This window comes from Sebastes fasciatus, chromosome 15, assembly GCF_043250625.1.
Source record: "Sebastes fasciatus isolate fSebFas1 chromosome 15, fSebFas1.pri, whole genome shotgun sequence".
Taxonomy (NCBI): Eukaryota; Metazoa; Chordata; class Actinopteri; order Perciformes; family Sebastidae; genus Sebastes; species Sebastes fasciatus.
The window spans coordinates 10,461,521-10,566,400 of record NC_133809.1 but is presented as its reverse complement, the minus strand read 5'-3'; the positions used below and the strand labels follow the sequence as shown (position 1 = coordinate 10,566,400).

The 104,880-nt window shown below is 39.2% G+C and overlaps 5 protein-coding genes and 7 gene segments (V, D, J or C); 4 read left to right on the top strand and 8 right to left on the bottom strand.

The window, feature by feature from the left end:
- Positions 1-216: 216 nt before the first annotated feature.
- Positions 217-9,217, bottom strand: LOC141783979 (plastin-1-like). 2 transcript variants are annotated; one of them, XM_074661634.1, is made up of 16 exons: positions 9,025-9,217; positions 8,550-8,640; positions 7,405-7,565; positions 7,190-7,319; positions 6,952-7,084; positions 6,786-6,867; positions 5,359-5,524; positions 4,260-4,402; positions 4,082-4,177; positions 3,239-3,437; positions 2,882-2,960; positions 2,028-2,142; positions 1,807-1,940; positions 1,322-1,445; positions 1,111-1,244; positions 217-1,017 (listed from the first exon to the last, which is right to left on the bottom strand). In XM_074661634.1, exons 1-16 carry the CDS (start codon positions 9,028-9,030, stop codon positions 879-881), a joined length of 1,932 nt encoding a protein of 643 aa, XP_074517735.1. In that variant the 5' UTR covers positions 9,031-9,217; the 3' UTR covers positions 217-878. The 2 variants fall into 2 exon arrangements, with proteins under 2 accessions (XP_074517735.1, XP_074517734.1); XM_074661633.1 differs by having other exon boundaries at positions 3,239-3,472; positions 4,063-4,177; positions 9,025-9,216.
- A 4,623-nt stretch (positions 9,218-13,840) lies between these two features.
- Positions 13,841-26,637, top strand: gyg1a (glycogenin 1a). The gene is made up of 7 exons (XM_074661516.1): positions 13,841-14,001; positions 18,168-18,303; positions 18,390-18,564; positions 18,871-19,033; positions 20,569-20,695; positions 22,302-22,539; positions 24,433-26,637. The coding sequence occupies exons 1-7, from the start codon at positions 13,860-13,862 to the stop codon at positions 24,598-24,600; spliced, it is 1,149 nt and encodes a 382-aa protein (XP_074517617.1). The 5' UTR covers positions 13,841-13,859; the 3' UTR covers positions 24,601-26,637.
- Positions 26,638-27,642: 1,005 nt separating this feature from the next.
- On the bottom strand, positions 27,643-39,705 carry hltf (helicase-like transcription factor). Its single transcript, XM_074661504.1, has 25 exons — positions 39,547-39,705; positions 38,167-38,369; positions 37,878-38,044; positions 37,438-37,580; positions 37,214-37,293; positions 36,515-36,586; positions 35,829-36,020; positions 35,586-35,660; positions 35,435-35,495; positions 35,250-35,316; positions 35,009-35,067; positions 34,824-34,871; positions 34,492-34,596; positions 34,274-34,365; positions 33,880-34,023; positions 33,515-33,647; positions 33,011-33,146; positions 32,522-32,701; positions 31,802-31,917; positions 30,723-30,904; positions 30,300-30,422; positions 29,488-29,600; positions 28,987-29,167; positions 28,472-28,552; positions 27,643-28,209 (listed from the first exon to the last, which is right to left on the bottom strand). The coding sequence occupies exons 2-25, from the start codon at positions 38,362-38,364 to the stop codon at positions 28,066-28,068; spliced, it is 2,892 nt and encodes a 963-aa protein (XP_074517605.1). The 5' UTR covers positions 38,365-38,369; positions 39,547-39,705; the 3' UTR covers positions 27,643-28,065.
- A 732-nt stretch (positions 39,706-40,437) lies between these two features.
- On the top strand, positions 40,438-57,742 carry LOC141783914 (serine/threonine-protein kinase PAK 2-like). Of its 10 annotated transcripts, XM_074661507.1 has the most exons (16): positions 40,589-40,729; positions 42,643-42,753; positions 48,451-48,644; positions 48,725-48,831; positions 50,492-50,639; positions 50,745-50,761; positions 50,871-50,978; positions 51,186-51,309; positions 51,414-51,477; positions 51,587-51,635; positions 51,945-52,057; positions 52,153-52,270; positions 53,154-53,253; positions 53,350-53,546; positions 53,937-54,074; positions 54,527-57,742. In XM_074661507.1, the coding sequence occupies exons 3-16, from the start codon at positions 48,467-48,469 to the stop codon at positions 54,611-54,613; spliced, it is 1,548 nt and encodes a 515-aa protein (XP_074517608.1). In that variant the 5' UTR covers positions 40,589-40,729; positions 42,643-42,753; positions 48,451-48,466; the 3' UTR covers positions 54,614-57,742. The 10 variants fall into 10 exon arrangements, with proteins under 10 accessions (XP_074517609.1, XP_074517606.1, XP_074517614.1 ...); XM_074661508.1 differs by lacking the exons at positions 40,589-40,729; positions 42,643-42,753 and adding an exon at positions 40,438-40,573; XM_074661505.1 differs by lacking the exon at positions 42,643-42,753 and having other exon boundaries at positions 40,491-40,729.
- A 7,728-nt stretch (positions 57,743-65,470) lies between these two features.
- Positions 65,471-67,071, bottom strand: LOC141783917 (Ig lambda-1 chain C region-like). The segment is given in 2 exon segments: positions 65,471-66,035; positions 66,949-67,071. A coding segment is annotated over 1 exon segment (312 nt).
- Positions 67,072-73,945: 6,874 nt separating this feature from the next.
- LOC141783912 (Ig lambda-1 chain C region-like) lies at positions 73,946-76,094 on the bottom strand. The segment is given in 2 exon segments: positions 73,946-74,515; positions 75,435-76,094. A coding segment is annotated over 1 exon segment (312 nt).
- Positions 76,095-78,391: 2,297 nt separating this feature from the next.
- On the bottom strand, positions 78,392-79,430 carry LOC141783911 (Ig kappa chain C region, B allele-like). The segment is given in 1 exon segment: positions 78,392-79,430. A coding segment is annotated over 1 exon segment (387 nt).
- Positions 79,431-82,130: 2,700 nt separating this feature from the next.
- Positions 82,131-87,250, top strand: LOC141783875 (uncharacterized). 6 transcript variants are annotated; one of them, XM_074661479.1, is made up of 6 exons: positions 82,131-82,353; positions 83,445-83,520; positions 83,709-84,331; positions 84,936-85,094; positions 85,628-85,723; positions 86,600-87,250. In XM_074661479.1, the coding sequence occupies exons 3-6, from the start codon at positions 83,972-83,974 to the stop codon at positions 86,921-86,923; spliced, it is 939 nt and encodes a 312-aa protein (XP_074517580.1). In that variant the 5' UTR covers positions 82,131-82,353; positions 83,445-83,520; positions 83,709-83,971; the 3' UTR covers positions 86,924-87,250. The 6 variants fall into 6 exon arrangements, with proteins under 6 accessions (XP_074517580.1, XP_074517581.1, XP_074517583.1 ...); XM_074661480.1 differs by lacking the exon at positions 82,131-82,353 and adding an exon at positions 82,366-82,585; XM_074661482.1 differs by lacking the exon at positions 82,131-82,353 and adding an exon at positions 82,610-82,760.
- Positions 87,251-88,596: 1,346 nt separating this feature from the next.
- Positions 88,597-90,646, bottom strand: LOC141783894 (Ig lambda-1 chain C region-like). The segment is given in 2 exon segments: positions 88,597-89,161; positions 90,075-90,646. A coding segment is annotated over 1 exon segment (312 nt).
- A 4,440-nt stretch (positions 90,647-95,086) lies between these two features.
- On the top strand, positions 95,087-95,553 carry LOC141784053 (Ig kappa chain V region 3381-like). The segment is given in 2 exon segments: positions 95,087-95,135; positions 95,243-95,553. Coding segments are annotated over 2 exon segments (360 nt in total).
- Positions 95,554-98,667: 3,114 nt separating this feature from the next.
- On the bottom strand, positions 98,668-100,307 carry LOC141783900 (Ig lambda-1 chain C region-like). The segment is given in 2 exon segments: positions 98,668-99,237; positions 100,152-100,307. A coding segment is annotated over 1 exon segment (312 nt).
- Positions 100,308-102,526: 2,219 nt separating this feature from the next.
- On the bottom strand, positions 102,527-104,050 carry LOC141783888 (Ig lambda-1 chain C region-like). The segment is given in 2 exon segments: positions 102,527-103,091; positions 104,005-104,050. A coding segment is annotated over 1 exon segment (312 nt).
- Positions 104,051-104,880: the final 830 nt, after the last annotated feature.

Genomic DNA, 104,880 nt, shown 5'->3' with positions numbered 1-104,880 from the left:
TATTCTATTAATTAATTATATTTGCTGCTGCATTAATGTGTAAGTATAATATGTTGCATCTGGTAATGGTGGGGGCAATTGGTTAGCTCTATATACTGTAAATACATCATAATCTATTTTATTTTATTTTGTATTAATAATCTGAATCTGCAAGGTAACAAGTAACTAAAGCCTTAGAATAAATGTAGTGGAGTAAAAATATGAAGAAGCAGAAAATGGAATTACTTATTTACTTATTTCAACATCACATTACAGTATGATTACAGAGTATGTTACAGACTCAGTCATCCAAGAAGAGAAAAGACACTTTGTTTGTTCACTTTATAACATAATTTCCTTTCTTCCCCTTTTTCACTTTACATATTTTTGAAACACATCTCTTTTTACTGTCCTAAAAAAAATAGCCCAGTGTCTCTAATCAAAATGAGTATATTGTTTTTTCCCCCTTTATTTAACCAGACACAACACACACGTTGAAGGCAGCTCGGTACATTTAATAGATTCTCTTTAATAATTAAATAGCAATATTGCACAACATGTACAGACATAAAGGATATGTGTGTGTATGATTCTGCTTTTCCTTCTGCATCTGAATCTCCTTTTCTGTTCACATAGCAGAAGAAGTAAATATATGTATTGCAATAGCAAAGAACAGTTGGGAGCTTGTTCTATAAAATCACAGATAACAGACAAATGCCAACGAGAAATGATTTCCAACTTTAGGTATGCTTATTGTTTGCATGACAGATTGTCTTGCTCTGATCACGGAGAGGTTAAAGGTCAAATAAAAGAAATTACCATGATGAGAAAAAGATGAAATGCGCATAAACAAAATGTATATTGTTGTTTGGTTTCCAGGTGGTTTGTTCATGTTAGTTTCAGCGGTTGGCCTTTTTCAAATTGTGGCCCATGAGGGAGGCGAACAGCGTCAGCACCATCTTGGGATTCACTTCCACCAAATCGTCCGGCTGCGCGTAGACACGAGCTCCGATCTTACGGGCCAATGAGATTGCATACCTGGAAGAGGAACAGGAAAGGAGATGAGACGATGATCTAGTGACAAATACAAAGATGCGGGAAGGGAAAAATAAAACAGTTGAGATTTTTTACTTTGCGTTGTTGAGTTTATCAGCCTCCTTCAGCACTCCTGTCTGTGCTCTCTTCACCATGTCCCACTTGACGGTACCGGGAGCGATGGCGTCAATCAGGTCAATCACTGGCAGACTGGTGCTGATCAGTTTGTCCTGCAGAAAACAGGGAAACGGTCTAATTACAAATATGTTTACTCAAATACACCACACAAACACATGCACACACGCACCTTGAAGCTGCTGATCTGCGTTTCCTTTTTTTTCTGGCTCAAGGTGGTGTTGACCCAGTTGAGGATGATCTGATCTCCAACCCTCTCTCCATCACCCAGATCTGACAAAACCAGCACTGTGTACCTGAAGGATGACAAGCAGGATAGATGTACAAGGAGCAGTTGTATCTAAACTAGGGCTAGGGCAACAACAGCTGTCAGTGTGTCAGTGTGCTGACTTGACTATGACTTGCCCCCAAACTGCATGTGATTATCATATGCATGTCTGTAAAGGGGAGACTCGTGGGTACCCATAGAACCCATTTTCATTCACATATCTTGAGGTCAGAGGTCAAGGGACCCCTTTGAAAATGGCCATGCCAGTTTTTCCTCGCCAAAATTTAGCGTAAGTTTGGAACGTTATTTAGCCTCCTTTGCGACAAGCTAGTATGACATGATAATCTAAACCACTAAAATTGATTCAAAATGGACAGTCTGTCTTGTACCTCCTCATCAGCTGCCAGACCAGCGCCAGTGTGTGCATTCGGCTCCCCTCGTTCAAGTTTTCTCCTCCGATGCCGACCAGAGAGAAGTGAGCCTCGTCCCTGCCCAGCTCCACAGCATAGTTACAGTTCTCCAGCTAAGATATGTGACGAAAAACAATGTTATTTTGCAATCAAAATGTTTTTTTTTGTTCACCAGCTTTCTATTTCTGTAACGTGTATACCTTCTTCATATTTGCCCCCAGGACAGGATAAGGCGGGTTGTTGACTTTCTTCCAGTTCACAGGCACATTGACCTTATCATAAAGCTGCATGATCACCAAACCATCACACAGGTCACTGCAGAAGACAAAACACAGAGAGATTAAGAGGCAAATATAGTTTCACTGCAGCAACAGGAGTGCATACAAAAAAAGAACCATAGTATAATTATGAATTGAATGAACTTGCACTATTTTATGTCTTTGGTTCTCATTTTGCTTTTACTTATTGTTGAAGGGTAACCGAGACCCAAGATTTTCATTGCCAACGACTCTTTGCTGTAATTGTTGAGCATATGACGAATAAAGAAACTTTATTTAAAAAAATTAGGTGAGAAAAACTACAATATTTATACCATGCTAAGTTTGGTTCAGCATCACTAATTCTAATCAGCTAAGTAACAACAGATTCTGGCTTTTTGATTGTAAACGTCAAAGAGTTATCTTGTTTTTGAGTATGAAATTTTCAGGCTTGTGCACAATAAAATAGGGTTCTTCCTTGTTGAGTCTTTATACACTTTGTGGATATTTTACGGGCTAAGTCCAGTCTATTTTAGACTCAATATGTTTACATTTGATTACTTCTGGCCCAATAAATATATGAAATATAGAATAACATAAATAAAAGGTACATGTAAAACAGAATAAAAGCTAATTTGTAAAAGTATGTAACTTGCCTGATTTCAAATTGCCCAGATGACAAATGTCTCTACTACCCTCATTACTGGTTATACTGGGCAGCCCTTAAATAACTGTAGAAATGTTAAGCATCCACCCCCCTTCCTTGATAAGATAATATAAGATAATTGATGACATACCAGTACAGGTGGTTGACATATGGAGCGACGCCCAGAGAGTTCATCCAGTTTCGAAATGTTTTCTCTTCGTTGGACTCGGCTGGAAAGACATGAAGACATGATAAACGTCCACATCAGCAGCTGTTCCCACACAGTTACTGTCAGCTGATAGGAATGTTTTAGGTTTGGCTACAGCTTATATACAGTAGATATGGATTTATGGCTGCCATAACTAACCCTGAAACATGTATTAAGTTTATGACCTGTGCATTTAGCGTTACATCAGTTCACTGTACATTCACATTATGGGTTGACAGAGAAGCAGAGAGCAGCCTCAAAACCACGATAATAATATTGGACAAAATCTTTGTTTCTCACGCTCTATGTGTGCCATATCTATGCCGTTGCCGCTGCCGTTGATCTGCACACCAGGATGCATGTTGTACAGGTTGGCTACGAAGGCCAAGTTGAGCTTGCTGTTCCCAGATGTGACGTCATGAGGAGAAACAAACTGTCTGCAGTCCATCCGGGCCGCCTGCTGCAGCATCAGCTCAGCCCTCCGGTCCAAATTACGCTCCTTCACGTACACATAAAACAGACACACATGAGACACTATACGTACATACAATCATACCAGAACCCAATAGGAAAATTACTTCTTTTAGTGTACATTGTATCTGCAGGATAATAAAACAGAGAGAGATTGAGGCTAAAGAAGACCGGCAAATAGCAACATTTTAAAGTTGGAAATAATATGACCACATCTTACATGGTAAAGGACAATTAAACCGTAAAAAAGAATACCCATCCTATCACATTTATCAGTCTCCGGTTCACAGTTTTCACTTTCACATTTGACATTTTCCACTTATTACACGGCTTTTATGGAATACTCGATTCTGATTGGTCAATCACGGCGTTCTACGGTCTGTTATTTCTTTATAGCAGACCGTTGCTATGCATGACAGACCTTTGCTATGGGTGCAGTTCTGATCTCGGACTTTGGCGCACCATTTTTGTGTCAAATTATTGATTTCCTAAGTAAGTAGCCGTGTAATAAGCAGGATAATGTACAGCTGGCGTGTAACTGTTGTGAAATAATGGCAGGGATGCGGCACCCCTGTCAGGGTTTATTTCACAACAATTACCCGCAAGCTGTATCCCTTACTTATCTACTTCTCACTGTGATTTGAGAACTTTACAAAAAAAAAACGGACTCACATTGAGGCCGCTCATGTCGATTTTCACGTTCATTCTGTATTCCTGTTCTCCCTGGAGAGCGATCTGGTCCAACAGGTGGAAGTAGGCTTGCGAGTCCTACAGTGGTGCAGTGCAAGAAGGGGTTACACTCATGTGTTTGTGTAAAATGTGTTTATTTGTGTGTGTTCTGAAAGGGAACCTTAATATCTTCACTGAAGTTGCTGATGGTGCTTGTTCCTGCGTTGCGTAGATGATGGTTGACCCAGCGGAGCAGCAGCTCTTCAGGGGAGAGAGACATCAGATGGTCCAGATGCTCCTTTTCTGACAGAAGGCCAATCAGACCTGGAAACACACCACACACACACATTAGTTAAACACTCTCTATTAAAAGCAGTGGTTGAATCTTTTGGGGGTAAAGAGAAAACCTGCAAATAATCATAATTAGGGCTGTCAAAGTTAACGCAGATTTGTTTTAACGCCACTAATTTCTTTAACGCATACCTTGCGATATTAATCTGTCATGAAGGAGGCTGAAATACGCTCCAAACTTACGCTAAATTTTAGCGAGGAAAAACTGGCATGGCCATTTTAAAAGGGGTCCCTTGACCTCTGACCTCAAGATATGTGAATGAAAATGGGTTTTCTGGGTACCCACGAGTCTCCCCTTTACAGACATGCCCACTTTATGATAATCACGTGCAGTTTGGGGCAACTCAGTCAAGTCAGCACACTGACACACTGACAGCTGTTGTTGTCTGTTGGGCTTGAGTTTGCCATGTTATGATTTGAGCATATTGTTTATGCTAAATGCAGTACCTGTGAGGGTTTCTGGACAATATTTGTCATTGTTTTGTGTTGTTAATTGATTTCCAATAATAAATATATACATACATTTGCATAAAGCAGCATATTTCCCCACTCCCATGTTGATAAGAGTATTAAATACTTGACAAATCTCAATTTAAGGTACATTTTGAACAGATAAAAAGTGTTTGATTAATTTGCAATTAATCATGATTAACTATAAACAATCATGCGATTAATCGTGATTAAATATTTTAATCAATTAACAACCCTAGATTAGATACAACTGCTCCTTGTACATCTATCCCTTTAAGGTACATCTTGAACAGATAAAAAATGTGCAATTAATTTGCGATTAATTGTGATGAACTATTTTTAACTATTAATTGACAGCCCTAATTATAACATAACATTAATAGTTAGAAAATCAACTGCATTCCAACTAGATTAATAGTGTACAGTAATGTGTTGTTAATGTGTGTGTGTACGCTGACCTTCGTTCCTGCTGATTTCTATATCAGCAAAGAGGCCAACCTTGATAATCTGCCAGAACAGTCCCAGGACCAGATGGGGTTTCCCAGCCATCAGATCATGGGCGTCAATGCTCACAACCGTGCAGCCGATCGCCGATGCTGAGTTCAATGCCAGGACCAGATTCTCCTACAAATGAGTTGTGTATCAACACGTTCATTTTTGCAATTTTATAGAAAAACAACGGCATTCTGTTGTTGATGTAACAGCTCAGCAAAAGCAGAGGCCGTGGCCTGAATCCTCCAAATAATAAATAACTTATTGGAAATCAAATGGAGCACACTAATGGATGCATAAATATCTAGTTAGAAATAAAAGGACAAATATGTGACGGCTCTTTACTTCTCTACAGAGGAGGCAAGAAACATAACAGATATAAAACAGAAAAAGAGGAAGTATGCAGTAAAAAGTTAATATATTACAAGCTGTTTTTGCACTGTTATTGGACAACCAATCTTTTGTCTTAGAGATGTACACTTTTACTGTCTTAGTTGGCATCCATATACAATACTGGGAAACTTTATTATATGTTAACCACAGGAACTGCTCAATAAAATAAAATCAATTCTGCAATTTATAAGAAATAGTTTCCCCCTAAATAGTCAGTGAGAGAGAGAGAGATGTTTTCAGTATCAGTTCTTGTTAAAAGGAATAGCTTGACATTTTGTTAAATATACCTATTTGCTTTTTTTTTGCAGAGTGTTAGATGACATTTATACCATTCACTCTTTTGTCTGTTTAATATGAAGTTGGAGCCTGTAGCAAATTAGCTTAGCTTAGCATAAAGACTGGAACCAGGTGGAAACAGCTAGCCTGGCTCTGTCCAAAGGTAATAAATGCACCTATACCAGCACATCTAAAGATCACTAATTAGCCTAAGTATAAAAGAAACTGTACATTTCTGGAGTCTCCACCGGTTGCCTGGCAACATCACAGTGACTACAAGACTACAGGAAGTCACTACACCCAGCCAAGAAATAGTCCGGCACACAACTCCCACAAATTGTTGTTTTTTTCCCCGGTTTTTGTACAGATTGAACAAACTAGACATAACGTGGTATTTTGTGAGGTTTAAAGCTGCTGGTGAGTTTATTTTGTCACCTTTGAACAGAACCAGGATATCTGTTTACTATCTTTATGCTAAGCTGAGATAACCGGCTGCTGTGAGACAGGTAGCTATCAATCTTCTCATCTAACTTTCGGCCAGAAGCAGCATAGGCTACTTCACAAAATGTCAAACTATTCCTTTTACAAATCTGGTGCTTCTTCCATTTTATGCCTCATTATTTGTATGACTGTAAGGGTTACAATGCATGACATATTTCTTAGTATTTGCAGTGTATTATTATGTATTATGGATTTACTAAAGTTATGAAAAGCTACTACTCACTGTCATTGTGAAGGTGGCGAGTTTCTTGGTGTTGATGACTCTTTCGTCAATGGTGTCAGGCTGAGACAGGTTGATCATTTTGCTGAAAGAGAATAAGGAGTGAGTAAGTGTCATTTCAGACGTATGTAATCTCAGATTCCTCCTCCTCCTGGTGTGTGTGTGTTACCATAACAGGATGCCATCGCGGACGGAGGCGAAGAGGCTTTCATCGTCGGGGTTCATCGGCAGCAGATGTTGGCAGTCTGTATCTTTCACCAAGGCTTTGTTGATCCAGTTGACGAATGCCACCTTCTCCTCATCTAAACACATCGTTAGGAAATGGAGAGAGAGTCACACATTTTGGTATACCGAAATCCCAGCAATCATGATACACACACACACACAAACAAGTAATACTCTCACACCAGAGTAGGAGTGCTGCGTTCCCTCGCTGGAGTTCCCTGACGTTCCTCCGAAGGAGCGGATCCCGTCTCTCCTTGTGATGGTTTTTCTGAACGTCTCGCTGAACTCTTTGCTCTTCAGCTCTTGAAAGATCTGAACATGGACAGGCTGTGTTACTCCGTGCGTGGTTTTTGATTTGATGAGTAAGTTTGTGTATTTGTTCACAGTTAGAACTTACAGAAACAAACTCCTCAAAGCTGATCTTCTCATCCTTGTTGGTGTCTCCAGCGATGAAGGTCTCCATGATCTCTCGTACCCTGTACCCCGGCAGGGAGAAACTGGCCTCCCTGAACAGCTCCTGGAGCTCAAAGTCGCTCACGAAGCCGCTGTTATCAATATCTAGACACAAATAGACACACAGAGAAACGCACACACACACACACACACACACACACACATACACACATACACACACAGACAGTAAGTCAATTTGCTTTACAAATATTAATCTGAAACTGATGAGATCAATATTTATTCCAAAATATTGCACACAGATGATAAAAGCAAAGGCAAACAAAAGACTGGTAATGCTTTATTAACAGGTCTGTAATTCCATAATAATTTGATTTAATAATAGTTTCTATATTTGGCATTAATTAAAGGGAGAATAAAGACTGATATTTGAGATTAATTAGTTGTGTTGAGTTCATAAGCAGTTATTGCTTTGTCAATAGATACTGCTCCATTTAAACCCAAATAAATATGAATTTGTTATTAATTTATTATTGTAAACTTTGTTAGCCATATACATGCATATACATGTTATTACAGTTACTTCACCACAACTGGTAAAAGGTCAAACAATTATTCTGGACCTCAGCTTGCTAACATAACCACTACTCTTTGTTATGCTAGCAGTTAATTGGAATTAATTGCTAGTATTAATTGGAAGTGTACCAATTAATAAACAGTGTCTCCATTTAACCTATAATTTAAGTACATAGTCCTTTCCAGAACATTTCAGTTACAGTTACATGTCAGTTATTTTGTAGGACATTACATTAACTGGGACAAGTGCCACACTTCACCTACTTTACTTGTTTATCTTTTGTTCCTTATTATAGGCTATAGGAAAATCTTATTTATATTGCTCACTAGTATCTTTTTATAATTATACACCTATGATTAACTGATCTGGCAACGTCTCATTATTACATCACGAAATACCTCGCACACAAAGTACACACACTCATCAACCAAAGCAATAAAAAGATCTTACATAAGAGTCATGCTTTATGGTCAGCTGTAAACGTCTTACTTAAGCCAGCCAGTACAACTAAACATAGGGTCAGGTTCTGGTGTGTGAGTGTGTTTGAAACTGACCAATTCTATTAAAGGCCTCCCTGAGATCTTCCAGGTCGTCCCGGGAAATCTGTGTGACGTGATTCTCCATAGTGGCTTCTGCTTTGTGCACCTGAAACACACACACATGAACAGATCTGGATCACACTGGACACAAAGCTGATTTTGCAAGTTTGATCAATATGTCAATTGTATCGCTACAAACGTGCACATTTACTGAGAGAAATCATCCAAACTAAGAAACAGAACTAACAAAAGCTGAGCTGGGATAAAGGTAGGAGAACAACTAGGAAGTGTCAGGTTATATACTGGAATATATCCAGGGTAGCCTTTCTTTACTCTGCACCGACTATTCACACACATACAGGCACATTAACACACCTTACGTTCCTCATAAAGCCTCTGAGGTATTAACATTTTACAATCAAAGTATCCTTCTTTGCTTGAGGAGACGACAAAAGGAAAGACAGCGTAACACCAAGACAGAAACAAGTACCTTCATAAGAGTTTCCCGTCAGTCCTGTCTTGATCTTTATAAGCCGATCCCTCTGGACTGGCCACAGGAGTCGAGTCCTCCAGAGTTCTGCGAGGTTTCAGACCGGGGCAGAGCGGAAGTTGGTTCCCGGAGAGGCTGGAGAGCTGGTTATCTCTCCGAGGAGGAGTCACTCACTCAGGAGAGTCACCGAGTGGACCTTTGGCCTGCCTGGACCCTGGAACAGAGTTAACATTTAACACCTCAGCTGTGTCATCATGTTATTGTCTGTAAGTTCATCTGTTTGTGACTTCGGGGAAATTGATTTGCAGTTAAAGTATCTGACTTATAATGCACCTGTATAGTGGAGAAAGCATAAAAAAGTGAAACCCTAAAACATATTGTGGGACAATAGGTAAGAATGGAAGATACAAATAAATTGTTGGTATAGGGCCATTTTTGCCCTGATTTGAACCTACCAGGAAGACATAATCTCTTAATTTGCTCTTTTACGAGACCTTATCTTAAGCCCTAACCATTGCTCTAGATCTAATCTTAACCAATTTAAAGGAATATTTGTTTTCTTGCAAGAGGTACATGAGAAGATTGATACCACTTGTTTACAGGAAAAAAACAGTCAGGAGATGGTTAGCTTAGCTTAGCATAAAGACACCACAACTGGATCCATAACAATTTAGTTTAGTTTTGTTTTAAAAAGTCATCAGTTAAAGGGGGATTTCAATTAATACATATGAAATTAAATTAAATTCAATGTTTTTTTTTGTACAATAATTAAATTAATTTGTATAAATGAAGTAGGGTCATTTATTTGATTTACTTATTATTTTTGTCCTTGTTTTATTATATATTTCATGTTTTGTTTCTTATCTAGGCTGTTAGGCCTGCTGATATAAATTGTGTGTTTTGTGTTTATCATGACGCATCGGTTGATTTAATATTCTGGTCTGTTTTAGTATGATTTTGTTTTTTTGTTTGTCTTTTGGTGTCATGGTTTTGTTAAAAATAAAAATAAAAATAAAAATAAGTATAAGTATATATAAAAAATAAAAATATAAAAAAAAAATATATAAAAATAAATAAATAAATAAACAGTATAAAATAAAATAAAATAGACCGTACTCCATAAAAAAAATAGAAATTGCTAAACCAACACCGTCCCATCTCGCTGGCTGCATTTTGTAGAAAAATTATATTTGGGATGAAGGAGTGTTTCTAGTGTCATGATGTCTTCTTCATTTTTTTTTAGCGGACCGTGCACACATTTTGCATTTCTGTCCAACATGTTTAAAACATGAGGCCTGTGTTTGCCTGTGTGGCCACACAATGGCCTGTAACCTGAGGCACAGAGCCAACTGCATCACTTAGATTAAACTGACCCACTTCACAGCAGCACTGCAACAGTCACTCTTTAGTCCAACACACGGCAACAATGCTTTAAAACTGTGGCAGATTATGCTTTTTTTTCTTAAATCTTAAGAGGTTTGCTCGTGATGCTCTTCCTAAATCAGTGACCTGTAAGTTTAGGCTGGGAAACATCTGTAGCTGCAGTATATTAGAGTTTGCCAACTGTACATTATGCAGCAAAGTTTACCTGTGTTTTAGAATAGTCAAGCAATAATGTAAGGAAATAATAGAAGTAAGGAGCTTACATTCAGTCCCAGGCAGGCTGAAGGGTTTAGAGTCCGGAGCAGTCCAAAGTAGAAAATCAGCTTGCTGCAGACTAGTTTTGGGCCCTTCTAGTCACGTCTCTCCTTTTCTATTAACACGTTTTCCTGTCCTTACCCCTCTCTTGTGCTCACCTCCCCTCCTTTGTACCTGTCAGCCTCTCCTTTCACCTCCACCACTGCACAAAAAGTCAGAGACACACAGTCCCGTAACCAGCCGAAACCAACACACAAGACTGTGGAAAACATTCCTCTCTTGGCTCAGACAAACATACTAAAGACATGTTTACACCTGTTCACTACAAAGTTATACAGAATCTACAATTTTGCGTCTGAATCCACCCAGATAAAGGACTCCATCTTTCCATCTCCCCTTCAGGTCTCTCTCCCTCAGACACCTGATCAGCCCAGTTTCACTCTGTGACTCTTAGGTGCTCTCCGGTTACCCTCCTGCTAATCTCCGGTCCCAGGCAAAGCGCTCCACCTCCAGCCGTTGATGAACCGGCACACAGTTTTGGGTTGTGGAACCCTGAGCCAGGATCAGTTGTTGGTGTGAAAAGTGTGACAGGCAGCCAAAGACTTTCTCATAAGCCTCCTGCTTTATTCACTGGCACCTCGGAGCACATGCGCAGGAAGGAGAATAAAGTGAAAACCCACACAAACATACAGCACAAGCATGCATGCACACAAATAGTCTGAATTCATATCATACTTGACAACTTAAACATTTGAAATAGGCTCCTTTGTATTTCCTGTGGCAATGATTGTTAATGCAGTAGCTGACAGGAAGTAAACTTGGACCAAACCTGTTGCCCTAGCAACAGAAGCGCAATGAAAAGGTCTATAGAGAGTTGATGCACGTATGGTGCCTTCTTGGGGTCGTACTTACCGCATTCACGAGAAGAGTCCATATGAACGCCCCCCTCTTGTGGTATTCACGACCTTGTAAGTGGAAAGTTTCAAAAGTTGTGACGTGTTTGTTGACGTTGTCAGAAATGGCGGAGGCCATGGAAGTTAATTTTTCAGTACATAATAAGTTAATATATTGTAATTTTAGTCGGATATTGTTTTTCTTTGTAATTTTATAATATATCTGAGGAAAATGTTGATATTCCCAACGGCCTCATCTTTTTCCTCTGTCATTATGTCTTTGTATTTCCTGCATTATGTTACCCACTTGCTTCCCCCGACAGTAACGTTAATCTTTGCCGTTGCTTAGCAGCGGAGTTCTCACGACTTAACCACTTGAATGCCACGCATATTGTGTACACGACTTCCCACGTTGTAAACACAAGCTCACTAGATTCATTTGAAGGCACCATTATTTCTACTCTAGCGTACAGTAATCATTGAGCTTAGAAGTATTGTGATACTCAAATTGATTGCCTTTATGAGTTTATAGTCTGAAAATATTACATGTATTGTTGCTGTTTAGTATTTCTAGTAGTAGAAATATTACTTCTACCAAAATAAAATAGTGATATCAGTATTCTTATTGGAGTTAAAGGCCTTTAATGCGATTAGAAGGTGAGTTTTGTATCCAGAAAGGCTTATAAAAACTTGCACCTATCCTTGAAGTAGACAGACAAAATATTTTAGCATGACACACGTTGTCTTTCATCTTTACTTATTTATATTTAATGTAATAATAGCTGGGTGTGACCATCCCCACACCCACTTACCTGCATGTCCGTGTTTGTGGTTGAGACGTTGATGCTTCATTCAGCTGTAATGTGAAGTTATAACCACTCAGAGGCAGTGCTGACTCAAGATGATGAAGTCAGGAGGATCTTCCTGTTTTTCTTATAAAGATTAGAGCAGTGCAGTGAAAGTCATCCTGCTGCTGTGTTGCTGCACGTTGCCATACACTTCTTAAACTGAAGCAAACAGGACACACATTGTACTAAAAGTGATATCCAGAGCATCAATGTAGCAGCAAACAAATATTTGCTATGTAAAGATATAGTGGAGTAATGTCTACCTGAGCAGAGAATGAAGTCTAGCATCCTCTGGGGGTGTGTAAAATGGAGTTTCTCCTTGTTGTGTTGACATAGCCGGGCTGGCAACACATGCTTTTAGCATTTAGCTAGTGCATGTGAACGTACACCACTGGCTAGCTCAAAGACGCTAGTCTGAACTGTTCTCATACGGCGGTTACAAATGATAACGCTGTGCCAACCGACAGAGTCGTTGCAGAAGCGTAGACCCCAATTTCTGGTTCCGGATCTCAGATCAGATTTCGCAATTTGCGGGCTACCTTTGGTAGACACGACCTGCCGGCTCAGCCGTCGCCATGTTCAGAGCCGTGCAGAGGCAATAGAAATGCTCCCAATCTCACATTTAGCACTTTTAATTGTGATTTCTGACAACTTTAACTTGACTGACAGCTATGATTGCGCCTACTAGTTACTCTGCAAATTTAGCTAATTAATATGAAATACAATCAACAAATAATTGATGCTTCTTTAGAAGATTAATCTAACAAGCAGTATATACAGTAGCTAGTTAAAATTAACTCCACATTCACCATCTGCCACATTAAAGTGATGTACACATTGATGCATCAATAATTATAATACAATAACATATGTTATTCTGGGATACTTACCAAGAAACTGTAAATCTACTATTATGGATATGTGCAATAACATATGCTGATCACTCTGTGCAATAATTATCTGATGCAGTGCAATAATGATCTAATTATCTGACCGACACTTTGTGCAATAATCTGGCAAAACTGTAATCTCATCAATATACATATTGTATTCTTATATTTTGTATTGTATTATCTTTTATATTTTTTATTTTTATATTGCACTATCTCTTTTTTTATTGTATTGTCTTTTCATTAGCACCTATGGAATTGACACAATCTAATTTCGTTGTACTACACAATGACAATAAAGGACTTGAATCTTGATGTTCTGCATAATGAGTACTTACTATATTTTGATTCTAATATGTAGGTACTTAAACTAAGGGGAAATTTTGAATGCATCACCTTTCATTTTTGAGCAGAATATTTCTCCACTGTGTTGTTATTACTGCTGTATATGTATGTGTGTGTGTGTGTGTGTGTGTGTGTGTGTGTGTGTGTGTGTGGTTTCAGTATCATTTCTACAGATTATAGGTCATCACCACGCAGGGGGCGTGTCAGCTGTTTCTGGTCACATGACCCGGAAAATGTGGGGCTTAATTCCTGTGTTGGACTGCTCCCAGCTGCTCAGCCTCTGCCCTCCGCAGTGTAAACCCTCCGTCCGCCTCATCACAACCCTCGCACCGCTGCAAGACTCTCCTCATCACACCATGTCCGGTAAGACCCACCAGGGCTCTGCAGACTGCTCCTATCCGCCACACTGACAAGGGAACACGGACACTCCGGACCGGACCCGACCGGACCGGAGCTGCGCGAACTGCGCCGTCCTCTCCCGAAATATCACGAATTTTATTAATTAAACGCAGCCGAATAAACCGGCTATAACACTTTGATACTCGGACATTAATGAGGGGATGTTTTTTAATTTAATACTGTGGTTATGTGATGTATGATGCGGATATTGGGAGGCTTTAGATGTGCTTGATTTGATGAGGTTGCTGCTGCTGCAGCGGTTTGGACCAAAGTAAAGCTGGCGATGAACAAAAAGAGCGCTTCCGGTTACAATTTTCAAAGTTAAACCCTTTCTCAATGCAACTAGTGTTGAGTAACAAAATGCTAAAAATGTAGGAGAACTCTGTTGAGAAATATATATATATATATATATATATAAATAAATAAATAAATAAATATAAATATATTATAATCTAAAATAATATCTAAAATATAAAATATAATTTCCTTTAAATATCAGTTTTGATTATAACTCCAACCAATAGCGTACTAATATCAATATTTATGGTTTTAAAAAAAATAGACATTTTACAAAAATAAACGTTTCAATGTTATCACTTTTTGTAAATTACCTCAAACTTCTTTTTAATTTCTTGTAATGTATTGGCCAACTTGAATTTCCCTCGGGATCAATAAAGTTACTATCTATCTATCTATCTATCTATCTATCTATCTATCTATCTATCTATTTATCATAAACACATAGGAATTAAAAATATTTTAGATAAAGATCCCTTAAATGTGATAAAAAAATATGTGACAAAAAATGCGACAAAGATAATGGGACATTTTACAGTTGAACAATAAACGTTTCAGTGTTGTCACTTTTTGTAAATTACCTCAAACATATTTTTCTTGTATTATTATCTTGTATTATATATATTCTTTTGTATTCCTTGTAATGTATTGGCCAACTTTTACCAATGTATCTATAAATAAGACAACAGGCCTAAGAAAATACAATATTTTCCTAAAATATAATTTCCTTTGAATTTCAGTTTTGATTATAACCCAACAAATAGTATACTAATATCAATATTTTACGGTTTTAAAAAAATCTGATAATGATATATCACATAAACACATAGAAATCAAAAACATTTTAGTTAAAAAAAAAATGTGATAAAAAATGTGACAAAGATAATGGGACATTTTACAGTTGAAAAAAATAAACTTGTCAGTGATGTCACTTTTTTTAAATTACCGTAAACACATCTGTCATTTCTTGTAATGTATCAGCCAACATTTATACAGGTACCAATTTACCTATAAATAAGATAAAAGGCCTATTAGCTGATTTATAGCTGTAATGTTGAGGTCTGATTACTACAAAGCCAAAGTGAAGTCAAAGTGGAAGTGTAGATTGTGACACTGCACATCAGGTTGTCACAAAGTGGGCAAGTGGAAAGTACGTACATTGCATTACCAACATTGATGATTTCTCCATATAAATTGAAGCCGATTAGCTTAGTTAAGCACAAAAACTGAAAACCAGCTGCTGGATTTAGCCTCCAGCACAGACATGAGAGTGAGTGGTATTGATTTTCTTATCTAATCTAATAATCGTATCTCCCAAAATGTGGAACTATTCCTTTAAGGTGACACCTGCATTATTATTATTATTATTATTATTATTATCTTGAGGTCCTTTCTTGAAGAGGAGCTCTGAAATAAAATCTAGATTTAAGAACATTATTACCAATATTCATTTTTATATTGAATTTACATGGTGCAAAGGCTATTTTTAAATACATTTATGCTTAATCAAACAAAAATCAGAAAATTAATCTGAAACAATTTTGATAATTGATTAAGCAATAAGCTCATTCTTTTAAGCAAAAATGACAAATATTAACTGGTTTTAGCTTCTCAAATGTGAATATTTGATGTTTTTAGACTGTTGGTCAGACAAAAACAAGCATTTTAAACACCTTTGGCTTTAGAGTAATGTGATGGGCATTTTTCACTATTTTCTAGACCAACTAATTAATCGATAATGATAAATTAATAATGAAAATAATTTCTGAACAGTTATTTGATTCAACTTTATTCCATAGCTCAGGTGTGCTTTTATTTTTTAAAGAAGATGCTATTAACTTCCGGGGTTAATGTGGGGTCCTTGATTAACTTGACTAGTAGTTTCCTCTCAGTGCGGACGTGCGCAGCAATGTGTGGCCTTGAAGTTTTTTCTTTTTTTCTAATATTGTAAAAGGGCCCATAGTGTCACACCTTTTATAGTTTATTACTATTAATGTGTCCCCTATATTAAAAAAGAAAGAAAGAAAAATAATTATATAAAAAAATACTCTGTACAGTAATAAAGGATTGATAACAGCTAATCATATGCACAAATATATAGTACTGCAAACAATGCTTATGTCTTTTATGGACACTTTACATGCGATTTCTACGCATTTTATTTACATACAACAACACATTTGACATCAAATGATACACTAAGCCTATATAAATGTATATTCTCTCAGATTATTTGTGAATTTACTCCGTTATATTTTAAAAATTGGTGCACTCACGCCAGATTACATTGTCGCTAACATTTTAAACCAAAAAAAGAGATGTGAAACGTGTCGGACCCAGAGGTGTGTAGCCACAGATAACTCTGTGGGAACACAACACATGCTTCCTGTACGGCCCTGTAGGCGAGACAGGCCTTACTCGCTCTGTGTGTTCCACAACCCATAGTACTATACTATATTAATATGCCAGAAACAGATTTAGTACGTCAAATGCAGTACGCCAAAAGTACCAGGATGTTCTACTGCATCCAGCCGTACATTTTGCAGTATGCAAGTCAGCATGCTTTTCTGGCTATTCTGACTCACAATCCTCTGCACAGGGGATGTATGAGCAAGAGGGTCAAAGTTCAAGCTGCAATGTTATGACAAAGTAGTATGTCCCAATTTGTATGCATACTGCATGCAACAGTATGTACTTCGTAAGTACGTACTAAAAGTAAAAAGAAAATGTATGCACTTTTGGAACGTAGCCACTTTTGATAGTCCGTTGAAACAGACCCTAGCAACACCGCCTCTTTCCCAGAAGCCCCCCACAACACACACATTCAGCTCGATGAATACTATCTGCCGGCTCTGGGCCCACTTTCACTCAAGCAGAAACACAGCGTGGCCCCCTACTGATGTTAATGTATGCATGGGGGACCCATCAGACACTGAACTTCACACAAAAGGCCTGCAGAGGGATTGGACGTGCTTGCATTGGTACAGCAGGTTACACAGTATATAGACAGGACAGTCAGTGGACGTGGTGTATGTTATGGAGGGAAAAAAGCAGAAAATGGTGCATTGATTTAATGTAGTTTGGTTTGAGTGTCGAGTTTGTAGCGGAAAATACACAAAAAAGCTTTCTTACCATTTCTATCTGAGGAAGTTTACTCACTTTAATAGCAGGTGTAAATATAAATGCTCCAACAAAAAAGCTGTAACAGCCAGATGTGAAAGCATGGATAGTATATTTTGAGGTAATAAAAACAGAGACAATTGTACATTTACAAAACTGGTGTTGATTTGTGTCTTATGTTATCTGAGAAACGTGAGCATTAAAGTTCGGCTGTATCCCATTGTTCTTAATGGGGGAAGAGGTTGTAAAGAGTTTGCTGTGTAATTTATTGATTATGAAGCTTTTACAAACTATCCACATTCTACATCAATTTCCGCATATTTTATTTATTAGTTATAAGGCGTTTGTGAGCCCATAGTTTCACCAAAAACATCATGGATTACTTGGGTTACTGTTCTGCAATGATCTATCATATTTGAAACCTTCAGAATTGTAATAAAATGCATTTTGTGATAGAAATTTTCTTGCCAAACTTAAATTTGTACATAGATATAATCCCCTTTTAAGTGATGTTAGTAGTTATTCACGTCAAATAATTCATGATTTTCAGACAGCCCTAGTTATTCTGATAAAGAGGATGTACACTACATCGATTTTTAAACTAATAAGACACTTTGAAAGGCTGATACACAGAAGTAGAACTGACAAAAACAAACATGAAGTAATGACACTAATGTGATAACCAGCTAACCTTCTGATGTTTCTCCAAGCAGACCAAGCTTTTGTGACGCTGGCCACAAACGACAGCTACGCCAAGGGAGCGATGGTTCTCGGCCAGTCGTTACGAAACCACAACACCACCAGGAAACTGGTCGCACTCATAGGACCTCATGTTGCAGAACCTTGCAGGTAGCACACATCGTTTACGTTGGGTGAAAAAAAAAGTCAATATCCAACAACACACACTGACACAAATCCTACTGTCTGTGTCGTAGAGATGCACTACGCTCCATTTTTGATGAGGTGCGAGTGGTGGACATCATGGACTCGGGTGATGCGGCTCATCTGTCCCTGATGAAGCGTCCAGACCTGGGGGTAACATTCACCAAACTTCACTGCTGGACTCTCACACACTACAGCAAGTGTGTGTTCCTGGACGCCGACACACTGGTGAGACAAAAACCTGATAAACATACACGAAAAACCGCCTCTGACTGGAAATAGTAGTTTTGTTTTCACTCTTACAACTCATTGTCCTTTGATCAAAACATGACACAGTCTTCATTCATCATGTCATTTCATGTGATTACTGCTATCCATGCAGTGATATAATATTTCAGCTGCATGAGAAATGACGTTGAGTTTAAACACATGCATGCTTCCTCTCAGACTTCTGCATTTTTGCTGCTATTGTGGAAATATTGATGGATGAAACTCAATATATCTGCACGTAACATTTACTTTAATGTTATTCAGGTGCTGTCAAATATAGATGAGCTCTTTGAGAGAGAGGAACTATCTGCAGCGCCGGATCCCGGTTGGCCAGACTGTTTCAACTCAGGGGTGTTTGTCTTCAGACCGTCCAATGAGACGCACGAGAAGCTGCTCACGTTCTGCGGCGAAAACGGCAGCTTCGACGGTGAGACTCGAGTGTTTTTATGTCTTTCTTTTTCTGTCCCTTAAAGACTAGTTAGAACACAATGTGAGGAGACGAGAGGAAATAACACCGACAGATGCTGATATATGATATCGAGCAGTTATCTAAAAACTGAACATAGAAAAATGAAGCTATGTAAAGTTGCTTTCTTCTTGACTAAAACAACAGTAAAATGCTTGCACAGCTGTGCTTTGAATTAAATGCTAACATGCTCATAATGAGACTGCTGACGTTTAGAAGGTATGAAATGTTTACCAGGTTCACCATTATAAGTTAAAATGATAGCATGCAAATTTCATAGCTAAAATCTTTTTTATTTTACAATAAAAGTTGGACATTTTCCCACAAAATTCCACTAGGGCTGCAAAAACGATTATTTTCATTGTCGATTAATCTGTCAATTATTTTCTCGATTAATTAATTAGTTGTTTGGTTTATAAAATGTCAGAAAATGGTAAAAAAATGTCGATCAGTGTTTCCCAAAGCCCCAGATGACGTCCTCAAATGTCTTGTTTTGTCCACCACTCAAAGACATTCAGTTTACTGTCATAGAGGAGTAAAGAAACCAGAAAATATTTACATTTAAGAAGCTGGAATCAGAGAATTTGTACTTTTTTTTTCTTAAAAAAATACTCAAACTAATTAATCAATTATCAAAATAGTTGCAGCTTAATTTAATAGTTGACAACTAATCGATTAATTGATCGATTTAAGCCAGCATTGGCATCAAAACACCCAGATGTTGGTTGGCATTTGGTGCGAGCACTAGAAAAGGGTGAATAATGGCTTTAAGTTCATCTTCTTTTCAGGGACTTGGAGCGACAGGCTGGACAGAGTTTATTTGAATAAACAAAGTCCCAGAGTTTATGACTATGTTTAACTTTTTGTTTATCAGCCAAAATTCACAAGTGGGATTATTTACTGACGTATTTTATGTCGTAGAACAAAACCTCTTCAGCTTGTGTTAACCACAGACCTTATTTCAGGCATCTAACGAAAAACCCATTCGTTAAAGCCCATTGACTTCCAGACGAGGGAACCGGAAGTGCTAAAATGCTAACTCATTTCCGGGTTTTAGGACTCATTCCTGCACCACTCTATATATATATATATATATGTCCTAAGCTTAACTCTGACCATGTCACTAACTTTGTCCTCACTGCCACCTCACCCCTGCTGTTTGTCTGCAGTTAACACTGTGCCACATACATCTGCTATCTGTTTGTGAGTGTGTGCGATGGTGTCGCCATATGTTGTCATTCGCTGTGTGCGGCATCCTCTCACAGCGTTGTCAACGCTCCTTTTCAGTTTCTATTTATACGTATCAGAAAGGACTGTGGGAGTGCACGGTATGTGTTTGTGTGTGTGTGGTGTTGACCATTCAGGTATATAGTATGTACTATAGTGCGTCTGAATGGATTTCAGCAGCTTGTTTGTGTATTTTAACATGAAAAACCAGAGCTCCTACGTAGCCATCTCTCATTTTGCTCCCCTTTTCATTATGCCTGTGTCTGCAGGTGGAGATCAGGGGGTTCTCAACAGTTTCTTTAACACCTGGGCAACAGCGGATATTTCCAAACACCTTCCCTTCATCTACAACCTCAGCAGTATCGCCATCTACTCCTACCTGCCAGCGTTCAAACAGTCAGTACAATGCATCCAGTGTTTCACGTGTAGCCGACTTATTGCCCCGATTCTGTAGCTTTCCTTGTGAAAAATGTCAGGGTGCTTGTGTGTTATGAGGCATAAAGCTTATCCAAGGTCAGTTCAAAGGTTCTGTATCTGTGTGTGTGTGTCTGTGTGTGGGTGTTGAATTACAAGAAGCTGCTGAAACGTAGAGCAAGGTCAACACACATTCTGCCTCAAAACAGAGGAGCTATTGTAGTTACACTTGTATACTTCTCTGTTTTATTTAAATCTGTACTGCATGTACCCTTCTGTTCTTACGAGGAGTTTGGTTTAAGTATCACTAAAAAGAAGTCAGACCGGAAAAGCCAGAGGTTATCATACAGGTTTTAAACAAATCCTCAAGTGAGGAAGAGAAGAGTTTTGGAAGAGAAAATAAAATTGGTACCCAAACTGTCAGTTGTAAACTACAATCACAGTTTACGGACTGGCTTCCTGGTTCAGATTTACCATACTTCTGGTACTTGTTTACACAGTTTTTCTGTCCCAATGGACTTTTTAGTAGCAACATTGCTGTGCCCCTGGGACCCGTTTCCCGAAAGCAATTTTCAAGTTGCAAATAGTGACAGCATCCCGTTTCTCAAATCTCTCTCTTTCTCTCAGACCCTTTACTGCCGTCTAACCTTAGACTGTATATAAGAAGTGGACGTAGTCACCATATTGGTTATTTGCAACCAGAAGTGACACGTGAGGGTGTAGCTAAGTAAAACCAAACACTGAAAACACACCGTGAAAGTGTTAAAGTTGTAGGACGAAAACACCGACAACAACCAGATCGGACAACGCCGTGGTAGCGACCTGTCAATCACAAGGCTTCTAGGTGTGGTTGTGGTGGCTATGCATGTGTTGAAATCTAAACGTGGATGGCTTTGATTGTGTGTGAATTTGTTGCATAACTGTCATGTTGGGATTGTGTCGAAACCTGCAATTTCTAGGGAAATGCTCCTTTTTCTGGCAGGTATTTAAAATGTGTAATCCTGCCAATTACCAAGTGATGAAAGTGACACATATTGAAGCTTTTATTTGACTCCCTCTTAAGCTCCAGATAAAAAAATACTGGCTAGCTTTTTTAGTCACTACAATAACAACAAAAAGGTTGATTTGTTCCACATTCCTCAGCACCAATCTGTTTCCAAAAGTGGTGTTTGTTGCTGCTGGTATTTCCAGTCCTTTCAGTAGTGTGTGGGTGCAAGCCATGGTAGCGAACTGTCAATCACAAGGTAGCCACGCCCCAAAGCATACCCTGCTTTAAGGTCTATTTGACTCTAAATGGGACCATAATTTACTAAATGAACATCATGCTGTATTGAAGAAGACTTGAAACTAGAGATTGAGACCATAAACTCATGTTTACAATGTTTACTGAGGGAATAAATCAAGTGAGAAGTAGGCTCATTTTCTCATAGACTTCTATACAATCAGACTTTTTACAACCAGAGGAGTCGCCCCCTGCTGGCTATTAGAAAGAATGCAAGTTTAAGGCACTTCAGCATTGGCTTCACTTCTCAGACCCGGAGGTTGCCCACTGCGTCTAACATCCACTTCGCCTGCTGCGTTCTCACAGGTACGGCCACGACGCCAAGGTGGTGCACTTCCTGGGAAAGGTGAAGCCATGGAGCTACTCCTACGACGATCAGAGGGGCGAGGTCAAAGGTCACTCCCTGTCCCCTGACCAGTGCCATCTGCACCCGGACTACCTGCTCCTGTGGTGGCAGCTATACGCCAAGTCGGTGATGCCTTTACTGCAGCAGGCCTACGGGGACACTGCATTCCACAGCGGCTTCGTGGAGGCGGGCACGGACGTAAGTCAGCTGTTGTGATGTTTGAGTGTGTGTGGGGAGTATCCGCTTCTAGGTGTGGTTGTGGTGACTATGCATGTGTTGAAATCTAAACGAGGATGGCTTTGATTGTGTGTGAATTTGTTGCATAACTGTCATGTTGGGATTGTGTCGAAACCTGCATTTTCTAGGGAAATGCTCCTATTTAAAATGTGTAATCCTACCAACTACCAAGTGATGAAAGTGCCACATATTGAAGCTTTTCTTTGACTCCCTCTTAAGCTCCAGATAAAAAAATACTGGCTAGCTTTTTTAGTCGCCACAATAACAAATAAAAAGGTTGATTTGTTCCACATTCCTCAGCACCAATCTGTTGCCAAAAGTGGTGTTTTTACTGCTGCTGGTATTTCCAGTCCTTTCAGTAGTGTCACGGCTGCATGAATAGCTTGCTGTCGTCAATGAAAACATGCAGGGTGCCGGGCTTCCTACAACCGTTCAGCACTTCAGAGTAGCAGGAAGTTGCCATGCTGCCTGTTGCAACAGGGCAGCAGTGAAATAGTCAAAAAAAGGACAGCTGCCAAAACCTGCAGCTTTGCCCAATCGCCTGAAGCTGTGCCATCTTGTGTCACACCGACAAGTTTATACAAGCCTGTTGCTGAGAAAGTCTTTAAGTGTTGTGCTGGCTCAGGCTGAAGTTTTTTTTATCCGTTTACCAAGTGGAGCTTGAAATTAAGGAGTTTTTTTATTGTTTAAAGTGACACTATTGTTGCCACGGTGGCCAAGAGGGACAATTGCAGGATAATGGCACAATAAAATTACCATAATTTCCCAAGATTCTCTAAAGCCAGTTGCTTTAAAAGACATCACTATTAAGCAACCTGACTGAGACTGACTGAAAACCAGTGAACTTACTCTGTAATATTACCACAGACTGTATATAAGAAGTGGACGTAGTCACCGTGACGTCACACACTGGTTTGTGGACTGCAATTTTTGAAGCCTCCAGTTCGGCAATTTGGCGGTTGCCATCTTGGTTTTTTTGCAACCAGAAGTGACACGGGAGGTTGGAGCTAAGTACAACCGAACGCTGAATAAGACATTTTCAAGCGACCAAAATGTTATAATTAACTTTTATGAACTGAAAACACAAAGTTGTAATACAAAAACACGGACAACTCCCAGACCGGACAACGCTGCGGTAGCCACCTGTCATTCACAAGGTAGCCACACCCTAAAGCATCCCCTGCTTTATGGTCTATTTGACTCTAAATGGGACCATAATTTACTAAATGAACATCATGCTGTATTAAAGAAGACTTGAAACTAGCGATTGAGACCATAAACTCATGTTTACAATGTTTACTGAGGTAATAAATCAAGAGAGAAGTAGGCTCATTTTCTCATAGACTTCTATACAATCAGACTTCTTTTTGCAACCAGAGGAGTCGCCCCCTGCTGGCTATTAGAAAGAATGCAAGTTTAAGGCACTTCAGTATTGGCTGAATATTGACCACTGAATATCACACCGAAATATCTATCAAAAGTTTGCTAACATTAGCTCACACTAGCCACCATATGCCAGCGGTCATACCAGACCAGATTGGGCTATCGCAGCAAAACCACTGAGTGCAAGAGGAAGGTTTTGATTAGTATTCACTTACTGAGTTAACATCTACTGTAGGAATCCAGACCTTTCCTCAAACACCTTTCATCATCTGAGAAACTCAACTCTTATCTGCTGCAAGTGTGTTGCAAAATGTCTTGTCTGTACTTTGACTCTTCTGACGAAATGCCTGCATGCACTGATACTGTGTGTCTTTAAAGTGTCGAGCATGGCTCAATGAGGGGAGACCAGTCCTTATAAAGTATTGCTGCAGTCCCATTTAATCATTCATTCATTCTCTGTCTGTCACGCAGGGTAAGCTTTATGAGGATGTGAGAGAGCACGCGCCGCCCTTCACTGCTCCTCGCCAGAAGGCTTCATCAGAGGAGAGGAAGCAGCGCTGGGAAGCGGGCCAGATCGACTACATGGGCGAAGACTCCTTCGCCAACATCGAGCGAAAGCTTGACTCCTTCTTAAAGTAGCAGGCGGGCGAGGGAGGGAGCGCGACGGACAGAGAGAGCACCAGTTGAAGCTCTGTGGGGGTGGGGATTTGAAGCACTGCTCAGCCAATCACAGGGGCTTGATTAGCAGGTGAATGCAACATTCAGCCTCACTCTTTGCATCCTGTCAGCGTGTGAATGAATGACAGAGAGTTGAAGTTTGACACAAATCCCACGCAGTCTTGCCACGCATCTTTCCCTTCAAAGGAAAAGTTTGACATTTTGGGAAATGCACTCATTCGCTTTCTTGCCGAGAGTTAGACGAGAAGATTGATACCACACATGGCTGTGAGGTAAATGTGAAGCTACTGCTAGCAGCTTGCTAACGTAGCTTAGCATTAAGACCGGAAACAGCTAGCCCCGTCTGTGACCTCAGCACTGTGTACGTTACTCCCTGATTTGGTCACGTAGCGTTCTGTACAGAAACTTTAAATAATAATTAGTGCCGTCAATCGATTAAAATATTTAATCGTGATTAATCGCATGATTGCTAATAGTTAATTGCGATTAGCACATTTTTTTTATCTGTTCAGAAATGTACTTTAAAAGGGAAATTTTAGTATATATATATATATTTTAGGAGTATTTAATATTCAAATATGCTTGCTTTATGCAAATGTATGTGTATATTTATTAATGGAAATCATTTAACAATGTGTTAACAGTGTAATCAATTTGCCAAAAAAGGGACAAAAGGGACAAAATGCACTATAAACAAAGTTAAAGATGAATTTCACTGATAGCTTTTTTTTTTTTTTTTAGATGTCATATACATAGATATTGTGATAATATCATTATCGTGAATTCTTTTGGCCACGATAATGTTGTGATTTTGTGATATTGCGACAGCCAGGCCAGCTGTTTCCAATCTTAGCGCTAGACGTTAGCTTCATTGTACAGACATGAGTGGTATACCGTTGATCTCCTCATCCAACTCTCGGGAAGAAAGCGAATAAGCGTAATTTCCAAAATGGTGAGACGATTCCTTCCTGTGTTCTTGTGTGCATCTGATGGAGATGGATTCACATTCCTGAGTCTTCCTAACCTGTGGAAACTTTCAGCAACAACAGAAACTGAGAAAAAATGACCAGTGTGCGAAGCCTACTGCTTAAAGGGAAATCAATACGTTTAAAAGTTGTTTCTGGATTTTACCACAACTCCTATCCTGCAATAAGTCTCTCTATATTTAAACCACTTTAAAGCAGATATGCAGCAACTGGCTCACTTCCCTCTTGCTCTCCTGTTCAGCCAGTTCTGACAATCTCGCTTTAAATCAGACGGTGTTCACCTCACCAGAGTACATGGGTTAACTTTCCTATCTGTGCCTCTGACACACACCAGCTCCCAGTGACTTCAGCTTTGTAACGTCTGGTGTTGTATTAGGACAAAGGCCTGTCGTGTTGTATTTGCATGGCAGAGTTAAAAAAAAAAAAAAAAGTGGGTCAGTAATGAAGTACTTCCACCCACATCCTGAAGTGATGTTGATAGTTTTGTATGCGTTTGTGTGGGATTAAACAATAGTGCGCTACCCAGACATCCGTCATCTGTATGCGAGCCCTGCATGTTATGTCCTTGCCACACCCACATCGGTATATCTTCGTGCCATTACCCGTTTCATCATCCTGTCTGTAGTGTTACCAGCTGCCTTATTGCCGTTCACTGTTTACAAAACCTCACTTACTGTTACTGCTGCTAGTAGCACAACGAATCCCTCCTTTCCTGTTACCAATACCTCCTTTACTTCACTCACAGCTGTGTGCCCTTAAACTATAATCTATAGCTCTTGACAATAACGACAATGCTCCATTTAACACACTCCTCCTACAAGAAGCTGGCAAAGTTGAGAGAAAAGTCCACGTGTGATTTTTCCGATCTCGTCGGCCTGCTAAATCCTGAATATGCATGAGTGTGGGCGTGGAACATAATTGATGCAGATCCGTCCTGTTCCCCAGCTGTTAACTGTACATCCCTGTTGAAAGCGCTAATAAAGAACTGGTGAAAATCACCTTTTATCCACCACTTCTGTCACACGTTTCATTTTCTTTATACTCTTTGTAATATTGATTATAGGGCAGCAATTAATCTTTAACCTTAGGGGACCCCTTTTCTATCATTGTGTAAACTGATGACCCCCTGACTAAGTGGCATATTTCATATTATATTCAATGCATAACAATAACAGTACAGAACAATTGATTGATCGTACAATTAACCCAAATAGTGAACTGCAGGAGGTTTGTTAAAACGAACGATTTGGATGAATTTTGAGCAGATTATTTCCTGTGAATCATCAGAGACGAATTTTCCTGTTATTTTTAGGGACTTTTAATACAATTCTGTCATCATTCATACGTAATAAGCTTCTTTTTTTTGACAAATTCAGTGTTTTCTTCTCCCCGACACTTGGCCATTGTTCTATCAGCTCTTTGGTTGCAATAACTGCGTACTTTTCTAATGCAGGACGATGTTGTTTAGCAGAGAGGGAAGGCTCTGTGAATATAACTTGTGTTCAGGTCTTCACCGTGCCCTTATCCTGTTTATATATTAAATATATTAATCCAAACTTTTAAAATAACAATTTAATTTAGTGTTCTTTACAGAAATTAATTAAATCCTGAGATAGGCCAGCTGCATATTAAAAAAAAAAAAAAGTTGTTTTACACCCCTTAAAATCAAGAAGGCCTTGCGACCCCCACGAAGCTTTGGCGACCCCTAGTGGGGGACAGGACCCCATGTTGAGAACCGGTGGTTTAGTCTATGAGATGTCACAAAACAGTGAAAAATGGCCGATTCAAGTTCTGATAGCCCAAAGTGACGTCTTTAAATGTCTCGTTTTGTCCGACCCGTTACATAAAACAGAGAAAAGCAGGAAATCCTCACATCTGAGAAGCCCTTAATGTAACCACTTCAATGATTAATCGATTTTGTATCAAACAGATGTTTCCCTTTAATTTCATGTTTTTGGTTAAACAAACCGAAGAAGTTCTGGAAGCTGCTCTATGTCTGGTTAAATACAGAAGCTACAAATGTACAATAATCTTTAATCCAAAAAAATTATACATACAGAACATCTGAATCTTCACAGCTGCATAATGACAAGTCAAGCTGTTAGAACAGGTGTTTACTCGGTCTTCAGCCCAGGGTATTAACTTTCGACTAAATCCTTATCAGCCAGCTCCATGAGTTCACACAGCTTTGACATGATCAAGACAAACAGCTCCTACGCATCACAACTGAACAAAAATGAAAGCTTGCCAAGTGGTGTGTCCTGTAAATGAATCAGTATCAAAACTTTAACTGTTAAAGAAGAAATAAAACATAATATAGAACACTAATGATAATCTATAAATGAACATGATTAACTTTTCAAAATATGAACAAAATAAATCTCTGCAGCCCTTCAGATGTGAACTGTCTGACCCCACCGTTTGAACCTGAACTGATGTATTACAGCTCCATCAGCGCTTTGATGTCATCGATGCGAGACGTTTTCCTATCGGTGTTTGTGGAGCCAAAAGCCTTCTCCACCAGGTCCTGCTTCTGCCTCTGGATCTTCACCATGTTCTCCTCCACTGAACTTTTCACAATGAACTGCAGCAACAGACACACAAAATCAAAATATAGCTTTTAGACTAACATAATATATACATAATAAATCCATTTAGATCTGAAGAAATCACTTCAATCACCAGGCATTTAAACATTTGTCTACAGCACAAACACATACAGTTTGTCAGCCTTCACAGTGTAAAATGGACCTTCTAAGGAACATGAGACGCCTCGTCACAGACAAGAAATGCACCAAGCTTTACATAGACATACGGTTTAGTAATAATAATTTTAGTTTTCTGACCTTGGTGACGAAAACTTTCCTCGTCTGTCCCAGACGGTGGCAACGGTCGATGCATTGCTCCTCAGTAGCAGGATTCCACGCCTAAAACACACAGTTAAATGCAAGTCAAGATGCCGTTCAGAATTATTTTTTTCCTGAAAACACTTTACTCTAATTTTCCCATTTGTATCTCATCTGTAGGGTTTCTTGTGATCAATATAGCGAGTAGATGATGGCTTAAACAATAGCCATATATGGCATTTGCTTCTACTCTTCTTCCACGCTTCCCTTATTTTTAAATTGGTTTGTTTTTTTTTCCATAAAAGTGTATGAATTGTTGCCTTGGAAACAATCATAAAAACCGAAAAACACAGTAAACCTGCAGTGACAATGTACTGTATGTAGCCATGCAGTAAATCAGCTAACAAACTTTTGTGTGTGTCAAAATCCCTTCAGCGTGCACAGCCTGACACATAAAATAAGCTTTGGGTTGTACATGTGAATGTGTCTGGTTCCTGACCAAAATCAGTACTTACAGGGTCCATGAGGAAAACATGAGAGGCGGCGGTCAAGTTAAGCCCCACCCCTCCAGCTTTGAGCGACAGAAGCATGATGACAGGGCTGTCGGCCGCAGAGCTCTGAAACTCCTGGATGACCTGAGTCCTCTTCTTTTGGCTCATCGTGCCGTCCAAACGCACAAAACTGAAGCCATGCTCTCTGGTTTAGGAGGAAGGAGGGCAATAACACCAACAGACAAGTCATCAAATCACATAATGGACAATTCCATTACTTAAATCTAAAAATTCTCTACCCAAGAGCTGCTGATGCTCTGCTAACATTTATTATTTTCTCTTGTTTTTACCATTTACAAAAAGGAAAAACAACACCCTAAACTCCCACCACAGCTGTTGTAATAATTGAATTACACAAAAGAACTGTTTGAGTATACTTACGAGACCTCTTTACAGTTATGACCGAACAAACACAAACATTGACCTGTAGAAATCCTGAACCTCGACTGTGAATGTGTTTATTACCTGAGTGGACTCTCCAGTATGGTGAGGAAGCGAGTAAACTGAGAGACGACCAAACACTTAATGCTGCTGTCTTCACATCGCAGCCTGAGCAGGTTTCCCATCAGTGCCTGCACCTGTAGAGGCAAAAACAGACTTTAGAGGAGGAACAACACGGCTCTCACATGGCAGCATATAAGCCCATTCTCCATCACTGCCATGCTGCTGAAGAAGACTTTTTTGAGTGACTTCTGAGTAAATAATCAGGTAAAGAGTCACAAAAAACACCAGGATCAGAAGAGCTACTAAATGGGTAACAAGTTGAGACTTTTAAGTCCTTCAAATATACAATATATTGAAGGTAAGAGAAGACTAAAAGGATTTGTAGGCAACTTAAAGTCAAAGATGTTGCACAGCAAAAAGTGTTCTGCATTTGTTTAGTAGTCTACAGAGTGTTTTTATCATTTTTATCCCCCAGGTAATACTATAACCTCTAGAGCTGCAACGAATAATCAATAAGTTGTCAACTATTAAATTAATTGCCTACTATTTTGATAATCGAAATTCTCTGATTCCAGCTTCTTAAATGTGAATATTTTCTGGTTTCTTTACTCCTCTATGACAGTAAACTGAATATCTTTGAGTTGTGGACAAAACAAGACATTTGAGGACGTCAGCTTGGGCTTTGAGAAACACTGATCAACAGTTTTCACCATGTTCTGACATTTTATAAACCAAATAACTAGTCAATTAATCGAGAAAATAATCAACAGATTAATCGACAATAACAATAATTGTTAGTTGCAGCCCTAATAGTCTCGGTATGTGCAGTGTACCTTTGAGCTTTTCCTCCACCTATCAGGGTTTGTACTTTTCTCTTCCTCCATTTCCTCCTGTGGAAACTCCACCAGTTCATTGGTCTTGATCTCACTTCGACAGAGAGGACAGCGCGCGGTATCCTATGCACACACACACACACACACACACACACACACACACACACACACACACACACACACACACACACACACACACACACACACACACACACACACACACACACACACACACACACACACACACACACACACACACACACACACACACACACACACACACACACACACACAGAGAGCATAGAGAAAAGATGGTCAGATCTGTTCATGATAAGCAGCTAAATAATAACATCGATTTTTAAGTTGTTAAAATGACAATTCAATTACAAATCCCTGCTGTCTGCTGAGGGCAGCACATGTTACCTGCTCAGTGCTGATGACCTGGGCGATGCAGGGCCGGCAGTAAACGTGGGCGCAGTGTGTAATGACGGGCAGATGCACCGAATCCAGACAGACGGAGCACTCCTCGTCAGAGCCGCTGGCCAACACCAACCGCAGCTTCTCTATCAGACGCTCCCGCAGCTCAGCGGGTGTCGCCGCAGCACCTAAAGACAAAACTTTTGATCAATTTACATGTGAAAATGAACACAGAGGAAAGAAATCTTTCTGAAACATATATTAAAGGTTAGGGTTAACATCATGTCCTTTTTTATTCTGGGAAATTTTGGGTTTTACAATAACATGAAGGAGGAGTTTATATTCTAAGATTACACATATTACAGGTGTTGGATTGGGATTAGTTATTCACCTCACAGTCTTTATGCTCGTAAAACAGGGTCGGTAATATGTTTCCTTAATGTAAACTATTTACACGTTACACCAGCTGCAAGAAGTGAATAAGTACCGCAGTCATGTAGTGAAATTAAGGATTGAAAATGTAGACAGAGAGGGAAGCAGGTAACTGGAAAAAAAGTAATGACGAGTAAATATTTTCAGAGGCAGTGAATACTATTTTAAAACATGAAGATAAGAGAGTGAAGGGGTGAATAGCAGTAGAGTGTAGAAAAGAAGAGAAAGAAGGAAAAATAAAAGCATGAAAAGGTGTAAAGAATTGGGAGAAGGGCTTTTGCACAACAGGGATTTTTACTTGTCATAACAGGTGCAAAAGTGCAAGTGTAATCAAAAACAGTAACGAGGGCTCCTTAAGTGTCCCAGTAAACTATACCAGTCATGCACAATAGCAGAGCCCGGAACATCGTTAATGTTATTCACTACACCTGCTATGACACGTCTAAAGAGGCCTGGAATAAAAGTGATCCGTCCAAAAGGCTACAGATTAAAACCCTGACACTCAAGACAGGTGTTTCGTATTATTCAGTTTGATTAATCCTCTTCTCAGTCACTAGAAAATCTCCAGCAAGCCTGTTTGCATATCAACAGAAGCTATACTCCACATCGGTCAGTTATTAGTTATTAGTCTCATATCACACTGCAGGTCTCACCAAGGTCTGAGGATGTTTTTGCCAGCAGATCAGGGTGGCAGCAGTGCTGTCGAAGCCTCATCAGGATGGCCAACACATCAGCGTAATTCCTCAAGATTGTCCCTTCATTTACGTATCTACACACACAAACACAGTTCAGACAACTTAAAGACAATACACCAGTTTACAGTAAAAAGGTGGATGACATCCCTGAAACATCTAAAAGACATTTATCAACAGCTGTATGTGTTACAATACTTAAAGCTAGTTACAGCTACTTTGTATATATGTCTTTACAGCTTTACATTATGTTTTTACATTTCAACTGCACCCTTTGTATGTATATATAGAACTACAGATGTTTACATTCTAACTGCACCTTAGTTTATTCCTTTGTACATATTTACTCCTGTATTTATCTATTACTTTTATATAAAGCCAATGCAACTCAGCAACGTGCAATATCTTACTGTTTTTAAAAGTCAACCAAATACACATTTTCTATTTATATCTTTTCTTTTTTTACTAAACTTTATTTGTATTACTGTTTGATATGCTGTGTGTGTATACACCGTCAGGATTGCTATTTAATTTTGTTGTACTCTTTGCGATGACAATAATGGTACTCAATTCTATTCTGTCAACATGGCCTCATATACCTACTCTTTATTTGTTGCTGAATAGTTTTATCATGTTGATTTATTCAAACACAGACGTGTACATGCGGACACTGATGCGTACCTGCCGATGATGTTCCTTCCCTCATTGCGTGCCAGCTCGTACTCCTCTCTCTCGGACTGGCTCAGCTCGACCTGCTCCACACAGACTGTCTTCTCAGGAAGAGACACCAGGGGACGCCCATTCACCTCGGTGGTCTTGGTCCGCCGCAGGGTGATGCACTTCACCAGGGTCCGAAGGTTCCTGTGCACAGCATCAATTGGCTGAGTTTGTTCAAATCTGATTATCGATAGTATAATATGACAAATACTTGTCATATCAACAATAAATACTCCAACACTCAGGTTGCTACACTGGAGACTCAGCATTATAAAATGGCAAACTGGTATGATATAATCAATTATAGGAGAACTTTTGAATGTCAGTATGTCACAACTTAGATGCCTGATTCACTGGTTTCCCTCAGACTGACTGTATCACAGTAGATAGCGCCCTCTGGAGTCTTATTACTACATAGCAGCAGTGTGATATAATGTGTCTGTGAGCACTCACTGCAGGCCGGCCCTGTCTCCTTGAGTGGCTGGTCTTTGGATCACTCTGTTCCACCACTCTTTCACATCGAAGGGCTTCAGACGCAGGAAGGCCAGCAGCATCCACAGGTCCTTCACACTGTTCTGGATAGGAGTACCTGAAGAATGAACACACACACACACATAAACATTTGGTAACTGCCTTAATACTGAGGCTGTATCCGTGTGTTTTTGATACCGGTATGTCCTTCAAATAGTCAGGCAAAATGAGTACTCGTGGCGGACGCTATGGATAAAAGCACTTTTGTGATATTATCTCATTATGTTGACATATTATATATTATAATATTTACTAAATTATTCAAAACAACATGGAATCCCATGGAAGTATAAAAGTAAAAAAAAGTAAAAAAAGTAGAATCTTAACCATGGAGAGATGATGAAAATTAATAAATCATCACCCAGCCCAAGTATGTTTGTGTATTCATATGTTGGACTATCTGTGTGTGTTCGGGTGCTGGTATACCTGACAAAATCCAGCGCCGCTGAGCTTTTAGGTCGAGCACAGCCTTACTCATCTGTGCATTAGGGTTTCTCACGATGTGTCCTTCGTCCAGCACAACCCTCAGCCAATTGATCCCATGGAGGGGACTCTTATTCTGAAAGGGAAACAAGCACATTGTGTTTGTTAATAAAGGAGAAGCAAATTATCTCTCAAGTGAATATTGACATGAACACACAGTCCAGGTTCAGGACTTTAGAGGATTTTTCTTATGAATAAAAATCAATGCACCACCATATTAAGTGTGTCTGCCAGTGTGTCTCCTTTCTGTGTGAACACCGTGGCTCACCTTACATCCACAGATATACATGTGACCTGTCTACACTCACCCCAAAGTCGGCAGAGAGGACGTTGTAGGTCGTGATCACCACATCCTGGGAGGACAGGAAGGTCTTGCTCCTGTTGCGCTCGGAGCCGTAATACAGATAGACGTTTAGCTTCACGTTAGCACGCACATGCTGCTCAAACTGGTCCTGCACACACACAGAAGGACAGAGGAAGAAAACATGACGTGGTGACGTTGAGGACGGAAAGGTAGCATTGAATCTTTCACTTGCTCTTCAACGTGGCCCTGTGTTGTATATGCAGTTTGTCTGTTGTTGTTGTTGTTTTTTTACCAGGAGCAGCAAACAAGTTTCACCTATACTCATCACCAAGCTAATTAGCAGGACCACATAAATGAAATGACAGAAAGTGTCTTGGTGTGTATGGCTGTGTTCCTACCAGCCAGTTGCTGATCACAGAGAGCGGGCAAATGATGAGAGTCGTTCTAGCTGATAAGTCACCTGGACTTTCAGCGATGGAGGAGTCCACACCTGCACATACAAAAAAAGGTACACAAACATCTCCAACATCACCACAACTTTTCCTTTCCCTCACACTAAATAAATATAGTATATGAAACACAAAACATCAGGTAAAAACACACTGTTAGAACTCACTCAGTGTGGCCTTCTTGGCGGTTTTCTTCTTCTTTAAGCCTGTATCTGCTGCTGAGCCGCCCAGTGCTGCAGCAAAGTCCAGATCCTCCAGAAATGTCGGGGCATCTGCACATTAAACATACATATAATGATTTAGTTCATGGTGATTATGATGTTTGCAAAGCCAAATAACAACAGCTTTGAGTTATGCCACCCAAAACAAAATCACAAATTCACTGGTCTTTTCGAGAAGATTCCCCGTCAAGCTATGTCACACAGTGCCTTCAACATGCACATACATTTACATGAACATATTATAGTGCACAAATACAAAGAGTCTACTAGGGTTGTACCTTTACTGGGCTTTCGCTTGGTGGCTTTCGTCTTTCCTTTGCTGGTACCTGTAAGTGGAGAAGTCGGGTAAATGTACCGTATGTTGCCACAAAATCCATAGAAGACGACACAAGCACGCAATGTGAACAGACATATAAAAGTTAAAAGGTGGTATATACACATGGAGATGACAATCAATTCTTACTTTTATTGGAACTGTCCACTTCATCTGCCGAATCAACACAGATCACCTCCGCCTGAGGACTGACCCACACAGGAGCACATCAGATATAGTGACGTATAGACGGACTGAACGCATGGAAATATGTCCAGATGTATTTGCATTATTATCATTACACATTAATTAATTATGCAGTGATAATAAAAAAAAACACATCACTGACGATATAATACGAGCATGCCAAATTAAATTAAATCACACTTACAGGTCTGAGCATAGAGAAACAGCCGCGCCATCACTCACTCCTGCTCCATCGCCTGCACTGCTGCTTCCTGAAACAGAGACACATCATCTCTACCGTTAGTGAGGAAGACATGAACAGAAGAGAAGAAGAAAAAATAAATCAGCAAATCCGCATCACCAGCTAATTTATTGAAAAGTTGAGATTACCTCCCAGTTTGGAGGCCATTTTTGGTTTAGTTTTGGATTTGATAGGTGATGGCTGCTCCTCCTGTACATGTAAACAAACACGTTATGATGGTTGAACACAAGTCAAATCAGACTGACTGAAAAGAACACATTTATACATGGCTACACTTACACATTTCTCCACGGGCAGAGGCTTTCCTTTGTGAAAGTTGGTGAGAATCAGAGCGATGGTTGTCAGAGTTTTTCCCTGGAAAACACAAACAGGGGGTTTACTGTCGATTCGTATCTGTCTCTATTCTATCCAGTAACCAGCAACCGACCAAACATCTCATCATGAGTTATGAATTAACTTGCAATTCGCCAATAAACATATTCTCTTGAATGATAATGATATATAACAGTGCGTGTTTCTCACCAGTCCCATGTCATCTGCCAGTATTCCCCCACGAATTCTATCTGGTATTTCTTTGGCAGAGAAACACGTGAGGCTGTTGTAGTAGAGCTCGTCTCTCTTCTCCCAGAAGGGCGGCAGCGCAGATTTGTTTTCTCGAGCACACATCCAGGACAGCGCCTGCCTCTGGTGAAGCATGAGAGGAGTGCCCACAGACTGCGGAGAAAGAGAGCCGCGTGTTCACATTAAAGCTGCACTAAGACACTGACAACACACACAACGATTTCAAGGTGCAAGAGGGCGACAACTCAGAGGTGAGACGCAGTTTGTCCAAAAACTGCAGCAAGAAGGAGAAGATAGAGAGGATGAAGGAATACATTCAGGTCCAAGAGATGCGTGGTTTGATGACATCATATCACAGACATTTAGCTGGTTTCGTTTTTATCCACAGTGATCTACAATGTGTTCAATATTAGAATACATTTTTCTAAATCAGCAACATTACGAATGACCAGTTGCACATACTGTAGTCTAAGCTTAAGGGCTCAACTAATAACAGATTTTTGGGCACTGCTTTCCATTTAGTGGACATAAAGAAATAAGACAAAATATAAGACAACATCATCTTAATATCAATCATAATATAAGACAAAAGGCTAACCACTAACAGATACAAAAAATGCAGACAGATAAACAGATCAAATACGGACCTCGGCTGCTTGTTTCTCTCCGTCTTCACTCTCCATCAAGCCGTCAAAAAGGTTGTCAAATGCATTCTTCAGCTGAAAGAAAAAAAGGAATTACAACTGCTGACATAAACCCTATTAAAGTCTGTTTCACGATGTTTAGAAATTACAGAAATTGTATAGTCGTTCAACATAATTTAATAACAAAACATTTAAATAATGATTTCTCTAAGCACTAAAAAGTCCTAACAATAATGAATTTCGCAAGCCTTATTTAACTAATAATGCTATGTTAATGTTCAGACATTTAGTTTCAACCATACATTGTGATCAGATATGGAATACTCTGAGTGCTTATAAATACAGTATACCACTGATACCCCATTACTTGCTTTATATTAAATATCCAAAACATGTGAGCTTCCTAGACATGTGCTGCTGCTTCAGTGTAACAACGTCAACGTTACACGATTTGATTTATTTAGTTTGAATATGATGGTTGAGTAACAAAAAACATGACATGGTAAATCAGAATCTACTGTCAGAAACTGAGAGGAAAGTAAAAGGACGTTGCTCTACAATTTTCCTCGGCAGACCAAAACAAATGTAAAGCTTAAATTTGTGTCTCTATAATGACAAATATGGCATTAAATGTCAGAGAATCATCATGCTATACTGGTTTATATTACATTGACTAAATTAGGGTAAAATAAAGTAGATTACCTCCTCTGCAGTTAGTGGGATGGTCAAACCTTTTTTAGATGTACGACCACCTTGATTATTGGATGAGTTCTGATTTGCACCTGAAATCACACACACACACAAAAAAACAGTAAGATTAATGACGATACCTGAAAACTGATATTTTGAATGCAACAATGCAGGCTACGTGTGAGAGGTTTTCCATCAGGAGGCAAGTGAGATTGGATGGTCAAGAATGTTTGTACCTGTTGCTTTGCTTACTCCTGTGTTCAGTTTATATCCGCGACGTGCCATGCTTTCAATCACAGCATTTTTGCTCTCTTCTTTCCCCCAGAAGGACAGCATCACTGGCATGGTGAACGAGTTTTTCGTCCCCGAGTGTACCACCCTGACACAGCAACGAGACAACGACATACACACAAACACAAAATCACACTGTCATCACGGTGGACCTGAGCTCATAATTCCTCTTAAAACCGCAGAACAAAAAAACTGATTTACTGAAAAGGGGCGTATGCAAATGTAGCCGACTAGGCTGCTGCAGAAGTAAAGAAGATATCGGCCGATTAATCGACCGCTACTGTTTTTTTCCTGCTCCAAACTATCATTATTAAAAATCCGCTATCGGTCAACCTCTAATTCTGACAGAAGGGAATGACACACAGGCCAATAACAATATACTCACCCCTCTACTTTAGCCAAATTGTTGTCCATGACGTGGGTCATAGCTGCTGCCAGCTCTTTCTTGATGTGACCCACTTGGTTGCCATAAATGTTGGCGACCATCACTGCATTGCGGTCGTATGGATTCTGGGGCTGTCGCACTAATCCAACCATTTCCCCTTGATTCACCTGTAAAGAGAGTAAAAAACACATAGGATTTTAAGGTTTCTCAACCTATATGTCACAGCTGTGGTTTATCTCCTTGGTGAATCAGTGCACTACTAGAGGAATTAAAGGTGATTGATCCTCACCACCCCTGTATAATGTCTGAGGCCGACCACAGTGCCCTGCAGGTGGCCAAACAGCACGCTGCCATCTGCGTCCGGCTCCTCGGATGCCGCAGCTCTGATGGCCTGGGAGATGGTCTCTGCACTGGTGTCATTGCGGTCTGTGAAGAGGTCCACCTCACTGTGCCTGTCCCAACCGAACCTCCACCTGCGGGAAAACATGACACCTGGAGAGCACACACAGATACACATACAGAAAGACATCCACAAAACAGACAACAAGAAGGAAATAAGTTAAGAGAAGCGAGATCATTCAGCAGGATTTAGCAAAACTAGTCCATGCATTTATCTTCAGCTGACTTGACTACTGTAACGGTGTCTTTACTGGTCTTCCTAAAAAAATCAATCAGACAGCTGCAGCTGATTCAGAACCTGCTGCTTGAGTCCTCAAGACCAAGGAAGTGGATCATATCAGTCCAGTTCTCAGGTCTCTACACTGGCTCCCTGTCTCTAGGAGAATTGATTTAAAAATACTCCTGCTGGTTTACAAAGCACCTAAATGGTTTAGGGCCAAAATACATTTCTGATCTTCTGCTATGTTATGAACCATCCAGGTCATCTGGATCAGGTCTGCTTAGTGTCCCTCAGAGTCAGAACTAAACATGCAGAAGCAGTGTTCAGTTTTTATGCACAAAATATTACGAAGAAGCTCCCAGAAACCTGCAGGACCAACTCCAACTCTGAGTTCTCTGAGGCTCTGCTGCCTTTTATTAAACCACATAATGATCTTATACTGCACTACAGCTTTTACTCTTGTGTGTTATATTCTATTTTAGCTTCTATCCTATAGATTTTATTTTTATTTTCTAATATTTCATGTTTTTATAACTGTTTTAATTATGTCTTAATGTTCTTGAATGTTTATGTAAAGCACTTTGAATTGCCCTGTTGCTGAAATGTGCTATACTAATAAAGCTGCCTTGCCTTGACAACACGACCCATAAATGTGTGCTGTGGGTGCACACAGGATGAAGCTACAGGTTGTATCGTAACTACAAGAAGAGTTGAACCAGGTACAAACTTATGAACCAACAGTAGACACACATGTTTATCTAGCTATATGCAGGAGAGTAGCACATGTCTACACGTGTCTAATCCATTTATCTCCCAACAGGCTTTATAATGAGCTATTAACTGTTAATCAGTCACAGCTGTGGTCCACTCGTTGCTTCATTACATACAGTAGCTTAACCGACAACATAAACCTGGTTAACACACTGTTTGCTCTGTATAATAACACTGTTTACAAGCTAACGTTAGCTAAATGTCCATTATTACGTCTGATATATATAAATAACTACCAACAGTAAGTGCTTGATTTATCTGTAATTAAAAATGTCATACTGTTTTATCTCTCCTCGGCGACTGTTGACTGTTCAGAGGTGGTTGTTTGCTGGTTGTTTTGTCGTTTATGAAGCGTTGTTGTTGTTGTTGTTGTTTCAGATGTTTCTGCTGCTTTCTGATTTTAGTCAAGCGAGCAGCCGTTAGTAGAGAACTTCCGGTAGTAGGTTCCCTTCAAAATAAAATCTTATTTTGTGACATTTTGTGTAATGATGCAACAACTACAATTTGAATTATGAATAAATGGACTAAATTACACCGTAATTCTAAATAATGGGAAAAATAAATAAATAAATAAACTAGTTAAATATATACATACATACATACCTGCATAAGCACACGAATATATATACACATATATACATATACACATACATACTGTACATACCCATACAAACACATGTGTACTTACATACATAATCATAACATATTCCCCAAGAACCCTATATATTTGGGGTGCCATGTGGAGAGAAACAGAGCACCATATCAGATTGACAGCAAGCTAATATTGATAAATATTCAAGATTCAAGGTGTTTATTGTCACGCCGGTTGCACAGGTACAAACGTGTGAAATACTTTTTGGCTGGGAAGCTCCATTAAAATAATAAGTTATATTACATTTACATTACAATTATAAAAGGAAATACTTTGTACAAGGGCATATTAAGAACATATATATTAAGAACATATACAGTATAAGATATATTTTTGTATAGAAATATAGAAATAGTAAAAGTAATTCTATTAGATAGTGGATTTTTATTCTGAAATCAAAGGGACATTGTTTCCGGTGTTGTGTCCGTCTACTTTTACAGTCCGACGTTGCACACAACAAGAGGCAGCAGCAGCAGCTTTGCATTTTACGCGCTCTTTGCGCTACGGAAGCCGTGAAGGTTCCGACTCCTCGGGTTTTCTGTACGAAGGTTCCGCTTCCTCTCCAACCAACGTTCCTCTCCGGGCCAAAGCAACGGAGCCAGGCCGAGAGGACTACTCGGGGGGAGAGAGAGAGCGAGATACAGGGGTTAAAGTGTAAGTGATTAAAGACGATATTTGTCTCCACATCTCCAGGGATTGTTTGTGAAATCTCAGCGTGAAATCTGGGCTTTAAAACGGAGTGAAAATCAACTCAGACTGGGCGGAGTTTCGGCAGTTGGGCTGATTTTTTCTGCGGTTGACAACAAACCGGTGAGTTTAGAATGTTGCTCATTCAAAACAGTCTGGCATACAAGTTGTTTTTTTTTGGTTACTATTGGTTACTGGGTGGATTCTTCTTCTTCCATAAACTGTTGAGGAGACACTTTACTAGTTAAAGGGGATACAAATAAAGTAGCAGATCAAGATCCTCGTGTATAGTGGGATTTGTGGCTTCCTTTCTTTCTTTTAATTATAAACCAAAGTAATGACAGTGTACAGGGACACTATAGTATTGTAATAACATGTGATGTTTCCACAAAACATCTGCCCTCATAACAGCCAATAGACACTGACACTTTACAATTTGAATTATGAATAAATGGACTAAATTACACCGTAATTTTATTATTTGACATTTTAATGGGCAATAAATAGGAAGGAATATAAAAAAAGAATTTACATATTTTACATCATAGCTATTTATTTCTCTTTTTAACGTGCATTTACACTTTTTCTAGTTAAGGGGATAAAAATAAAGTAGCAGGCAGGAGATCAAGATCCTCGTGTTTAGTGGGATTTGTGGCTTTCTTTCTTTCTTTCTTTTAATTATAAACCAAAGTAATGACAGTCTACAGGGACACTATAGTATTCTAATAACGTGATGTTTCCACAAAAACATCTGCTCATTCTAGTTGCATACAAGTTGTTTTTTTGGTTACTATTAACTTAATTGTGGCACAGACTGAGTGGTTTCTTCTCTTCCATAACTGTTGAGGAGACACTTTACTAGTTAAAGGGGATACAAAATAAAGTAGCAGATCAAGATCCTCGTGTATAGTGGGATTTGTGGCTTTCTTTCTTTCTTTCTTTTAATTATAAACCAAAGTAATGACAGTCTACAGGGACACTATAGTATGTATTGTAATAACATGAGATGTTTCCACAAAACATCTGCCCTCATAACAGCCAGTGGAGTCTCGCCTACTTCGCTGAAATGGGCCTGACAAGCAGTTTCAGAGGCTGGTTGGATCAAATGTAATTGAATAAAGCAGAAGACACTGACACTTCAGCATGTTCTGTGCAACATGCACACAGTATAATGTATGTGTAGCTACACTACACACTTTAAAAAAAAAAATGTAACACTGTGGTTTAAGCAGATATTTTTCAGCTCAGGGTTTGTATCACTTCTGCAAGAAAAGCAGTACTGGCTTGGAGTAGAAGTACTCAGAAATAAGATAAGATAAGATAAGATATAAGATGGACCTTTATTAATCCCCAGGGGGAAATTCAGGTGTCAAAGCAGAAAAGCTCAGATACAGAGGTACAGGTGTACAAAAAGATTATAAAACATTAAATAGAAATACAGAATATACATAGTGAATGAACATAGTGAATGAACATGGTGAATGAACATAGTGAATGAACATAGTGAATGAACATAGTGAATGAACATGGTGAATGAACATAGCGTGTACCGTCCGTCAATAAAAACAAAATGTAGTGTACAATAAATAGATGTAATATGTGCAGTCTATAAAATGGTAAATGGGATATAGTGTAAAGTAAGTTTGAAGTTTAAAGTGCACCAGTGGTTAGGAGAGGTGGTTGCAGATAGTGCAGATAGTCCAGATAGTGCTTGTTGTGTACATGTATTGTTGTCTAATGAAAGGGGGTATTGTAAAACACACACACACACATACACACAATGAAATGTATTGTTGTCTAAAAGTTGTACTTACGTTTAAATGCTTAGCACCTCTGCTACCTACTAAATGTTTTATTCCTGCAAATGTATATTCCTGGCAGTGTGGAGAAAGCTTTTAACGGTATATATATATATATATATACACAGTATGACTATGGCCTTTGCCTGCAAATGCTACACATCAGTGTATAAATCTGTGACTGTCCAGACCGGTAATCCTGCAGCCACACTGAACCAGTCATTCATGCACTACTAGACCCTGAAACTAACAGACTTCGACTGTGAGTCCTGCGGCTCTGCTCTTGTACCTGGTCCAAACTGTCCGGTCAAGTTCTGACAGCGACCCGGGAGGACTTCAGGTTGCCAGGTTGGTGATTTGATTCATCAGAGTGTTGACTCGGGTGAGGCAGCTGTTTGAATAACAGGATAAGGTGTTCAAGTGTGGTGGGTGTGCAGCTGGGCAGTGTGTTTACGCTTCATTCACTGCCAGACCCATAATCAGTGAAGTGACTGTAGAGGGGGGTTGTGTGCACATATATATAGCACAAATGTGTGTGTGTTTTTATGTCTATCTGTATGTTTCTGTGTGAGTGAATGAAAGGGTGTAGAGTGTGTGTGTCTGCTTCATCAGTCCTTCCAGGAAGTCCTCCGCAGAATTTCCTTTTATAGAAGCTGAATACAAAAGGCTTGCTGTCCACTTCCTGTAAACAGCTCGGCGGCTGCGTTTTGCTGCGTTCTGGTTGGCCGGCCCGGTCCTGTGACCCTCTGGCGCTCGGGGGAGTTCCAGGATGAGGAAGTGGGCTTCCCTTGATGGCGGCCAGCCACACAGGGAATAGAAAGTGCTCTGATCCAGCGAGAGAGAGAGAGAGAGAGAGAGAGAGAGCACAGAAAGAGGAATAGAAATCATAAAGGGCAGAGGGATGTGATGGGCTCCGTGCCACCGAGATGATGAAAAGTGTCTGTGAATTGAGAACAGATGAAGTAAGACGCCGTCTGGTTGTGTGAAGTAGTCTGTGTGGTAACCCGGCATGCAGAGTTTGAGGGGATAGATTCAACATGTGAAGGAAGAGCGCAGCCGGCAATAGAAAATGGAACATTCATTCATTTATTCAATTCCTTGCTTTGAGAAATATCAACACGTTTTTCCACAAAACCTTTTCTTCAATCAAATAAAAAAGTCTTAAGTTTTTGGGGCTACACCGATTTTGACTTTTTCTTTATGATTCCGATTCCTCAACTCAGGCTATCTGCCGACACAGAGCAACGATACGATATTTGCTGATATCACAAAGTCTGCCACAATACTTCGATTCAATTCAAGGTAGGGATGCACCGATCCAACTTTTTTCTGTCCCGATATCGATAGCTGAGCTTTGTGCCGATACCGAGTACCGATCTGATACCAGTGTTCAACCATTATATTGATCCAGGACCAGTTATGGAGACACTCGGAAGTTACGGGCCAAGCCAAGAAATAGTCCGGCAAATAACCACCAGTAAAACTTGACCATAGCCAGGTCAAAGAACGGATATTGCCAAGAGGTGTAAGTCAATTGTTCGTTCCATTCGTTACATCTGCGCTCAACAGCAAAGCTACGTTTCCGCCATTTTGGACTGAAAGCGACAACCGGACGGCAGTAAAACGTCCGCCTAAAAAGTGCCGTATGAAAGGGAAACAAAATTATTTCTATTCTATTGTCATATTCGACCAAAATAGCTTGTATTGAACAATAAACTATTAAAAATATTATAAGCGTTTTCAGTCCAAAATGGCGGCAGCGGCTGTTGTAAAAAAACACCAGAGATTCGTATCTTTGCTTCTTTACTCTTTTCCCCATTCTTTATGCTAAGCTAAGGTTGCTGACTCCAGCTACATATTTACGAGAGGTGTAACGATACATCGGTCTGGATCGAGTATATCGATTCAATGATCAATGATCCAATATCACCGTTAAGCTCAGCACCTTCCCTGTCTTGGATTGGATGTGCGTGTATATCTATTAGGGCTGGGACGATACACCCATCTCCTGATTCGATACTATCACGATACTCGGGTGCTGATTCGATATGTATTGCGATTTTTAAGAATTGTGATTTTACAAGTATTGCTATTCGATATTATGATTTATTTTGGTGAATCATACACTTCTAGGGACTTTTACTTTGGAAAATATCTAAATTGATACAGTAAAAATGTTTGATTTTCGGCATGTGTGTCGTCAGAGATGTCCTGAAGTCAAATATATCAGTCATCGTCAGGCATTATTTATTAATTTTTTTTTCTCAGCAACCCAAAAATCAAAGAATAAAGACATTTCTCTCACAAATCTATCTACATGTATGCCTTTCAAAAACTTACACCCACACATAACCCCTGAAAAACGCAATATTTTTTAAAACCTTTTTGCTAAGTTTTCGGGTCCAGCTACATATTTACCACACAGACATGAGGGTGGTATTCTCATCTAACTCTAGAAAGTGTAGTTCCCAAAATCTTGACCTATTTCTTTTTAAATAATGATCAGCAGTGTCTGTTGACAAGCAAGTTAATTAACCCATTAATCATGTAAGTGGTACTAGTAGGGTGTGTGTACAGCTATGCAAACGCTCAAGCATGCAGCCTGCAGTGCTGCCGATCTGTGCACCTGCCTGCTCCCATCAAAGTCTTTTTTTTCTTCTGCTGTGACCAGTAAGCTAAGCTCCAAGCTACATAAAAGATATTCAAGCGCTCACAATGGAGCCCCTGTTGGCAGGGGGAGTGTGTGTGTTTTAGAGCAGGGAATGAGGAGGAGCCCTGTGTGTGTATGTGTGTATGTGTGTATGTGTGTGTGTGTGTGCGATGGACATGAGAACACGCCCAACCCTTGCAGCCCTGCAGCTATGAAATTCCTAGTGAGAGACAACGTGTCTCAGCCTGGCCAGCCAGCACCCAACATTCAGTCCAACACACACACACACACACACACACACACACACAGTCACTGACTTTGAAAATACACATTAAGGCTGGACCGGGTCTAATTTTATCCTGCCGGGGCAAGAATACACTTGTCCCATCCAAGATCGCCTAGGAATGAGGCAGCCTGCTAAGACCTGCCTTTTAGATGACAGAGAGAAGGGGAACAGAGAGAAGTAGAAGTAGATACATGAGCACTGGAGAAAGAGGTGCTCACACTCGCTGGGAATACGACAGTTTTTTATCGTTTACATGGTCTTCTGTAAGAAGCAGAAGAGGCAACAAACAGGTGAGCACTTGTCAGCTTATATGATCGAGGCGAAGGCATTGAAAAGGGAGCGTAAAGAGAGTTAGAGGAGTGTTCTATAGGTGCTCATTGGGTTGTGCTTTTTATAATGGTGAAGTTTATGATCAGATTACGTGATCTAAGGTGTGGAAAACCACTACAGATGGCACACAAAATCATTGCACAGCAGAGCAGTGATAGCTGGGATAGCTTCCATCGTAAAGAGTCAGACTTACTTTTCAGAAAGTATTCAGGGAGGGGAATAATTTAGCCTCGAGTCAAGTTGGTGCTGATGTGTCTTCAGGCTCGTGGCCTCTCTGAGGACTCTCTCAGCTCGTGTGAAATGTCTTTTTTTTTATTACCTCAAAGGCCTAATGTTGTGTGTGCTGGTTAATGAGTCTGTATCAAGATATCTTTATGGGTTTCAAGGTTCATTTATTGACATTGTACAAGACAGGGTTGCACAACGAAAAGTAGTGGTAGTCCATTTATACTACTCAAGAAAAACAAAAACAGTAGTGCATTTTCTTTTAAATTTGCAGTAAACAGCAGCAACAAAAGCCACTGGTGACTTCTCTGGGCAGATGTTAATATGGCCGGCATCTTAACATTAAAAATTCGACGTCAGGGAAACATTGTCCATCGACTTTGACTACGTTTGAGCACCATGCATCACCGATGCAAGCATAGAGTCCGCTTCCCCTCGTCCCATCGGAGTCCAGCGCTATGTCAGCGCGGCCCAAGTGCGTTCCGGGATGCCACAGTGGAGCCAGGTCTCTGTAAGATGTGGGCACAACCGTTTCCGTTTTCCTGATTTCATTTATTTTGTGGTGTTTTGGGTCAGAGGTCAGCAGGTTAGCCGAGCTGTTGCTGGAGGAGGTTTTTTGTGTGAAGAAGAGGTCATAGGCAGGCGTATGTGCTGTACCTGAGCCACGTCTGCTATCCGGGTTTAACGCTATATGTGGTGTGTCATTGGCGGTCAGACACAGGAAGTGAGGAAACCTTTGTTTGCTTCCTGTTTCCCGTCTGTGATGTCACCAAGTATGCAGGCTGCAGCTCAGAGTCAATCAAACTGCTTGCTCTGCAAGACTGGAAGAGGTGCTTTGGTGTTTGTGTCTACAATCTCACCATATTAGGGTAATGGATAACACTCAAGAGTGTCTACCAGTGGTGGAAGAAGTACTCGAATCAAGAGCCAACACAGCTGTGTTAAACTCCATTATATGTGAAAGTCCTTCATTCAAAATCCAACTTAATATGACAAAAACAAGCCCAAAAGATTGGAAACCACTGGTCAAATATTAAAGGAAGAGTGTGTAACAATTAGGGGGATCTATTGGCAGAAAATGGAATATAATATTAATAACTTTGTTTTCTTTAGTGTTTAATCACCTGATAATAAGAATCGTTGTGTTTTCGTTACCTTAGAATGAGCCGTTTATATCTACATAGGGAGCGGGTCCTCTTCAAGAAGTCCCCCATGTTGCACCACCATGTTTCTACAGTAGCCCAGGAAGGACAAAACCAAACACTGTTAACTTACCCTGCTTGGGCCGTAGTCGATTTATTATTTTTTTAATTTATTTAACCTTTATTTAACCAGGAGTAAAGACTCATTGAAATGAGTGAATCATAAGGTATCGAAAAACCATTCATCAGCATTCAAAACATCTACAGCCAGATGTGCTTGCCTCCAAGTCTTTAAAGACATTCAGCGAGACCAGTTCTCAAAGATTCAGGTAATTTCGATAACGTTACTCGCTCCCGTCGCCACCGCTCTCTCTCTCTCTTGCTTCACCACTCACTTCCCATCTCGGCTCCAAATGACTTACGGTACTCTTACAAAAAATGCCTCTAGAGAGTTTGAGTCATTTTTTAAGGAAAAAAACAGTCAAAATTCTCTGATTCCAGCTTCTTAAATGTGAATATTTTCTAGTTTCTTTACACCTCTGTCACAGTAAACTGAATATCTTTGAGTTGTGGACAAAACAAGAAATTTGAGGACGTCATCTTGGGCTTTTTTAGGAAACAGTGATCGACATTTTTCAACATTTTCTGACATTTTATAGACAAATTAAAATAATCATTTGTTAGTTGCAGCCCCAGAAACCACTGGTTTAATAAATAACAAAGCATTGTATTTTATAAGCTTATCGTATGTCGTGTAGTGGAAGTATGAAGTAGCATGAAATGGAAATACTCAAGTCAAGTACAAGTACTTCAAAATTGCCCTTAAGTACAGTACTTGACTGTTGTCTACATTGTGTGTTTCTGAGGTTTCACACTACCCAGCTCAGTTTTCCTTCTTCACTCCTCTTCCTTTAACTCCAGCTGTCATACCATTCTCAGTCTCTCACTCACTCGTAGACACTCTTTTCTCTCTCTCTCTCTCTCTCTCTCTCTCTCTCTCTCTCTGTCTCTGTCTCTCTCTCTGTGTCTCTTTTCCTTCCTCATTCATGTGTAACTGAACGAGACTCAACACGTCACTTTGCCCATTCAGCGTTACTTCCTGTTCACACTCCCTTCCCTTCGCTCCAACGCTCTGTGTGCTGACCCACAGATTGTGGCATGGATGGATTAGTTAGGTCTGTGTGAGTGTTTCTTCATTTGTTATTCGGTTTGTTTGTTTCTCTGTGTAACGTAGGCTAAGGTGTACTTGATTTGCAGCCGTTTCTCAGTAGCATTTTGAGCTAACATGTATAGCATTGTGAAATCTAAAAAAAAAAACAGGAAGAAGTGAACCAGTGACTCAGCGTGCAACAGACTCACTGTGTTTCCTTGTATGCATTTGTCATTTTATGCGTCTCGTCCCATCCGTGCAGGTGTACCTGTGTGTAGATGTGTGACAGCGGAGTGTGTGAGGACAAGCCCCCCGCCCCCCCTGTCAGGATGAGCAGCCAAGGAGGAGGAACCAAGGACACCCAGTCAGCAAATCACAGCTCTCGGCCGCTGCCGTCTGTGCCGGAGGAGAGGAAGTCTAGAAACAAGATCATCTCCATGTTTGCCTCTGAGAAAGGTGAGAGATGTGGACACACATATATAGCACATCAAAAATCACACGGATTGCAGTGGATGACCTTTGACCTTTACCTGCAGGAGGCAGGAAGAAGGACCGGGACAAGGACAGACCTGAGATCTCCTCGCCCTCAGACTTTGAACACACCATCCATGTGGGTTTTGATTCTGTCACCGGAGAGTTCACTGTAAGTATCCAACCTTATTACTTTTTAAGGTGCTTGTTAATATTTATGACATTTTTACAGACCAGACATTTAGTTTACTGAATGATTTACTAAATGATGTGGCACCATTAAAACTTTTAACATATTGCGAAAATTGGGGGTGTCGCAATAAACCGGTATTGGCGATAACTGTGATTGTTTAAAAAGATGAATTATTGATATCATGTTAATAATACACATATGATGATATTGGGTAAATAATCCAGCGCCTCTTAAATCACGCTTTTGTACAGTTATGGTTACAGGATCTCTCTCCACCTCCATAAACTCGTATTTTGAGTGTAATTAATTTGACAAAAAAGAGACGAAACACACAATAAACAAAGTTAAAGATGAATTTGACTGATGGCATTATTATTTCTTTCTCAAATTTTTTTATAGGTATTGCGATAATATAATTATAGTGAATTCTTTTGGCCACGATAATTGTGTAGTGAAAATCTGGTATCGTGACAATACACTTATTTTCTTTCTTGCTGAGAGTTAGATGAGAAGATTGATATCACTCTCATGTCCGTACGCTAAATGTGTAGCTGGACCGGTTAGCTTAGCTTAGCATAAAGACTGGAAACGGAAGGAAACAGCTAGCCTGGATCACCGATTCAATATCCTCGATGCAAAATAAAAGCATTGATATATATATATATACCCTTTATTTTGAAATTCCCACGGTACGTCTGTGTCACCGTTTCGGTCCAAGCGTACCTCCTTCCTACAGGGCCCAGTAATAAAATTATCAAATCATATTTTAGTTGCTCTCTGTGAGTTGACATAAATGTAACTGATTGTGTTAAATAGTCATATGATATTGTATCATATCAATCGCAGGCCCCTGACTTGAATCAAATAGAATCGTATCGTATCGTTGCCCAAAGAATCAATATAATATCGTATCGTGTTAAAACTTGTGATTTGCACCCCTACTAATGTCCCGCTACATAAGTGCCGTATGTACATGAGAATCACATCTATCTACTTACTCTCAAAGTGTATTTCCCAAAAGGTCGAACTATGGGTGTCTCATCTAGTAAAGTGTAATGTGTAAATTGTTGCTAGGAAACATCTAGAGCTCTGTCCAATCACAATGATCAAATATGTAAACAGGAAGTCACTGTAGCATCACAAGCTGTAATGCTGCGTTCACACTACGAGCGACAAAAGCAGCAAAACGGCCCGCGTGGCCAGCTACATTGTCGGCGAGTTGAAGTGTTGCTCAAGCACTCGTTGGCGTAGTTATGTCGTTAAACAGCACTGGGAACTAGTGGCTAATGGGAAAAACAAGGTGAAACAAAAACATATGATTGGCTGACGCTTCACCTCGTCATTGGAGCCCTGAAAAAAGTTGAAACCAGCTCAACTTTATTTGTGGCTGCGTCACGCCTATCACGCAGCGACGATTATCGGGCATCTGTTTGTAGCTTCACGTCCCCGCCTTCCATTGAAAGTGACTTGTAGAATGTTGCGGTGTCCCTTGTAATGTGAACACGGCGTTACATAACTGCAAAACATGCTCCCCCATGAGCCATTTGGGCGCATGACGTGTGTTCACAGTGTCTTATTTTTGGTTTCTTGGGTAGATCTCTGTATACGTTTTTCAATATGTGTGCGTTTGTTTGTGCAGGGCATGCCGGAGCAGTGGGCCCGTCTCCTTCAAACCTCCAACATCAGTAAATCAGAACAGAAACAGAATCCTCAGGCCGTCCTCGATATTCTCAAGTTCTACGACTCCACCAGTGGAAAACAGAAATACCTCAGTTTTTCCGCCTCGGGTCAGTTTTTTCGTTTCCTCAACTAATCTGTTTATTAATCTATAAAAGTCCAGTGTTGTGAGTGTGCAGACTCACTCATCTGTCCTTACACTTTATCTCTTTCAGATAAAGACTCTCAGTCGGTGAGGATTTCCATTCATCACTTCCACTCTCATTCACGACATTACATTGAATACATTCAGCCGTTTCTGACCGTCACTCGGTTTAATCTGTGTATGTTTGCGGTTGTAGCCAGGCAAGCAGGGTACCGCGACCTCCCCATCAGGTGGCAAAGACGATGATGACGATGACGACACACCACCTCCAATTGTGGCACCGCGGCCAGAGCACACAAAATCAGTGAGTGAAAAGATTGGGATGTTTTGCTTTTAAAAACTTTAAAATTCAATACCATTTGATTTTAGGCCCTTTGTTACACAGAGATACTTTAAGTCTTTATTTCTTTAAAGTAAGCTGAATATCCAGGCGCCGAATTTACAAGCATAAGAAATGCAAGATCACCCAAGATCAGTATTCCTGAAATGTTTATTTCCTGTGTTGTGTCAGGTGTACACGAGGTCGGTGATAGACCCAATCCCAGCTACAGAGGTAGACGGCGCCTCTAAGGCAGCTGACAGACAGAAGAAGAAGGGAGGCAAGATGACCGACGAGGAGATCATGGAGAAACTCAGTATGTAAAAACACACACGCTGGAAATGACACATCCCAGGCAGGGCCCCATCTATTTTTGGCTTCAGTAGGGCTGACTAAACAATTTTTTTTTATGACTCCTAGGATCTATTGTCAGCATTGGAGATCCTAAGAAGAAATACACTCGCTATGAGAAGATCGGCCAGGGGTGAGTCACAATTCAGGATAATGTGAACATTGAAAATTGGCAGGGATTTGATGGAGGCTGTTTTACGGGTTGCAGAGTTATTTCATCTCTTACCGTTTGTCAATTTCAGGGCATCTGGCACAGTTTACACAGCCATAGATGTTGCCACGGGACAAGAGGTAAGGTTACTTCATCTTGTGTCTCTGCTACTACAAATATCACATTAGTTTTCCCTTAACTTTTAATGATTAGGTTGGACTGAACTGTAAAGAAAGAGAGCCTGAAGGCTACCATAGTTCTCCAGCATGCTTGTGGAAAGGGAGGGGTATTCAGATGGTTTCAATCTGCAACCTCACCGCTAGATGCCACTAAATCCTACACACTAGTCCTTTTAAAAGTATGCTAACAGTATAAACTAGTAGCGTATATACAGTATATAGCTTGTGTGTATATGTGGTACCACTTTTACAGGATGTTGTGTTCTGCAGGTGGCCATCAAACAGATCAACTTGCAGAAGCAGCCGAAGAAAGAGCTGATTATCAACGAGATCCTGGTCATGAAGGAGATGAAGAACCCCAACATTGTCAACTTCGTGGATAGGTAATTACACTGACCTAGTACACATCCACAGCACCACAACTGTGAGTCGACTGCTTTGTGGATGTGACTGTGTGTGTGTGTGTGTGCGTTTTTAGTTTCCTCGTAGGCGACGAGCTTTTTGTGGTGATGGAATACCTGGCTGGTGGCTCCCTAACTGATGTTGTGACGGAGACGTGCATGGACGAGCCTCAGATCGCCGCCGTCTGCAGAGAGGTAAGATTCTCTTCAGACTACTGAGATTACAAAAGAGGTTAAAAAAAACATCTGTCAGTCTATTAAAATAGTTAATCGCAAATTAATCACACATTTATTTATCTGTTCAAAATGCACTATAAAGGGAGATTTGTCAAGTATTTAATACTCTTATCAACATGGGAGCGGGCAAATATGCTGCTTTATGCAAATGTATGTATATATTTATTATTGGAAATCAATTAACAACACAACACAATGACAAATATTGTCCAGAAACCCTCACAGGTACTGCATTTAGCATAAAAAATATGCTCAAATCATAACATGGCAAACTGCAGCCCAATAGGCAACAACAGCTGTCAGTGTGTCAGTGTGCTGACTTGACTATGACTTGCCCCAAACTGCATTTGATTATCATAAAGTGGGCATGTCTGTAAAGGGGAGACTCGTGGGTACCCATAGAACACATTTTCATTCACATATCTTGAGGTCAGAGGTCAAGGGACCCCTTTGAAAATGGCTTTGACAGTTTTTCACGCCAAAGTTTTGCGCAAGTTTGGAGCGTTATTTAACCTCCTTCGCAACAAGCTAGTATGACATGGTTGGTACCGATGGATTCCTTATATATGATGCCAGTATCCCCACTCTAGCTTTTAGACTGAGCCCGCCACAACCTCTGAATGATCGATATCACAAGTTAATGCGTTAAAGAAATTAGTGGCGTTAAAACGAATTTGTGTTAACGCGTTAACTTTGACAGCCCTAGTTTACATTTATGTTTACTAGCTTGCGGTCTTCTTTCTCTTCTCTTGCATATTGTTCCTTTGTGCATTACTGCCACCTGTAGGTTAAAATGCACATGCTTTTGGGGATCCTAACCTTCCTCCCCCTCTGCGTCCAGGTCCTCCAGGCTCTGGAGTTTCTTCATGCCAACCAGGTCATCCACAGAGACATCAAGAGTGACAACGTATTGCTGGGGATGGACGGATCAGTCAAACTCAGTGAGGGAGAGCACATGCAAACACGCACAGATCCACAGACACATATTGTACATATCTGACTGAACATCCCGCCGTTTTGTCTTTCTCTCTTTGCAGCCGACTTCGGCTTCTGCGCCCAGATCACCCCGGAGCAGAGCAAACGTAGCACCATGGTGGGGACCCCGTACTGGATGGCTCCAGAGGTGGTGACCAGGAAAGCCTACGGGCCCAAAGTGGACATTTGGTCTCTGGGGATCATGGCCATAGAGATGGTGGAGGGAGAGCCTCCATATCTCAACGAGAACCCTCTCAGGGTGAGTGGGTGCTGGGAGAAAGAATGGACATGTGGCTATTTTGGTGTTTGGTGGAAAGTATTTTTTTTTTTAATTTTCAATAACAAAAATCTTTTGGATATTTTTTCAGTTAGTCTTTTAGTTTATAAAATGTCAGATTGCTGTTTTCTTTGTGCAAGCTAAGCTAACTGGCTGTAGCTCCATATCTATCGGACAGATATGAGAGAGGTATCAATCTTTCTCATCTAACTCCAGTCAAGAAAACAAATGAATATTATTTCCCAAAATGTCCAAACTTTTTCTTTACTTTCAATGGGAAAATAGAACATAGTCGTTCTGTAAAGGAATGAATTCAATGCTTAAACATTATATTATACTGCTTTTCTTACCATGATATTGTGCTCGTCCTAGGCTTTGTATTTAATCGCCACCAATGGGACTCCTGAGCTGCAGAGTCCAGAGAAGCTGTCTCCTGTCTTCAGATCTTTCCTGTCCCGCTGTCTGGAGATGGACGTGGAGCAACGAGGATCAGGCAGAGAACTGCTGCAGGTAGAGGAGGCCTACACACTCACTACACACTGACGGTGACTTTAAATTGCATGTTTTGTCCGACCAACAGCCCGAAAACCGAAAAAACAAAAGCAGCAAATCCTCATATTTACACTGAAACAAGATGTCAAAATATTCCTTTAAACTATTAATCATTTGGTCTACAAAATGTCAGGAAAATAAGTGAAAAATGTCCATTCTAATTTCCTTAAATCCAAGATGACCTCTTCAGATAGCTTGTTGTGTCCGACTAACAATCCAAAACCTAAAGATATTAAATTTAAGACAAAGAAAAGCTGCAAATTTCCACAAGTAAGACTCTGGAACAAGAGAATATTTGGCATTTGTGCTTGTAAAAAAATAAAGTTATTCTTCTTGTACTGTGTGTGAGTTAATCTCGAAGATAATTTCTTCCTCAATTTATTGAAATTCATGTTTCCGTCTGTCTGCAGCACCCATTCCTGAAGGTGGCCAAGCCTCTGTCCAGCCTCACCCCGCTCATCCTGGCAGCCAAGGAGGCCATGAGGAGCAACCGCTAAACCCCCCGTCTCTAAGGACTGAAAGAGCTGATGCCAAACCAGCCAAACCAGCCGGCGTCTTCTTCTGGTCTACGTATGATGACCATCAGCAACCTGCTAGTGTTTGTGTTTTTTTCAAAGGTTTCCCAACCTCTCCACTCTTCCCAGTGTTTCTGTACTGATGCCAGATTTATCTTTCACCTTTTGTGCCTTGTTCCAAAGCCGCATACAGCCATGATGTGTTTTCTATTTGTTGCAGCCAGAGCACGTGTGTGTGTGTTAGTGATGTTGGCGTTACTACAGTATGCGTATCAGGAATGTGGTTTCACTGTCGCAAAGGTTCGAGACTCTTTACACAACAAGGGCCATATTCACACAGGATCTTATCTCACTACTAGCAGCCCCAGGAGGCGTTTTTGGTTTGATGGCAAATATAGTCCCAAGTTCTTCAGGGCTGCAAACTGCATTTGTCCAAGTAGTTGTGCGAACCACCATCTCTGCTGTCACTGGATTGTTTTGATTCGTTGGTGAGCTGATTGGATCTTTGTTCATTCGTCATGAAAATAGTCCAAACTACTTTTTTTTGGCGCATTACCTGCAGCACACAGGGACTAACTGCTCGTTTCGTTGTGTCCGTAAATCCGTATAGTATACGGATTACGCCCCGTAGTGTTCAACGCGAGGAAATGCATCTCTTTACGGAAGGATAGAAACACCACCGCCGCAGATATGGGAGAAAAGTTTCCCACATAGATATAAAAAAAAGTGTTTTTTTATGCAGTAACTGTCTGTTTTTCGCCATCCAGTTATGTCACACATAGTGGTTCATACGTGTTTTAACAAAATAGTTCACAAAACTTCTAAATATACCGTCAAACTTTTCACCTAGAAAAAAAAATTATAAGTTGAGCTGTTCATCAATCAGTTTATTAATTCGCTCACATTGCACACATTGCTTACGGTCTGTTCGTGATCTACCGCAAAAGTAAAACATTGTCATCGTACTCTAGACTGAAAAAAAAGGGAAGGAGGCGTTTCGCAAACATCAACATCATGGAGGTTCCCATAGGAATGAATGAACTTCCGGTTAATTCGCATACGTACACAGAGCTATGTGGAAACGAGGCGTTAGGAGCTAGTTTGAGTGCTGATTTGCTCTCTGAAAAATGTTGAGGTCTTTAAGTGGCAATCCGTAAGATTTCAGTCCTGGTTGATTTAGAATTTCTATTTGAGTGAAAACAATGTTATTGTGCTCAGAGTTTCTGGAGTATTTTTGTTGATATATATGAACATAGAAATAGAATAGAGAAATTCTGTTTCTACGTTCATAAGCTTCAAGTCTTCAGAATTGTGTGCATAGTTACATTTATTGTTTGTATAAAAAAGCATTTTTTTTCCGGGAATGTCACTTTAAAGTGGCAATCTTGGAAGATTTTCATGTTAATAAATGTCTGTTAAGTCACTATTACCAAATGAGGTAACACAATGGAGACTGAGCCTATGGCCTTCTGATGAAATTATTGCAATATTTATATATTTGCAGTATTATGAAATGAGTGTCTGTGGTGATACTCCCGAAAAAAATGCAGTATGCACACATAAAATTTAAAATAATATCAAATAATGTCTGTTTTTATGCTCATGTATCAACAAAAAGACTCCAGACTGCTAAACTCTGAGCACAATAACATTGTTTTCACTCAAATTGAGATTCTAAATCAACCAGGACTGAAATCTTTGGGATTTCTGATTGCCACTTTAAAGTTTAGGCCGACACAGGACTTATTTTTAGGTTCTTCTGACTCGGCCAGTTGGGAGCTACTTTTAAAGACTTTTTGTGAACATGGAAATATATCTTTTTTTAAATTGTATCCGATAAAACTTTTACGACATGATTGAACTTCACGAGAGATGGAGATTGTGAGAATTTTGTTGTGTGGAGAGACTTGAACCTTTGCAACTGGTTTCTATGGTTGCTGTTGCTATGGTTACACATGTGCATCTGTATAGGGTCCAATAGTTCTGAAAGTGGCATGGGAAACTAAAGTGTACCAACACTGAGCTGTACTGTGGCCCGCAGCATGGGACAGTGCCGTCTTTGTGCAGTGGAAAAGCCATATCAGTGTGTCTTTGTTTGACCCTGTATGTCACTGGAAAATTACACCATTCCAGTAAAAGGAATGGAAGTTTTTTGTACATGAAAATTTCAATTATTTTAAAGTAGTAGATCAAAATGTCCGTATTTTTTTTTTTTCTGTTATGGGTTTCAACCCTCTGGTGGCACCTTTGGGTGTTACCAGGCACCAAAATACACTATCAGCCTTCACACACCTCTGCTATCAAACTCTCTGTGCAGGCTCGTCTACAAACTATGCAAACCCACGTGAACTCTCACATCTTCTAGGTGTTCTGTTTGTCTTTAGCGGTGCCTTTTACAATAGATGCCTTACTGTCGGTGTGTTGGTGCGAGTACAACACAAATACTGTATGAAACTGTTTGTCTGAATGTGTTGAACTGGAGAAAGATTTGCATTTTTTTTTTTTTTTTTGTATATTATGTATTGGTGATGTCTTGTATTTTTTTTTAAACAGCTTTTAAAAAGTATGTATATCATTGTTTTTATATTTGTAACTAACACAACAGATTACAAATTTGTTTTTTGTGTACCAATTCATCCGCAGTTCCCTGAACTGTGTAATTATGGACTCCAAACCATAAATTGTATTGCTAAGCCTGAGACAATCGAGCCAGACCTGAGTCAAGCATGTATTTGGAAATGAGTGTTTCAACCTGCTTTGGAGTACCAAATGCGATCGGTTTATACCTCATTTTCCTGTAAGTTTAGACAATCACTGGAAAGCATTTAAAAACGAAATGTGCCTTTAACAGATGCACGATGAAGTAAAACCCACTCGTATGGCACTCGACAGGTTGACACACAAACTGAGTACTTGCAAATACAATGAACCGGCTGGAATACACTGTTATGTGGCTTTTGACCAGAACACACATTCCAGTTATACATGTAATATGAATGATTGAAGAGTTTAAAATGAATGTGTTGTTGTTAATCATGAAACCAACGACTTCTGGTGTTGAATACCATCCAAACAGTGTGTAAATTATTATTAAAGGTGGACATAAATAGGCTTGTGTCGTCTGGATCACTGAAGGGGCCTACCGGGTCACTGGGAGCCCCTGGGCCATTTCGTGTTTGAAAGTCAATCAAACAACTACGATGAGATGCAAAATCCATTACGAGGAGCCACAAAATGATACAGAGATTCTAAACCGAAGAGACACACAACAACCACATGTTTGTAAAATAAACAGAAATAAATGCAAAATGCTATGAAGAGACAAAACGACCGCAAAGAAACGCAAAATGACTACATGGGCGCAAAATGACTAGAACGAAATGCATAACGACCACAATGAGATTGAAAAAGATGCAAACAACTACAAAGAGACACAAAACGATCACATGGATGCAAAATAACTAGAGACACAACGAGATGCAAAACTATGACAAAGAAACACAAAATGACCACACCGACGCAAAATGACTACAAGGAGACACAACGAGATGCAAAACTATGACAAAGAGATGCAAAACAACCACAGAGAGACACAAAATGACAACAAAGAAGCAAAATGACTAGAAAGAAATGCATAACGACCACAACAACATGCAAAACTATGGCAAAGACATGCAATACAACCACGAAGAGATGCAAAACGACTACATGGATCCAAAATGACTTGAGAGAGAAAAAACGAGATGGAAAACTATGACAAAGACATGCAAAACAACTACAAAGAGACACAAAATGACTTCATAGAGACGAAAAACCCTACAAAGTATTACTAAACAACTATAAAGAGTCTGAGGATCTTGCTCCTATAAAGGAGGGTTTGTTATGCCTCTGTATTCAGGGGCCCATTATCTCATGATCTGTTCATGATGTGAATGATTGAAATTAATTTGCATTCTCCTATGTTGACACCAGAGGGCAGTACTCATCTTTATGTAGCAGAAACACACCGACAACTCTCACAGGCGAGAGTGTGTTCTCCCACAGACGTTATAATTTGAATATCTGTTGTGCTTCCCTGCACATCAGCTGCTTTTAAGGCACCAAGTAACACATTGTTTTATCATTTTATTACCCACACATACATACATAATGAAGCTGTTACTGGTTTCCCTGCTGATAATGGCAGTCCACATTCAGGGTGAGATATTGATTTGGTTTATTTGACTAGTTAGGTTGTTACTGTTCTTTATATAATATATTACACTGGAAATGTTTTATTTTCTTGCAGGATCGACGGCCAATCCAACTGTGACTCAGTCTCCTGCATCAAAGTCTGCTGGTGTGGGTGAGACGGTCTCTCTGAGCTGTACAGCCAGTACAGGGGTTGATGATGATCTCAGTTGGTACCTGCAGAAAGCTGGACAGCCTCCGAAACTGCTCTTTTACAAAATAAGTAGCCGTCAATCTGGCACTCCGAGTCGTTTCAGTAGCAGTGGATCTGAACCTGGATTCACCCTCACCATCAGTGGAGTCCAGGCTGAAGATGCAGGAGATTACTACTGTATGGGAGCGTATGTGGACCTGTGCACACAGTGATACAGAGTCGTTCAATAACCTAGACGGCGTACAGATTGCTGTGTTGCAGCTGTGACCTTTTGCAGGAGATTCTGATATGCACCACTGCTCACCTAAACATAGCACAGTCACCCAAAGCACAAGTTCCCCCCAGTCAAAGAGGAAGTGAAACTCTGATTTTCATGTTCCTGATAGTCAAGTTTTGTTTCCCTTCACAGCTCCAGATGTTCAATATGCACAAAGTCTTCCTTACTAAGAAAAAAGGCGGCATGGATCAGAAATAAATGCAGAAGACGTTCATTTCTCTTTAAATACAGAATCTAAAGTACACTTTGTGACATAGACTAGGGGAGAGCGGGGTCGGTTGGGACACTCCTGTATCGACACCGAATAACCTTCCATTACTCACAGACTACAGAAATGAAAATGATTTGATCCCTGAACAGATACAGGTGTCTGCTAACACATTATCACATTTTTTAGAGCCCAACCCAAACGTGAAAGGCACAATATTGATAAATGTACAAGAAGTGCATTTTCCCAAAATTCTGCTTCCCCCCAAGTCGCACAGCTGTTCCTGAAATTAAATGTATTGATTTGTGTACATAGACATGAATTTCACTATTTTTTCGTGATGGTTCAGCACAAGAGAGAGCGTATAGAGAGCGGCGAACCCCATTAAGGGAGGAGGTCAGAGTGAATGGGTGGGTCAAAAAACAAAAAACAGTCCGCTACAACCTAAAAATCGCAAGTTGAGTTAATGCGTTAAAGAAATTAGAAGTGTTAAAACAAATTTGCATATTATATAAATACTGTATATAGGCGATTTTTAGGTTGTAACAGGCTCAGTTTTGAAGCTAGAGTGAAGAAACTGGCAACATATTAAATGAGAAGACATAAGGAATCCTTTGGCACTAACCATGTCCTACTAGCTTGTCACGAAGGAGGTGAAATAATGCTCCAAACTTAAGCAAAATTTTGGCGAGGAAAAACTGGTATAACCATTTTAAAGGGGTCCCTTGACCTCTGACCTCAAGATATATAAATGAAAATGTGTTCTATGGGTAAACACGAGTCTCCTAAAATGTGAGGAATAGTCAGAAGGTCTCCACTTTGAGGTTGAAAGAGAAGAGGGTGTGGATGAGTATGAGCATGGTGAATGGCAGATGCATAGTCGCTGTTTGACATGTTAAAAAAGCTTTGACTCAACTGTACTGTTGTCCCAACTGACCTGCTCTCCCCTACTATGTTGCTCACAAACAGGTACTAAAAGGAAATGCAGAATGCATGGTAGATGTAGATTTCTGAAGGGCACAATATTATATTAAACTAAAATCAAGACACAGAGAGTTGACCTTAACAGACGTACAGCATGTTTGATTTGTCCGTTGTGAAACAGCGCTGCATGTTGTGTCTCTACAGTGGTCTTGAAAACAAGGAGGGAAATCATATTGTGTTCAATGTGGATTCCATTTGCCAGCAGGAAGTGCCGTACACATGTTAATGAGAGATGGCCCATTAAAAAATAGGTAAAAAACAAACAACCTACTGGGTCAAAAAGGAGTTTGCAAAGAAGAAAAACAACAGAGTAAATAAAGTCAAAGTTTTAGATGCTTCGAATGACCAAAAGATACTCAAGACACGATGAACTGTCACTACACGTCCCCTCTACTTTTTCAGTTTCACAAGAACAGGTGTGTATTTGCCTTCTTAAATGTATTTTTGCATGATTTTACTGCATCACTGCTCCTCACAGTTTAAGTTCTCCTGTCACAGAGAGTCTGAACTGTTTTCATGCACTCACACTGAAAACTGCATCAGGATGATGTTGTCAATAACTCTGATTGTCGTGTTGGGTTTTCTGAGTCAGGGTGAGAGATTCTGAAAATGTATCTGACATTGTGGCTTTAATTGATGTCTAATTTATTATCATCTAAACTGCTGATTCTCAAGGTTTATATTTCATTTCTCATTTCAGAGTCTTCTGCAAACCAATTTCTGACTCAGGCTGACAAATTCAAGTCTGTTAGTGTTGGAGGGACCGTGAGCATCAGCGCCACAGGGAGTTCAGATATTGGTGGTACTCTCCATTGGTATCTTCAGAAACCTGGACAGGCTCCCAAACTCCTTATATACTCTACATCAACTCTCTTCTCAGGGACTGCGTCTCGATTCAGTGGCAGTAGATCTGGTTCTCACTACACTTTAACCATCACAGGTGTTCAGACTGACGATGCTGGAGATTACTACTGTCTGGGCAACCATGGTGGAGGAGTGTTCACACAGTGATTTAGAGCCGTACAAAAACCTCCTTCAGTTTGGCTGCCTTTTCTCTCATTTATTTCTGCTGATCAATGAATGATTTGTTTTTGTCTGCAGGATGCAGCGGTCAGGTGACTGTGACTCAGCCTCCAGTAGTGACATCTACTCCAGGATCCACCGTCTCTCTCACCTGTAAGACTAACCAAGCTGTTTACAGCCAGAGTGGTTATGGTCATTTTATGTTCTGGTATCAACAGAAATCTGGACAGCCTCCAAAGCTCCTAATAAGATATGCGAGCACACGTGTATCAGGAACAGCAGCTCGGTTTAGTGGCAGTGGAAGCAGCTCTGACTTCACTTTGACCATCAGTGGAGTTCAGAGTGAAGACGCAGCAGTTTATTACTGTAAAAGTATTCATGTCATAAACAGTGCTGATGTGTTCACACAGTGATTTAGAGCCGTACAAAAACCTCCTCAGTTTGGCTGAAGTGAAACCGGCCTGCTGCAGGTGCAGAGGGTTGTTGAAGAGACTGTGATGAGGAGAACTGGTCCAGTGAACACAACACAAGAGTCATCAAGCAGAACCACAATGAATCTAAATAAAACTGGAACAAACTCACAGACGCTCTTCCATATACAGTTTAAACTTATATTCTTGTCTCTTTATGAGTAAACTGGGGACGTTAAACTCTTGTTGGACTTTAGCCACTGATATCAAAACATGTTGAAAAGGGTTTCTACCAACAGCTGCACAAAACAATCTAATATAACAAGAGTTGAAACAGAATCAAGATTATCTAATTAAAAAAAAATACAACCATCTCCTGTACTATCAGGTGTAGTATATCAGGTTTGATTATGAGATGATCAATTAGTTATTTTTCATAATGAATATGTTATAAAAAACAAACATTAAATTAATGGTATTAATTGAAATGATTGTATAAATGAAGATTATTTCTTTAACTTTTCTTTACTTCTCTACACCAGACAGAGAAACCATCACAGTCTCCTTGTAACAAAGTCATTTGTTCACAGTTTTATATCAGTTGCTACATGTTTAAATGAACATGATGCTTTTTAATAATAATAACTCATAAACTCATATTAAGCAGATCTGAAATATGTTATTTATCTCCAGTAAACCCTGTCAGTTGATTAAAGGCAGACAAACAGACATATCATACCAACCACAGTGGACACAAACTCATCCTTAAATCCTCAACTGCACTTCTAATATAAATATGTTTCTTCTATTATCCATTCAGATGATAGATGGTGTAAATCCAAGCAGTATTCCTCCTGATTTAGTGTCCCGCGTTGCCTTCAGTGTGTTGAGAGCAGAGAAATCATTTCCATAGAGAGGAGGCTTTGCATCGTCAGCTGATCCTCCAGTGAACTGAGAAGGTTTATAGTCCTGTGAGTTCAACACTGCAGGACTCAGATGTGTCAGTCAACACAGCAGAAAGCACAACCAGCATGACTCTCATCACCATCCTCATCTGGACGCTGGCCTGCTGCTGTTTTACAGGTTCATTCACTCAGCAACATTTCAGACATGATGTGCTGCCTTTTCTCTCATTTATTTCTGCTGATAAATGAATGATTTGTTTTTGTCTGCAGGATGCAGCGGTCAGGTGACTGTGACTCAGCCTCCAGTAGTGACATCTACTCCAGGATCCACCGTCTCTCTCACCTGTAAGACCAGCCAAGCTGTTTACAGAGACGGTGCTGGTGTTTATATGCACTGGTATCAACAGAAATCTGGACAGCCTCCAAAGCTCCTTATAAAATTTGTGAGCACACGTGTATCAGGAACAGCAGCTCGGTTTAGTGGCAGTGGAAGCAGCTCTGACTTCACTTTGACCATCAGTGGAGTTCAGACTGAAGACGCAGCAGTTTATTACTGTCAGAGTTACCATAGCGGTGGAGTGTTCACACAGTGATTTGTAGTCGTACAAAAACCTCCCTCAGTCCGACTGCAGAGACACTGAGCTGTTACAGCAGGAACCGACTGCAGCTGCTGAAGAGGAAGAGACTCTGACACAGACCACTGAAAACAGAGCTGACAGGAACCTCACCAAGCACACACTACACATTCACACTAATAACTTCATTAAAAACATTATTAAAATATCTAATAACACATCATGTTCTGTTCACATTTACTCTCAGCTAAAGAGACAAATGTTGCCTGATCACATATTTGAGTCATGATTTCTTCCTCCCTTAAAATCAAGTTCACATTATTCTCCACATGGTTTTTAATACAAAAAAAAAGATGCATTATTTACTTTTCTTTACTGTAATGTAATATCACTATACCAATTTAAAAAAGGAGAACTATATATATATATATTTACATGATGAATTCAAAGCTTCCCTTACCAAATAGACGTTTATTGAAGTGTGCTATTAGTATACTTATTTTCAACTTAAAATGAGACTATACTTTCAGTTTACTTTTTTTATGTACTCAGAGATATACTTAAGTATACTTATGTGGCCTGGGCCAAACAGCCAATGGCAAGGCCGCAACTTAAAGTACCAGTTAGATTTAACAATGAATGTTTTTGCTTAGAGCCGACAACACCACCTAGGAAATACTTAGAGCCTATGACTGATATATTCAGGTTCTTTTAAAATCAGGTGAGCAGAGTTAAAAAACCAGGCAGAAGTCTAAAATCAAATTAAAACCAGATTTATTGCAATTAAAATAACATGGGTCTAAAATGAATGATTAATCTAAACGCTAAAAGGAATAAAAATGCTACTAGCAGTAAGGTTAAAACCCTATAAAAAATCCAGACCAATCCAGTGATCCAGTTAAATCCAATCCGGCTCTTTAATCCTGTCCAGTCCAATCCAGCGATCCTCCCGTGTCCGCGTCTTATCTCCGCCCGTACTCCTACCAGCCGTCTGCCCGTCTCGGCCGTCTCTCCAGCACCGTCCGAAAGTTTTCTGAGTGAATCTGTGTTGGCGGACACGATCTGCTGCATGTAGTCTCACAGGAACTCTCAGGTCACTGGGCTGGTAGGTAGTAGCAGGAGGGCTTTTCTGCTGCACCGCCGTCCCTGGACTGTTTCCTCTGACTGAAGATCTCCTCCTGCTCTGAGCTGCTCTCTCCTTTTTGTCCTCTCCACCTGTGCTGCATTCTGCTAATTGCAGGCGCTCCGCCACACCTGTTGCTCCTCTCCTAATCAGTCTCTTTGATTGGGGGTGTGGCTGTCCACGGGTCTAGTTCCAGTTCATGACATCTTAAAACACTTCAATCTACATATTAAAAGCAAACCAAACAACCAACATGCAGGATAAAACACAAAACAGAATAAAAACAACCATAAAACATAAATCATGCACAAGTCATTTTTGACCCTGTCACACTTAGCTTATTACAATTGCAGAAAAGTATAGTATACTTGGCTTATACTTTTACTGCTTTTGATCGAGATATAATTAAGAAAAGTATAATTAAGTATTGTTACCTTATAAGCCTATAGAAAGGTATACATGGCTTGTAGTTGTACTAACTTTTTGATAGAGTAGCCTATTAAAGTGTTTGAGAGTTTGTAAAATAATTTTTCGATATGAATTTACTTAAATTCATCAAGAATGTTCTACAATGTTGGTTTCTTCGATCACCTTGGACATGTGAGAAAAATGTATGTCTTTTTTTATCATCACAAAACATCAAGTCAAATAGCAAAAGGAGCAAGTCTCTTTATGTAATACATAAATCATTGGTACTATAAGTTAAAGTATACAAAGTGTACTTTAATAAACTAAAAAGTGGGCTCCAAGTATGTAACTATTAAACTAACAGTATACCTTTTCACTTGTAATATACTTGAACTTTACTTAACTTCATAAAATAAACTCTAAGTATACTACTTTGTCGTGAGGGTTTTCATTTTCCACAGAGAGGAGAATCAGTTGAAGTTATAAAACCAGTTAATTTCTTTCTACTCTTCATAAAATAAAAGAGCAAACACTTCATGAAGTTATGTATCAGTGAAATCTTTATTAGCAACAACATCAGTGATCAACATGACAGTTATTAAGCTCACTCACATGAAGCTGCTGAGCGACACACATTCCTCTCTAAGTTGTTGTTGTCCAACACTTTACAGCAGTGTTGTTCTCTGTCACACAAAGCTTCAGTTTCCTCTACAAGCATTCAAACTGCTATTGATCAGAGCTGCTCCCCCCCACACAGAGCTCCTGTCCTGGGCTTCAGCCGGCCCCTCTAGCCCTTACACTGGCTCCTGTGGAGGGACTGGGTCTGGCTGTGGTCCTGATGGAGGACCCTGCAGGAGTACAGCTCTCCTTCCATCCAGCGCTCCTGGCTCAGGCTCAGGGTGCTGCTGCTGCTGTAGCGGCCGCTCTTCTCCTCCTCTGAGCTGCTCAGGACCCCCTCCGTCACCTCCGTACCGTCCACCTGCCAGCTCACCACGGCTCCCTGAGGAGAGTAACCGGTCAGCAGGCAGGCCAGCGTGGCCGAGCCCCCAGAGAGCTGCTCAGAGGAGGGGGGAAGCAGAGAGACTGAGGGCCTGACCATGGTGCCAGCTGGAGGGGAGAGCAGAGACACACAAGGAGCAGATGAACTTCCACTGTAGGACAGACAGCTGGACATGAGACAGTTATGAGACCTGACAGAGGTTAACACTACTGTGGATCAGCTGTGTGCATGATACTGTGATCAGACAGAGGAGAGGAGCTGACATATGGCAGGAAATGAGGAGTTAACAAATAAAACACAATAGTAAAACTTTGTTTTTTATTTAAAGTAATGAATCTTCTACTGTGGAACTCTTCATAAATATCTAATAATTAATATGCAACATGATTTATCTGTGATTTTAAATGAGAACATTGTATTAATGATCATTAAATTAAATCTTCTTTGTAATGTGTGACAGTAAATGATTCATCGCTGCGATGCAAATGTAACATCTGTATTCAGTTATAGACTTTATCATCTGTCTGTTTCACTTCCTTTTCTCCACTTTAAACTAACGAACTGTGAAGTCAAACTACAGCGATACTAAATGAACATATGAACTCTTAAATTTGTTTTCACGGCATTTGCAACAGTTTTTATACCTAACAATCATTTAAATGTTACAGTAAAACATAAAACATAAATAACTTGAAATTAAATTTTGCTGTTATTTTCTGAACGTTAAAATGTTACTGCAGAACAAATTTACAATCAAACTTTATTAAACAAATATCTTGTTGGAAAAAAAGCGAAAATGATTCTGCATATATTTTCACCATAACATCTTCTTTAATACTAAAAGAATCTTAATATAAATGTTTTCCTCAACTTCAATACCATCCAAGATTAATAGACAGCAAAAAATAATATCCACATGTAAGTTATCCAAAATATTTTTTGTTTTATAAAATTCTGATGCAAAAGTTAGTATTAAAAGAATATTTCATGTTGTATAAATTATAAATCTCTGGTACTTACAGTTAATGATGAGTTTGGTTCCTCCACCAAAAGTCCACCACAGTGATACAAACTCATTAAGTGGCCGTACAAAAACCTCCTGCACTGTGAACAAGCATCTATCCACTGAAAATACTCTCTGCTTTCTCAATTAACACAGAAACAATTATACTTTATTGAATCTACAAACATTAAATTTAATGATATCAATTGAAATTATTGTATAAATGAAGATTATTTCTTTAATTTTCTTTACTTTTCTACACCAGACAGAGAAACGATCACAGTCTCCTTGTAACAAAGTCATTTTTTCACAGTTTTATATCAGTTGCTACATGGTTAAATGAACATGATGCTTTTTAATAATAATAACTCATAAACTCATATTAATCAGATCTGAAATATGTTATTTATCTCCAGTAAACCCTGTCAGTAGATTAAAGGCAGACAAACAGACATATCATACCAACCACAGTGGACACAAACTCATCCTTAAATCCTCAACTGCACTTCTAATATAGATATGTTTCTTCTATTATCCATTCAGATGATAGATGGTGTAAATCCAAGCAGTATTCCTCCTGATTTAGTGTCCCACGTTGCCTTCAGTGTGTTGAGAGCAGAGAAATCATTTCCATAGAGAGGAGGCTTTGCATCGTCAGCTGATCCTCCAGTGAACTGAGAAGGTTTATAGTCCTGTGAGTTCAACACTGCAGGACTCAGATGTGTCAGTCAACACAGCAGAAAGCACAACCAGCATGACTCTCATCACCATCCTCATCTGGACGCTGGCCTGCTGCTGTTTTACAGGTTCATTCACTCAGCAACATTTCAGACATGATGTGCTGCCTTTTCTCTCATTTATTTCTGCTGATAAATGAATGATTTGTTTTTGTCTGCAGGATGCAGCGGTCAGGTGACTGTGACTCAGCCTCCAGTAGTGACATCTACTCCAGGATCCACCGTCTCTCTCACCTGTAAGATTAGTGAACCTGTTTACATCTGTAACGGTGTTGGTTTATGTCTGTTCTGGTATCAACAGAAACCTGGACAACCTCCAAAGCTCCTCATAAGACATACGAGCATAAGACATTCAGGAACAGCAGCTCGGTTTAGTGGCAGTGGAAGCGGCTCTGACTTCACTTTGACCATCAGTGGAGTTCAGACTGAAGACGCAGCAGTTTATTACTGTCAGAGTGCCCACAGCGGTGGTGTGTTCACACAGTGATTTGTAGTCGTACAAAAACCTCCCTCAGTCCGACTGCAGAGACACTGAGCTGTTACAGCAGGAACCGACTGCAGCTGCTGAAGAGGAAGAGACTCTGACACAGACCACTGAACACAGAGCTGACAGGAACCTCACCAAGCACACACCTTATATTTAATTCTGCTTCTCCCTTCAAAGTATAACGTTTACCATTCTCAGATTGGAGCAGAGACTTCTCCTCTAGTTTCTTATGTTCTATTGCTTCATTGGCTCCCTGACCATCCTTCACAGTGACGGAGACTAAGGTTGCAAAAGTGTTGTTTATGCCCCAATTCAGAAAATCTGGATTTATTTTAAGTACTTTTTTTCATCTGACACCACCTACCTCAAAGTCAATCCCAACTTTGCTCTCATTTCTGAGCTATAAAATATTTTGCTTTTGACTCTAGCCATCATGTTTAAACAAGCTACTGTCTGTTCTTGTGTCTCAACCCAAACCAGGAAGTGTGACCTGTATTCCTTTACCAAATAGAAGTCTATTCAAGTGTGCTATTAGTATATTTATTTTAAACTTAAAATAACACAACAACATTACTTTTTATGTACTTATCAGAGATATACTTAAGATATACTTCTGTACATATACTTCCTCCTGAATGTCAGCTGCCTCCAGTTACAATTCACCATGTAGAAATTAAACAGGTCTCTTCATACAAATACCTGAGTTATGATAGACTCCACCCTATCATGGACCCCTCACATTGAATTTACCTGTAAGAAGATACAGCAGATCATTTACTTTCTTCGCAGACTCAGATCATTTGGAGCCAGTAGCCAGATTATTTTTCTATTTTTCAGTTCAGTGATTCAGAGTGTCCTGTTGTACTGCAGCACAGCCTGGCTCAGTAGTCTCTCTGTAAAACTTAAAACTAAACTTTATTGCCAAATCAAAATCTGCACGAAGATCATTGGCCAATCTGTGACAGCCTCCTTTCAAGCAGCTCACAACAAGAGTATGCTCAGACAGGCCAACAGCATCTCTTCTGATCCCTTACATGTTTTAAATGGGGAATATCAACTTCTGCCGTCCAAGAGGCGATTCAGAGTCCCTACATTTAACCTGCATCAGGCTAAAGATCGCTTTTGTCCATCAGTCCATCTGGTTGCTCAATAATAATTAATGTGCTGCTAAAGACATGTAAATCCAGAGGACAGATGGTCATTTTATAATGAGTTATGTATGAATAATTGTGATGTGTTTTGTTTTTTGTCTGATGGGTCTTACTTGTCTGTTTGTTTATGGTAACAGTATGTCTATTGTATGTGTACTTTTTCTCAAACTGAGCTGCCTATGGATGCAAAAGGAATTTAGTGTAAACTGAAAATAAAGTTGTATCATATCGTAAACTTGTCAGTATGAGCCAAGTATACTTTGACTTTTCTGTATACTTGTCAGTATGAGCCAAGTGTACTTTGACTTTTCTGTACACTTTAACCTATTTTACCTACCATACAGGTATCCAGAGGGCACCTTTAATGCGTTTTATAAAAAAAACAAAGAAACATGATGTGACCCCTGACCCCACAAGACCACAGTGTCACAGCTGAAGCATCTGGATTAACAGACTGAAGTACACGATCATGATAAGAGCTAAGAGTTAGCCAGAGTTGTTGTGAACCTGGACAGCCAGCAGAGAGCAAACTGCATCTATTTATGGCCTTTGGGAAACTTTGCAAAGACAGAAACAGCAGAGAGATGAGGAACAGAGAGTCTAAAGTTTCTACATGTTCTTAGTCAGTCCACAGGGAGACGGAGCCTCGACTTACTCCACCTCATCTCTCCCTTTCAGTTTCACAAGAACAGCTGTGGGTTTGCCTTCTTAAATGTATTTTTGCATGTTTTTACTGCATCACTGCTCCTCACAGTTTAAGTTCTCCTGTCACAGAGAGTCTGAACTGTTTTCATGCACTCACACTGAAAACTGCATCAGGATGATGTTGTCAATAACTCTGATTGTTGTGTTGGGTTTTCTGAGTCAGGGTGAGAGATTCTGAAAATGTATCTGACATTGTGGTTTTAATTGATGTCTAATTTATTATCATCTAAACTGCTGATTCTCAAGGTTTATATTTCATTTCTCATTTCAGAGACTTCTGCAAACAAGTTTCTGACTCAGGCTGACAAATCCAAGTCTGTTAGTGTTGGAGGGACCGTGAGCATCAGCGCCACAGGGAGTTCAGATATTGGTGCTGATCTCAGTTGGTACCTTCAGAAACCTGGACAGGCTCCCAAACTCCTTATATACTCTACATCAACTCTCTTCTCAGGGACTGCGTCTTGATTCAGAGGCAGTAGATCTGGTTCTCACTACACTTTAACCATCACAGGTGTTCAGACTGACGATGCTGGAGATTACTTCTGTCTGGGCGCCCATGGTGGAGCGTTCACACAGTGATTTAGAGCCGTACAAAAACCTCCTGCAGTTTGACTGAAGTGAAACCGGCCTGCTGCAGGTGCAGAGGGTTGGTGAAGAGACTGTGATGAGGAGAACTGGTCCAGTGAACACAACACAGGAGTCATCAAGCAGAACCACAATGAATCTAAATAAAACTGGAACAAACTCACAGACGCTCTTCCATACACAGTTTAAAATTATAATCTTGTCATTCAGTCTCTTTATAAGTAAACTGGGGAGATTAAACTCTTGTTGGACTATAGCCACTGATATCAAAACATGTTGAAAAGTGTTTCTACCAACAGCTGCACAAAAAAATCTAATATAACAGAAAATTCTAATTTACTAATCTTCATTATAAAAATCCAAAATATTTCATTTTCTAAACAGAGCCTTTCCTTTCAAAATATCACAAAGTAGTAAAAAATACAACCACTAACAAAGAACATGATGTACTAAAAGGTATAGTATATGATGTTTGATACTGAGATGACCAAGAAGGTATTTTTCATAATAAATTTATATTAAAGGAAATACAAAGACAGTGACTAATCCACAGTTTTATTTAATGATGGTTTAATGTTCATGCCACATTTCTGATGAATGAACAGTTCATGTTGGAGTGAAACTAAACTAAAATTCAGTTTATTTTGAAAAGTATTGAACATAACATGCAGAAGATCCATATAAGAAAGCAGCCTGCATACTGAATTGAAATTATTGTATAAATGAAGATTAATTATTAAATTTTTCTTTACTTTTCTACACCAGACAGAGAAACGATCACAGTCTCCTTGTAACAAAGTCATTTTTTCACAGTTTTATATCAGTTGCTACATGGTTGAATGAACATGATGCTTTTTAATAAACTTCTAATATAAATATGTTTCTTCTATTATCCATTCAGATGATAGATGGTGTAAATCCAAGCAGTATTCCTCCTGATTTAGTGTCCCACGTTGCCTTCAGTGTGTTGAGAGCAGAGAAATGATTTCCATAGAGAGGAGGCTTTGCATCGTCAGCTGATCCTCCAGTGAACTGAGAAGGTTTATAGTCCTGTGAGTTCAACACTGCAGGACTCAGATGTGTCAGTCAACACAGCAGAAAGCACAACCAGCATGACTCTCATCACCATCCTCATCTGGACGCTGGCCTGCTGCTGTTTTACAGGTTCATTCACTCAGCAACATTTCAGACATGATGTGCTGCCTTTTCTCTCATTTATTTCTGCTGATAAATGAATGATTTGTTTTTGTCTGCAGGATGCAGCGGTCAGGTGACTGTGACTCAGCCTCCAGTAGTGACATCTACTCCAGGATCCACCGTCTCTCTCACCTGTAAGACCAACCCTGCTGTTTACAGTGACAGTAGTGGTGATCGTATGAGCTGGTATCAACAGAAATCTGGACAGCCTCCAAAGCTCCTAATAAAACTTATGAGCTCACGTGAATCAGGAACAGCAGCTCGGTTTAGTGGCAGTGGAAGCCGCTCTGACTTCACTTTGACCATCAGTGGAGTTCAGACTGAAGACGCAGCAGTTTATTACTGTCAGAGTGCCCATGAAATAAACAGTGCTTGGGTGTTCACACAGTGATTTGTAGTCGTACAAAAACCTCCCTCAGTCCGACTGCAGAGACACTGAGCTGTTACAGCAGGAACCGACTGCAGCTGCTGAAGAGGAAGAGACTCTGACACAGACCACTGAACACAGAGCTGACAGGAACCTCACCAAGCACACACTACACATTCACACTATACAGTATAGGCACATCATACTGTACATTTCAGTTTGTCTATAGAGCAAAAAAAAATAAACTAAAAACCTTTAATGACATCATGATGAATTTTATACTTTAGCACAAGAACTGCTTTATATTTTATTCCCCTGTCTCCCCCCTGTCCTTACAAATTAAGATAGTGAAACTAATAGTTGCGTGTTATTTTCCACAGATAGAAGTCTAGAAGATATAAAACTATTTACTTTTAGAATATAAACAAACTACATTAGAAAACGATCTCATCCTGAACAGGGGCCTTAAGTAAAATCCCCAAATTTATGTAACTTAATTGTATCATAACATATCCCATTGTGTATTAAATGGAGATCTATTTTGAGGGGTGGGAGTCACCATTAGCTAGTTTTGTAATTTCTTATTTTATTTTTTATTTATTCATTAATTTTTTTTGGAGGGTATCTATTATTTTAATTATCATTATTATTATTATTATTATTATTATTATAATAATAATAATAATCATTATTATTATTATTATTATTATTATTATTATTATTATTATTATTATTATTATTATTTTTAATTAACGTTTGGTTTTGAATTATGGATTTTTTCTTTTGTTATTGTTAATAATTCCCAATGCATATCTTTAAAATCAATCAAATTTGATCACAAAGAAAAACAAAGTACATTTACTCAAGTGCTGTATTTAAGTGCATTTTTGAGGTACTTTTGAAGTATTCTTCTTTTTGCTATATTCTCTTTCTACTCCATTACATGTTAGAGGATAATCTGCTGTATGTCTTAATACAATTATTTTTTTAATCAAGTTCATTCACTCAGCAACATATAGATGTTCATGGTCTCCTGAGGATTAATCCTACTGACTTTAACTTTAGCACCACCATGAGATTGATCTTTTAGTTTTTAGTCAAATGTCTCCAAAGCTATTGGATGGATTTTCATGAAATTTGGGTTCAGATATTCACGGTGCCCAGAAGATCTGCTACAAAGACTTATGTGATCCCCTGACTCCTGTTGTAGGAACACCCACATGTAATTGGTGGATTTGCACAAAATGTTCTATAGACTTTCATGGTTCCTGCAGCAGATATGGGTGGTAATTCTCTGTAGGTTCATCACTTTGAGAAACCGCTTTCATATTGCCATTTGATAATTGTTATTATCAAAATATTGACTATAGCCACTTTAAGGATGTGTGTGAGAGTTTGTTACAGAATGTTTTGATATGAATTTAATTAAATTCATCAAAAATGTTCTACGTTGTTGGATTCTTCGTTCACCGTGGAGACGTGTGAGAAAAAAGTTTTGTTTTTTATCATCACAAAACATCAAGTCAAATAGCAAAAGGAGCAAGTCTCTTTATGTAATACATATAAATCATTAGCTAAGTGGGCTGCAAGTATATAACTATTAAACTAAGAGTATACCTATTCACTTGTAGTATACTTGAACTTTACTTAACTTCATTAAATAAACTCTTAGTATACTACTTTGTCGTGAGGGTTTTCATTTTCCACAGAGAGGAGAATCAGTTGAAGTTATAAAACCAGTTAATTTCTTTCTACTCTTCATAAAATAAAAGAGCAAACACTTCATGAAGTTATGTATCAGTGAAATCTTTATTAGCAACAACATCAGTGATCAACATGACAGTTATTAAGCTCACTCACATGAAGCTGCTGAGCGACACACATTCCTCTCTAAGTTGTTGTTGTCCAACACTTTACAGCAGTGTTGTTCTCTGTCACACAAAGCTTCAGTTTCCTCTACAAGCATTCAAACTGCTATTGATCAGAGCTGCTCCCCCCCACACAGAGCTCCTGTCCTGGGCTTCAGCCGGCCCCTCTAGCCCTTACACTGGCTCCTGTGGAGGGACTGGGTCTGGCTGTGGCCCTGATGGAGGACCCTGCAGGAGTACAGCTCTCCTTCCATCCAGCGCTCCTGGCTCAGGCTCAGGGTGCTGCTGCTGCTGTAGCCGCCGCTCTTCTCCTCCTCTGAGCTGCTCAGGACCCCCTCCGTCACCTCCGTACCGTCCACCTGCCAGCTCACCACGACTCCCTGAGGAGAGTAGCCGGTCAGCAGGCAGGCCAGCGTGGCCGAGCCCCCATAGAGCTGCTCAGAGGAGGGGGGAAGCAGAGAGACTGAGGGCCTGACCATGGTGCCAGCTGGAGGGGAGAGCAGAGACACACAAGGAGCAGATGAACTTCCACTGTAGGACAGACAGCTGGACATGAGACAGTTATGATACCTGACAGAGGTTAACACTACTGTTGATCAGCTGTGTGCATGATACTGTGATCAGACAGAGGAGAGGAGCTGACACATGGCAGGAAATGAGGAGTTAACATATAAAACACAATAGTATAACTTTGTTTTTTAGTTAAAGTAATGAATCTTCTACTGTGGAACTCTTCATAAATATCTAATAATTAATATGCAACATGACTTATCTGTGATTTTAAATGGGAACACTGTATTAATGATCATTAAATTAAATGTTTCTATCTTCTTTATAATGTGTGACAGTAAATGATTCATCGCTGCGATGCAAATGTAACATCTGTATTCAGTTATAGACTTTATCATCTGTCTGTTTCACTTCCTTTTCTCCACTTTAAACTAACGAACTGTGAAGTCAAACTACAGCGATACTAAATGAACATATGAACTCTTAAATTAGTTTTAACGGCATTTGCAACAGTTTTTATACCTAACAATCATTTAAATGTTACAGTAAAACATAAAACATAAATAACTTGAAATTAAATTTTGCTGTTATTTTCTGAACATTAAAATGTTCCTGCAGAACAAATTTACAACCAAACTTTATTAAACAAATATCTAATTGGAAAAAAAGCAAAAATTATTCTGCATATATTTCACCATAACATCTTCTTTAATACTAAAAGAATATTAATATAAATGTTTTCCTCAACTTCAATACCAGCCAAGATAAATAGACAGCAAAAAATAACATCCACATGTTAATTATCCAAAATATTTCTTGTTTCATCAAATTCGGATGCAAAATTTAGTCTTAAAGAATATTTCATGTTGTATAAATTATAAATCTCTGGTACTTACAGTTAATGATGAGTTTGGTTCCTCCACCAAAAGTCCACCACAGTGATACAAACTCATTAAGTGGCCGTACAAAAACCTCCTGCACTGTGAACAAGCATCTATCCACTGAAAATACTCTCTGCTTTTTCAATTAATACAGAAACATTTATACTTTATTGAATCCATACATATTAAATTAATGATATCAATTGAAATTATTGTATAAATGAAGATTATTTCTTTAATTTTCTTTGCTTTTCTACACCAGACAGAGAAACGATCACAGTCTCCTTGTAACAAAGTCATTTTTTCACAGTTTTATATCAGTTGCTACATGGTTAAATGAACATGATGCTTTTAATAATAATAATAACTTATAAACTCATATTAAGCAGAACTGAAATATGTTATTTATCTCCAGTAAACCCTGTCAGTAGATTAAAGGCAGACAAACAAACATATCATACCAACCACAGTGGACACAAACTCATCCTTAAATCCTCAACTGCACTTCTAATATAAATATGTTTCTTCTATTATCCATTCAGATGATAGATGGTGTAAATCCAAGCAGTATTCCTCCTGATTTAGTGTCCCACGTTGCCTTCAGTGTGTTGAGAGCAGAGAAATGATTTCCATAGAGAGGAGGCTTTGCATCGTCAGCTGATCCTCCAGTGAACTGAGAAGGTTTATAGTCCTGTGAGTTCAACACTGCAGGACTCAGATGTGTCAGTCAACACAGCAGAAAGCACAACCAGCATGACTCTCATCACCATCCTCATCTGGACGCTGGCCTGCTGCTGTTTTACAGGTTCATTCACTCAGCAACATTTCAGACATGATGTGCTGCCTTTTCTCTCATTTATTTCTGCTGATAAATGAATGATTTGTTTTTGTCTGCAGGATGCAGCGGTCAGGTGACTGTGACTCAGCCTCCAGTAGTGACATCTACTCCAGGATCCACCGTCTCTCTCACCTGTAAGACCAACCGAGCTGTTTACAGTCACAATTATTGGGGTGAATATATGCACTGGTATCAACAGAAATCTGGAGAGAGTCCAAAGCTCATAATAAGACATGTGAGCACAAGACATTCAGGAACAGCAGCTCGGTTTAGTGGCAGTGGAAGCAGCTCTGACTTCACTTTGACCATCAGTGGAGTTCAGACTGAAGACGCAGCAGTTTATTACTGTCAGAGTGCCCATGAAATAAACAGTGCTTGGGTGTTCACACAGTGATTTGTAGTCGTACAAAAACCTCCCTCAGTCCGACTGCAGAGACACTGAGCTGTTACAGCAGGAACCGACTGCAGCTGCTGAAGAGGAAGAGACTCTGACACAGACCACTGAACACAGAGCTGACAGGAACCTCACCAAGCACACACTACACATTCACACTATACAGTATAGGCACATCATACTGTACATTTCAGTTTGTCTATAGAGCAAAAAAAAAAAAACTAAAAACCTTTAATGACATCATGATGAATTTTATACTTTAGCACAAGAACTGCTTTATATTTTATTCCCCTGTCTCCCCCCTGTCCTTACAAATTAAGATAGTGAAACTAATAGTTGCGTGTTATTTTCCACAGATAGAAGTCTAGAAGATATAAAACTATTTACTTTTAGAATATAAACAAACTACATTAGAAAACGATCTCATCCTGAACAGGGGCCTTAAGTAAAATCCCCAAATTTATGTAACTTAATTGTATCATAACATATCCCATTGTGTATTAAATGGAGATCTATTTTGAGGGGTGGGAGTCACCATTAGCTAGTTTTGTAATTTCTTATTTTATTTTTTATTTATTCATTAATTTTTTTTGGAGGGTATCTATTATTTTAATTATCATTATTATTATTATTATTATTATTATTATTATAATAATAATAATAATAATAATAATTATTATTATTATTATTATTATTATTTTTAATTAACGTTTGGTTTTGAATTATGGATTTTTTCTTTTGTTATTGTTAATAATTCCCAATGCATATCTTTAAAATCAATCAAATTTGATCACAAAGAAAAACAAAGTACATTTACTCAAGTGCTGTATTTAAGTGCATTTTTGAGGTACTTTTGAAGTATTCTTCTTTTTGCTATATTCTCTTTCTACTCCATTACATGTTAGAGGATAATCTGCTGTATGTCTTAATACAATTATTTTTTTAATCAAGTTCATTCACTCAGCAACATATAGATGTTCATGGTCTCCTGAGGATTAATCCTACTGACTTTAACTTTAGCACCACCATGAGATTGATCTTTTAGTTTTTAGTCAAATGTCTCCAAAGCTATTGGATGGATTTTCATGAAATTTGGGTTCAGATATTCACGGTGCCCAGAAGATCTGCTACAAAGACTTATGTGATCCCCTGACTCCTGTTGTAGGAACACCCACATGTAATTGGTGGATTTGCACAAAATGTTCTATAGACTTTCATGGTTCCTGCAGCAGATTTGGGTGGTAATTCTCTGTAGGTTCATCACTTTGAGAAACCGCTTTCATATTGCCATTTGATAATTGTTATTATCAAAATATTGACTATAGCCACTTTAAGGATGTGTGTGAGAGTTTGTTACAGAATGTTTTGATATGAATTTAATTAAATTCATCAAAAATGTTCTACGTTGTTGGATTCTTCGTTCACCGTGGAGACGTGTGAGAAAAAAGTTTTGTTTTTTATCATCACAAAACATCAAGTCAAATAGCAAAAGGAGCAAGTCTCTTTATGTAATACATATAAATCATTAGCTAAGTGGGCTGCAAGTATATAACTATTAAACTAAGAGTATACCTATTCACTTGTAGTATACTTGAACTTTACTTAACTTCATAAAATAAACCTGAAGTATACTACTTTGTCGTGAGGGTTTTCATTTTCCACAGAGAGGAGAATCAGTTGAAGTTATAAAACCAGTTAATTTCTTTCTACTCTTCATAAAATAAAAGAGCAAACACTTCATGAAGTTATGTATCAGTGAAATCTTTATTAGCAACAACATCAGTGATCAACATGACAGTTATTAAGCTCACTCACATGAAGCTGCTGAGCGACACACATTCCTCTCTAAGTTGTTGTTGTCCAACACTTTACAGCAGTGTTGTTCTCTGTCACACAAAGCTTCAGTTTCCTCTACAAGCATTCAAACTGCTATTGATCAGAGCTGCTCCCCCCCACACAGAGCTCCTGTCCTGGGCTTCAGCCGGCCCCTCTAGCCCTTACACTGGCTCCTGTGGAGGGACTGGGTCTGGCTGTGGTCCTGATGGAGGACCCTGCAGGAGTACAGCTCTCCTTCCATCCAGCGCTCCTGGCTCAGGCTCAGGGTGCTGCTGCTGCTGTAGCCGCCGCTCTTCTCCTCCTCTGAGCTGCTCAGGACCCCCTCCGTCACCTCCGTACCGTCCAACTGCCAGCTCACCACGGCTCCCTGAGGAGAGTAGCCGGTCAGCAGGCAGGCCAGCGTGGCCGAGCCCCCAGAGAGCTGCTCAGAGGAGGGGGGAAGCAGAGAGACTGAGGGCCTGACCGTGGTGCCAGCTGGAGGGGAGAGCAGAGACACACAAGGAGCAGATGAACTTCCACTGTAGGACAGACAGCTGGACATGAGACAGTTATGATACCTGACAGAGGTTAACACTACTGTGGATCAGCTGTGTGCATGATACTGTGATCAGACAGAGGAGAGGAGCTGACACATGGCAAGAAATGAGGAGTTAACATATAAAACACAATAGTAAAACTTTGTTTTATATTTAAAGTAATGAATCTTCTACTGTGGAACTCTTCATAAATATCTAATAATTAATATGCAACATGACATATCTGTGATTTTAAATGGGAACATTGTATTAATGATTATTAAATTAAATTTCTTTTATAATGTGTGACAGTAAATGATTCATCGCTGCGATGCAAATGTAACATCTGTATTCAGTTATAGACTTTATCATCTGTCTGTTTCACTTCCTTTTCACCACTTTAAACTAACGAACTGTGAAGTCAAACTACAGCGATAATAAATGAACATATGAACTCATAAAATTTGTTTTAACTGCATTAACAACAGTTTTTATACCTAACAATCGTTTAAATGTTACAATAAAACATAAAACATAAATAACTTGAAATTACATTTTGCTGTTATTTTCTGAACATTAAAATGTTCCTGCAGAACAAATTTACAACCAAACTTTATTAAACAAATATATTATTGGAAAAAAAGCAAAAATTATTCTGCACATATTTCACCATAACATCTTCTTTAATGCTAAACTAATATTAATATTAATATTTTCCTAAACTTCAATACCAGCCAAGATTAATAGACGATAAAAAATATCCACAACATGTAAATTATCCAAAATATTTTTTGTTTTATAAAATTCGGATGCAAAAGTTAGTACTAAAAGAATATTTCATGTTGTATAAATTAAAAATCTCTGGTACTTACAGTTAATGATGAGTTTGGTTCCTCCACCAAAAGTCCACCACAGTGATACAAACTCATTAAGTGGCCGTACAAAAACCTCCTGCACTGTGAACAAGCATCTATCCACTGAAAATACTCTCTGCTTTTTCAATTAACACATAAACAATTATACTTTATTGAATCTATAAATATCAAATTAATGATATGGATTGAAATTATTGTATAAATGAAGATTATTTCTTTCATTTTTCTTTACTTTTCTACACCAGACAGAGAAACGATCACAGTCTCCTTGTAACAAAGTCATTTTTTTCAGTTTTATATCAGTTGCTACATGGTTAAATGAACATGATGCTTTTTAATAATAATAATAACTTATAAACTCATATGAAGCAGATCTGAAATATGTTATTTATCTCCAGTAAACCCTGTCAGTAGATTAAAGGCAGACAAACAGACATATCATACCAACCACAGTGGACACAAACTCATCCTTAAATCCTCAACTGCACTTCTAATATAAATATGTTTCTTCTATTATCCATTCAGATGATAGATGGTGTAAATCCAAGCAGGATTCCTCCTGATTTAGTGTCCCACGTTGCCTTCAGTGTGTTGAGAGCAGAGAAATGATTTCCATAGAGAGGAGGCTTTGCATCGTCAGCTGATCCTCCAGTGAACTGAGAAGGTTTATAGTCCTGTGAGTTCAACACTGCAGGACTCAGATGTGTCAGTCAACACAGCAGAAAGCACAACCAGCATGACTCTCATCACCATCCTCATCTGGACGCTGGCCTGCTGCTGTTTTACAGGTTCATTCACTCAGCAACATTTCAGACATGATGTGCTGCCTTTTCTCTCATTTATTTCTGCTGATCAATGAATGATTTGTTTTTGTCTGCAGGATGCAGCGGTCAGGTGACTGTGACTCAGCCTCCAGTAGTGACATCTACTCCAGGATCCACCGTCTCTCTCACCTGTAAGACCAACCAAGCTGTTCACAGTGACAGTTATTGGGGTGAATATATGCACTGGTATCAACAGAAATCTGGACAGCCTCCAAAGCTCCTAATAAAATTTGCGAGCACACGTGAATCAGGAACAGCAGCTCGGTTTAGTGGCAGTGGAAGCAGCTCTGATTTCACTTTGACCATCAGTGGAGTTCAGACTGAAGACGCAGCAGTTTATTACTGTCAGAGTTACCACAGCGGACCAGTGTTCACACAGTGATTTGTAGTCGTACAAAAACCTCCCTCAGTCCGACTGCAGAGACACTGAGCTGTTACAGCAGGAACCGACTGCAGCTGCTGAAGAGGAAGAGACTCTGACACAGACCACTGAACACAGAGCTGACAGGAACCTCACCAAGCACACACTACACATTCACACTAATAACTTCATTAAAAACATTATTAAAATATCTAATAACACATCATGTCCTGTTCACATTTACTCTCAGCTAAAGAGACAAATGTTGCCTGATCACATATTTGAGTCATGATTTATTCCTCCCTAAAAATCAAGTTCACATTATTCTCCACATTGTTTTTAATAAAAAAAAGATATATTATTTACTTTTCTTTACTGTAATGTAATATCACTCTTTATACCAATTTAAAAAAGAGAACTATATATATTTACATGATTAATTCAAAGCTTCCCTTACCAAATATAAATTTATTCAAGTGTTCTATTAGTATACTTATTTTAAACTTAAAATAAGAGACTATACTTTCAGTTTACGTTTTTATGTACTTATCAGAGATATACTTAAGTATACTTTGCTTATTACAATTACAGAAAAGTAAAGTATACTTGGCTTATACTTTTACTTCTTTTGATCAAGATATACTTAAAAGTATAATTAAGTGTTCTTGCCTTATAGGCCTACAGAAAGGTATACTTGACTTGTAGTTGAACTAACTTTTTGATAGAGTAGCCTCTTAAAGTGTGTGAGAGTTTGTAAACAAATGTTTTGATATGAATTTACTTCAATTTATCAAGAATTTTCTACGTTTTTGGATTCTTCGTTCACCGTGGAGACGTGAGAGAAAAATATATAATTTTTTTTATCATCACAAAACATCGTATACCTATACCTATTTACTTGTAATATACTTGAACTTTGCTTAACTTCATAAAATATACTTGAAGTATACTACACTGTAAAAACTCTAACTCGTATTTGTTGGCATAAAAAAGCGTTTCAATTTGTTAAGACTTTGAAATATACGTTATTAACATTTGAGTCAAACATATGAGTCAGTCCAGCAAATCAGACTTTAAGTTGGCGTCAAAACCCTTAAGTGAGTTCATAATACTTCTATCTTTCAGTTGTGAACACAGACTGTAGGTTGCAAGTCAACACAAGGGGCGAAAGTTCAGATAACTCTCGTGTCTTTGTTGTGAATGGAGGGAAAGACAACTTTCAGAGTTGAAGTTTGAAGTACTCCGCCTCCAGTCTGTCTGTCTCATGGAGCTGCAGTCTGACTCCACACAGGTACGTTTAACTTATTTTTCGTTTGATATAGTTGAAATTGTGTCATATTTGTATTCAGAGTTCTATGGTGTGATACATTAACAGATACTGTAGACATTACCATGACAACAGTTAACGTAAACACTAGTAACGTTAGCTTAATTAGCTAAAGCTAAAGCTAGCGACTAGCTGATGCTAGCGAGGCTTGTATGTACAAGAAGCTTTCAAACAGGGAGGACGTTGTTTCTGACTGGTTAGTCTGAATGGTATTAATGTGTTGTAACGTTACAGTAACGTTACGGTAACGTGTCGGTACAGTATTACAGCTACAGGGGTAGTTAGCTGCGTCCACATGTCAACGGCTAAACTGCGCTACCCGTTAAGCTGTTAATGCTAACGGGACATTGTGGTCATTCTAGCCGGTGTTGGTGAGTAACGGTTGTAACGGTAGTGTTGCTGTTTCAACTAAAGTGTCCGTTAGTTAACTGAAGGCTTCGTGTCTTAACTAGAAAGCCACTAGGAGAGTTTAGACCTCCTCAAGGACAAATGCCCGTCGCCCGTAGCGGCCACAGTCAAGTCCGTCCGCCCGTCTTCCGTCCCCCTCCGGTTAACACTGTTAGCTCTGTCAGCACTATTGCCTCAGATGCACTGACACAACGGGCCGATGGTCGACCGACGGACAGTTTGGGGCCGTCGGTGAGCGTCCGTCGGCCCTGTTTTTACGGTGTGCCCCACAATTAGCTCTATTAGCTCTGTTAGCACCGTTAGCACCGTTAGCCCGGCTAGCCACCGCCATTTCGGCTCTGCACCTCCATGTGTGCTTGTGAGGTCAGAGTGGAGGAGTGGAGCAGTGGAGAGCCATGTGCAGACTCTTCGCATAAGCTATTCTAAAAATTATAACTTCATAACTCCAAATGAATGGGACAGAATATTGTATTAAATTTGTCAAAATACTGTGAATTCCAGAGAGCAGTCTACTGTTTACAATTACATTAAATTGATATGTTTAAAACTTATTAAGAACCTGTTTGAGCGAAATGAACCACATCATTAATTATTCTACCACTGCCTGCTTTGCTAATTTCCAGCAAATTGTCACCTTTGTCTTTCAGATTGAAATGAATGCAGTCACAGAAACCTTTCCGGATTTTGCTGCTTTGGTCCATTGGTGGAATTATGGACAATGAGGTTTGAGTGAAAACACACTTTTTTCAATAAGACTGAGCAAAAAATGTGCTTCTCATGCTGTCCACAAAACACCAGCAGATGATGGCATGTCAATTTGATAACCAAAGTCTTTTCAAGCCAGTGTTACATGTGGAGAAAGTAACTGACATCAAAACACCTTCTTTGGATGATGTCCTTTTGCATTTTAGGTCTTTCAAGCTTGTGGAGAACATCTATGCAGACACTGAGATTTTCGATCCTGAGGCTCTCAACAACCATCATCCATTGACTGCATACACAGTGGGAGGGAAGATACTGGTGACCCCAAAAGTGTGCCTGCTGCATTGAAGGGACGCAGAATGGTGAGTATACTGATTACTCTTCATAGATTGAGTCTGTTGCTTCTGCTCTCGTCAGTAGGCACCCCTGTCTTCAAGAACCGGGCAGTGTAACGGGGTATGATGGATGGAAAATGAGCATAAAATACAAACTTGGTAATTACAGGTCCAAGCTACGTAACGCAGGCTGCATTGAGGTCAGCATTAACCGGAGAAGAAGCGGTGAAGATGATGGTGCAGGTCCTTCTTTGAAGAGAGCAAAGCGAGGGGAGATTAACTATGTTCCTGACCACCCAGATACCCATACTGATGACTTGCTGGAGGAGGAAAGACTAGCTCTGGTTGAGGAGTTAAAGAAGAGGAATAAGAATGTTGCACTCATAAAGCAACAGATGGAGGTGACATTCTCCCTGAGGCGCAAGGAGATTGTGGAGCTAGTGCCTATGGTGTCAGAGGTTCAGGAGCGGTGGCCTGCTCTGTTTTACGAGGCAGAGGTAAGCAGCTGAGCCAATAATATATTATGTTGTGTTTCAGATTTAGTCTTTGCAAAATAAGAATCTGAAGTTGTTTACTTCCGTTAACCCTCATCCTACCAACTGGGGTACCGGCAGACCCCAGAGGTATACTTTTTGTCATATCTCACATGCTTTGTTCTATCATTTAAATTTTTCATCACTTTGTCAATCAATTTGTTCCTTATGACTTCATATCATTGTTTTCTGTTTTAATTAGTGATTTTTAAAAATACCAATGTATTGGGGTCCTGGGGGTCCCACCAAAAGCACCCAATTGCAGCCTATGCAGTTAAAATAGGTCAAATATAATAGATAAATCAAATGTTTGCCATGGGTCCTAATTTAACTAATTTATTATTAGTGTAATTAATGTCATCCTTCAGATGACATTAATTACACTAATAATGTTTTGAGATGGCATAAGTTAACATGGTGCTATGATGGTTGTTTCTTACAGCAGATTTTTCTTGGGGACCCCAGGATGAGGGTTAATAAAATACATATTTTAACATGAGGATGGTGTTGAAATTGTATTGACTTTGTATTGGACATTTACGTTTGCTGTTCTGTTGTTGTTCAACAGATCAGGGAAGAGTTTCTTCGGCTCACCAACAAGGACCTAATAGACAACTTCGGAGCAGCCATTAATCAGCACACTCCTAGGCTCCTTAAACTCTATCGGGCTAGGCGGACAGCTTTCCCGCCTGAGATGGATCAACTCCTTAACAGACTGGATGAAGAGGTGAATTTCTAGACTTAATAATCTCATTATTCTGGACATTATGGAAATAAATGTATAAAAAGGAATTTTTTTTTTCTTTTTATAAAGCTGCACTAATCAATATTTTTAAATAAACATTGGGTCAAATTTGAGGTGTTGCTCATAGTGACAAACCATCAGAATAACCCCACTGTACACTACCTAAGGGACAGACAAAGATAGCGACAAGGTGGTGAAGAAAGTGGAACATCTAACAGCTAAGAAGCCAGCTATTTATATCAGGAGTTAAAAGGAGTAAATCTTAAGACTTTCATTCAACAGGTATTTGCTGGATGTGGAAGAGGACAGCTGTTTGCCACATAATCAACCTTATAAGGCCATAATATATCAAGTGTGTGATTGTTTCAGTCTGTTGAGTTCTGCATCTAAGTGGGCAAAAATAAATAAATGCAGCTTTAACACAAACCGGGAAGCATGTTTCCATGTTTGTTCTCAGCTTTCTTCATGTTTGTTACATCTTGGTGTAACTTTTCTCCCAACCCTTTGTGTTTCAGACATCTGACATCACAGCACATCGACAGACTGCAGCCTTGAAGGGCCTCCCCTTGTATCTCCGTAACAGTCATGAGAAGCTGTTCAGGAACTGTCTGGTGAGTGGTTATTAGTAGAAAATGTAAATATTTATTATTATTCTGTTATTAAAAATAGACTCTCTTTGACTTCAACCTTTGCCTCTGCCATTTTGTCCCATTCTAGTCTATCCATCCCAGTATCCTCCTTGTTCTCTTTATCTGTCCCAATGCCCACAGTGTCTTCAAGAGTTGTACTTTGCTTGCTATTAGTTGATTCAATTGGTTTCATGTATATGGGGGTTAAATCTTTGGTTGCGGGGTATGAGATGGAAATGTTTAACCCTAAGAGATCCACATAGACCCGTTTTCGTTTTTTCTTTAGGGGGGACAGCAGGCCAGCAGTATATGTAATTAATTAAAATAAATTGTTCCATGCCCACTTATGTCTCATAAGTTGTTGCAGCATCAAACTACATGTGATTATCATAAAGTGGGCATGTCTGTAAAGGGGAGACTCGTGGGTACCCATAGAACCCATTTACATTCACATATCTGGAGGTCAGAGGTCAAAATGACCCCTTCTTCCCTCTCCTAAATGTAGACTAATTTGGAGCATTATTTAGCCTCCTTCCCGCTAACATGACATGGTTGGTGCCATTGGATTCCTTAGGTTGTCTAGTTTCATATGAGACAGTATCTTCACTCTAGCTTTAAAACTGAGCCGCTACAACCTCTCAAAGACAGTAATGTCGGTCGAGATAGCCGGCGATCCCGCTGGTTTCAGAGGGTTAAAATATCAAACATATAAGTAATTCAAGGTAGGAAATTAGCTTTATACAGTATTTGGAATAATTTGCGTTATAAATTAATCTGAGCCACAGTATTTTAATGCCAAATGTCTTTCAGTTTGATTTACTATTCATGCGTTGGTCATTTTTTGTCTGTCATCACAAGGCCACTGACCCAGAAGAGGAGCAGACGAAGGGCCTCATCGTGGGTATCCTCACTGTGTTGGAGGATGATGACAGTTCAGCTCCTGCAACAGTCATTAATGTTGCTGTTGTTGTAGAAGAAGACATCGTCCTCCAGGATCTCCCTGACCTGCCAACGGCTTTTGCTTACCTCTTTGGGCTGATCTACGCTTTAAACCTCCAGTACCCAAAAGAACTGAGGTACACATTCGAAACCATTCAAAAGGTTTTCATGGGACTTGGAACTGATCTCTGCAAGAGTCCGATCCCTCAAAATCAAACTTCTTCAGTGAATCCACCGAGTTAGCTGATAATGTTGGGTCTGGGACAGTTTTGAATTGCAGAGGTTCCTGTTGCCCCTTGTAGAATGACTTAAATCTCGGTTGCCTGAGATGGATCCTCCTCTACCTCCTCTGATTTTAAGTTCAATCTCCCCACCTCTCCTCTCCCTTTTCCCGTTTCTCCATTTCTCTCGCCATCTTCTTTCCTCTCTCAATCGGTCACCTTAACTTGTCTAACTTTCTTACTTAATTTGCATATTCTCCCAATCTCACTCAAATTCTGACCTCTAAAACTCTCCCCTTCTGTCCAGCCAACACGATAACTGTCTCTGCAACTCACAAACTTGTATCTACCTCGAACTCCTCTTCTATGTCTCATTACCTGCCCATCTCTTGCGCTCCGACGTGCCTGAATGCTCTCTTACATTTATCCTGCACCTTATTGGATATTGTTAACCACGTGGCTTATGTTAAGATTGAATAGTGTGTAAATTGATGACACACACCATTGGGCTGCCTTGTTATTTTATTGTTAAAGTTTTATTAGATTGACAGTTCTGGATCACAGTTGTTCTGTTTGGAGTTCCATTTCAACCCATGAGCTACTTCTTGTGGTAACTGAATCTTCTTATGTTTTGTATTTTATCATGGTTTATTACACGGCGTTGTTGAATACTCGATTCTGATTGGTTAATTACGGCGTTCTGCGGTCTGTTATTTCTTTATAGCAGACCGTTGCTATGGGCGCAGCTCTGATGTCAGACTCTGACAGACCGTTTTGTGTCAAATTATTGATTTCTTAAGTAAGTAGCCGTGTAATAAGCGGGATAATGTACAGCTAGCGGGTCATTGTTGTGAAAGAATCCCCTTCAGGGCGATGCCGCTCAACGTTCCTTTTACAACAATGACCGGCTCGCTGTACATTATCCCTTACGTAGATGAGTGTACTCTTTTTAGTAGTCTCACTGTCGAAGTGCTGACTTTTCCCTTTAACTTTATCTTACTAAGGTCACAACTGCTACCTCATTGTATTATGGTGTTCAAGATGTGATTCATACTAGTATACAATGTTAAGTGCTTCATGTTAGTTAAGTGCTAAGACTGGGACAGTTATGGGTCTCAGCAGTTACTTGGCCTTGTTCCAAAGGTTTGGATAGGCTGTGTTTTAATTAATTAAAAAAAGAAGTTTTGAAGGTAGATGTTGCATCTGTAATTATTTATAATTTGATGGGTAGTTATTGGTCCTAATTTATATATTTGACTTACCTTAACTGTTGCAGTGCACAATTTGAAGTTACTCTAACCTATTCCACTAAATGAACTCAACTGAAATGAAGTGGGTACTATGTACAGGTTTAAGTTACTGCAACTAGAGTTAAGTTAACAGAAGTAAGGATTCAAAGTTGTTACAATATGAAATTATAAATTACTGCAACTTGAGTTGAGTTAACAGAAATGAGAATTGAAAGTTGAGCAAACTCAAAAGCAAAACTTAAAATGTTATGTTTAATTGCCCAACTTAAAACTCTGCTGAAGTTTGTTACTTTACAATTTTGAGTTCTGCTAGCTTTTTTTTTTTTACAGTGTACTTTGTCGTGAGGGTTTTCATTTTCCACAGAGAGGAGAATCAGTTGAAGTTATAAAACCAGTTAATTTCTTTCTACTCTTCATAAAATAAAAGAGCAAACACTTCATGAAGTTATGTATCAGTGAAATCTTTATTAGCAACAACATCAGTGATCAACATGACAGTTATTAAGCTCACTCACATGAAGCTGCTGAGCGACACACATTCCTCTCTAAGTTGTTGTTGTCCAACACTTTACAGCAGTGTTGTTCTCTGTCACACAAAGCTTCAGTTTCCTCTACAAGCATTCAAACTGCTATTGATCAGAGCTGCTCCCCCCCACACAGAGCTCCTGTCCTGGGCTTCAGCCGGCCCCTCTAGCCCTTACACTGGCTCCTGTGGAGGGACTGGGTCTGGCTGTGGTCCTGATGGAGGACCCTGCAGGAGTACAGCTCTCCTTCCATCCAGCGCTCCTGGCTCAGGCTCAGGGTGCTGCTGCTGCTGTAGCGGCCGCTCTTCTCCTCCTCTGAGCTGCTCAGGACCCCCTCCGTCACCTCCGTACCGTCCACCTGCCAGCTCACCACGGCTCCCTGAGGAGAGTAGCCGGTCAGCAGGCAGGCCAGCGTGGCCGAGCCCCCAGAGAGCTGCTCAGAGGAGGGGGGAAGCAGAGAGACTGAGGGCCTGACCATGGTGCCAGCTGGAGGGGAGAGCAGAGACACACAAGGAGCAGATGAACTTCCACTGTAGGACAGACAGCTGGACATGAGACAGTTATGATACCTGACAGAGGTTAACACTACTGTGGATCAGCTGTGTGCATGATACTGTGATCAGACAGAGGAGAGGAGCTGACACATGGCAGGAAATGAGGAGTTAACAAATAAAACACAATAGTAAATCTTTGTTTTATATTTAAAGTAATGAATCTTCTACTGTGGAACTCTTCATAAATATTTAATAATTAATATGAAACATGATTTATTTGTGATTATAAATGGGAACATTGTATTAATGATCATTAAATTAAATCTTCTTTATAATGTGTGACAGTAAATGATTCCTCGCTGCGATGCAAATGTAACATCTGTATTCAGTTAAAGACTTTATCATCTGTCTGTTTCACTTCCTTTTTACCACTTTAAACTAACGAACTGTGAAGTCAAACTACAGCGATAATAAATGAACATATGAACTCTTGAATTAGTTTTAACGGCATTTGCAACAGTTTTTATACCTAACAATCGTTTAAATGTTACAGTAAAACATAAAACATAAGAAACTTGAAATTAAATTTTTCCGTTATTTTCTGAACATTAAAATGTTCCTGCAGAACAAATTTACAACCAAACTTTATTAAACAAATATCTGATTGGAAAAAAATGGAAAATATTCTGCAAATATTTCACCGTAACATCTTCTTTAATACTAAAAGAATATTAATATTAATATTTTCCTAAACTTCAATACCAGCCAAGATTAATAGACAGCACAGAATAATATCCACATGTAAATTATCCAAAATATTTTTTTCATTTTATAAAATTGTGATGCAAAAGTTAGTATTAAAAGAATATTTCATGTTGTATAAATTATAAATCTCTGGTACTTACAGTTAATGATGAGTTTGGTTCCTCCACCAAAAGTCCACCACAGTGATACAAACTCATTAAGTGGCCGTACAAAAACCTCCTGCACTGTGAACAAGCATCTATCCACTGAAAATACTCTCTGCTTTCTCAATTAACACAGAAACATTCATACTTTATTGAATCTACAAACATTAAATTAATGATATGGATTGAAATTATTGTATAAATGAAGATTATTTATATAATTTTGCTTTACTTTTCAACACCAGACAGAGAAACGATCACAGTCTCCTTGTAACAAAGTCATTTTTTCACAGTTTTATATCAGTTGCTACATGGTTAAATGAACATGATGCTTTTTAATAATAATAACTTATAAACTCATATTAATCAGAACTGAAATATGTTATTTATCTCCAGTAAACCCTGTCAGTAGATTAAAGGCAGACAAACAGACATATCATACCAACCACAGTGGACACAAACTCATCCTTAAATCCTCAACTGCACTTCTAATATAAATATGTTTCTTCTATTATCCATTCAGATGATAGATGGTGTAAATCCAAGCAGTATTCCTCCTGATTTAGTGTCCCACGTTGCCTTCAGTGTGTTGAGAGCAGAGAAATGATTTCCATAGAGAGGAGGCTTTGCATCGTCAGCTGATCCTCCAGTGAACTGAGAAGGTTTATAGTCCTGTGAGTTCAACACTGCAGGACTCAGATGTGTCAGTCAACACAGCAGAAAGCACAACCAGCATGACTCTCATCACCATCCTCATCTGGACGCTGGCCTGCTGCTGTTTTACAGGTTCATTCACTCAGCAACATTTCAGACATGATGTGCTGCCTTTTCTCTCATTTATTTCTGCTGATCAATGAATGATTTGTTTTTGTCTGCAGGATGCAGCGGTCAGGTGACTGTGACTCAGCCTCCAGTAGTGACATCTACTCCAGGATCCACCGTCTCTCTCACCTGTAAGACCAGCCAAGCTGTTTACAGCCACAGTAGTTATGGTCATTATATGTTCTGGTATCAACAGAAATCTGGACAGCCTCCAAAGCTCCTAATAAAATTTGCGAGCACACGTGAATCAGGAACAGCAGCTCGGTTTAGTGGCAGTGGAAGCAGCTCTGACTTCACTTTGACCATCAGTGGAGTTCAGACTGAAGACGCAGCAGTTTATTACTGTCAGAGTTACCATAGCGACCCAGTGTTCACACAGTGATTTGTAGTCGTACAAAAACCTCCCTCAGTCCGACTGCAGAGACACTGAGCTGTTACAGCAGGAACCGACTGCAGCTGCTGAAGAGGAAGAGACTCTGACACAGACCACTGAACACAGAGCTGACAGGAACCTCACCAAGCACACACTACACATTCACACTAATAACTTCATTAAAGAGATTATTAAAATATCTAATAACACATCATGTTCTGTTCACATTTACTCTCAGCTAAAGAGACAAATGTTGCCTGATCACATATTTGAGTCATGATTTCTTCCTCCCTAAAAGTAAAGTTCCCATTATTCTCCACGTATTTTTTAATAAAAAAAAAGATGTATTATTTACTTTTCTTTACTATAATGTAATATCACTCTCTATACCAATTTAAAAAATATAAATATTGATATTTACATGATGAATCTTTAAGCAAGTGTGCTATTAGTATACTGTACTTATTTAAAACTTGAGAGAGAGAGTATACTTTCAGTTTACTTTTTATGTACTTATCAGAGATATACTTATGTATAGTATACTTGGATTATACTTGTCCTTAATCTTTTGATTGAGATATACTTAAGAAAAGTATAATTAAGTATTCTTGCCTTATAAGCCTACAGAAAGGTATACTTGGCTTGTAGTTGTATTAACTTTTTGATAGAGTATCCTATTAAAGTGTGTGAGAGTTTGTAAAAGAATGTTTTGATATGAATTTACTTCAATTCATCAAGAATTTCTTCGTTCACCGTGGAGATGCTGGTAATGTTATGTTGTACAGTTTACACTTCAAAAAAACTTAAATTAATTTCTAATTAAGGTGAACATTTTAAGGGATTGTTGTCCCTTAAAATGCACAAATTTGAAGTGGAAGCATGCAGATGATCAAGTAAAAATCCTTATCAAGGCAGGTTTACTGTATAATAGCCATAGATAATAGCCGATGTAACAGGATCAGCTCCTCTATCACATGCAGAGTCAGTTGAACAGTCTGCAGAGTAAAACACTGCAGATCATGTAAAGTCATAACAAAACACATGGACTTGTTCTCTGTCACTTCCTTGTTGATCGATGATGGAGATTCGAAGTTCGGCAATTTTAAATTGATGCAAAAGGATGAATGATAGTTTTTGTTGTTTGGACCAATGAAACCACACACACATTCATCACACACACACACCTGAGTGACGTATACCTCAGGTCCCACTGGGACTGTTGATGTTTTCCTTCTGTCAACCCTCAGAGGACTGTTTCTCTTATTGTGAAAAGCCTGTCTTGAATGAGCCTAACAAACTGAACCAGGATCAGTCTGTTTCATAAAGACACTCAGAGCTGATCAGAGCCTGAATTCATCAAAATGTGTCAGAGGAGGAAATCAGTCTGAACCGGACAAAAACTTTCAGAGTGACACATGTTTGTTCCCTCTTTTAGGATGAAGAGTGAAAGGATTTTATCAACTTTCCTAACAGGAGATGACTCATATCTCAGCTGAAATGTATCAGAGCTGCAGAGGAGTTTGACCTGTCAGCAGCTGCTGGTGGAGCTCACACTGATGTTTTGGGAACGCTTGATGACATTAAACTTATTCAAAGATCTTTGAATAATATAGACCAACAATACAGACCAACTGAGACAGTTTCTCTGTGCTGAAGCTCTGAGACTGCTGAATGAACAAAGGGCATGGAGGAGACGAGAACTGGAGAACATGGAACAAACACTTGGTGAATATAAAATCAACTAGTAATTGTAGTTGATGTAGTAGTTGCAGTAATAGGTGTCGTAGTTGTAGTTTTATTAGTAGTCATTGTGGTAGCACTAGTAGTTGTTGTAGTAACTTAAGTAGTAGTAGTAGTTGTTTTTGTTGTTGTTGTTGTAGTAGTAGTCATAAAAATGTCATAGTATAGTATGCCATAACAAGTTTTTGTACTTTGTTATTTGTCTTTCTCTGTATAATATCGTTTGGTCTTTTTTATATATGTCCCTGCACATGTCTTCACTTGTTTTGTAATCACTTTATAACACAATAAAAAAATTAAATAATAAAAAGAAAACGTATTCAAAGATCTTTTGGGACAAAAAGCTGAATAATATGATTTATTTATCTATAAACACAACTTTGGGGTGAAGCCCTGAATTTGATTGAAACATTTAAGTCAAGTCAAGTCAATTTTATTTGTATAACCCAATATCACAAATCACAACGTTGCCTTTACAATCTGTACAGGTTACGACACCCCCTGTCCTTTTAAGTACGACCATCTCATCGAATGAGGAAAAACTCCCCTAAAACAACCCCTTTAACAGGGAAAAAATATGGAGGAAACCTCAGGAGGAGCAACAGAGGAGGGATCCCTCTTCCAGGACAGACAGAAGTGCATTTAAGTCCCTTTAAGGGATAGTTACCACTTCTTCAATCAATCTTTAAACCATGCAGATAATGCATTAAAAACCCCTTAACAAGAAAGAGGACTGGTTCAAAATAAAAGCCAGAAAAAATAAAGTTTTTGAAGATTTAAAATAAACTAAATTGAGGAGATAACCAAGAAGAGAATATTGGATCGTGTTTTCTCAACTGTAAGAGCCGTAGAGGGGACATTATCATATTTTATTATTTTTAGGTTTATCCAGCAACATGATCTGACCTCTGACCCTGACCTGAAGTACATGATCAAGAAAAGAGCTAAGGACTGAATACAAAATCAATCTCATGTCAATCTGGAGTTGTTGTGAACCTGCACAGCCAGCAGATGGCACCATTGCTGCACTTTCCTTTTTTTTACACATGATCTGACCCCTGACCCCACAAGACCACAGTGTCACAGCTGAAGCATCTGGATTAACTGACTGAAATACACCATCATGATAAGAGCTAAGAGTTAGCCAGAGTTGTTGTGAACCTGGACAGCCAGCAGAGAGCAACCTGCATCTATTTATGACCTTTGGGAAACTTTGCAAAGACAGAAACAGCAGACCGCATCAGGCTAAAGAATGCTTTTGTCCATCAGTCCATCTGGTTGCTAAATAATAATTAATATGCTGCTAAAGACATGTAAATCCAGAGGACAGATGGTAATTTTGTAATGAGTTATGTATGAATAATTTTAATGTGTTTTGTTTTTTGTCTGATGGGTCTTACTTGTCTGTTTGTCTATGGTAACAGTATGTCTATTGTATGTGTACTTTTTCTCAAACTGAGCTGCCTATGGATGCAAAATGAATTTAGTGCAAACTGACAATGAAGTTGTATCGTATCGTAAACTTGTCAGTATGAGCCAAGTATACTTAGACTTTTCTGTATACTTGTCAGTATGAGCCAAGTATACTTAGACTTTTCTGTATATTTTATCATATTTTATCTACCATACAGGTATCCAGAGGGCACCTTTGCTGTGTTCTTTTTAAAAATAAAAATGATGTGACCCCTGACCCATCTGGATTAACAGACTGAAGTACACGATCATGAAAAGAGCTAAGAGTTAGCCAGAGTTGTTGTGAACCTGGACAGCCAGCAGAGAGCAGCCTGCATCTATTTATGACCTTTGGGGAACTTTGCAAAGACAGAAACAGCAGAGAGATGAGGAACAGAGAGTCTAAAGTTTCTACATGTTATTAGTCAGTCCACAGGGAGACGGAGCCTCGACTTACTCCACCTCATCTCTCCCTTTCAGTTTCACAAGAACAGGTGTGGGTTTGCCTTCTTAAATGTATTTTTGCATGTTTTTACTGCATCACTGCTCCTCACAGTTTAAGTTCTCATGTCACAGAGAGTCTGAACTGTTTTCATGCACTCACACTGAAAACTGCATCAGGATGATGTTGTCAATAACTCTGATTGTCGTGTTGGGTTTTCTGAGTCAGGGTGAGAGATTCTGAAAATGTATCTGACATTGTGGCTTTAATTGATGTCTAATTTATTATCATCTAAACTGCTGATTATCAAGGTTTATATTTCATTTCTCATTTCAGAGACTTCTGCAAACAAGTTTCTGACTCAGGCTGACAAATCCAAATCTGTTAGTGTTGGAGGGACCGTGAGCATCAGCGCCACAGGGAGTTCAGATATTGCTGCTGATCTCAGTTGGTACCTTCAGAAACCTGGACAGGCTCCCAAACTCCTTATATACAAAGCATCAACTCTCTTCTCAGGGACTGCGTCTCGATTCAGTGGCAGTAGATCTGGTTCTCACTACACTTTAACCATCACAGGTGTTCAGACTGACGATGCTGGAGATTACTACTGTCTGGGCTACCATGATGGCAATGTGTTCACACAGTGATTTAGAGCCGTACAAAAACCTCCTTCAGTTTGACTGAAGTGAAACCGGCCTGCTGCAGGTGCAGAGGGTTGGTGAAGAGACTGTGATGAGGAGAACTGGTCCAGTGAACACAACACAAGAGTCATCAAGCAGAACCACAATGAATCTAAATAAAACTAGAATAAACTCACAGACACTCTTCCATATACAGTTTAAACTTATATTATTGTCTCTTTATGTGTAAACTGGGAGGTTAAATTCTTGTTGGACTATAGCCACTGATATCAAAACATGTTGAAAAGTGTTTCTACCAACAGCTGCACAAAACAATCTAATGTAACAAGAGTTGAAACAGAAACAAGATTAAAAAAAAATACAAACATCTCCTGTACTATCAGGTGTAGTATATCAGGTTTGATTATGAGATGATCAATTAGTTATTTTTCATAATGAATATGTTATAAAAAACAAACATTAAATTAATGGTATTAATTAAAATTATTGTATAAATGAAGATTATTTCTTTAATTTTTCTTTACTTTTCTACACCAGACAGAGAAACGATCACAGTCTCCTTGTAACAAAGTCATTTTTCACAGTTTTATATCAGTTGCTACATGGTTAAATGAACATGATGCTTTTTAATAATAATAATAACTTATGAATTCATATTAAGCAGAACTGAAATATGTTATTTATCTCCAGTAAACCCTGTCAGTAGATTAAAGGCAGACAAACAGACATATCATACCAACCACAGTGGACACAAACTCATCCTTAAATCCTCAACTGCACTTCTAATATAAATATGTTTCTTCTATTATCCATTCAGATGATAGATGGTGTAAATCCAAGCAGTCTTCCTCCTGATTTAGTGTCCCACGTTGCCTTCAGTGTGTTGAGAGCAGAGAAATGATTTCCATAGAGAGGAGGCTTTGCATCGTCAGCTGATCCTCCAGTGAACTGAGAAGGTTTATAGTCCTGTGAGTTCAACACTGCAGGACTCAGATGTGTCAGTCAACACAGCAGAAAGCACAACCAGCATGACTCTCATCACCATCCTCATCTGGACGCTGGCCTGCTGCTGTTTTACAGGTTCATTCACTCAGCAACATTTCAGACATGATGTGCTGCCTTTTCTCTCATTTATTTCTGCTGATAAATGAATGATTTGTTTTTGTCTGCAGGATGCAGCGGTCAGGTGACTGTGACTCAGCCTCCAGTAGTGACATCTACTCCAGGATCCACCGTCTCTCTCACCTGTAAGACCAGCCAAGCTGTTTATTCCAACTGTGGTGGTGGTGCTCATTGTATGAGCTGGTATCAACAGAAATCTGGAGAGAGTCCAAAGCTCCTCATAAAACAAGTTAGCACAAGGCATTCAGGAACAGCAGCTCGGTTTAGTGGCAGTGGAAGCAGCTCTGACTTCACTTTGACCATCAGTGGAGTTCAGACTGAAGACGCAGCAGTTTATTATTGTCAGAGTCAACATCAAATAAACAGTGCTTGGGTGTTCACACAGTGATTTGCAGTCGTACAAAAACCTCCCTCAGTCCGACTGCAGAGACACTGAGCTGTTACAGCAGGAACCGACTGCAGCTGCTGAAGAGGAAGAGACTCTGACACAGACCACTGAACACAGAGCTGACAGGAACCTCACCAAGCACACACTACACATTCACACTAACAACTTCATTAAACACATTATTAAAATATCTAATAACACATCATGTTCTGTTCACATTTACTCTCAGATAAAGAGACAAATGTTGCCTGATCACATATCTGAGTCATGATTTATTCTTCCCTAAAAAAATAAAGTTCACATTATTCTCCAAGTTTTCCTTAATAAAAAAAAGATGTATTATTTACTTTTCTTTACTGTAATGTAATATCACTCTCTATACCAATTTAAAAAGGAGAACTATATATATGTAAATGATGAATTCAAAGCTTCCCTTACCAAATAGAAGTTTATTCAAGTGTGCTATTAGTATACTTATTTTCAACTTAAAATAAGAGACAATACTTTCAGTTTACTTTTCTTGTACTTATCAGAGATATACTTAAGTATACTTAGCTTATTACAATTACAGTAAAGTATAGTATACTTGGTTTATACTTTTACTTAATCTTTTGATCGAGATATACTTAAGAAAAGTATAATTAAGTGTTCTTACCTTATAGGCCTACAGAAAGGTATACTTGGCTTGTAGTTGTACTAACTTTTTGATAGAGTAGTGTAATGGCAATTTTCATATCTGGAGTTTAACACTGTACCTTTAGATAATCTCAGGGCCTCACATGTTCAACTTCGTCACCATAGGACAGTGACCTGACATTTTAGTTCTCTGTAACTGCAAACAACAGATTGCTGAAATACTTGTTATGTCTTGTGATGCTCTGTTGTCTGCTGTGTGCTGACGCATTGATACACTTTCTATCCTTCTCTTCTTTTCTTCTTTGCACTTATCTTCATGTTATGCTTTAAATGTATAAATGCTGACTACTCTTTGTATTCGGGGCTCACTTGCCACAGTCCACAACAGGTGGCTGTGCTCGTGAGTCCATCTGCAGATGTTTTAGTTATTAATGTATGCCTTTTTATTAAATTCACTGAAAGACAAGTTGTTACGTTGGTTTGTGTCTTGTTTTAACAGAAACTGCCACCACAGTAGCCTCTTAAAGTGTGTGAGAGTTTGTAAACAAATGTTTTGATATGAATTTACTTCAATTCATCAAGAATTTTTTACGTTTTGGGATTCTTCGTTCACCGTGTAGACATGTGAGAAAAATGTATTTCTTTTTTTATCATCAAAAAACATCAAGTCAAATAGCAAAAGGAGAAAGTCTCTTTATGTAATACATAAATCATTGGCTAAGTACTATAAGGTAAAGTATACAAAGTGTACTTTCATAAACTAAAAAGTGGGCTACAAGTATATAACTATTAAACTAAGAGTATACCTATTCACTTGTAGTATACTTGAACTTTACTTAACTTCATAAAATAAACTCTAAGTATACTACTTCTTCGTGAGGGTTTTAATTTTCCACAGAGAGGAGAATCAGTTGAAGTTATAAAACCAGTTAATTTCTTTCTACTCTTCATAAAATAAAAGAGCAAACACTTCATGAAGTTATGTATCAGTGAAATCTTTATTAGCAACAACATCAGTGATCAACATGACAGTTATTAAGCTCACTCACATGAAGCTGCTGAGCGACACGCATTCCTCTCTAAGTTGTTGTTGTCCAACACTTTACAGCAGTGTTGTTCTCTGTCACACAAAGCTTCAGTTTCCTCTACAAGCATTCAAACTGCTATTGATCAGAGCTGCTCCCCCCCACACAGAGCTCCTGTCCTGGGCTTCAGCCGGCCCCTCTAGCCCGTACACTGGCTCCTGTGGAGGGACTGGGTCTGGCTGTGGCCCTGATGGAGGACCCTGCAGGAGTACAGCTCTCCTTCCATCCAGCGCTCCTTGCTCAGGCTCAGGGTGCTGCTGCTGCTGTAGCGGCCGCTCTTCTCCTCCTCTGAGCTGCTCAGGACCCCCTCCGTCACCTCCGTACCGTCCACCTGCCAGCTCACCACGGCTCCCTGAGGAGAGTAGCCGGTCAGCAGGCAGGCCAGCGTGGCCGAGCCCCCAGAGAGCTGCTCAGAGGAGGGGGGAAGCAGAGAGACTGAGGGCCTGACCATGAGGCCAGCTGGAGGGGAGAGCAGAGACACACAAGGAGCAGATGAACTTCCACTGTAGGACAGACAGCTGGACATGAGACAGTTATGATACCTGACAGAGGTTAACACTACTGTGGATCAGCTGTGTGCATGATACTGTGATCAGACAGAGGAGAGGAGCTGACACATGGCAGGAAATGAGGAGTTAACATATAAAACACAATAGTAAAACTTTGTTTTTTATTTAAAGTAATGAATCTTCTACTGTGGAACTCTTCATAAATATCTAATAATTAATATGCAACATGACTTATCTGTGAATTTAAAAAGGAACATTGTATTAATGATCATTGAACTAAATCTTGCTATCTTCTTTATAATGTGTGACAGTAAATGATTCATCGCTGCGATGCAAATGTAACATCTGTATTCAGTTATAGACTTTGTCATCTGTCTGTTTCACTTCCTTTTCACCACTTTGAACTAACGAACTGTGAAGTCAAACTACAGCGATAATAAATGAACATATGAACTCTTAAATTTGTTTTAACGGCATTTGCAACAGATTTTATACCTAACAATCGTTTAAATGTTACAGTAAAACATAAAACATAAATAACTTGAAATTAATTTTTGCTGTTATTTTCTGAACATTAAAATGTTCCTGCAGAACAAATTTACAACCAAACTTTATTAAACAAATAAATTATTGGAAAAAAAGCGAAAATTATTCTGCATATATTTCACCATAACATCTTCTTTAATACTAAAAGAATATACATTTTTTCCTAAACTTCAATGCCAGCCGAGCTTAATAGACAGCAAAAAATAATATCCACATGTAAATTATCCAAAATATTTTTTGTTTTATAAAATTCGGATGCAAAAGTTAGTATTAAAAGAATATTTCATGTTGTATAAATTATAAATCTCTGGTACTTACAGTTAATGATGAGTTTGGTTCCTCCACCAAAAGTCCACCACAGTGATACAAACTCATTAAGTGGCCGTACAAAAACCTCCTGCACTGTGAACAAGCATCTATCCACTGAAAATACTCTCTGCTTTCTCAATTAACACAGAAACATTTATACGTTATTGATTTTACAAACATTAAATGAATGATATGGATTGAAATTATTGTATAAATTAAGATTATTTCTTTAATTTTGCTTTACTTTTCTACACCAGACAGAGAAACGATCACAGTCTCCTTGTAAGAAAGTCATTTTTTCACAGTTTTATATCAGTTGCTACATGGTTAAATGAACATGATGCTTTTTAATGATAATAATTTATAAACCCATATTAAAAAGAATTGAAATATGTTATTTATCTCCAGTAAACCCTGTCAGTAGATTACAGGCAGACAAACAGACATATCATACCAACCACAGTGGACACAAACTCATCCTTAAATCCTCAACTGCACTTCTAATATAAATATGTTTCTTCTATTATCCATTCAGATGATAGATGGTGTAAATCCAAGCAGTATTCCTCCTGATTTAGTGTCCCACGTTGCCTTCAGTGTGTTGAGAGCAGAGAAATCATTTCCATAGAGAGGAGGCTTTGCATCGTCAGCTGATCCTCCAGTGAACTGAGAAGGTTTATAGTCCTGTGAGTTCAACACTGCAGGACTCAGATGTGTCAGTCAACACAGCAGAAAGCACAACCAGCATGACTCTCATCACCATCCTCATCTGGACGCTGGCCTGCTGCTGTTTTACAGGTTCATTCACTCAGCAACATTTCAGACATGATGTGCTGCCTTTTCTCTCATTTATTTCTGCTGATAAATGAATGATTTGTTTTTGTCTGCAGGATGCAGCGGTCAGGTGACTGTGACTCAGCCTCCAGTAGTGACATCTACTCCAGGATCCACCGTCTCTCTCACCTGTAAGACCAGCCAAGCTGTTCCAACTTATAGTGGTGCTAATTGTTTATCTTGGTATCAACAGAAATCTGGAGAGAGTCCAAAGCTTCTAATAAAACTTGTGAGCACACGTGAATCAGGAACAGCAGCTCGGTTTAGTGGCAGTGGAAGCAGCTCTGACTTCACTTTGACCATCAGTGGAGTTCAGACTGAAGACGCAGCAGTTTATTACTGTCAGAGTTACCACAACGGACCAGTGTTCACACAGTGATTTAGAGCCGTACAAAAACCTCCCTCAGTCCGACTGCAGAGACACTGAGCTGTTACAGCAGGAACCGACTGCAGCTGCTGAAGAGGAAGAGACTCTGACACAGACCACTGAACACAGAGCTGACAGGAACCTCACCAAGCACACACTACACATTCACACTAATAACTTCATTAAAAACATTATTAAAATATCTAATAACACATCATGTTCTGTTCACATTTACTCTCAGCTAAAGAGACAAATGTTGCCTGATCACATATTTGAGTCATGATTTCTTCCTCCCTAAAAATCAAGTTCTCGTTATTCTCCACGTTTTAAAAAAAAAAAAAAAGTATTATTTACTTTTCTTTACTGAAATGTAATATCACTCTCTATACCAATTTAAAAAGGAGAACTATATATATATACATGATGAATTCAAAGCTGCCCTTACCAAACAGAAGTTTATTCAAGTGTGCTATTAGTATACTTATTTTCAACTTAAAATAAGACACTATACTTTCAGTTTACTTTTTTATGTACTCATCAGAGATATACTTAAGTATACTTAGCTTAATACAATTATAGTAAAGTATAGTATACTTGGCTTATACTTTTACTTCGTTTGATCGAGATATACTTAAGAAAAGTATAATTAAGTGTTCTTGCCTTATAGGCCTACAGAAAGGTATACTTGGCTTGTAGTCGTACTAACTTTTTGATAGAGAAGCCTATTAAAGTGTGTGAGAGTTTGTAAAAGAACGTTTTGATATGAATTTACTTCAATTCATCGAGAATTTTTTACGTTTTGGGATTTTTCGTTCACCGTGGAGACATGAGAGTAAAATGTATTTTTTTTTTTATCATCACAAAACATCGAGTCAAATAGCAAAAGGAGCAAGTTTCTTTATGTAATACATAAATCATTAGCTAAGTACTATAAGTTAAAGTATACAAAGTGAACTTTCATAAACTAAAAAGTGGGCTCCAAGTATATAACTATTAAACTAAGAGTATACCTATTCACTTGTAGTATACTTGAACTTTACTTAACTTCATAAAATAAACTCTAAGTATACTACTTTGTCGTGAGGGTTTTCATTTTCCACAGAGAGGAGAATCAGTTGAAGTTATAAAACCAGTTAATTTCTTTCTACTCTTCATAAAATAAAAGAGCAAACACTTGATGAAGTTATGTATCAGTGAAATCTTTATTAGCAACAACATCAGTGATCAACATGACAGTTATTAAGCTCACTCACATGAAGCTGCTGAGCGACACACATTCCTCTCTAAGTTGTTGTTGTCCAACACTTTACAGCAGTGTTGTTCTCTGTCACACAAAGCTTCAGTTTCCTCTACAAGCATTCAAACTGCTATTGATCAGAGCTGCTCCCCCCCACACAGAGCTCCTGTCCTGGGCTTCAGCCGGCCCCTCTAGCCCTTACACTGGCTCCTGTGGAGGGACTGGGTCTGGCTGTGGTCCTGATGGAGGACCCTGCAGGAGTACAGCTCTCCTTCCATCCAGCGCTCCTGGCTCAGGCTCAGGGTGCTGCTGCTGCTGTAGCGGCCGCTCTTCTCCTCCTCTGAGCTGCTCAGGACCCCCTCCGTCACCTCCGTACCGTCCACCTGCCAGCTCACCACGGCTCCCTGAGGAGAGTAGCCGGTCAGCAGGCAGGCCAGCGTGGCCGAGCCCCCAGAGAGCTGCTCAGAGGAGGGGGGAAGCAGAGAGACTGAGGGCCTGACCATGGTGCCAGCTGGAGGGGAGAGCAGAGACACACAAGGAGCAGATGAACTTCCACTGTAGGACAGACAGCTGGACATGAGACAGTTATGATACCTGACAGAGGTTAACACTACTGTGGATCAGCTGTGTGCATGATACTGTGATCAGACAGAGGAGAGGAGCTGACACATGGCAGGAAATGAGGAGTTAACATATAAAACACAATAGTAAAACTTTGTTTTATATTTAAAGTAATGAATCTTCTACTGTGGAACTCTTCATAAATATCTAATAATTAATATGCAACATGACTTATCTGTGATTTTAAATGGGAACATTGTATTAATGATCATTAAATTAAATTTCTTTTATAATGTGTGACAGTAAATGATTCATCGCTGCGATGCAAATGTAACATCTGTATTCAGTTATAGACTTTATCATCTGTCTGTTTCACTTCCTTTTCACCACTTTAAACTAACGAACTGTGAAGTCAAACTACAGCGATAATAAATGAACATATGAACTCATAAAATTTGTTTTAACGGCATTTGCAACAGTTTTTATACCTAACAATCGTTTAAATGTTACAGTAAAACATAAAACATAAATAACTTGAAATTAAATTTTGCTGTTATTTTCTGAACATTAAAATGTTCCTGCAGAACAAATTTACAACCAAACTTTATTAAACCAATATATTATTGGAAAAAAAGCAAAAATTATTCTGCATATATTTCACCATAACTTCTTCTTTAATACTAAAAGAATATTAATATTAATATTTTCCTAAACTTCAATACCAGCCAAGATTAATAGACGATAAAAAATATCCACAACATGTAAATTATCCAAAATATTTTTTGTTTTATAAAATTCGGATGCAAAAGTTAGAACTAAAAGAATATTTCATGTTGTATAAATTATAAATCTCTGGTACTTACAGTTAATGATGAGTTTGGTTCATCCACCAAAAGTGTACCACAGTGATACAAACTCATTAAGTGGCCGTGCAAAAACCTCCTGCACTGTGAACAAGCATCTATCCACTGAAAATACTCTCTGCTTTTTATAACAATACAGAAAACTTCTTACTTTATTGAATCTATAAATATTAAATTAATGATATCAATTGAAATTATTGTATAAATGAAGATAATTTATTTAATTTTCTTTACTTTTCTACACCAGACAGAGAAACGATCACAGTCTCCTTGTAACAAAGTCATTTTTAAACAGTTTTATATCAGTTGCTACATGGTTAAATGAACATGATGCTTTTTAATAATAATAATAAGTCATAAACTCATATTAAGCAGATCTGAAATATGTTATTTATCTACAGTAAACCCTGTCAGTAGATCAAAGGCAGACAAACAGACATATCATACCAACCACAGTGGACACAAACTCATCCTTAAATCCTCAACTGCACTTCTAATATAAATATGTTTCTTCTATTTTCCATTCAGATGATAGATGGTGTAAATCCAAGCAGTATTCCTCCTGATTTAGTGTCCCACGTTGCCTTCAGTGTGTTGAGAGCAGAGAAATGATTTCCATAGAGAGGAGGCTTTGCATCGTCAGCTGATCCTCCAGTGAACTGAGAAGGTTTATAGTCCTGTGAGTTCAACACTGCAGGACTCAGATGTGTCAGTCAACACAGCAGAAAGCACAACCAGCATGACTCTCATCACCATCCTCATCTGGACGCTGGCCTGCTGCTGTTTTACAGGTTCATTCACTCAGCAACATTTCAGACATGATGTGCTGCCTTTTCTCTCATTTATTTCTGCTGATCAATGAATGATTTGTTTTTG

Bases quoted from the DNA above. Each gene is read 5' to 3' on its own strand.
- LOC141783979 (XM_074661633.1), bottom strand. The intron at 7,085-7,189 runs GTGTGAGAGTAT...CGATGTGTTTAG, and splicing joins AACGCAGCACTCCTACTCTG to ATGAGGAGAAGGTGGCATTC. The intron at 2,961-3,238 runs GTGAGAAACAAA...ATGTCTTTCCAG, and splicing joins AGATATGGCACACATAGAGC to CCGAGTCCAACGAAGAGAAA.
- gyg1a (XM_074661516.1), top strand. From the start codon at position 13,860: ATGACCCGGAAAATGTGGGGCTTAATTCCTGTGTTGGACTGCTCCCAG. The intron at 18,565-18,870 runs GTGAGACAAAAA...AATGTTATTCAG, and splicing joins TCCTGGACGCCGACACACTG to GTGCTGTCAAATATAGATGA. The intron at 19,034-20,568 runs GTGAGACTCGAG...CTGTGTCTGCAG, and splicing joins CGAAAACGGCAGCTTCGACG to GTGGAGATCAGGGGGTTCTC.
- hltf (XM_074661504.1), bottom strand. From the start codon at position 38,364: ATGTTTTCCCGCAGGTGGAGGTTCGGTTGGGACAGGCACAGTGAGGTG. The intron at 38,045-38,166 runs GTGAGGATCAAT...CTCTCTTTACAG, and splicing joins TCAGACATTATACAGGGGTG to GTGAATCAAGGGGAAATGGT. The intron at 34,024-34,273 runs GTAGGAACACAG...GTGTGTGTGCAG, and splicing joins CTGTGATCAGCAACTGGCTG to GACCAGTTTGAGCAGCATGT.
- LOC141783914 (XM_074661508.1), top strand. From the start codon at position 48,467: ATGTGTGACAGCGGAGTGTGTGAGGACAAGCCCCCCGCCCCCCCTGTC. The intron at 48,832-50,491 runs GTAAGTATCCAA...TTGTTTGTGCAG, and splicing joins CTGTCACCGGAGAGTTCACT to GGCATGCCGGAGCAGTGGGC. The intron at 54,075-54,526 runs GTAGAGGAGGCC...GTCTGTCTGCAG, and splicing joins CAGGCAGAGAACTGCTGCAG to CACCCATTCCTGAAGGTGGC.
- LOC141783875 (XM_074661479.1), top strand. From the start codon at position 83,972: ATGAGCATAAAATACAAACTTGGTAATTACAGGTCCAAGCTACGTAAC. The intron at 84,332-84,935 runs GTAAGCAGCTGA...GTTGTTCAACAG, and splicing joins CTCTGTTTTACGAGGCAGAG to ATCAGGGAAGAGTTTCTTCG. The intron at 85,095-85,627 runs GTGAATTTCTAG...TTTGTGTTTCAG, and splicing joins TTAACAGACTGGATGAAGAG to ACATCTGACATCACAGCACA.